At 37.1% G+C, this 144,179-nt stretch overlaps 6 protein-coding genes, 2 long non-coding RNA genes and 1 pseudogene across 10 annotated transcripts in view; 7 read left to right on the top strand and 2 right to left on the bottom strand.

Annotated features, from left to right (window-relative positions):
* The window catches only part of LOC119792288, a 1,839-nt gene extending 1,454 nt beyond the window's left edge, over positions 1-385 (top strand). For all 3 annotated transcript variants that reach the window (XM_038298874.1, XM_038298873.1, XM_038298872.1), the window contains exon 5: positions 1-385. This exon is cut by the window's left edge and continues 304 nt beyond it. The gene's annotated coding sequence lies outside the window, so the exon portion shown is untranslated.
* Positions 386-5,536: 5,151 nt separating this feature from the next.
* LOC119792320 lies at positions 5,537-26,128 on the bottom strand. Its single transcript, XR_005281977.1, has 3 exons — positions 25,836-26,128; positions 5,785-5,910; positions 5,537-5,710 (listed from the first exon to the last, which is right to left on the bottom strand). It is a non-coding gene; the product is annotated as an uncharacterized LOC119792320 (long non-coding RNA).
* On the top strand, positions 23,978-26,620 carry LOC119792319 (OX-2 membrane glycoprotein-like). Its single transcript, XM_038298916.1, has 6 exons — positions 23,978-24,043; positions 24,803-24,892; positions 25,013-25,264; positions 25,361-25,675; positions 26,356-26,443; positions 26,540-26,620. The coding sequence occupies exons 1-6, from the start codon at positions 24,004-24,006 to the stop codon at positions 26,580-26,582; spliced, it is 828 nt and encodes a 275-aa protein (XP_038154844.1). The 5' UTR covers positions 23,978-24,003; the 3' UTR covers positions 26,583-26,620.
* A 3,232-nt stretch (positions 26,621-29,852) lies between these two features.
* LOC119792323 (OX-2 membrane glycoprotein-like) lies at positions 29,853-33,417 on the top strand. The gene is made up of 6 exons (XM_038298920.1): positions 29,853-29,862; positions 30,460-30,798; positions 30,872-31,195; positions 31,995-32,097; positions 32,254-32,304; positions 32,463-33,417. The coding sequence occupies exons 1-6, from the start codon at positions 29,853-29,855 to the stop codon at positions 32,605-32,607; spliced, it is 972 nt and encodes a 323-aa protein (XP_038154848.1). The 3' UTR covers positions 32,608-33,417.
* A 6,274-nt stretch (positions 33,418-39,691) lies between these two features.
* LOC119792322 (OX-2 membrane glycoprotein-like) lies at positions 39,692-47,008 on the top strand. The gene is made up of 5 exons (XM_038298918.1): positions 39,692-39,779; positions 43,860-44,198; positions 44,272-44,574; positions 46,790-46,828; positions 46,905-47,008. The coding sequence occupies exons 1-5, from the start codon at positions 39,713-39,715 to the stop codon at positions 47,006-47,008; spliced, it is 852 nt and encodes a 283-aa protein (XP_038154846.1). The 5' UTR covers positions 39,692-39,712.
* Positions 47,009-47,422: 414 nt separating this feature from the next.
* LOC119792296 lies at positions 47,423-49,168 on the top strand. The gene is made up of 2 exons (XR_005281973.1): positions 47,423-47,483; positions 47,767-49,168. It is a non-coding gene; the product is annotated as an uncharacterized LOC119792296 (long non-coding RNA).
* A 14,362-nt stretch (positions 49,169-63,530) lies between these two features.
* LOC119792295 lies at positions 63,531-97,475 on the top strand (annotated as a pseudogene).
* A 9,817-nt stretch (positions 97,476-107,292) lies between these two features.
* Positions 107,293-129,419, top strand: LOC119792321 (OX-2 membrane glycoprotein-like). Its single transcript, XM_038298917.1, has 6 exons — positions 107,293-107,394; positions 114,274-114,612; positions 128,679-128,981; positions 129,051-129,104; positions 129,185-129,281; positions 129,368-129,419. The coding sequence occupies exons 1-6, from the start codon at positions 107,328-107,330 to the stop codon at positions 129,417-129,419; spliced, it is 912 nt and encodes a 303-aa protein (XP_038154845.1). The 5' UTR covers positions 107,293-107,327.
* Positions 129,420-135,048: 5,629 nt separating this feature from the next.
* Positions 135,049-142,834, bottom strand: LOC119792309 (OX-2 membrane glycoprotein-like; the record flags this gene model as incomplete). Its single annotated transcript, XM_038298895.1, has 5 exons — positions 135,049-135,143; positions 137,447-137,485; positions 137,988-138,290; positions 138,364-138,718; positions 142,793-142,834. Coding segments are annotated over 5 exons (834 nt in total), but the record flags the coding sequence as incomplete, so codon positions are not given.
* Positions 142,835-144,179: the final 1,345 nt, after the last annotated feature.

Raw genomic sequence — 144,179 nt, 5'->3', positions numbered from 1 at the left:
TTACATTTTAGGAAAGAAGCCCAAACACACAAATGGGGAAGAAAATCTGAAATATAAAGAAAATTTTGCATGAGTCAGAACTATCCATTCTTGCATCTGCATGGGCTGAAAGACAAGTCAAGTTTATTTATAAAGCTCCTTTCAGTAGCGAAACAATTGAAATGCTGAATATAAAAAAGAAAATGGAAAATATTAGTAAAATCACACTGAAGTGGCATAGTTGTGATTAAAGAACTAAAAAAAATATGATTAGAATGAAAAGATTATCCTAAAAAAATACTGATAAAATGATTAATGATAAAATAAATTGCACTACAAACTGAACTAGTGTTTAAATAGCAGTCAAAGGCCTTTGTGAACAAGTGTGTTTTATCTGCTTTACTATTTATTTATTTGTTTTTATGGGGGGGGATGGCGGTTTGGCTATGGGAATGCAAAGTAGATTTGAATCAAAAGACCTGAAAAGTCTGGGCAGTGTATCCAATGACAGAAAGTCTGTAATATAGTTTGTTGCTGTGTGATTTTGTTATTTATGGGCTGGTATAAGTATTTAAAAAATCTATCCTATGAGAAAAGAGGAGGCAGCATAAAGACTTTAGAACCAGGGTGCTGATGTGATCTACTTTCTGAGTTGCGGCGAGGACGTGGGCAGGAGCTGCAGCCTCCTGATCGACTTTTTAGGCAGACCTGTGAAAAGCAACATTGCATTTATCAGTTCTCCTAGTGATGCCTATGTAGATTCTCAATCATCTGGGTCATGGCAACCACAAACTTCTGGTTGCCTCAGATTTAAGCCTTTTTTGTTAGTGCTCATAAAGATGGAGACAGCCCACTGTTACTCTTTACATGTCAGCTTTAAGTCCATCACTACACAAAGGTTTCAACCCGGTGGTTTCTATCTGAATATACTGGAGCTACGTGCTACTGTAACTGTAGGTCCCTATTCCTTTTGTAGGACATCTTTCATGTGATATCTGCATTTACCCAGAAAGATAAAGATGATTAAACAAGCTTTGTAGTCAATATATCTGAGTTACAATTTCTTCTGCTTTGACTGCTGAAATTCCCATCAATTTACAGAATAAAAAACACAAATTACAAATGCTGATTTCCTGCTTGAAATGAAAGGTAGGTCTTGGATTACATGTCAGTCTTATAATTTTGCTAATTATATATTATTAGTGTAATGCTTTAGCTCTTTCAGACAACAGCAAAATATTGTATACGGTTTTCTCAGCTTTCTGGAAATGTATTGTCTTTGTAGACATCATAGCAATGATGTTCACCTGTTTAGAAATGTGCAGCATCATTAAAAAATTAATATAAATATCTGCTTTACTAATTTTTTTTATTTTATTTTCTTTTATAAATTAGTTTGTATTGAGCTCTTGTTCCTGATCTATTTCTGATCAATATCTATCCACATGCTTGTTGGTATTTAAAACTATATGAGAGCATTGCAGATTGCCAAAGAACCTCTTATCTTCGTTTCAGGTGTTGTATCTCAGAAACAAAGAGCTCTACTTTCATTTCCTGTGAAGCAAAATATACAGTGATAATGATCTGTATATTCATAACTCTGTTACTTCCCAACAGAGAGGGACTACAGTCATGTAGCCATTACTCAAAATCAGTGACTTACATGAATGAAAGTGTGTAACTTTTACCCGTTCCTGTGGATTTTGTTTCCTGCGGATCTCTCTCCGCATGAACTGGTTCGAGTTGAGCCGTAAAGCATCTTTATTTAAAAGAAACTGACTTTAGTCCACAGCGTTTTTGAATAACTATTTGATTATTTTTTAACAGTGCAGTTCTGTACTTGAACGGATACATGTATTTTAGATGCATCTAAGTAAACGTAAATATCTGGTTTAATGGGGGATGAAAATATCCTGTATGAATTCAGGCATCAATACATAAATACATTTTTATAAACCTTTGTACAAAACAATGTGATTTATATTTGGTCTACATTTGCTGCTTAAAAGTAAACTATTTAAAAGGATCCAACTGTTTCTTTTGTTATAAGGATTGTGCTACTTTGTTTAACAATTTAGTTTAGATCCCTTCCACTCATTGTAAATAAAGCTTCCTCATGAATTCAATGAACATACTAATAAAGCACAGAACAAGGAGAAAGTCAACAATTTAATAACTGGATCATCGGTCAAACATACAAACAATACTCTGAGTAGTAGTTTTGGAGATCTTATTGTGGTACATTTATTCTTTAAAGCTATTTCTATGTATGTATGTGTCTCCTTCCGCCGCGGAGGGAGACATGGCTGTTGTTGGGCTCGCTGTCAGAATGACGGCGCGCACTGATACGAACAGAGAGAAAATAGGACCAATTGATAACAACGTGTGACTTTTTCCACTACAATCTTTTTGGGATGCAAAAATATCGCTCTTTTGAACACATAATGTTTTGGGAAGAGAAAAGTTTTATTTCGCTGTTCCTAAAAACCTGCCGGACTACTTTTGGCTTGACCAAACCTGGACGATAACTCTGCTCACAGGACGCTGCCAGGGGTAAGTCAGTGTGATTGCATGCCGCTGGTGATGGGGATGCCATAGAGATTCATGTCAAAAATACCGAACTATCCCTTTAACACCATATTTTAAAACTTACTTCTGGTCAAATCAGCACTAACAACAAACAAAAAAATAAGGTTGTGTATTGCTAAGTAAGCATAGTTCAACTATGACTATCTTTTATTTTTATAAAGATGCAACCACATTATCTCTGTGGCAGGTACTGACATGTAATGCAATACATGTGTAAGCAATATCTGTAACAACAAAACTGACGGCAACATGAGTCATGATTCAGGAGAAAGGAAACATTTTTATTTTCCAAAACAAAAGCAGTTTATTCCATTTGAGTTTCCTCCTTTATTGTTATTGCCTTTACGGTTTACAGTGGGTGTTGGTGCACATTTATTTCCAGGTATTTTTTCCACTCTTCAGTTGGACTTTCCAAGAACATAATTTCCTTCTGCTGTAGACATTCTTTTGATCTTTGCCTTAACGGAAATAAGTGTTGCAATACATCTGTTTTCCAAAAGACATGTCCTTCATACAGTAGGCATCTGTCTATAATTTAATAGATACAGTCATCTTGAACCATTACATTGCATTTCTGGATGGAATTCATCCTGTTTAAAGTAATTCTAAAAGCATAGGTATCAAAACGGGAGTAAAAAAAAAATCAGCATTTGCATTCTTATATTCCAGCAGATGCTTGATGTTTTGGTTCAAAGCTGATCCCCTAACCCTGTAACTAGACCCCACAATATTATGCTGCTAGCACCATGTTTCTGGGTAGGAATTATGTATTTTATTGGTGATATGCCAAGCTGATTTTTATCAAGAACTTGATATTTGGCATGAAAATGTTAATAAAGTTTATTTATATAATAACCAGAGGTGTCAAGTAATTGAAGTACATTTACTTTGTTACCTTATTTAAGTAGAAATTTTGGCCATCTATACTTTACCAGAGTAATTACTTTTTTAGAAAACGTTTTACTTTTACTCCTTACATTTTTTACAATGATATCTACTTCCTCCTCCTTATATTTTAAAAATTAATCTTGTAGTTTTGTTTCATTTAAAGGAACGATCAAAATCATTAGTTCCATTCTGACAGTTTATTTCTTTGTGGTTGGACTCGGTACTGCACCAACTTGTTGTTCACCACCTACCGAGATAAATCATTTTTCAAGATGATGCAGTGTTAAATATGGCATTGCTGCCATTAGTTACAAAATAATAAAAAAATGAAGTATAAGGAAGCTATCATCCAGAACTGTAGAAAAACGTTCCTTTAATAGATAAGTGAAGTGAAGCATTCATCCTTAAAAGTTTTCCTGCATTACTTTTAATTTTATACTTTAAGTAGTTTTAGAAATGGTATTTTTACATTTTTACTTGAGTAAAAAGTTTATGTTGATACTCCAACTTCTGCAAAAGTGTTTTAAAACTGTAGGATTTATACTTCTATTTGAGTAATAAACATTAATAGTTTACTTCGCCTCAGTAGCATGAGTGCTGAACAAGATTAAGCTTTTGTCAAATATGTAAAATTTGCTGTAAGAGTTTGCTTCTAATAATGGGTATATTTTTATGATCCCTTTTGTGTTGTCAGAACTTGCCAAATACCTCTTTTGAAAAACCAGCATGTCGCAGCCTTCTATTCTGACCAAAAAAAACAAACAACAAAATTTCCAACAAAGGCCTTGGGTGGTAACAGGTGGTTTTTGGTTTTGCACTCACATCCAGCATGACTTATTGTAAAAGCAAATAAGAAAAATTACTAAAAATGTCTTTGAACTTAGAAACAAAATTTTATGTTTTAAACTCTCAAAAAAGAGAGCTTCCACCCACACCAGACATTTACCACCCCACCCCCCAATGGAAGGGTCTAACAATTAACAACCTACTCTAAACAATTCCAAATACAAAAAATAAATTACAAAGTAAACTAATTAAATTAGTTTAAACTAAAAACTAAATTGGTAGAAATAACTAATTACAAAAATTTAGCACAAATGGCCACAACACACCATGCTTGTTTGTTTTATAACCAGAACTTAAGAAACATTTACAAATTTTGCTTAAGAAATCCATTTAGCAGAAAAATACCACCCATAGACTGAAATTCTGAATTGCTTTAAATTATTTGATTTCAGTTTATGTCAGCATTGAAAACTTTTAATAGTATGTAATCAGCTGGTTAAATTCAGTCTCACGCCATCAGAACTGACAGTGTTTTCCTTTTTCGTTCCTAGATTCTGCTAATTGGACAGAATCTGATTTGCGGCATATTTCACTGCTTAGGGAGTAGCTATGTGGTTGGAGGAGAGACGCACAGCAACACTCAGTGAATATTAACCAGCAGCTACTTCGATGTTTAAGTAAAAGTTAGGAGACGAGTTGGTTAAAAAAATTAGAAATGCCACAGAAAAATCTGTTCGTTAGACATACAGAGCTTTTTCAGCTAAAAATGGCAACAAATTTGAAGTTTGAAAAAGTTGGTATTATATCTCAAGAAGCTTGAGAAAACATAGTTTGTTGTTCTTTAAAAAAAAAAAAAGATCTTGGCTTCTCAGAGGACCATAACTCACAGTTACAAGTTAAAATTAACATGTTTTTTAATGCACAGACAGAATCAGACTGTAGAGCTTCTATATATTTTAAAATATTGTTTCTGGCATCATTTTATTAGTAAAGAGGTTCATGAATCTTTTTAAACAGAGCACAGAGAGAAGTAAGGAGAGCTCCAGATTTAAAGGTGGAACAGATATGCGGCGATATGAAACATGCAATGAAATGTATCTTCAAGTTTACAGGAAAAAATATGCTATGCTTTTGTTGTTTAGAAATAAACATTTAAAATACTAAGTTGGCAATATTTTAAACGGACATTTTAATAAATGCTAAATATTGACATTTCAGAAAATGTAAAAAAATTATTTTTAGAATAGTTAATTTATTATCAATTGTCATAACAAAGTAAACCTGACCCCTTCATTCTTTTAAAGAAATTTTATTTTAAACACACTATAATATTAATTTGTCACAACTCAGAACACAGGGCCTAATATTCAGGAAAGACAGACAGTGGGATTACTCAAAAATGTTTTATTAAAACAACAGATTGCAGAAATAGTCTGGGGAGCTTCAGTAGCAGCCCCTAGGCAGGAAACTTTGGAGAAAGGAAACACAGTTAGTGGCCATGATAACCTGACAGAGGATGATATGAACGTGCGAGTCACTGACCTGGTTTAGAGTTCAGTCCATGCCCATAGAAAAGGGTAGGATCCACCAGGTTGGCTGCCAGCAAGATGCAGCGGGTGCTGCCCAGGGTGTCCCAGATGCTGCAGCCCCAGAAAACATGCTGGAGTCCTGAACCAGGTCAGACAAACAGATCAGAATAGGAACAGGCAGGCTTAGAGGTTGAGAGGCAGAACAGAGTCAGGTAATCAGAAACACTGAGGTAATGTGAAAAAACACTCACCACTGGCACAAGAGAACAAGAATAATCTGGTCCTGATGATGCAAGCGGCTTATAATACATTTAAACATGTACATGGAGACTAAAGCTTACCAGGGGGTAGACAACATTTACTTTGCATGGCCCTATAACTCCTTGACAAACAATGTGCAGAACATTTTGCCTCCTTTAAACCAACATTAGAAACAGGACAGATAACGAAAGTTTTACTCATAATATTCAAACATCACTTTTACAATTATGAAGCTCAGTAACTTAAGGCTTTACCTCCCTGTCTGTTTTTTGAGATACTGGGAGTCACTAACATAATTGGATTCTAGGAACAGAATGCTCTTGTACTTTTATCATGCATAAGAAAATGCTGTGAATAATCAGGACAATATTTCTATATATATATATATATATATATATATATATATATATATATATATATATATATATATATATATATATATATATATATATATATATATATATATATCACAAGCATTTAACCTAATGGTCAATGTTTTTTTTTTCTTCAGAGAGAGAGAGACAGAGAGAGACTGTGCTGTATAAATACATTTAATTGAATAAACCTTGTAATTGCAGATTTTTTTCTGTGCAGTTCTTTCCAGGTTGAACTACAATTCCATAAACATATAAAGGAATACATACTTAAATCAAAAATGTCTTCATTGTCCTCTGAATGTTTTCTTTTGAGGAAATAACTCCCATTTAATATAATTTGGACCCAGATTTTCCTTATACATCTAATAAATTAAGTTGGAAACGTTTAGAATATCATCTAAGGTACCATATTCACTCTGTGTTTCTTATTAATCTTTCTCTTGGCAAATGGTAGTATTTTCATATTATTATTTATTTGAACCGAATAACTAAACTGAATACGTTATAAAGGAAAAGAAGTGGGGAAATGTAGCTGGTCTTTGATCAACAAAGAAGGACAAATCTTTCTGCTTGAATATTACTGGTCTGCCTGGAAACAAAAATCACTTAAAAATCAGCAGAATACTTTCATACATGTATTTCTTCCAAACTCACTTCTAATGTCAGACAAAAAAAAAACTTTGTTGTATGTTTTTTTCATCTTCAAACAGGATTTCTTTATTTATTTATAGAGAGAATGACACATGAACTCTGGGAATTTTTATTTTGCAATTAAAGAAGTTTATTTGTTCATCTTCCTTCTTCGTTATCATTATTTCCTTACTGACTAACAGCAGGCGTGGGTGTGGACTTACTTCCAGGTATAGCTCTAGTAACCTGTTAGGACTTCCAAGCGAACCTGTTTTGCTTTGAATATTCCTTTAATGATGCAACTATGGTTATACAGTAGCTTCCGTTTTCAAGCAGGCTCGTGAGTTTTTGGATCAAGGTTAATATTAATTAGCACTTCCTAATTCCATCTACCTTTTAATCCTGCCAAGTAACCACTCAGCATGGGGCTGCTACCTCTGTGTTTCCTGGTAGCAGTGATGTATTTTTGGTTATTTGCTGACCTGCTTTTGTCCTGAACATATTGAACTGTGGTCCAAGATTTTAAATATAGTTTGTTTAGAACATGCCCTTTTTTTTCTTTCTTTAATTAGGTTTCTGCAAGTTCTGATAAGGGGAGTTTCTTGCATTATTGCAAGACATTATATTTCTGCAGATCTTTCTGTGTCTTCATCTTATTTTTATCATTTTGTTTTTACAAAGTATCATATTTTCTTTTTCTATTGCTACCTGGCTGTAGCTGATCTTTTTTTGTTTTGTCATGTTAACATGACGAAAGGTAGTTTTGTGACCTTACCTTGACTGATAACTTTGGACAACGAGATGCTCTTGAGGCTTAGTTGGAGTTTTAGATAATACGTTGAAATTAGAAAATAAATAAATTTGACAAATTTCCTCAAGCTTGAATCATATAAAAAGCTGTCAATTTGTATATAGGATTTAACAAATTGGTTACAACAATTTATTTTTTTTAATTCTCATATCACATATTACCTAATGTTTAAAACATTAAAGGTGAAATGTTTCTGAAGTTATATTGTGAAAAGATTCTTATTTAACATCAACAAAATAGTGCCTGAAAGTTAATTGCACAACTGATATAATATAAATATTTATGTGTTTTTGCTCCAATTGGATATTAAAAATGACTAATTATCCAGTATGCTGAAATATTTTATTAATTATCCAAACAAGGTTCCTTGATGTACACTGACTGTTACGAAACCCTAATGTTGACTCAGCTGCAATTTTTTGGATGATAAATACACTCAATTTTGAAAGTGAGCTCTTAATTTTTTTTCAAATAGTTAGATTCTCTTTGACATTTAATAACTTATTTAAAACATTGCCATGACTTATTAATATAAACTTTATTGTCAGTTTATCACATAGGTATGTTAAAACATCATTCAACATGTGCTCCCTTTCTATTGAGATTTATTATGAAGACACTGCCAGTTTCATTGTGTGAGGTTCAGGAAGACTAAAGTGGCTACAGGACATCAGCAGGTGCCTTTTGGGTGGATACATTTTAATGAGCAAAAGAAGCTAAGAAAACACAGGGAGCCAAGGTGGTAGCAAAAGCGACCCGCCAATGAAGAGGCAAAAAACAGAACCTAAGCAGAGCTGAGATAAGCACAAGTATTTGCAATCAACAAAGCAAAAACAGGTGTTGATCATGACACATAAAACTTGCTTAATGCATTTAAGCCAGCAGGGGGCACCCATGTTTGTCTATCTTCATAAAAGTCTTTTTGCTTTTTTATTTTTCTATTTTTGTTTCAATTCTGTCACATGTACTGGACATACAAATGAATCTAAATTGCGTTTCTCTCATCACGATGATCAACACAATACATTTTTGGCATTTAGGTCATCAAGACAAGACAGATATCAAATATTACATAGTGAAAGTAACTGTGAGTAAAAACCCAGTGTACCCAGAGCAAAGATTGGCACATACTGTCAGTGAGGTATTCCTTTTGTACCAAGTGTGCAAGTAGCATGGTAGTTCAAGTGTGTTCAAGTAATAGCAGCATGATAATGTTGCAAGCAGTGGTAATAAGTTGTAGCAGCATGATAAATAAATAGTAATTAGTAGTCTTAAGCTGTCTTTTGTGTGGGTTCAGGGTTAAAGTCCAAGGTCTTATGTACAGACGTCTTTTATAGGAAGTGTGTTTGGGAAGTGTGTGAGTTTAACATCCTTACAGCTTGGTGTATGAAGCAGTTGCTGAGTCAGGTGGTGTGAGAGCACAGGCTCTTGCACCTCTTTCCGGAGGAAAGGAGGTCGCGCAGATTGGGAACAGGTTGGCCTACATCGCTCATAAATGTAATCATTTTGCGAGTGAGATAAGAGGTGTAAATAAGTGTGACACCAATTATCCTTGCAGCTGTGTTCACTTTGCGCTGCAAGTTTTTCCTGTTGTTGTCAGTGCAGTTCCCATCCCACGCTTTAATACATTTGGTATTAAAGCATGATGCCCCTGTGTTTATTAAGATCAACTTTATAAATGCATAGCATAGAATAGGGAAGATGGCAGCTCTGGCATGATCAACCTATACACTTGCACCTCAGCAACAAGGGACACAGCTTTGAAGAACAAAGTGTTCAGGTTTTAGACAATGAGGACAGATGGTTTAAAAGAGAAGTCAAGAAATCTATATTTGTGAAAAGAGAAAGGCCATCACTGAACAGAGGGGAAGGATTGTAGTTTAAGCTTCCAAGCATTTACAATTCAGTCATGGAACTCATTCCCAAGGAGTTACATTAGCATTATCATTCAAAAGACCAATTACAGTGTCCATGCACAAAAAGGGTTCCAAAAATCCAATAGAACAAAGGCTGGCAATTTGATTTGCGTCTAACTTGGAATGTGTGCAGGACCTTTGTCCTCCATTCTGTTTAAATACATCAGTGCCAACCGAATTGATAAAGACTCCTGAATAGGTGTTGAAATGTCTTCCAAAAACTTGAGCAAAAGTCTGATTGTCTTCCATTTAAGCTGGTTGTGGTTGCCATGTCCGGGATGTCTCATAATTTACACAGGCATACTTTAAAGGATAGATTTGACCCTGACCCTGAGAACTTCTTTTTCATTAATGTTTACCTGTAATGACAATAAAACAAATTTATTTTCTGATTGCTGTATTGTCTGCTTCCAGCTGTTAATGAGAAATATCAAGATATCTTTTAATGACTTTAATTCAATCAGAATATAACAAACTAACTGAACTGTTTTAATAAGGCTTCTGGGGGTTTTTCTTCAACTCTCCAGTCTCCAGTATTTTATGTCATAGTGATCATTCTGTAGAAAAAAAAAAAAAAAAAACTAGATAAAATTTCTTTTGGGAGGGTAAAAACAGACAAAAATCATCTGTTTACATATGATGAAGGAGGTCAAGACATTTTCTTTTAACTATAAATATCTATTTAAACATATAATAGCACCCAATTTATGCTAAACCTCTGAAGACAATGGAGTTTTCCTTTTTCCCGATCTGTTTGTGTAAATGCTAATTCACAGTCCTGTGAGGTGTCTGTTTTAGTTACAGATACACAATTGCCTCATTACAAACCCTGGTTTAATTTTCTTAAAAAATAAAACTGAAACAGAACAAGAGAAAATAGAAAAAAAAAAAACGTTGCAAACCTTTAATTGGCACAGTCTTGGTTCTGTTTTGTTTTCTTTTACATATTCAGTTTTAGTTTGCTCCATGTTTTCTAATTTTAAGTGTGTAATTGTTATTTTGTTTATTTTTGGGGGGTTATTTTTCAGTTTTCAGGTTTTTATTTGTTGGCCTCTGCTGCCCTCTTGTGTTCTCCTTTTTCCCTAGCTCCTTTCCTGTCTGCTCTGTTAACACCTGCTCCCATCTGCTCGTTAGTCCCCTCTTTGTTCTGTCTCCCATAAATACACACTTTGTGCAGTTCCTCGTCTAACTTCCTCCAAATCCTTCTTACTGAGTCCTCCTCCTCGGGATTGTTTCCCTCAGATGTCTCCATGGTTTCTGGATTGTTTGACTTTTTTTAATGTCTGATTTTTGGATATTTGGATTCCTGCCTCAGCTGTGTGTTTACCTTTCATTAAATCAACAAGAAACTCGCCTCTGCCTCCCTGCCTCTGCATTTGGGTCCCACAACCTAATCCTGACATTTACATATGTTTAAGAGGCACAGCAGTACCCAACATCATCATTAACTAAGAAGTTGTAGCCAGCAGATAGCTATCTTATTTTACTTAACAGATTAATAATCTACAGTTAATATGAACAAACCTTTCTTGAAAAACTGTATTGTATTTCTCTGCTGTTTAAATTAGCTTATACATTATTTCACATATTGTTGCCAAAAGTAGTCTTTATAAATACATGGCAAATATATCGCTGCTGCATTCAAAAAATCTGCATATTTAATAAAGTTTAAAGACTACATTTGTGAAGTTTGCCAATGCATATATTGAAAATAATTTTACAAAATTTACAGAGGAGGTTTAGCCTCCCTACTAGTCATTGAGAATGTATGTATGTGTATGTTTATATATATATATATATATATATATATATATATATATATATATATATATATATATATATATATATATATATATATATATATATATATATATATATATATATATATATATATATATATATTTATGTAAATAATAATCAAACTAGTGAAGCCACAAATAACTATATAACAGAATGGTCTGAATTTCTGCTGTTCATTCAATTCAGTGTGTTCTTTTGGGTAAAGATATGGCACCTCAATCACCACAAAGGAGAATGTGGGGCAAATGGAAGAGGAACAGAGAGTATGTACAAAAAGTACTTTATAAAAGCCTTGCAATTTATTGTTGCATGAATACATAAGATTTATAACCATAAACACTAAATTAAAATTGAAATAAAAAAACAAAACAAAAAAAAAAATAAATAGAATCACTGCAACTTTTAAAAAAATATATACACTTCAATTATGTGGTGTTTAAAATTGGTTGTTTTTAAAATCTTATGTTTTGCAAAACTGCGATGGAAACCCGCTTATAAAGAGCTTTGAGCATCAGCACCAAATTTGACTTCGGTAATCCCTTAGTTAGAGACGCAATCAGTGATTCATAAAACCAAGATCTGTTCATTTTTGCCCCGCCTTCACTCAGCTCTATGCCTTCAAAAAGGCCAGATGAGACGGACTGTTCAGCCTTCTTGGTTGATTCCCCCCCACCGTTCGTCTTCATGACCACCAAACATTGAGGAACAGGATTGGCTGGCTCCACTTGGCAAAAAACGGTACATATTTGTGAATAAATGTTTTGAATTTTAATCACTGGACATGTTGAGCTGAAAAACATTTTAGTGACCATTAGTGACAAAAAATATTTTATTATTTTTTTTTTTGACACAATTTAAGACCCCCTTTAAACTTTGCTTTTGAGGCTTTCAGGGGTTTCCCATGGGTTAATCAGGGGGGTCGAGCCCCCCTGGACCCCCCGTATTTCGCATTCTGCTCTCCACCTGCATTTGTAGCTTGATGCGTTCCTCTACCAGGGACTGACCTGACTGATGTATTCACTAATGGCATCTGTAGCCTATATGGCAGTTACCATAGTGACAGTGCCTGTTGACGGTGCCCAGCACGTATGCCCAAACCCTCAAGCTTCTTTTTTTTTTTTTTATTAGATAGTTGCAGTACTCTTGACTCTTCAAATATAAAACACCTTGCAGTTTTGTGGAAGACCAAGGTCATTGTCCTACATTCAGTGTCAGTGTAATTTATTTTTAGAGTTTAAATTTCGCAATTTAGGCAAAATATATATTAGTAAAAAAAAAAAAAAACGAGGGCAATGACCTCAGTATAGTCAAAGTAAGTTACGCCCTTGCAGTTCATCAAAAACAAGAGAGGTCTGGCAGCAAAGTTTCGAGTAGTTGGGTAAAAAAATCTGTTTGCAGCATGTTTTCTCTATACAACTGTGACAAGAGATCATTACTTGGCTTCCCTTTTGCATTTCAAAAGTGAAACAGTCCTTCTGGTAAATCTCAAGCCTCTATTGTATGAGATGCGGCCAACACCGACTCTGAGGTTACTAAGTTTTATGTTTGCCGTCATTGTGGTTTGGGTAGTTTGGCTGTTGCCTCAAGGTTCTCCCATTTTTTAAAAATTATTATTTTGATTATTTCAGTTTCAGTTCCCCCTGCTAACAAAACCAAGTAGTGACATATGGAATGTCTTTCAAAGGAAAGTATAAATACAACACATCCTCCGCTCCATGTAGATTCAGGATAAATTGACTCCATACATAGAGATGTCGTCTTATAACCAATCAAAAAGCAGAAAATGCTTGCAGTTGTGGCAAGATAGCTGTGCAGAGTGAGGACTGGTTCCCTTTAATATTTGCATGAGCTGCATAAAAAAAAATATTAAAAAATAAGGCTACTGTCATGCTCTGCCCTTATAGCTCACCTACGTCACTCATGCCTTTCACCTGCTTAACTCTCTCCAGCTCCCAATTATGTCTGATCTCATCCACCTGTAGGTTATGCTTTATATTTAGTTTAGCCCAGCTATCGTTGCAGATCATCCTTGGATGTTTGTTCCCTGTTTGCCGTCTGTTAGGCTACGTTCACACTGCAGCCTGAAGTGACCCAAATCCGACCTGGATCTGATCTTTTCATGGCTGTCTGAACAACACAGATCCGATTTTTTTCCAATCCGACCCAGGCTGCTTGGCTATGTGGTCCTGAATCCGATACGAATCTGATCTTTTCAAATGCGACCTGTTTCTGAATGGCCAGGTCGCATTCATCCGACCTGAACGCCATTAATACCCGACAAAGGTCACTATTCTGCGTCTTGCTATGCAGAAACGGCAGGAAAAACAACAACCATGGCGGACAATGATGCAGAGAGCAGTATTTATGTTTAACCATCTTGAAAAGATTGAGTTTTTATGGTTGGAAAAGATCGCTAGATGCGCTCCGACACTACCATCCATGTTTACTTCCGTAAACACAGAGCACACTGGCCTGTGACCTCACTCTACTTGCGTCCTCTACTGCGCCTGTGGGACATTGTATGAATGCAGTTCACACAGGAGATCACATACAAGTCACTTATATTTGGAAATATGAATGGCAACGCAAGAAGAATCGGATTTCACAAAAAAAATTTTTGGAATTGAGCATCAAGGCCTGCAGTGTGAACGTAGCCTTACACTGGTGTCCTGTCTATCAGTTCTGTTAGTTTTGATTCATTTCCAAGGTTCTTGTCCCTGTTCCAGTGAGGACTTTTTTCTGCAGCCAGTGTCCTCAGGCGAGTTATTTCCCTAACCAGTGGTGAGTGTTTCAGCAGTTCCCTAGTGATTCCGTTTTCCTGATTCTGTTCCCTCTCACCCGCTGGCCCTGTCTGTCCCTGTCCCACCTACCTGGCTGAACCTCTGTTGGACTCAGTGTGTGCGTTTCTGTCTGAGCTGGTTGCTCGACGCACAGGACTCTGAACCTGCCTTCTTGTTCTCATGGATTCCTGGAACCCGGATCTGTCCGTTCCTTTGTGGACTGTAGAGTTAACCCAGGTAAGTGACTCACTCTGATAATCATCTTCTGTTGAGATGATTGTGGTCACTTACCTGTGTTTCTCTCTACAGAATCAGAGAGGGGTTGCGCCCACAGCTGTAGTCCCTGCAGTTGCTGTTCCACAGCAGCACACTTCTGTTCTGTTTTTGTTTTAATAAACATTTTGAACTTTCATACTGGCTTTCTCACCTTGAGTACTGGGTCTATCTGTCCTGGTTTTATGACAGCTACAGCTGCAATACAGTTGTAGGGTTTGAAATGCTTTTCCTTTTTGAAATGTTGAAGGTCTGGGACAAACAAATATCCTTTGTTTTTCTTTGCAATCTGGTGTTCCCCGCTTTTTGACATTCCCTTTTGGTTACAGAGGAAGAACAAGGTCAAGAGCATCTGACCTGAAACTGCCTCTTCTCTTAAGCTGTGTGTGCTTCCTTTTTCTAGGCTCCTATCTATGCTGCACAGGCAATCTATTGTATAATGTTTCCTCGCACTCATGTATGTTGATTCCTTTCAGTAATCATTACTCAGGAAATGTGGAGACTTGCAGGATGGGGGATCAGGAGAGCAGCCTATCTCAGCATAAATATAGGGACTTTCAGGGACAGTAGAAAGTCAGCTGTCATTTCAGCAAATTGTCAACAAGTTTATCTGAGTTCAGTTCTAGCCATAAACCACGGGACTGTGCAAACAATCAGAAAATTCTTTTTTGCTACCTGGAATCCATTTCTACTTTAGACTTTAGACAGACTGTATTAGTCATTTTGTTTACACAAGTGTAAAACAAAAAGAAATTTCGTTTGGCAAATTAGAATTTAAGATCTGCTTGGACTGTTCCCTGCCTATGTTTTAGAATTTAATTCAGAAGTAAAAAAGAACTAACAAGAAAATAAAGAGATTTAGCATATGTACAAGAAACTAATTTGTTGCATCTGTGACCATGACATATATATTTATACATATACAATTTGTGCACAAAATACTAATTTGTTCCCAAATGTAATTTGTGGCCACAAAGGAGTGATGTGCATAAAACCGTGGTAACAAAATAGTATTTTGTGCCCATGCTATATCTTTTTTTTATTTCCTATGTCAGTTATCAGGCTCCATTAAATGTATGAAGTCAGAGGAAGAACAATCCATCAAACACCCCAATAAAAACAATTTTAACGCTTTCAGCATCATGTTGCTGCAGCACAAATTGCTATTCTGCAATATACCTACAGTGTTGATGGTCATCAGCCGCTCAAAGCTCAAACTCTGAGGCTGGAAAGCACCTTTGGAAAAGAAAAACAAAACCAATGCTGCAAAATAAAACTCAGCCAACCCCGTAGAACATGCTGCACTGATTTTTCCCAGATACTGTACACCTGATTAACTTGTTAAACTGAAGGATCTTATGATGGATAAAACATTCCCTTGGGGAACCCACAGAAGGTGATTTCCTCTCTGAAAATACCTTGGTGACACCTTTAAGGTGCATGAGAAGGTACCTGGAACTTTATGTTTATGCAATAAAATTAGCAGCGTCCATTTCTGCATAAATGGTACCATGAAGGGAACCTTGGTTCAATCGCCCCTACCCTCATTGTTTGAGCAGCACAGAGGGAAAAAGTGAAAATGAAAGCCATGTGGGTGCAACCAGCATACCCCAGATGATGCCCTGGTGGATTGTCCTTATCTGATAGTGTCGTGGGAGTAAAGTATTCAACTATTCACCCTAGTTAAATAAACGGAGATTGATGGATTTAACTCAGTCTGCACTTTATTCATATCTATGCAAAAGATGAATAAACCTTGAGAAAGAATCTGGTTTGTTATGGGAAGAAGCTATGTCTGGTCTCCAAACACCATCCTGCAGAGAATGGTGTGACCTTCAAGGTGAAACAGACTGAGTGTAAACTTTTATGGTGAGTAAATAGGATAAATTAATATATGATAGAAGAGAAATCAAAATTTTCCGACACAATAGGTATTTACAAAAACTGTTCGTTTTTAGTTTTCAGTTTTCAAATAGAATTTAGCATTTGTTGTTTGACTCAAAGTCAAGCTCCAATCCTATCCGATCAATCGTGAATCTCAATTTAAGATCGTTTTATCTTTGCTCTCTTTATCAACACATTTAAGAGTTAAATGACACAATCTGTCGCTCTATTACCAAACCAGCATTAAAAAAATTCCAGTTGATGTCATATATACAAAGTACAGTAGCTAGTTTCTGTCTGACTGGCAGTCTGTGACTATCTTTGACTGGCAGAACTGAGATAGATTTTAAAATGAGAGAAGTGAGAGCTTTGACCAAAATAACTGATCTAGTTTATCGAACAACTGGTTTTATTTGGGTTCCTGGTAATTTTGTGAAACCAGAAGCAACTAAACTAACTCGAGGTTAAAAACTCGCTATCAATATTATAGGTGCTTCCCCGCATTTATTAAATCCATGTTGGGGCTGATAACTAGATAATCCATTTGAATGCAGTCTGATTATGAGTGTGTTTTATACCCATCTGTAAAACACTTAAGCATGTGTGTCTGTCCTTAGAGTAATATGAGGCCATTATTGCATGAGTAACAGCATGTTTTTCAGACTGAAGGTAAAATATAATTAAGCTGAACACACCTTTAATAAGGAAAAATGTTTAAAGCTTTGGAAATAACTCAAATAATTTTGAACAAAGATATGGATTATGCTGAATAAAATTCTACTGAAACACTTTCAGCAGCACAATAAGTTAACTCAGACACAAAGCTGTTAGGTTCTTTCCTACTCCGTGACTACCCTTTGAGGAATTAAACAAGAACTTCCTCATCAGAAAAAAATTGTGGAATCATATTTCACAACAGTGCAGCACATAACCTGGATTTCATAAGCTTGAATACAGTTTTTAAATGGCCAAGGTTTTGTAACCCTGGTATCAGTATGAATATGTATAAAAATCTGAGAATCTTAAGCTTTATAGGAAACACAAAAGCAGAATACATTTTTTTTTTCTATTCTTTTAAATGCATCTGCTTTCACAAAACCCCTGGTTAATGTTGCTGCCATCATGTTTCAGTGTAGTTCCATGTTTCAGATTTATGTTTGGAGTTAGTGCTGTTCTCCTTTGCTTCCTGTATATATGAGGTCTTCTACAGTTTCCTGCAAGTGACAGATTCCACTTTTCCTTTTATGAGAGAGGAATAAACTCATTTTCATATCTAGGCACTTTTAGCGTTATTAAGTGAATGAATAAAGCTTTTTATTTCATTGTTTTTATATAAAAAGCCCACTGCGCTTGTGTTGTTGCTTTAAGACTATTTATTTAGCACTTTTAGCTACTTGTAAAATACAACCAGTGCTTTACCCAAACCCCAACTATGAGCCTCTCTCAGCATTCTGTCTTTTCAAAAATAAAGAAATCTAATTTTTCTGTAAAGTTAAACCTGTCTCCTTTTTTTTAAGTTACTTATATTTTATAACTTTGCTGCACACTGTGTGGCTTTAGATTAAGGCTGCTAATGGACAAGCAGTCTTACTAGAACAAATGACATTTATTTTAGATGAATCAGATTCAATATTAAAGTTAGGTGTGTAGATTAAATTATGGGATGCAGCCAAACTCAAACAGTTATTCCTGCTTTTCGTCATTTTGTGCTTCACACACCCATGTCAGATTTTTCTTCTATGATGCAGTTACTGACTCAGAAGTATCCTTGCTGTTATTAATGGGGAAAAGATTCAAGGTTTCTCTTATCAAATGAGTAGTTTAATTTTTGGAAGTGTCTTTTCCTTTAACTTGAAATGGGCTTTGAGTTCGTGCTCTTTGAAATTGTCTGCTGATTTGGCTCTAGAATTATCAATAGAAATAATAATAATAATAATAATAATAATAATAATAATAATAATAATAATAATAATAATAATAATAATAATAATAATAATAATAATAATAATAATTTAAAAAGCAGTCTACTACTTATTTTATTGTCATACCCTTCATCTGCAGTTTTTTTCCCCACAAGGTTTTAGAGGATTTTATTCAGGCTGCCCTTTGTAGCCTTAATTTCTGCTCCTAATACCATATTCCTTAACACACTGGCAATGGAGCTCCTGCATCAGACTTTTTAAGCCCCCATCCGCTGCTGGATCAGAGATTTCCTCTGAGATCGCAAACATAGAGTCAATTATCTTACAAACACCATACGATGCTCAAATTAATTTCACACATGTTCGATTTTCTTCCGATTTCTAATCAGGAGATGGTCATGAGAGGCTGATCGCCCCACGTTACCGCCTATATACCACACAATGCAGGCTGAAACTCAGCCCGATTGGAAATATTATCATTAGTCACACTCTTTCCTCCCTAAAGAACCTCTACAGCACTTACTGTCTCAAGAGAGAACACAACACATTGAGAAATAGTAAACACCCCGGAGATGGGGTGTTTCAGCTGCTGCACTCTGGCAGAAGTGATATCATGTGTTTTTTCAGCTCTAGGTCATGTGCAATAACTATTCATGCAATTCGCAATTTACATAACTGTGCAACCGATTCCTTACAGTATTACAATAGGTTTGTTTCTGTCCTCAACACTATTTCCTAGCTCTTATTGTTTGATGTGTAAAATACAACCAGTGCTTTATCCAAACTCCGACTATCAGCCTCCCTCGCCACTTTCTGTCTTTTCAAAAATAAAGAAATATAATTTTTCTGTTAAGTTAAAGCTGTCTTTCTTTTCTACAGTTATTTATATTTTGTAACTTTGCTGCACACTGTGTGGCTTTAGATTAAGGCTGCGAATGGACAAGCAATCTTAGATGACATTTATTTTAGATGAATCAAATTCAACATTAAAGTTGGGTGTGTAAATTAAGATATAGGATGCAGCCAAACTCAGTTACACCAACTTTTCATCATTTTGTGCTCAACACACCCATGTCAGATTTATGCTTTGCTTGGATTTTTTTAGGATGTACTTATGTGGAAAAGGTTACGAAATTTTTATTGTGATCTTGCAAATTGTTTATTTTATAGTCAGCTCATGGTTGCATGACATGGGTTTACGGTATTAACAAGCATGATCTAACCAAATTATCTAGGAATCAGCTTCTGTGGCTGATTTATAATTCCTTCCTGTTCTGCTTTCCTTGGAGCTGACAGCCAAAACTGCACTACAGATTTCCTCTGACATAATAAGCAGATTTACAGTTATATTGTTAAGATTTCCTGTAGCTGTTGGTTTCACAGTGAAATGGCGTGGTTATAAACTTGTCATGATCTAAGTGTGGTAATGAAACTTGCCAGGAGATTGATGTTTTCATCACTGCTTTAGTAAGACATATTCACCCCAAACCTCTGACGTTTAACCTACATTAATGGGAATTTATGTTGACCAGCATAAATTACTGAAATAACGGTTTATTCGTTATGCTGTAATCATGAATTAGTGTTTCCTTGATGTTTTAGCCGATCTTCAAAACTGGAAAGACAAGAAAAAAAGCCAGTCAAGTAAAACTGTCTCCCAGACGCTACAGCATTAAATTCATTCCAGGCCTTGTTTATTATTTCTGCAATTGGGAAGGGTACTAAAGGTCGGGAGGAGCTCCAAAACAATGCTTGTGGGAAACAACATGAACATAGTCACAAGTAATTAATCTGAAAATATAACTACAGTAGGTGTTAAAAAAGTTGAAACAGCAAATGACTCTACAGAACTTCTGCTTTTGGTATAAATGTATTCTCCCTACTTGACCATTACGCTTACTGGCAGCAGCATCTAGTAAATGTTTACTGCGCAGAAGTGATGAAAGTATATTTACTGGATGTTAAAGGGGTGAGAAAAAAAACACAGCTGAGTTTCTCATGTATTTGCAGAAATACAGCAATAACCATCACATAGTTGATCTGAAACGGGCTTAAATTAAGTGTGACTTTGAAAGTTGCAGTGTTTTTTTCAGGTTTTTCAGTAGACACAAAAGATTTTCACGAAAAAATTCACAGCATTCACGCCCGCATTAACACTACAACGTGTATTTTTCAGCAACATCTAAAAATAAGACTGCAGCAACATGAGCTGCTCCCCCATTGCAACAATGAGGAGCCTATCATATACAAATGGCTTCTGCAACATCCGCTTCAGTGTTCCTGTGAATTGATGACAAGTTTGTTTACATTAGAGATGCATAGATTAGGATTTGGGAGCTGCAAATCCACAAATTGTAGACGTTATAATTCTTCAATATTGGTGCCTCATGTACATTGAGGTGGTATTATTAAGTATATACATTTTGAAATGAGAAATTATCATGAATTGGCTACTGTTTTAGTGAAGGAGGTGGTGGAGATCAGCTTTTTGAAATCGAAATAGAAGATGGAGAAAATAATGTTTACAAAAGATGAAGTCGGAAACGCTCTCAAGAGGTCTAGAAGTGGCTTTTAAAAGAGCTGTTTTAAGTTAGCCCCCGTGGACTGTTTCATCATCCTACCTCCAGTACAGACACCGGCGAGCTGCCAAATACTCTCCCCTGCTCTGCCACTCTATGTGCCTAGCAGGCTCTTCTGATCCTAAGCAGTTGTCTGTCCATCACCAGCAGTTAGACTAGAGGCTAGCCTTGGCCTGCCACTGTCTCCCTGGCAGACTTCTCCAAGGTACTGCTGTCCTCCTCCCGGTGATCTGAAGCCCCTGTCCCTCACCTTCAGTTGTTTGTCTGCGAGCAGACTTATCCGATCTTCCACTGTCGTCCTTTCATCCTCTGCAGTTTACCTCTATAGCTAGCCTGGACAAGCTTTGGCTTCTTGCTTTCCTGCATTAGCCCAGTAGACTTCTCTGATTTACTATTATCATACTCAGCTCTCTTCCTGAGCTATTCTCTACTGCTCTGGTTTCTTAGCTACAGAGGGGGGAACGGCTGACTGGCTCATCCCGGTTCTGTTTCTCTTTCAGCTGGCGTTCTCACGCTGATTTCATGCCCCTGCTGTCTGAGCATCTCACCTCACCTCTGTTGTATGGGTGATTTGTCCCCCTGGTTTGAGCACTCTGACCAAACATAACCAAACATGGACCGAGTGCAGGACAAAAATGCTTGTTTCCTCAGAGAAAAAAAATAATCAGGAGCACAAGGACTGGTGCTTGAAATCGGTCATCTACAAAATGACCAGCTGGTTGCCGACTGTGGCCAATCATAAAAAATCTGCCAATTTCCCTGCAAGACCGGTGCAAGTCTAGTTTACATAGATAATTTGGTTGCATTAAGTTGCATTTTATTAGTCTGTGTAGGATAAAGATTTTATATAATGTGATAACATTTAAGATGTCTGCCTCCATAAATGCATGACCCGCTCCTTTTTAATCATAAATAGCTATTTCTACAGCAACGCAAACTTAAGACCGAGACTTTCAGCTTGTAGACAATAATAAATATAAAATATTGTCTTATAATATATTCCATTTCTGTCTTAAAATCCTTTTAATTATGTCTTTGTCTGTCTTTAAAGCCGGACTGGAAATGCATGATTCGCTTGACTGGTGATTTCCTCCATTTTACAAGCAGTGACCAGCATGAAGAAGCGATTTAGGCAAAAAAAGAAAAAAATTATTTTGGTCATTATTTAAAGGCACACTGCAGACTTTGTGACCTAAAGAGTTGATGCATATGAGTTATTTTTAATCATTCGTCAGGCCGATATAAAGCACTGGACATTTTTAACGCTATGAGTGGGGCTCCCCTCGTGAAATATTGTGTATGTAAGTCTGGAGAAGACGCACCGTTGCTGGCCAGATCATGTGAACTGGAAGAACACCCGTCGGACCCAATAGCTCTTCACTGGATCTCCGCCGCTGGTCCTCTGCGTGGCATGGTCCAGCCTGTCCCTGTGGTGCTCTTCACAGAGCAGCAGCATCTCTCATGCCTTCCGAGCTGAACCTAGACACCTAGCGCGTTCCCAAATCAAAAGACACGGGAGACTGGCCAGCTGACTGTTTACTTTTGCAACAGTTCTGCAGCGTTCCTTCACAGTGCTGGTGGCCACTAAAACCGGGCGTACACTGTGCGATTTTTTTCAATCGTTGCACTGCTCACACTGTACGACTAAACCGCAGGGTTTCGTCGTACATCGTAAGTTCAAAACTCACAATTTATGTTTGGCCAAACGCTCTGATGCGATCTACCTGCTCACACTGTGTGTCTAAAAACCTTGTGTGACTCAGCTCTGCAGTGAGATGGAGCTACTTTGACTCGTCTATCCAGAAGCCAAACAAATAGAAGGGGTATATGAAGCTAACTAGAGTGAAACGCACTGCCTTAGCAATTTGTGCAATTTTGTGCTGAAAGCCCTAAAAATAAAAGCCTGGGACGTAGCTGGACAAAGACATGGCTGAGCAAACATGGCTACTACAGTTTGTAAATTTTACAGAAAAAGAAAAATCCTTGTTTTTGCATGCCCACTGAGCGATTTGCCCACGACGGTCGGGAGAAAATCTCCTGAACCCATGATTCCAGATCGGGAGGTGGTGCTGAGAGGCTGATCGCCCCTCGCAACCCCCCTGTACACTACACGATGCACGATCAGGCTGAAAGTCCGCCCGATCGAAATATTCTCATACGACTGGAAAATCGCCCCGAAAATCGCACAGTGTACGCCCGGCTCAAGGGCGCTAGATGTGAAAGTTACAAGTCTAGCACCCCTAGTGGCCAAAAGTAACATGGTGTGCCTTTAAGGAAGATGATGATAAGGATGTTATTTATTCTCATTAACGAACTGAAAGTCTCACTCTCCTTATGCTTGCTTTGCCTTGGAAATTTCTATTTATGATTACATTGAGCGGTTCGCACATATATGGAGACAGACATCTTGGCGCTATGGCAGTGCAGAGCGGAAAAACTGGTGACTTTAGTGATTACTATTATACTCAAATAGGACAGCAGAATGTTAGACCTATATACAATCTTTATCCCACATAAACTAATACAATATTTTTATAAAATAAGCTATGTAAACAAACCTCGTCATCACTTCGCAAGATAGGTGACTCGGATGTTGCTGGAGCCATAATGTATCATGACGGTCACTGTATTGTTGTGGGGTCGAAGTGGGGGTGGGGAGGGGGGGTCATGCTGCTGCAGTCTAACCCTTAGATGTTGCTGAAAGTTACACATTGTAGTTTTAAATTATATGTCTGGTTTCAGTTATTCAAACCTAACATATAAAGGTTCTAAATCTCCCCAGAAATTATTTACAATATTTATTCGTAAAAAAAAGTAATGGTTTATTTATTTTTTGTTTATAAACACAATCTACCAATACTGTATGAAAACCTCATGAGTCAGAGTTAGGGAGAAATCCCAGCCATCAGTTTCTATTTCTCCTCCCATCTCTCTGTAAATAAAGGCTGCTGCGTCCAAACAGAAAGTATTCATTTAGTGAGCTCCAGCAGTGACACAGGATGCTACTGATCATCACAATCATCTGTTTGGCTTTCAAAGGTAAGAATTTTTTTCATATAACTTGTTGAATCCTGGCTATATTTTATAAAACAACAAATAAAATGTTCCATGTTTAACTTATTTTCTATTTGTGATATTCGATCTAGTTGTATTCTTTATATTTGTTCATTTGTATCCAAGTTGTTGATCTAAGATTTTCTTATCTATTTTATTTGTAATATTTTTGTTGCTTTTATTGATATATAATTACAGTATGGAATAATATTAATATTTATTATTTATAATAAGCAAGGATACTTTGATAAAACTAATCATATATTATCATTATTATTAATAATTCTAGAATAGAATAGAATTGAATTTATTGTTCTGTTGTGGGAAAATTCAAGTGTAACAACAGCAAAGCGACAATTTGATCTGCTTGTCAGCATGCAGATACACACTAGGTAAAAAAAGACTGTTAAAAAAAATGTGAACAAGAGACTTTACAGTAAGGCCAAATTGTCAGACCCACAGCAAAGAAATGTGCAACAGCTTGGTTGTTTAAAATGTACAAAACATTAATACAGATTTGTGCATGAAGAACTATTTACTATTTGCTTTGAAAAAAACAGCAGGGATCAAAGATCTGCCAAGTTTGTTGGAAGTTGATTTGGGTATAAAGTTTAAGAGCTGCTTGGAAGGATTTTTATTACAGAATTCTGTCATGTGTGTTGACCATTTTCACTTTAGAGCATTTTTACTCCTTTTCCGTGCATAGTCAGAACTTGCTGATAATACAGCTTTTCTCTTTTAAAGCCCAAGCCTCTGAGATAATCTTTGATGGGGGAAACACAGCCAAGTATGGAGAGGAAGCAATCTTCACCTGTACACTCCCAGACCCTAAAGGTAAATCCTTATTCACTACCTGGAAAGTCATGAGTTTTTCTTGTAAACTGACTATAAACAACTATGAATCTTTAAAAGGTTACCAGTGACGTACTGACTGTTTTTTTTTTTCCACTACAGGTGTATTGCAGGTCACTTGGCAGCGGGGCCTTAAACCTGAGTCATTGGAAAACCTAGCAACATATAGCAACCGTTTTGGGAAGCAAGTAAATGAACCTTTTAACGAGAAAGTGAGCTTCAGAGAATCAACTCTAAGCACGTCATCCATTATCCTGAAGAACATAACCTGGGAAGATGAGAACTGTTATGTTTGTTCTTTCAATGCCTATCCCGATGGGTCCAAAAGGAAGCAAATGTGCCTAACTGTGACAGGTGAGCTGTTGCTTGTTGGAGTATCATCACTCTTCAGAAAGTCAAAATAGTAAAAAAGAAAAGATATAAAGTCATGGTTTCCAATTGTCCATGCAGGAGTATTGGAGTTCACATCCGCACAACAGTCAAGCGTCCTTCGTGAACAGAAAATAAGAAAGGAAGTGCTCAGCTGTTCTGCCACTGGGAAACCTGCACCGACAATTACCTGGGAGATCCCCATCAACATCTCCAAAAATGCCGTCCCACAGAAAGATACGGACAGGAAGAGTGATGGGACTTTTATCCACAATACCAGCATTGCAGTGGACATACCTGCAATCTGGACAGGACATATAGACTGTGTGCTAAATAAAGGACAGCCAGGGGAACAGCGGAAAACATTTGATTTCTCTTCAATAGAGCAGGAGGAAGGTATGCATGCTGGACTCTGAGTTTTGCAAGCTGTCATGTAGAGACTTGTAGCTGTAAATGGGTTGTGTCCTAACATGCTATATGATTAAGAGGCAATCAGGGAGTGCCAATACTTAGGATGTTGAGATCTTGGATCTCCCATTGAAAAGGTAATAAATACCTGGGTCAGGTTCAAGGAAGTCCCATGAAAGCTTAAGAAATTCCCTGATAATTCTTGCTGCCTGGTAGTGACGTCAAATTTCCCCTGAAGCATTTCCCTGATGGTTATCATAACGCCCACTAGGTCAAAGGCTCAGGAAATCCCGGAAATTCACTTTGACTTTATTTCCCTTTGAACAACTGCCTGATTCATGGTGTAGATCTAGTCCTGGAAGTCTGAAGACAAAGTTAAAAGAGTCATACTTGTTCTCAGTCAGCTGAGCTGTGACACATAAGGCTTCAGTTTCACTTGTAGCTGAGTTTCATGTTACTGAAAACCCCATGTCACAGTACACTGTGCAGTGCTGGTCACACCGGCTGCGGGTGTTTATCTCAGGAGGTTACTGAACTGACCCCAGGGATTCATTATCAAATGTTTACCAGTAAAAGTAAAACAGAGAGGGATTCCCAGCTTCCTCTTTTTTTGGAAATATGATTTAGCTCGTTTCTGCGCAGACTTACCAAGTGTTGTTTCTCTTCAGGTAATCAGTCACCGATTATTCTCATCATCGCAGTTCTACTTATCATTATCTGCATTGCTGGTGTTATAGTTTTGATCCTTCACAAAGGGTGAGACATTTCACTTCCAATAAGCAGACATTTTATTTATAGTTATATAATGGTTCACATGCATGATTGCCAACACTTCTGTTTTCTTTTTTTTAGGAGTTCAAAGAGAAGAAGCAACAATGATCAAACTATAGTTTGATCCGCTTTAAGGAGCAGAGCATTCCAGCATTACACCAGTGATGTGAATAAGCTAAGAGCAGCTGCTTTCCTTCCAGAGCCACCGGAGTTTGGACAATACACTGAATTTAACCTGCATTAGATCACATTTCTCTCAAACTGCGTCACTTTGCACTTTAACTTGGAGCTTGTCTACTTGTTTTGATGAATGTAAAAATGACAGCGTGAATATGATACTATGACAGAGGCTGTGAGGGAGGAATAATGCATCAGTCAGGATTTACATTTAGAAGCTCACGCTTTAATGCAAACTGAGCCTTTATTGCCATCTAGTGTCCTATTTTATTTCTGCATAAAATTCCTACAAAATGTTTTACCTCAGTTCAGTAGAACAGTTTTGTTCTTAAATGTTTTTTTTTTCAAGATGGTTGTAGGTTTTTCTATCCTCTTGCATTTTGTACATGGTTTATAGTGGTATAAATGTTATTTATTGTGTGCAAAAGGAATGAAAAACTATTAGAACTGTACTTATAAAAGATAGTGTTGTCCCTGATAAGTCATATTTATGTTGATGTCATTTTATTATTTATTCTTTAAAAAATATTTATTGACAATTGGTTTAAATAAAATATGTCAAGTTTTAGAAATGATCTTACTTGTGACTAGAGGTTTGTTTTTCTCTTTGTCAAATTAAAGTCCTTAAATGTCATTGTTTCATTTTGACTCACTTCTGACGCAAATGTACAGTTTGCTCAAAGACATCCCTTTTTTTTTGCAAGTGCATGGCTATAGGATTTAGACCCTTTATGGGTGTTGATCAGTACAATAAATATAGATTTATTCTTAAAAAATTATCACTATGATTAATATTTGATTTCTATTTCGTAAAGTTCCTCTCTTTAAATCATGGCCACTTGAAAAACCTTCACTTCAGATACCAAAGCAGATACCAAAAAAACTCAATTGATTTATCACACATAAACTATTTGAAAACATAAAAACACCCTATTCTTATCCCTCTATTATCAAAAGATATTGGACTATTTACAAGCATTAAACTTTTGATTCAACAGTTTTATTGCAGTTTCACCTGCATCAAACATGGATCTAAATATAAAAACATTAGATTTGACATTTAAAAAAAATCATATCGGTTATTGTTTGGTTTTGGTCTGCAGAGAAGATGATTGGCTTCAATCTTCCGTCTCTCCAGGATCTGCACGCCTCCAGGACTCTGAGGCGTGCAGGGAAGATTGTGGCTGATCCCTCGCACCCAAACTACACTATATTGCCAAAAGTATTTGCTCACCTGCCTTGACTCACATATGAGCTTAAGTGACATCCCGTTCCTAATCCATAGGGTTCAATATGACGTCGGTCCACCCTTTGCAGCTAGAACAGCTTCAACTCTTCTGGGAAGGCTGTCCACAAGGTTTAGGAGTGTGTTTATGGGAATTTTTGACCATTCTTCCAGAAGCGCATTTGTGAGGTCGCACACTGATGTTGGACGAGAAGGCCTGGCTCTCAGTCTCCGCTCTAATTCATCCCAAAGGTGTTCTATCGGGTTGAGGTCAGGACTCTGTGCAGGCCAGTCAAGTTCATCCACACCAGACTCTGTCATCCATGTCTTTATGGACCTTGCTTTGTGCACTGGTGCACAGTCATGTTGGAAGAGGAAGGGGCCAGCTCCAAACTGTTCCCACAAAGTTGGGAGCATGGAATTGTCCAAAATGTCTTGGTATGCTGAAGCATTCAGAGTTCCTTTCACTGGAACTAAGGGGCCAAGCCCAGCTCCTGAAAAACAACCCCACACCATAATCCCCCCTCCACCAAACTTTACACTTGGCACAATGCAGTCAGACAAGTACCGTTCTCCTGGCAACCGCCAAACCCAGACCCGTCCATCAGATTGCCAGATGGAGAAGCGCGATTCGTCACTCCAGAGAACGCGTCTCCACTGCTCTAGAGTCCAGTGGCGGCGTGCTTTACACCACCGCATCCGACGCTTTGCATTGCACTTGGTGATGTATGGCTTGGATGCAGCTGCTCGACCATGGAAACCCATTCCATGAAGCTCTCTGCGCACTGTTCTTGAGCTAATCTGAAGGCCACATGAAGTTTGGAGGTCTGTAGTGATTGACTCTGCAGAAAGTTGGCGACCTCTTCGCACTATGCGCGTCAGCATCCGCTGACCCCGCTCCGTCAGTTTACGTGGCCTACCACTTCGTGGCTGAGTTGCTGTCGTTCCCAAACACTTCCATTTTCTTATAATACAGCTGACAGTTGACTGTGGAATATTTAGGAGCGAGGAAATTTCACGACTGGATTTGTTGCACAGGTGGCATCCTATCACAGTTCCACGCTGGAATTCACTGAGCTCCTGAGAGCGACCCATTCTTTCACAAATGTTTGTAAAAACAGTCTGCATGCCTAGGTGCTTGAATTTATACACCTGTGGCCATGGAAGTGATTGGAACACCTGATTCCAATAATTTGGATGGGTGAGCAAATACTTTTGGCAATATAGTGTATTTCAGTCACTTCCCTCTGGCAGGAGGCTGCGGTCCCATCAGGACCAAAACCTCACACCACAAGAACAGTTTCTCCCCATCCGCTACCAGCCTGATCGACAAGGCCTAGAGATCCCTGTGACACTGCCTCACTCCCTCCCCGTTTAGAACCTAGAAGCTACACTAACATCACATCTCCAGACCTCCTGCGTTACATTAACGCACAGCCTACTGTGTATATGATAAATAGTTACATACAATTCATTGTATATAGTATAAGGTATGTTTTTTTTATCATATATAACAAGAAATCCTGTATTCTGTATATATCTATATATACTGTATATATCTATTTTGTCTTCACCATCAACACCAAGTCAAATTCCTTGTACGTGCAAACATACTAGGCAATAAATCTGATTCTGATTCCGGTTAATTGACATAGCCATTAGATGGCGCATTTGTATTCCTTACAGCCGAATAGTTAGATATTGAAAACTGAAAGTAAAAGTATTACCTTTGCCAGTTTGTACCAGTACGTCTAAAAAAGGGGATCAACAGGAATTATAGTATTAAAATACATACTGTAGAAAGCCCTGCAAAATAATAAACTTGTACTGTTGAGTTCCTATGAGTTTCTTTTGATTATCATTATCATTTTAATGAATGAAGATGAAGTGTGATTCAATTTTGCTTGTTGCTTGTTATTGATAATGCAAGCTATTGGTTTAGTCCAAATTTGATTTCCTTGACTCAATACTTTGGGCGGCAAAATTGAATCGATGGCGTGCAGTGAAGTTTCCTTTTTTTTTATTCTGCACTTTCTTCACATAGGTGAGAGAGACTTTGTCTGTTTTAAATTCGCATAAGGTTGTTGAAGCATATTGTGAATGTGTTTCTTTTGTCTGATTACTTCAGTATTGTAACTCTGCACTTGAAATGAGAAAAAAAGTGTTAAAAAAGTAAACAGACACAAAAGTGGTGAGTGAATTAGGAAGAGAATTAAAAGTTATTTCCCTCTAAGATTATTAAAGTATGTCTGGTTCTGATTCTGAACTTATTAGAGTACTTTGATTTCCTGATAATGTAAGTACAAATGTAAAGCCCTTAACTGAATAACCTAAAATAGGTTGCTGTTAAGTTTTCCTGCAAGATAGTGATTCAACATATTAAATCAATTCCACAATCAACCTTCTTTCATTCCTAATGCTTCAAAAACCTGAGCTGAAGAGATAATTTTCCATTATTTAAGCTTGTGGGACTTTGTAGCCGAGGACCAATTGTTAACTTACAAGCAAATGCGGGTCTTACAGTCTAGCTGGGAGGTAATGCTCCTGCAGTTTTTTCTGCTTGATTTTTAAAAAAGCAATTAATTTAACTTCTATACAGCTGCAGCAGCTGTGGTCCAAACCCCGCTGAACGTCTTAGCAGCAGAGGGGGAAGATGCTCCTCTCAGCTGCCAGCTCCTGGAAACTAAAGATGTCCAGCAGGTCACCTGGCAGAAGGTATTTGGGAGGAAAGAGAGGAATATCTGCTCCTACAGCGAGTATTTTGGTCAAACAGTGAATCCTGACTTTAAAGATAAAGTCCAGTTTACAGAAGCTGGACTGAAGAATTCCTCCATAGTTATCAGGAATGTTACAGAGCAGGATGAAGGATGTTATCTCTGTTTGTTCAACATCTACCCTGATGGAGCTCTGATAGGGAGAACCTGCCTGAAGGCTTATGGTAAGAACCAGACTGTATTCCAGGATTAACTTCTATAACTAGATGTTGATCATGATGTTTGTTCTCCTCCCAGAGATGCATGAACCCATCCTTGATGTCAGCAGATCAAAGCCTCCTGCAGAGTCAGTTGTGTCCTGTTCAGCCACAGGTCGACCTGCTCCCACTGTAACACTGACTGTTCTACAGCAGAACCTCAGCTTCTCCCACTACAACACCAGCAGTGTGACCCACAGCAACGGTACAGTCACCGTCACCACCACAGCTCTGCTGTCAGCTTCCTGCAGCACACAGGTTGGATGTTCAGTGTCAGTGCTCTCTGCTGCTCCCAGAGAGAAGCTGATCACCGTTCCTGGAGTTAAAGGAACATCTGATGATGGTCAAAGTGCATCATCTTATAGTGAGTATTCATGTTCATGTTCTCACCTTATAATAATAAAACTATGTTTTATGCTATTCAGAGTGGCTTAAACCTTCCCAGCTTAGCTGAGGAAGATTTTAACAGGGCATCACATTCACAAAATATCCCTTAAAGCACGGAGGTAGCAGCATCATGCTGTAGGAATGATTTCATTTCAGATGGGACAAGAAAGCTGTTAATTGTAAGCTGAATGGGCCTAGAAAAAAATGTTAGAGGCTTAATAAGACGTTAGATTGAGAGGCTGATGTTCCAACAGGTCAACAACTCTAAAGTTGCAGCCAGAGCTGCAAGACCCATTCAGTTCAATTAGGATCATTTCTATTAAAGAGCACCAGTTACAATCACAAATTATAGTTAAACAATTTTGCAAAGTAAATCAAAATTAATAACTCAATCTGACATTATTTAAGGTTGTCCGAATTATTTTTCTTTTACTGTTTGAATAAATCAGAAATATAAAATGAACAATAAATTTTTTTAAAAACAACTATTTTGTTTAGTATCGACAGCATGTCAAATTAGTGTTGTATCTGGATACACTAAGTAAAGATACTGGTATTTTTTAAAACCCCAGTAATGATTCTTACCTTAGATTGACATCCATGTGTTAGAATGGCCTAGTCAAAGTCCAGACTCTAATCCCTCTGACTTTTACCTACTTTGCAAAGAAGAATGAGTCAAAATGTGTCTGCAAATCTGTTAGGAGAGAAAACCAGAAGTACCTTCAGCTGTAACTATTAATCTGTTCTCATTTTGTTCCTTTTTGTTTTTCTTTAAGGTAAAACTCTAATCATCATCATCATACCTCTAATAGTTGTGTCGGTCTGCATCTTTATTATTTCGCTCATTATACTGTTTGTCAAACAGCGAAAGAAAAACAGGTAATAAACCTAATTTTCTACACCACTTTTGCATTATGATATAAAACAGTTAAACTCTTAGACATTCAGGAGCATTAAAACATTTCTTGATTGATTTATGTACGGTAACTCTTTAAAGCTCATAAAGCAAAACAGTTTTTTTTTTCTTTTATTCAGTGACCCTGAATGGAACAAAACACCAGTTAAATTATTACAAGACACAAATGGGTAAGAAATCATTTGTAATTAAACAACAAACCACATGTTAGAGGTTCAACATGTTTCTTCAAATAACTTTTTTTTTAATGCATTTTAACGATTTGGTTAAAACGTGTCATTCTCTGATCAGGATTTAACAGATTTCTTTACAATTTCTTTATTTAAAGGATGCAAACACCTTCAATAAGGTTGGAGAATCAGGCCAGACTGCGAAGCGCTGCCAAAGGAAGCAAAAGGAAACGTCCAGAATCCTCACCTTCAGAGGCTGAAGGACATGTTGAGGACACTGTTTTTACTACTCTCACATTTTGACATGAAAAAAATTGAGCTGTTCTGTATTAGATTGTCTGCTGAAATTGGCTGAAACTGTAAAACAATTGATTTTAGGTGTGGTTGCATAATTGCAACTGAAATAAAGTGAAAAATGTTCACAATCCTGATTAAAAGAAAAACAATTTAGATCTTTTATATGGGTTATATTTCAGTTAGATTTATAATTGATGTATCTTTGAATCCAGCAAGAGTATTTTTTAATCCCAATAGTTTAAGGAATGAACATTTAATGTTAACACTTTAGAAAAAGAAAACTTCAAACAGGATGAAACAAAGAGGATGACCTCTCAATGACCAGGGAGAACCAAATAATGAATTTATGATTAATATGAACTCAAACATGATTATTTCAACCAAAATTATTTTATTTAGTGTCATTATTGTTGCAAGAATTACAGCTGAATTAAATAAGATAACAATCCTGATAATAAGTAAAGTTAGATCTTTTATATAGGAAACATTTCCGTTAGATTTACATATCTGTACATGCAGCTATAGTATTTTTTCTAAGCATTTTGATAAATGACCATTTATTGTTTACACTTTAAGGAAAGAAAACTGTTTTTATTTTATTAAATTATTTTATTTTGTTTCATTACTTGTCTTTAATGTGTACCATTCCTTGTTGCAGCTAATACACAAAAAGTTTCCCGATTTTTTCAGTGTTAACAAGTATCTCATCTGTGCCTATATTTTATGGTTTAGAAATATGTAAAAGCTACATTTTTTATTTTAACATCTAAAAACAGCATATTTATATACCATCAAAGAAGAGGGGCTCAGCATATTTTTAAGGAAGTTTATGTACAGTTTGAAAAAAAAAGACACCACTAGATTGCGCATTTGTAACTCATTTTACTGAGTTTGAACAATTTAGTGGGGGGGGGGGGGGATAATTAGGAATACTGTGATTAAACTAGACAGAAAATTTGGCAAAACAAGATAAATTGTAGAATCAAGTTGTCATCGTAGATCTATGAATAGAGGTGTTTATTACATTTTTCTGTCTGGATAAACATATTTAATGCATACTGCTGTGTAATATTCTCAGCTTTTTGTGAATCGAAGAAGTTAAATGCTTTATTTGCACAAGTAAGTGATCAGATTACATTGATGACTGCTGATGAAATCACAGACTTGATCTCTTTTTATCAGTTATGTAATAAACTTTTGTCATTAAACTGAGATTTCAAATTTGCAATGGGTTTTCTGTCTTTTTCAACATTTTATGTGAATGCTTTGTACTCTTCTGAAAATTATGAAAATTCTGAAGGAGCTGAAACATGCCGTCTGGAAATGGCAGACCTGGAAATACAATTGTGCTGCCCAATCAGAAGAGCCTCTGCTTCAGTGATGTAGGAAAGAGGAGTGACTGTTGATAAAAAAAAAAAAGATAATGAACACCTGGAGAGCATAAGTGAGGTCAGGTAAGTTGGGAGTTCACTGATCACCTACAGAGGATTTGTTAGAATTTTAAAAAGCTTTTTGCAACTAATTAACTGTAATAATTGTGTCCTCATAAAACTATTTTATATAATATCATTAAGCTTTTAATCAAAACCATTTTTACAATGTTTTATGTAGGAATTCAGTTTCACTGAATCAACTATATATGTTTTGGTCTTTGTCTGCAAGTTTAGGTTTATTCATTCTACTTTATGTAAAGATCATAAGTATTTAAGATTATATATAAAAATGTATAAAAAAAAACTCAAGGTGCTCATGCAGTGTTTTTATGATCATAGACACAAAAAAAGTATCTCAAGCAGTAGTTAAGGATTCTTTATGTACATTATTTGGGTTGGAATTATAACTTTTCAAGTGTTTTCTTATTGGCTCACATCTATTGTAGAAAAATGTGTGCATAACTATATGTATATATTTACTTAGTATTTACTTAGAATCTGCTGATCCCCATGTGAGCTGACTCCTCCACATCTTGGTTGTGTCAAAGCCAATTTTATTCCTCTAGTGTCCCGCAAACACCTTATCTTGTTAATTTAAAGATACAGGAAGTCAGATTATTATTACCCAGATCTCCTAAAAGTTGGGTGTTGGATACCCTTCTCACATTTTTTTCCTTACCCTGTTCTAAACCTTGTAAAAAGTCAAGCTGCAGCTCTGGGAACATTGTTCAATGACCTAATTCTTTCAAATGCTGCTTTTGCCTTTGAATAAAGTTATCTTTTCTTTTTGCCCAAACAGTGTCTCACTTATTGATAATTGGAAATTTCCATAACACATCTGAAAGAGAGGTTATAAATTTAGTTTCCACACCTCACTGGTCAAAAAACAATAGGATGTAATGCAAGCTATTCAGTTTCAAAACGTCAATCAACTGCATGACAAACATTTACCACAATTAACAGGTTCCGCATGAATAAATCATATAATAGTTGGACTGCATTTAGAAGAAAGAACTGACTTAAGAAACAGCCACTGCATTAAAACTTCATAGACTCTGAGCATAATTTACATTGGAACAATTGCACAATAGTTTAAGCCAATGGATCGTTAGATAAAACTATGAGATTAGTTTCTCTAAAGGAGACATTTGGGCAAAAGCAAAAATATGCAAATCAGTCAGATATGGTAGTTGTACAGAAATATCTTTAACAGACAAGTTGCTGCACATCAAGTGTTGTTAGGTGAAAACTACACTTCCTGTAGGGGAAAATAAAGCTGCTCATGTTAGGTGTAATTTTAAACAACTAATGTTCATGGGTGTTTTTACTTAAAAAAGAGAAGTGACACAAAAAATGAAAAAGAAGCAAACAGCCTCCATCGTACGCAGAGTTATCCTTGGTTGGTATTTGAATATGTGTCTGTGATCTGATGGACAACATAGTTAATGTGGTAAATGATCGGTTTGGACTAAGACGCATTGTTAATTTTTTTATTTAAATTTAACTTTTAATAACACAAGATACTGTATTGTAAATGCATTGTGTTACAAAAGTGTTTACTGCAGTAGAAAAATAGCGCCATCAATATTCTAACACAGCACAGACAGAGTATACATATCAAGGTATACTTTAATTTATTAAGGTATGTTTTAATTTAGAAGTTGACATTAAAACTACGAAATAAAATTCTCACCTAAAGCAATACAGATTTGAAACATAATTTACAAAAAAGCATTATGTTGATTCAGTGGAGTGCCTTAGAAAAGGGGTTTAACACCGTTCATATCTTCCCGCCCTGAAGCACTTCTGTTACAGTTATCCCTTTCAAACGAAAGCTTTCCGAGAATAAGAGGTTGTCCAATCCAAACTAAGGAAGCAGAAAAATAATGACAAATCTATTGCTTATTTAACAATATAAAACTACAAAAGAGGGCATGAGAAACATTTAAAACTTTTTTGTCTAATGTTGCTTTGCATATTCAAATAAAGAACATCTAATGCAAATAGACAAAAGGTGCAATGAAAGGGCTGAAATTATGTTTTTTTCTAAAGAACAAAAGTCATAAAAGTGTACTTTAAAGCAGTAAATAACATTTTAAGACAAGAGGCTTTTGTATATACTTACAGATCTAATTTTGCCATTGCATCATTGTGGTGCTGTGGAGGGGTTTTAGCATATCTAGTGGTGATGTTGTCCTTTTAGGATGTGAAGACTCTGATATTTGGACTGGTCGGTGGTTCCCCCTGGGGTAAAGTTGAGGTGAGAGGCTTTGTGGGACTGTGGGATGTGCCTCAACTCGTGCCGCTGAGTTGGAGGTGTTGGACTGTGTCATCCTCTGGCAGCTCTTGTTGTTGATTGGCCCATTTGGGCTGTGTGGACTTTTCTTTAAGATATTTGGCCCCTAATCTCCATGAGGTTAGGGTTCATTGGGGGTCTGGGTCTGGGGTAGTTTCTGATTTGGGGCTTCTGATACACTCCCTGATGGTGGGTTGTTTTAATGGCCCACTGCTTTGTTGATGTCCCCAGGTATCCAGGCCTGGGTGCTTGGGTGTGTGTCACTGCCAGCTCACTCTGGTTGGCCCAGCCTGCTGTGGAGATAGTGTGTCTCAGGAACTCTGGGTCCCTGGGCAAGACCCTTAACTCCCACACTGCTCCCCGGGCATCACACAATGGCAGCCACTGCTCCCCAAGGGGATTGGTTAAATGCAGAGGTACATTTCTCCAACTTCAGATCAATAAAGTTCAATTATTCATTTTTATTTTTTCTATTCTTTCTACACACTCACATACTGATCTACTGGAGATGCACATACTCCATGTTGATTAAAGTGCATACAGATGAGAATCGTTTACAGAGGCTGGACATTTATGTTTAAAATATTCCTCTGTTTGTTCTTACTAATTATATTCCAATTTACTCACACACTGACTTTTACATTTCCATTTTTTTATATTTCAAGCTCACTCCATGTTTAAAGAATCCGTTCAATGAGTTTCCCTTTCTAAAATGAACAGTTTAGATATATGAAATTTTTCATAGTATTTATTAATTTATGTTCCTTTATCTCATCCTGAAATTTCCTAAACAAATTTTTCTCATTGTCAATGGTAATTTCATTCAAATTGTCCAGATAGATAAGTTGCATTCAGCCTATATAATGTGCCTGATACTTCCATAGTCCAGCATTAGAGAATTTTCCTTCTTCTTCAGCAGTCGGTGTCTTTAACCCTGAGCTCTGCCTAAATCACCCAGCCAACCAACTAAGAGACTCAGCTTTAGACCAGGAGAAAAGGGTATGCAGCTGTTTGTTTTCTGATTAAGTAGATTATTATTATTCATTATTCTCATGCAGTGGTTAAGATGTTTAATTGTGTTTGCAGTATGAAGTTTGAGTTGTTTTTAGTATTTATGCTGCACTTCTATACATAATCTGAGTCATTGTACATTGTTCTTTTTAACAGTGTAATATTAACATAAAACTGTCAATGCAATCTGGGATTTGAAATCTCTGTAAATTTATTTTTTTCCAGAGAAACATGAAGTTCCAGTCCTCTCTGTTATTCCTGACCCTGTTGTCTGCCATTGAGCTCAGCCATTCTGTTGACTTTGACAGATTTGAGAAGTTCAAAATTCAGCACATCATCGATTCTGAAGAAATGGAAAAGGGGTGTGATGCTGTTATAAACAGTAGACAGATTCGAAATGAACGTACCGGTAAATGTAAGCGTTTAAATACCTTCATCCTCCACTCTGTTGAGAATGTTATACCTGTTTGTGAAAGTGGGGTGGCTATCACTGGTAAAAATTTAAAGAAGAGCAAAGGGAAATTCCACACTGTTCTCTGTTCACTCAGTGGTAATGAAAATGATAATCCTTGCCGTTACACCTTAATAAATGAAAATGAAAATATTGTGATTGCATGTGAAGCTGGAGAACCTGTACACTTAGAGGACCCCAGAAAATATTCTCACATTAAAGTGAACTAACTGATGACGTGTAATTCTGTTTTCCATGCTGACACCAAGGTGGTTTTATGCTTCACAATTACTTGGGTGTACTATTCCAACTTTCTAACAATAAGACTATGTTCACTTGTTTAAAAAAATGTGAATTTTAAAATCAGGTTGTATTGTCATGCATGTCATATCAACCCTGAATAAAAAAAAAAAATCTTTTGCCTTGCTTTTTAAACTACAAGTGAAAAAACTAAGTTTTAAATATTGCATTTCTGTCACACTTAATCATAATAACACACACTGAAGTTTTTTGTTGTATCATGAAAAAACTTGAGCATAGAAATAGTCTTTGCACTAATTTCCAACAAATATTTATAATATAAAGCTTTCCCTAACTGTAGAAAGAAAGAAATAAAGAATAGATTATTATAATAGATTATTATAGATTATTATAGGGTTTACCCATAAAGCAACATTTTTTAAATGATTCTATTTAGTTCAAAATTTAAAGGCTTATTCATATAGATACATAAAAACTTAAGAATTTTAAGAAAAAAATGCTAAGCAGTGAAATTATTGGAACATCAATGATGCAATCATTTATTATGTGCCTTTATAGTTTTTGTATAAAAGATTCATATATTATATTGAGATAAGATGCTATTTTTAAGATATTGGCAAAGGACCATACAAATACTAAAAGTCAGAGAGCATAAAGCTTGGAAATATGTTCAATGCTTCTACTAAGTGTCAGTCATTCTGAGGGGGGTCAAAGTAAACAGATAGATTTAGTGTAAACTCCATGACAGTAGTTTTTTGTATTTTTGTAGCATAGTTATTCCCCAACTGGCCTTGATGCAGTCCTTAGTGTCTGTACTTTAAAACTAATCAACATTATTGAATTATTTTATGTTTGCTGTATTTACTGTATCTGCTTTTTGTTGAGACCCGGTCACATAGGATCAATAAAATAAATTAATATACTTAGATATTATTTTATATTTTTATTTTACATATCCAGTGTTAAAAGTATGTCTAGTGTTTTTTATTCATCCATTTTCTAAAAGATACTTTTACCTCATTAATGTGATCTTAACTTTAATGCTTGTGTGGCTATATAAGTAAACTTAAATTTCTCAAATGATGTCAATTTGATGCAGGACTTAATTGATTAAATTAATAGCATTTTTTTGTCAGTAACCTCGTTACATGCTACAGAAACTTTAGTCTTTTCCTCAAGTCAAAAATAAAATATTCTCAGCATATTTCAGGAATACAAAGATATGCATCAGTTTTCCCACCTGGAAATGGTGTGTGTATTATTTGAATATATTTATCTTTAAAGAAAGAGTCATCGACAGCCATCGACATCACTATAACTCAACTTTAAAACCCTGGTTGATACCCTGGACCTGGATGAAAACTGCCCTGCATGTTTTCAGATGTTTCCCAGTTTTAGATAACATGATTATATTAATTAACACGAATCTGATGAACTGAAATCTTCTGATTGAGGTGTGTTAAAATTATGGAAACATGTAAAGTTAGCGTTCAGGAGTTAAAAATATAAAAAAAAAAACTACTGCATTGACTGATCAGTGCTTCTGGACCATCTATAAAACAATAGATAACTCTTGTTCATTTACATAATCTTGAGGCTGCACCACGTGTTTCCTTTCTCTCCACCTTTTTTCAGTTTTCACTTTTGAATTGCACTACAATGCCACATGGAAGGAATCTATGGCTAATTCTATTTCTTTTTACCTTTGGAGGAGCATTTCAGAAAGGTGAGAATAAACACTCCCAATGCTTTTGTATACATTAGGGGGAATTTTTTTTTTATAAATAATTTTATGCATTGTTGACCAAGTGCAATGGAGTCATACTTTCACTTTATCAGTCTCTGAAGTCGTCTTTTCCCCAACTTTAATTAAATAAGAATTGGATCTAAAACCGTAATTATCAACAAATGGAATAAGTGTCTGAAATACTTTGACGTTGAAAGTTTGGTATTTCTTACGGAACCTTTCTTAGCTTAGTAAAAACGTTGTGTTCAGATCGATGTAAGCAGGTCCAGACCTGCCTTCTTGTTTTACTAGTTTAAAGGGGTGGAGCTCACCTTTAAAGATAACTGGAGTACATTTTAGATATAAATCTCCTTGTTTTAGTATCAAATATCAAATATTGTTATAATTTTTGTCTCTCAGATTGTCAAAAAAAATCTACAATTAATATCCATGTTTACTCCTTTCTTAATTTGTCTTTTCTGATTTCTAATTTTTTTTAATGCTCTTTATGGTAATTATAGTTTTTATTCATGAAAATGCCAGGATTAAACCTCTCATGAAATTAGATTATAATTTTTTTATTGAGCTGCACTTGTGGCCATTCTTTTATGATCACTCTTCAAAAACAGTCCCCTGTGTTCTATCTGCATATTAAAACTGACTATCTAGCTATCTATATTTGCCAATATGGCGAAGACACAACAATGTGGCCAAGTGAACAAGAGTGCACAGCATGTTACACCCACGCAAAGGCCCATAGAACATGAACAGAAATATTTGTGAACTGAGTAAAGGAGTCTACAGGGACAGCTGGAGTTAAAAATAAAATCCTTTTACAGCTGAGTATTTTTAAAGGAATGTGGGAGAAAAAGGGAAACTTTTAAAAATAAGTAATACATGTTTAAGTTCAGAAGATGTTAAGGAAGCTTTTTATTTACTCAGGTGCTGTGGCAGATTACTCAAGAAACTTACATAATAACATTGTCATTTTTAAATCAGTGTTATGGGGCCAAGGCAGAAGCTGCATGTTGCTGAAATGGAAACTTTCTCTGATTACTTGGATCTCAGTCGCACAAAGATTTCACATTTGACTGAGACTAAGGGGTGTGGTTATCTGCACGGTTGGCAGAGTAGTTGAGCAATAGGATTGCTTCATAGTGACATGTTTTTGAGAAACGAGTTATGCAGAAAACAACATAAAGCTTTTGTAAAAGATTTTTAAGAACAGATGTGATCAGAGAACCTGGAGCTGGTTTCAAGCTTGGGGGAACTGAAGGGAGTTTACAGTAACTGTGGGAGAGGTTATGATCTTGAAATATGAGCTAACACACCCAATCATCCATTCTGGATATAAGAATGACTGGGATCCAAATCTGAGGTTTTCTCAGCGTAGGGGTGTATTCTGGCTGAGAAGGAGCAGCGCTGACAGGACCAAAGAATACAGGAAAAACAATCCTGAGGCAGAGAAGCAGGCATTAGGCAGACCTGACTGGGAGATGGGACTTGACAACCAGAGGTTAGCAAACATTCTTAGAAAAACCAGAGACTCAGGAGACTCAGCACCAGCTGGATCCAATCAGTGTGCACTACATCCACACACACACAGCAGCACAGCATAAATATTGCCATTGACTGATAACTTTGAAATAACACAAGGCAAATTTATGGTGTGACATTTGTGCACTGATTTATAATGCAAACTTCTAGCAAGTGTCTGCTCTCTGCCCTTGTACTGTTAGGAACCTGTTGTAACAGAAACAAGAGCTTTTCAAAGGTCCCTTTGTCCACAATGGATGTGTAATAACTTGCACTGGGGAAATGCACATGCTCTATTGGCTTTGTACGTAATGCAAAGGGTTTGTTGTGACAATGGGTGTCAAGGGGTTAAAGACTACCAAAACTGTCTGATTTACTGGAAAGGAGGCAGGATATTAAATGAAAATATATTGAATTGCAGTTCAGAGTAGTTAGAGACCTGTTCAGGTGGTTTAAGGCTAGTAAAGCTAAAAAAGAAATAATCTGCAAAACATAGAGACCACTTTCTCAGAACGTAACCCCTGTACCCTTTGAAGATGTAAGCTACCGCAGCAGAAGACCACAAAGATTACCTCTCTTGTTGGCTAAGAACATGAACTTATTAGAATAATTCACACTGGTTCACTAAAGTTATACAATAAAGTCTCTAAATATGTTCCTTGTTTTTTAGAGTATTGATTTTACCAGCAGTACTAAAAAAAAAATCATGCCTTCTTCAGGTACACAAAGCACATGTCAACCAGATGAGCAAACTCCCACGAAGCCTCAAGCACCCTGCAGAGGGTGTAGAACTGAGCCAGTGTTCCATAGCTGGAAAAAAGACAAACACTGCTCTTTCTTAAGCTAAGGTTAGCAGTTGGCAGAACTCTCCTCTCCAGTCCCCCGGCATAGGCCTTCTTTGTAAAACTGAGAGGTGTGATCGCCCTGTAATTGAACCACACACTCTGTCCCCCTTTCTTGTCAAGGTCAGTCAGAACAGGGCCATTGACCCTGATGACAGGAAGAAGCGGTGTGTCATCTACTCCCAAAGCCTCACCACAATGGAGATTTCCGATCAAGTCAGCCTGGATGGTGAAAACGTCCAACACCAAACAAAAGTGTGCCCATGGTGTAACCCAGTAGGGGACACTCCAGGAGTAGGGCTTAGGGGCCCTGTACAAGGGACTATCTGATCTATATTCCTACTGCATGTTGGATCGTGGAGGGGTTACCCTCTGTAATCGGTCCTGGCCAAAAAAAAACTTATGGAGAGGATTTTTAGATGCAGCCGAGGTACGTACGGTGCTGACAGGGCGAAGCTATCGTGAGGATGAGCAGCGCCCCCATGCCGGAGTCGATGGTTCTGACCAGAAAAGGTGGTTTATCCACCTAATGTTTAATGTTTATGCATTTAGCAGACGCTTTTATCCAAAGCGACTTACAATATAGAAACAATTTCACAGTTATCCTTAATATGACAATAAGTTCTCTAGAGGAAAAATCCCTTGTCAGAATCAGTGGGGACAGCAGAGAGAGAGAGAGAGAGAGGGGGGAGTGCAGAAAGAGTAGTAGAGAGGTACAGAGGTATGGGTAAGATGTAAGACGGATGTGGTTTAAAGAGGTTGGTCCTTAAGTGTTTCCTAAAGATAGAAAGGGAGGCTGCTGTTCTCATTGTGCTTGGTAGGTCATTCCAGCCTCTTGGAACAACCCATGAAAACAGTCTGGATTGTCCTAAGCGTGGCATAGGTACTGCTAGCAGACAATCCATTCATGGCCGGAGTGACCAAGTTGTGATATGAGCCTTTGCAAGAGGGTTCAGTCAAATGGAAGCCGTCTTCAACTTCGGGTTGGAGAAGAGTTCCTGCCTCAAATGAAGGATTTAATGTCTGTATTGTCCAGTTCATGAGAAAGGGAAACAAAAAGTGGGAGATCAACAAAAGATGGTGTCACTTTCGCTTGTGGATACTACAACAGATCGGATCAAAAAAGAGCTCAGCCAAAAGGCAAAACTCTTGATTTACCGGTCAGTCTAAGTAATGTGATGTACATGTAGGCAGTAGTCCTTTTGAAGACGCCTACAGTATGCCTTGGGGCTTATTCCCAGTTCTTTTTAGCTGGACATATCAGTCTTTATAAAAATAACACTGAATAACACTTCTTATAGTCAACAACTAATACAGGACTTAAAACTTCAACATGATTTAATCTAAGTTTAACAGAGAAATGTGAGGCAGAGCACTGGGCTCATGTTATATTGGGAAGAAAACTTTTCCCATCGGTTCTCATACCTTGGTGATATCTGTAAAGTTTATAGTATGTGTCATACTTGTCTATCTTAAAGGGTGTGTCATTGTTTTAAAGTCCTGACCCACTTTAGATGGCCTGCTGCTCTTGGAGCTATGAAGACACGTGTTCCCTTTATCAACCCTGGCCCACCATTAGGGAGAGAAGAGGATTTGTTTTTTTCAACAGAGGAAAATGGGATGGAAATGAAAGCCTTCTAATACAATGGTCATCATACAGATAAGCTTACTATTGTAATTTTTTATTAACTGTTTCCTGCAGATGTAGCAGCTGTGATCCGGACCAAGCAGACTGTTTTAGCAGCAGCAGGTGAAGATGCTCCTCTCAGCTGTCAGCTCCTGGAAACTAAAGAGGTCCATCAGGTCACCTGGCAGAAGGTCTTTGGAAACACAAAGATAAATATCTGCTCCTACAGCGAGTATTTTGGCCAAACAGTAAATCCTGGCTTTGAAAAAAAAGTTCAGTTTACAGAAGCTGGACTGAAGAATTCCTCCATAGTTATCAGGAAGGTTACAGAGCAGGATGAAGGATGTTATCTATGCTTGTTCAACACCTTTCCTGATGGAGCTCTGACCGGGACAACCTGCCTGAAGGTTTATGGTAAGAACCAGACTGTATTCCAAGGTTAACTTCTATAACTAGATGTTGATCATGATGTTTGTTCTCCTACCAGAGCTGCATGAACCCATCCTTGTTGTGAGGAGATCAAATGTTTCTTCAGAGTCAGTTGTGTCCTGTTCAGCCACAGGTCGACCTGCTCCCACTGTAACACTGACTGTTCTACAGCAGAACCTCAGCTTCTCCCACTACAACAGCAGCAGTGTGACCCACAGCAACGGTACAGTCACCGTCACCACCACAGCTCTGCTGTCAGCTTTCAGCAGCACACAGGTTGGATGTTCAGTGTCAGTGCTCTCTGCTGCTCCCAGAGAGAAGCTGATCACCGTTCCTGGATTTACAGAAACATCTGATGATGGTGAGAAGAATCTCTTTATAGTGAATACTCATATCCATGTATTTCTGTACATTTTCTCATATTCATGGTTATAACATGCGGAATGTAAGTTGGTGGACCAACTCAAAGTAGTTCATAATTGTGGAATATTTTTGAATGAAAAAATTACAATGCTGAGGTTCTAGAATCCTTCAGACCCTGTATGGGCACAGCATGTTAATATGACCTAGACTTAGACAACTTTTATTGTCATTTTCACTATGGCTTGGTCCAGCAAGGTGTTAGAATTGTCTGTGAGGACAACAGCTAGCTGACCTGCACACTCCTTGAACACCTGCCCAGGTATGTTATGGGGGCCTGCTGCCTTTCTTGGGTTGACTCTTCTCAGAGTCTTCCACAATTCAGCTGTGTCAAGGTTGAGTACCTCCTCTTCCTGATGTGGTTCTTTCATTGCTGGAGTGCTTTTTAGTGCCTCAAACCTTCTAAAGAAGTTTTTGAGTTCAGTCAGCATCAGCTGCACCCACCAGGAGGGAGGGTGTGTTGCAGTCTGTGATCGCCCGTATACCTTGCCACATCCTTCTGGTGTATCTGGCATCATGGAAGAGCTCCTGGGTCTTCCGGCTTTGGTTCTGCTTCGCTGATCTGATGGCATGGGTCAAGTTGGCACATGCTGTCCTCAGTGCCTCTCTGTCACCAGACTTGAAAGCTGAGTTCCTTGCTTTTAGCGATATCCGAACCTCCTCATTAGTCCAGGGTCGTTGGTTGGCCCTGGTGGTGATGTCCTTTGTGGTGCTGATGTCCTCAATGCATATGTCGATTTAGACTGACACAGTCATGGAATACTCATCTATATTGATTTTGTTGTCATATCTAGCCACAGCTTTGAAGACGTTCCAGTCTGAGCATTCAAAACAGTCCTGGAGTTTCCCCAGGGACTGTGGGCCCCCTTAATCCACACTGTACTTTGCCCTGATTAGTTGGGGCCTGTATGCAGGAAATAGTATGACAGATATGTTATCTGATAACCCGAGGTTGGGGCGGGGAGCTGCTCTGAATGCATCTTTAATGTTAGAGTAGGCGTTTTGTCCCCGAGTTGCATAGCCCACATGTTGGTAAGAATGAGGGAGCAGTCTTCAATTTAGCCTGGTTAAAATTCCCAGCAATGATGAAAACACCCTCTGTTCTCTTCAGATTAGAGCTCAGAGATAACCTGCCCTGGTAGAGAATCTTCATGGCCTCTTTTGGATTAGCGTTAAGGGGGACATATACAGCAGTGATGCTAACCATACTAAACTCTATAGGGCAGCTAGAACGGTCGACAGTTAACAGTCATAAACTCAATGTCTGTTGATTGAGCTAGCATTTTTACACAAGTTACTAATCTCCTTTTTTGGAAGAGACCTTGTGGCAGAGATCATCCATTTTGTTATCCAGTGATGGGTTGTCGGAAAGCAGGATTGATCAGTGGTCGGTGGGAATTCCTAGCGCCCTGCCTCCTTCCGCCTTATCTTCAGCCTGTTCCATTAGTCCACTACTCTGTTTTCATGCATCTGAAACTCGGCAGTTTAATACACGGTCAAGAGTGGCTATATTTATAAGTCTGGACAAAACATTTTGTGACCGTAGCTCCAGTAGGCGGTCAAAGATGTAGAATCTATGCCTTGTTTGTAGCGTTTTTAGCTGTATATTTTGTTCAATTGTCAAAAGCTTTATCCGCCCTGATTTGACACCAAATTGGTGGTAATCCTGTAAATATAACAAACTCAGTCTGAGGGGGAGAGTAAATGCTGCAGCTTATCAAATCATAATACGTCAGGATGGTAACATCATACTTAGGTGAAAATTGGTAGAAGTAAATACAAGATAATACTAAAAGCTTTCTGGCTGCAATTTTAAACTGGAGTAGAAGATCACAGAAGCTAAATGTACCCATGTGTTAAAATGACCTAACCAAAGTGCATAGCTAAATTAAACTGAGATATGTGGAAAGAGTTAAACACTAATGTTTAGATGATCCAAATACACTTGGATGCCAGCATTAGATTTTTATGGGAGAAAAGAAACACATCTTCTTTGCTATAATAAACTTTAAATCCTTTTGTCACATAAAATTACCAAAAGAAAAGTCATAAAGGTTGTGGTCTGTTTTTCAAATTATTAAAAGAAAAGTAGGCAGGATTTTTTTTTTTTTTTACTGTGTGGTTCTGTTATTTTTATTCTCGTGGTTTTTTTTAAGGTTTGGTTGAAGACTCTGGACCTGATCACAGTGTTATTGGTATGTTAGTGTTCAGGCTTTGTATAATTTCTCTTCATTCAGTCATGTTTCTAACACCTGTTATTTTTCTGCAAAGGATGGATTGTTGGAGTGTTGGCCTTTGGAGTTTTAGTGGCTTTACTTGCCATTTTCTGGTTTAGACGAAAGAATCAGAGCAGGTACTACTATCAGAGAACTTAGCGGTTTTGTCAGTAATCAGTTTATTATTCATTTATAATTACTTAATTTATAAAACCCTTAATTTGCCACACAGGAAGTCTCAAGAAGAGAAAAACTCAAAGGAACAAATCAGCGTTATTCAGTAAGTTTTTTTATTTAGTTATATATCACTGACATTATTACATTGTTTACATATTAATATTTTAAAATTGCTTCTGATAACAATATCACATTCACTCCACCTAATGGTACGACATTTTCTTTTGAACGTCTTTGATTCAATTACTTAAACAGTCTTTGGTCTAAAACATATTTTTCTTTTTAATCAAGGAATGAGAAAATGTTTATGCCACAAAAGAACACTGAGGAGCAGAGATCTGGCCTAATGAACAGACAAACCAGCAAATCACCAACAACAAAATATCCAACAACACCTGATGTAGAAAGCTGTCAACATCCAATACTGACAGGAAAAAAATCTTCATAACCAAACCTGGTTTGTATGTTTTATACGAATAAAGATCTAATTATGTCATTTTATACTTTTTTTAAATAACCAGAAATAATCCTTTTGTGACTTTCTTTCCAATTTCCCCATCATAGATGTGTGTGTATGCATTTATATGTATGTGGGTAAATATACATATAAAAAGTGAGAGCGATGTGAAAAACATTTCTCCACTCTTCATGATTTGTGTGTTTCAATGCCTTCAATTTTCTTTTCATCAGCCACTCAGAGGTGTAATAACTTTTTTTTCTTTTTTTTTTTTTTCTTTTAGTTTTATAGGATTTCCCCTCTGCAGAATCCTCGTTGGTTTCAGCTGGAGGTCACAAACAGATGAGGACCGGACTTTCTCTTTAAGGAGTATTTATTAGACTCAGAATACTTCTACATCTTCCTGGTCCTTAAGGAGTAAAACAGTCCCACATCATCACATTACCACCACCATGTTTTACTGCTGATATGATTTTTTTTTTTCTGAAATGTGGGGTTAGTATTATACCAGGTGTAATGGGACACACACCTTTCATATTCAGCTTTTGTCATGTAAGCCAACAAAATGTTTTCCTCATAGTGTTAAGAATCTGTAGCAGTCTATTGGAATTAACAGCCAGATGCAGGGATTTCCAAACGGGTGCGGTTTAATCTTGACTTTTCCTGTCAAAGACACAGTGAAATCTGTAGCATGAAATACTGAAATAATGAAAGAATATGTAATTGTTGGACATGCTTAACCATTGTTTAAAATTAAAACATTAATGTTCACACATACAACAAAAAAGGATTTTTATTGTCCTTAACTCGTCAGCAGTTTTGTTTTTTAAATAAAAAACAAATGATGTTCTACTGCTTCAAAAATAAATGAATAACATTAATTATCACAAATCACAATGGTGCATATTCATACCTCATTCTGCTTTACAAAGTCTCTATTTTAACAGTTTTTTTCTGGTTCCTTCAGGATCTATCGCTGTCTCAATATGCTTAGCAAGAACAGGAAGTGCAGTAAATCACAAAACACAAGTAAAAGAAATCTACCCTTCTTCAAAATAAAGCATAAATTAACCACTAGGTGTAACTGCTGGGCCAATGAACACGAAGGAGAATTTTATCATTTAGTTATTTACAGAATCATGGAGATTTATTCTGGAAAATTTTGAGATGAGCCTTAATGTTTTTTGCTCTGCAGTGGTTTTAGTTTTGGACCTCCGCCATTTTTGCTCAGTCTTTTTCCCACGGTGGACGCTTGAACTCTGAACTTAACTGAGGTTAGTGAGGCTTGCAGTTCTTTAGATGATGATGTGGGGTCTTTGGGTCCTATTGGATGCTCTGTTCTTTGGGTATTTTGGTCAGTAAGCTCCTACTAAAATGTTCACCACTGTTCACGATGCTGTATGCTGGAGACCCGAAGCTTTAAAAACGGCTTTGTAATCCTTTTCCAGACTGACAGATCACAATTATTTTATTTCTTATTTGTTTTCAATTTTCTCAGGATCTTGGCATGATGTCCAGCTTCTAAAGTGCTCTTCTTTGTGTCAGACATGTCCTTCTTAGTTGATTTCTAGATTGAGAGGAATGTGGCTGTAATTAGTCCTGGGTGTAGCTAGAGAAAGTGGGCCAAGGGGCATAAGGTTATGTTCACCTTTACAATAAAAACATTAATTTCATTTAAAACTGCATTTTGTGTTCTTGTGTTTTCTTTAACTGGTATTTAGATTAGTTGATGTTCTGACAATCCTAAAGCACAACTGCATACCTTCTAACAAATTATTAGCTTTACTTGAATTGTATAATATTATTTTCCCTCTCAATATACTGAAAAGCACTTGGCGTGAATTCATGCTCATTGCAGCTGCCCTTTTTATACATTCATCCATCTAACTTTAAAGGGTTGGATCCATCTCTCGGTCCTCAAGGCACACGGCATGTTTCAGATTTCTCTCTGCTTTAACACAACCGACTCAGAGGATCGCAGTTCAGCAAAGCTTGTCAATCTGCTATCAGTTTATATCAGGTTTGTGAAAGCTGGGAAACATCCATGACATGTAAGGAAGTGTGCCTAGAGGACTGGGATTGAAAAACACTTGGGTATGTGACCCAGAGCGCTAATTTACATCATTCTGAGCTCCCCTCAAGAAAAGAGCTACCCAAGCTAGAAAAGTTTTAGTAGGTAACAAAACATATGGGGGGAGACTGATGATCGTTCTTACATATATTAAAAATGTCAGGCATTCTAAAAAATAAGATTAGTCTTAAAACTTTTTATTTCAGAACTAAGCTTGAAGTCTAAAATTAATAAAACAATTGACTGATAATCATGTATATTATTCTGTTAATACATAAGTTATTAAAACAAGTTATTGAAATTACAATCAGAGAAAATGTAAGCCATCGAAGAGAATAGATCATAAAGTTATTGGGATAACGGTATGCTTCCCCCCGCCTGCTCGGTAAGGCAGGCCGGGTTGAGCATGGGGCCGCCTGGTCGGGTTCGGTCGTTCCATCCCCTGCTGGCTCCCTGCCCCTGTCCGCCAAGGTTTCCGGACCAGCCCCAGAGCTGACGGCTCGGTTTTGCTGCACTGCAGTCAACCAATGTTACACACCCTATTCAGAGACATTAAGGACCAGCACTAAATACCCTATATAATCATTCTATGACCCCTTTAAATTAAGAACAGACTGTATTCCAGGGTTAACTTCTATAACTAGATGTTCATCATGAAGTTTTTTATCTTCCCAGAGCTGCATGAAATCCTTAAGTTAATGTAAAGGCTTAATATAGATAGAAATACAAACCCGTGTGTCCTGTGGGTTTTTCCCATGACACACCAGCTGCAATGGATGACTGGAAAGACAGGAATTGTAGTGTTTAGGCTGAAACAACTGTCTATTATGACTCAGACTGAGTCAGACAATAAAGTCTTGAGGAAAGTCTTTTCTCATATAAGGATGAATGTATTACAGTGGTTGTCTGAAAGGAGAATTCTCCAGTGGTTCAGGATACAAGCAGACTAGTAATGTTCGTCTGACAAATAAGCATTAGTTTTTTTCAAGAGAGACGAGGAACTTTACAAATAATTGCAAAGCTGTGTTAAAGCATCAGGAGTTGTTGTGACATTTGCCCTGGTTTGTTGGAAGCATTGCTAAGCAAAAGGATTGCTTTCTCCTGAAAAAAGGGATACTTGTTTAGTAATAAGAGAGAACGTGACTATACAGTCACAACGGAATGTTCACATGCCTTTGTATAGCAATGTTCTCATGCTCAAAATAAAGGCCAACAGGCTTTATTTTGAAATCGCAAAATAAGGAATATGACAAATTAAGGACATTTTTGGACTGACAAAATAAAAACTAATGATTATAAATAATTAAACTGATGCATTAATGGAGTTCCAATAAGATGGAAACATAAGCTATGTTTTGTTTATATTTTTTTTTTCTAAATGCAAATGAACCAAATATGTGCTTTGGTCAGCTGTTAAACAATAAAATCTTGTTTATTTGAATATCTGAGGCAGTTTTTATTAGGGGGGGAAACCCATTTAGATGCCCTAAATGCAAAACTTTAAACTGCATAAACATTTGTAACTTATCACCTCATGCTCATTTGCAATTCTGTCAGTTAAAACATGAACTTGCAACTGGTAACAAATTTTTAAACTATATTCAATTTACCTTAATAGAATATTTTGGGTGTTTTCAATATCGATATGAGGATAGATGATAAAATATTTATTATAATGGCAACAACAATCCATGACAATTATGAAAAATATTCCACGGAATAAATCTATAAAGGTACCATAAAAAAAAAACTATTCTATCTACAGGGTGGGAAACTAACAAAGAAAATACTATACATTTTAAGATGTATTAAGATAAAGAATTAAAGTACAGTGGAGGAAATGCAATGGTTAGGAATGGGATACAGAACCAGAACTTAGTGTACTGTGTAAAGATCATTTCATGCTTTTTTTTACTGTTACTATTATTTCTTTTTAGATTTTTTTTTGTAGTTTTTGAAATAAGTGTATTTCTTCTTCATTAGTTAATAATATTTTTGCTTCATTATTTTGTCTAAGAGAGTTAGAAACTATAAAAGTTACTGTTTCTTTCTTCTGCACTCAGCTGTATGCTCTTCCCTGGAAAGACCTGCTTCTTTGTCTCAGTATTACTTCAGTCATAATTTAAAAACCACGCTTAGGATGCCACATGAAGGAACTTTGTGGTTAATTCCCTTTCTTTTTACCTGTGGAAGAACGTTTCAGAGAGGTGAGTATACACACTGCTTTTTACAGGATGTTTTTTCTCTTATCCAATTATTTATTCTAAGGTGAAAAAATCCCCTAATTTAGTACACCCATCCCTTTTGCTCATTGTCTTCTATACAAATCTAATTTAACAGCATATAAACGATTCTTATGTTAATTAGAAACTACTAGTGGAGAAATTATTCTTTTTTTCTTATTATTTAACAAAAATACTGGCTTGTATTGTTTTCTTACACCCTGCATACTTTTTTTAGGTAAAAATCTATATATCTCTATATCTCTCTACACAAACAAACATACTCATCTTGCTATATTTAGAGAGGACCATGTATTGAATCCCATCAACTTCGGTTGATTTTCATTTTAAATGCTTTCTTTGCCCTAACCCTGACATTAAAAGTAAACCTAACAATTATTTGTGCTCAGTGTGATGGTGATATCATAAAAATGGTCATCACTTTGAGGACTAGAGAGATCCTGAGACAAAAAAGTAACATTTGTTAATTAAGTAGAAGTATAGATACTGCAGTCTGAAAAACACTCTGGTAAAAGTATAACTAACAACTTTACCTGTTTACTCCAGTAAAAGTGAAAAAGTATGTGCTCCAAAAACTACCTAAAGTATAAAAGTATAAAGTAACCTTAAGAAAAAAAAACAGCCAGATGCCACTATATGAATTGAAAGCTCAATTTTTCGACTGTTTTGAAAAATTCTTTGAGATAGGGCCAAGGATGAGGGAGGTCTTGTTGGTCTCCATCTCCCGATACGCTCTTACCTGTGTCCGACCTTTCAGACATTTTAACATCTTTTTCTGAATCCAACATTGTAGCATGGCATAGACAATTCAAGTTTGCAGTTTGAAGAACACCTGCTTGCCTCTGAGGATTTCCTTTAGCTAACCAATGAGTGTTTGCGTTCTATGACTCATCCAATTCCACTAGTTTTCACTAGATGTGGATGGCGCCAATGATCTGCATTCGATGGCGCACATGACGTGAAATAAATATTTATAAACAGTAAACCAGTGGTAACCAATTAAAAATCAGCGGGGAAAATCATCAACCAGTAAAGGTCTGAAGACATTTTTAATAATCTGTTACTTTAAACAGAATAGAAAGAAAATGTTTCGATTTTAAAATCTAAAGTGTTTTTTGAAGTAGAGAACAAGAATCTTTCAGTTTGGAATATAGAGAATTTGCTGATTCACATATTTTATAAAACACCTGAACTGACTGGCTTAATTAGAGTTGTGGGCTTTAGGCTACTCTGCAAGGCTTTAAACCTGGGTTTGAATGGAGACAAAGCCCTGCTGAAGCACATATTAAAGTGCTCATTTTGAGCTTGGATCCATTTATTTTTGATTCTGTTCATGGTGGAGAATCCTGCTTCACAGCAACAGGTTGAGCCAAACATACTAAATGTGCAGCCTCCACTCTGGTCCGGCCAGGTCAAGATCCTCTACTGCAATCGCACCAAACAGGAAAAACAACAGCGAGAAGATCCGGTTTGACAAATTAAAATATAGTAACAGCAGATCCGTAGTAACTACAAATCAGAGCATAATTCTTATATATATAAAAAAAAAAAACTAAGACTGTTTATCTAAAAGTTATGATGCAAACTATTGGTACTTCTACAAAGCAGAAAGCAGATTTCTCATCTCCATCAGAAACTGCACATATGCTGGATGCTGATGGGGATTTTTTTTATATGTCATATAAAATTAAGTGTTCATTTTTGCATGTTTTGCTCCTACGGATATAATAATAATATTGCGCATGCTCTCCTCGAGCTCCAAGGATAAGGCTTTGCTTTGCACAGGAGGTCTGGAGAGCTGCGGAGCAGAGCGGAGACAGAGGATGTGGAATCTGGGGGTCAGACAGCATTTTTTATTTATAAATGTTTTAAATCACGTTGGGTCCGAATTAGCCAGCAGGTCCAGATCTGGACCACAGTCCGCTAATCCATGACCTCTGCATTAAACCGAAGCCAAGAGTGACAAGTAACATCTGTTTTAAAAATGTCAAATTTGGGATTTTAAAATATGGGAATTATACGTTATCCACTCCGAGCCATCCGCCTACCCCAGTCCAGCTCCAGTGTTCAATATAGTTAAACACATGTGAACAAGAAATCTAAAAATAAACAGTAATAGCAGACCATAATAAGTTGATGAGATTTTGACTTCCTTTGCTAAAACCTGTGCTAAAGTTGGAAACTAAAGCGGCTGGTTAAGTGCCCTTTACAGTGGTGAAGATGCACTATATGTTAACTTTTTTTCAGCCCCTGCCCTTGCACAGCACTGGTAGATTTGCAACTCATCCAGTAACCATGGGCTGACCAACTTCTTCTCTGAGTAGTGCTGTTCTTGTTTGGCATTCTGGTTAAACAGGACAGCCAATAGGGCGATGTTTTGAGCTGTCCAACCCTAGAACCCTTTCTAATAGACTGAAAGAGCTCTGGCTTTAAACATCTCTAAACTACTCCATAACTTTCTCTCTGACCCTATTGTGTCCCTCTGTCTTCATGATGATATAGTTTTTTTATTGTATTTAAAGTTTATTGTTTTATCCAGTAATTTTTGTAAACCAATTAAATTCAAGTAACACAAAGCAATATCTTTTTGCTTTATGTTTTCTTATTTGTAAAGATGACTTAATGCAAATGCATGCCACATTTTGTCAAATTTTGATTCATTGCTGAAACCTTGGATGGATGGATTATTTTAATTATTTTTACCATTATGCACAATTTTGTGTCAGTCTGTCAGGAAGTTGTTGATGTATTGTAAGAAAATGTACAATAAACAATCAAATCTCTTTTATCAGATGTGGATATACAATCTGAATCAGATGGCAGAGGATGGAGTAAGTTCATGTTCAGATTCTGATGTTGAGTTTTCAGGGGGTTTTTTTTATTGATGTTAAAACACATTTAATCTTTTCCCTAAAGGATGGCCTGTGATTGCTGCTCTAATGGTTACCTTGTTTTGTTTTGCCCTGAGGATTGGAATAGGACTTCAAAAAAAGGTATTTCTTTCATTTAATGATGACCTGATGATTTACTTTATCACTGTCTCAAATATTTCTTTGATGGCTGCTTCCGAATTGTTCACAGGGATAAGAATCCCCAGGATGACCCAGAGATTGTACTTATCTATTCCTCAGTTCCATTCATATAAATGTATTTGATCTTTTACATTCACTGCTAAGGGGACATAACATTTTGCGCATAAAATTTTAAAGCGTTGTTTCTCCTGTTTAAGTCCCTTAATTTTCTACTGACATATTTTTTGTTTGGTTTGTTGTTTAATTGTTTTTTGTTTGTTTTTTAAAGCCAGACAGCTCATCAGTGTGCAACTACAAAGGACCTAAAAGACGAAGGCATGAAAGAAAAATAGAAAACAGCGAGTCCCAGTCAACACCATGACATCTGTTGGCTTATTAACAGTAAAAAAGCAAAGTGTGGTTGGATGTATAAGGCAGCTTAACTTGAACAACACTGGCTTAAAGCTGCCAACCATTCTTTTAAATGTGCTGCTAGATTTTTTTTTCATTCTTACTTATCTTTTAAAAAATTTTCCACTTTTGGTTATATATACTTTTTACTCATGTGTTTTGTATTTATTTTACTGAAAAATAAAGAATAAACAGTAGATGCTTTACAGTTTTTCTGGAAAATTTATTAAAGCTTCAGATCAGAACTGTGGGTGAGAACACCAGCGCCGGAACAGGCTACAATACAGCAGGTAAATAACGGCGTAACGAGGTGGCATCTGTTCACATAAAAGCATAATACATGAACATATTAGCAGGTGGTAGTAGTGGATATACGTCCTTGAGTAAGAGCCTCAACAACAGAAAAGCTTATTAACCCCACCTGCTCATAATTATGGGTTATCATGGATACCATAAGATAAGGTCTTCCTTTCTTTCTTATCAAAATAAAATCAAGGTCTCTGCATGTGCCAAACAAGTCTTTTCAGTTCTACTAAGGGTACATTCACACTGCAGGCCTTAATGCTCAATTCTGCCTTTTTTGTGAAATCAGATTTTTTTTTTGCGTTGTCGTTCACATTTACAATTATATGCAACTTTTATGTGATCTCCTGTGTGGACTGTATTCCTACAACACTAGTGTCCCGCATGCGCAGTTGAGGATGCAAATGAGCTCTGTATTTACTGAAGTAAACATGGATGGTAGAGCTGGAGCGTATCTAGCGATCTTTCCCAACCTTAAAAACTCAATCTTTTCAAGATTGTTAGACTGCTCTTCTCATTATCGTCCGCCATGGTTGTTGTTTTTCTTTCCACTTCTGCATAGCAAGACCCAGAATAGTGACCTTTGTAGAGTATTAATGACGCTTAGGTCAAATAAATGCGACCTGGCCGTTCAGACACAGATGCAGTGTGAACGTAGCCTTAGTAAAAGGATGTAGTGGTAAAAAGATGTTCGGTTAGGTGGGAGAAAAGGCAACCAGACAACCTGACAAGTAGACAAAGCAGCTTGTGCTCTACAGAAAGAAAAGGGTTAGGGCCTAGCACTACGCAAGAGACAAGAGCAGCAATGTACGTAGGCCAGATCTAGTCCCAAACAAGCTAAGCTTAACATGCACTCCTTGATCCTTTACTTTTACTTCTGTTGACTCCCCTTCCATTAATCACAGTTTAGTTTTTGCTTCTTCAATAATTTAATGGGAGGGCGCAATGCCCTGAGCGCCTTGTGGGATGGCCTTCATAGAGGTTATTTTTTCATAACATGAAAAAAAAAGACTTAATTTGCATTAAGTAAACTTATAAATTTGTTCATACACATTTCCCACTTGCCAAAAAATGTGGTTAAACCCGCAAACAATTGGGCTTTAGAGGCAGTTAGAACAGCTCACCAAACCGAGTCAGCTCACATCAAACGATTCAGGAAAGCGTCATGGGTAAAAATCTTAGAATAGCTCAGCTTTGCTCTGCAAATAGTGGGAACACCAGACTTACGTCTACCCGATAAGTTATGTGATGCCTTTTGGCGCTAAGTGCCTACATCACAACATAGCACCAGTCGTGTCTGACGTAAGCCATAAAAAAACTCTGCATTCAGCAAATATGGCGAAGTATTGTTAAGATAGAGAATAGCACAGACAAAATACCCAAACAATAATGCATTCTAATTATGCCCTGGCTCTTTCTATGTTGCTCTTTATTGTTTACTTTCCTGATTTCTGTCACACTGATGACATTATCAACACTAACCCAGCGTGATGTCCTCACCAGACATGCAGTGGTGGGGGAACAGAGGGCATGCTGCTTGCCTGAGGGGCACCAGACCAGGCTTTCTTGCCAAAGGGGAAAGGGGCCAAAGACTGATTGTTACTGTAGCAGGTCAACTTGCATTTGAGAAACCTATGTTAAGCCCCTACTTACAGTAGGAAAGCAGCTTTGGACAAAAGGGTGGAAGGGCTGATGACCAAAAGGGTTAGTTCATATAGTATAAGGCACAAAGGAGAAACTGTTGTTTGGTAATAAACATAGACAATGATCAACTGAAAGATAAACTATAAGGCAACTTTATAGTGTGGTATTTGGATACTAACTTTAAACTTCTAGCAGCTGTCTGTTCTCCTCTGTTACAGCCTGCCTCTAGTTTGTTGACACTGACATGTTTGGGGTTGTTTTGAGTCTTTTGATTCCCTTTTGAATGTTAGTTCTCTCTTATGTTTACCTTTTTTATATGTCTCTAGTCCATTTCTCTTGCTTGTTTTTTAGTGTTATTAGTTGGTTTTGACTTTACATTAGTTGGTGATTATTCCTATTTTCTCAGATAGTTTATCCCTTGTGTGTTTCACTGTTTAACCCTGTCTAAACATTTCTCCCTCAGTCAAAGCTTTGGTTAATCACTTAATTCATTTCACCTTTGTGTGTCCCTTATTACCTGCACCTGGTTTCCCTTCTATTTAAGCTGCCATTGCGCTTTGATGCTTTGCGTTGTTTCTCAGGGTGACAGGGAACTTGCAGTTTATATCTTCAATGTTTACCTGCCTGCTCAATGCCAACAACCCCTTGTAAATTCCTTTGGTTAATAAATTTCAAGAATTATTATCATGCTGGTTTTGTTTTCTAGATATTGGTCCATACACCCACAACCACACCCTGACGGACACAATATTGTCATTGTTGTAACTGTACCTGAAGAGGTAAAATCCCTGTTAATGTTCTTGTGTTTATGAGCTGTGCATGAACTGTGCTCACTCTGTGTTATCACCAGCTTCAAATATTCAGTGCATTATATTTTCAGTTTGTTCCCGAAACATGATTGTTTTACAAGCATTTTTCAGAGCTTGAATATTGTTTCCCTTTAAATTAAGGTCAGCTATCAGAGGGCATTGTTTTACTAACAGCTACTTTTTTCAAGTCATAGTCATTTTCGTAACACAGTTTTAGAGAGAGAAAAATATTCATAGAATTTGGTAAGAAGAAAAATCTGGGGTTAGATTTTTATGCTGTATCGCAGAGCCCTACCAGAAATATTTATAATACAATACCAATGTGTCTTCATTAAGTAATAACTTTTTGTCATATAAACATTAGTGATGTGGAAAAAATAATTGCACTTTTATTGTTTCACAACACAGTTTGGCCAAGAAATAAGTTATGTTCTTCTCCATAAACTCCTTAAGTTACACATCCTAAATCTAACAGATAAGCTTAGTGTGCTAATGATTTTATGGGATTTTTTATAAATAAGATTGATCTTATTAAAAATAAGATCATAAGCACTCCTCTATCCGCGATTGTACCTGAGGTAGTCATGGAATCTGAACCGGGTTTAGACTGCTTTGATCCAGTTGAACTTTCTGAATTAGCAAAATTATTGTCTTCATCTAAGCCTTCAACTTGTATGTTAGATCCAGTTCCAACCAGGTTATTTAAGGAGGTATTCCCTTTGATCTCCTCCTCCATTTTAGATGTGATTAATCTATCTCTGTTACAGGGATAGGTACCTAAAGCTTTGAAGGTTGCTGTAATTAAACCTCTGCTTAAGAAACCGTCTCTTGACCCAGATAACTTGGTTAATTATAGACCTATATCCTATCTTCCTTTCTTATCCAAAATTCTTGAGAAAGTAGTTGCCAAACAAGTTTGCGATCACTTACACCATAATGAACTTTTTGAAGAGTTTCAGTCTGGCTTTAGAGCTCATCATAGCACTGAAACAGCTCTGGTGAAAGTCACTAATGATATTCTCATGGCCTCAGATAATGGACTTGTATCTGTGCTCGTCCTGTTGGATCTCAGTGCTGCATTTGATACAGTTGACCATAATATTCTTTTAGAAAGACTTTAATATTTTGTTGGAATTAAAGGAACAGCACTAGACTGGTTTAAATCTTATCTATCTGATCGAATTCAGTTTGTTTATGTTAATGATAGATCTTCAACACGCTCAAAGGTTACCTGTGGAGTACCACAGGGATCAGTGCTAGGACCAATTCTCTTTACTTTATACATGCTCCCAATTGGTAGAGTTATTAGACAGCATGGGATTAATTGTCACTGTTATGCTGATGATACCCAGCTATATCTGTCTATAAATCCAGATGAAGCTAACCCATTACATAGATTACAGGCATGTCTTGAAGACATAAAAACCTGGATGACTCTTAACTTTCTGCTTCTGAATGCAGACAAAACAGAAGTTATAGTCTTTGGACCAGAGTCTCTGAAAAAGAAGCTGATTAGTCAGTCACTTCATTTGGATGGGATTAAACGGATTTCAGATAATAAAGTAAAAAATCTTGGTGTTATTTTTGATCAGGACCTGTCATTTAAATCCCATATCAATGAGGTTTCTAGAATTTCCTTCTTTCATCTGAGGAACATTGCAAAAAATAGAAATCTCCTGTCCAGGGGTGATGCTGAGAAACTAGTCCATGCATTTGTTACTTCAAGGCTGGACTATTGTAATTCTTTACTATCAGGAAGTCCACAAACTGTAGTTAAAAGCCTTCAGCTGATCCAAAATGCTGCAGCCAGAGTTCTGATGAAAATGAAAAAGAGAGATCATATCTCTCCTATCCTGGCTTCTCTTCATTGGCTTCCTGTTAAATCAAGAATAGAATTTAAAATCCTCCTTCTCACATATAAAGCCTTAAATGGCCAAGCTCCATCTTATATCAGAGATCTGATTGTTCCTTATGTTCCTAACAGAGCACTTCGCTCTCAATCTGCAGGTTTACTAGTGGTTCCTAGAATTTCTAAAAGTAGAATGGGAGGCAGATCTTTTAGTTATCAGGCTCCTCTCCTGTGGAACCAACTACCAGTTTTAGTCCGTGAGGCAGACACCCTGTCTACTTTTAAGGCTAGACTTAAAACTTTCCTTTTTGATAAAGCTTATAGTTAGAGTGGCTCAGGTTATCCTGAGCTATCTTTATAGTTATGCTGCTATAGGCTTAGACTGCTGGAGGACATAGGGACCCCCATTTCATCATTCTGCTTCCTTCTCTCTGTTCTCCTATTCTGCAGAATCTGTTAGTTCAATCTCTAACCTTCTGCTCTCTCTGCTTTTCCTCAGAGTAGCTTTGATTGTCTGTTCCTGTTTGGTTGTGACGTCATCCTGGAAAGAAACATCAGCTGTGCTGCTTCCATCAACACCCTTGTTTATAGATGTTGGAGATCGGCCTCTTTTCCAGTGTGGTCCTGTTTCTCTGACCGTGACTGAGTGGATGTGCTCTCTTCATCCTCTGGCATGGGAGCTGGCTCGGAGCTCGTCTGCCTGGCTTTGTGTTTCCTGGACGGGGCCGCCTTTTACAGCTGCTTTTTGTATCTCTGCTTCTGTCTTCTTGAACCCCAGTCGGCCTCGGCAGATGGCCGCTCACACTGAGCCTGGTTCTGCTGGAGGTTTCTTCCTGTTAAAAGGGAGTTTTTCCTCTCCACTGTCGCTACAAGCATGCTTAGTGTGGGGGATTGCCTTCGAGTCAATTAGTTGATGCAATCAACTGGTTTTCCTTAGATAGAAAACTTTGTATCAATTTGACTGATCTGGTTGAACTGTAAAGTGCCTTGAGATGACATGTGTTGTGAATTTGGCGCTATATAAATAAACTGAATTGAATTGCTGCTGCACTTTACAGCCCACCCCCTTAACACTAGACGTCATTTAGACTTTTGTTTTTAAGAAAAATCTGGTCCGTCCGTCAGTCTTGATTTAATCCAGAAAGAGTTTTTTAGAAAATGGGGCTTGTTTGGTTGGTCTGATTTTGTCCCGCTTTAGTGTTGAGGTGAACCTACCTATTTCTAGCCAGTATCACTCCACCTCCCATAGAAACTCCCGCTTCCTTCCACCAAGGAGGTGATCATTTTCTTTTCTTTTTTTTATCTTAGAAATGAATCTAGATGTAAATTTTGCATAATCTTTCAAACATAGCGATTAAAGCTCAGTCTTCCACCTTTTTTCTTTTATCATATAATTATAAAGGCATGAAAACAACTCTGATTTTCAATTTAACTAAGCAGGCCTTATGAAAACAGGTGTAAGTGATGGGCGGGGCTTTTACAGTTCCTTTCTGTATCTATGCTTCTGTCTCCTTGAACCGGAGTATGCCTCGGCAGATGGCCGCTCACACTGAGCCTGAGTCGGCTGAATTTTTCTTCCTGCTTCTTCTCGCTACAAGCATGCTTAGTGTGAGGGATTGCCTTCGAGTCAATTAGTTGATGCAATCAACTGGTTTTCCTTAGATAGAAAACTTTGAATAAATTTGACCGTATGATCTGGTGAACTGTAAATTGCATTGAGATTTTATGTGTTGTCATATAAATGAACTGAATGAATTTAATTGAAGATGACAGAGCATTCTAGAGCTCAGGCAGGAGCAGCATGAAAAATTGAGCAAGAAAGCCAGCAGAGAGAGACAACACAGGCAGATATCATGGGGCACCATCTGCTGGACATGGCACAAAATCACAGACTGAATGAAAAATAGCAATTTAATGTATGTTAGTGAGATTTTGGTGTTCTAGATTGAATCTTTGTACGAATAGCCCACAATCTTTTCCAACTTGGCCCAAATCTAAAATGGAGGCACTATAACTTGTTTTTTTTAGCATAAATCTCAGAGCTTCTCTATTGTTTAAGTTTACTTTGATTGCACATTGTGTTATTATGTTTTTTACTCTTATTTATAACAAGGTTATTAAAAATTGAAAGTAGACATTTCCATACAATGACAGATAGTTTTGAGTTTTGCTTTTGATTCCACAGCTTTATGCTGTAAGGTTATCCACAGTATTTTGATTTTGCACTCCACCCCCATGACTCCTGCAAAACATTTGGTTATTTTAGTAATTTAGGGGTACTTATTGTACTTACTTAACCTTGATATTCAAGTTTTGCTTTTGATTGCACATTTTTATTCTGCTTTTAATTTGCACTCCTACTGGACATCCTCAGGTCATTTTGAGTTGTTTTTTTATGCATATATTCTCATCTTTCAATTTAACATTCTCTATTTTTGACTGCTTTTCAAAGTTGTTGTCTGAACCTTTATATTTGTGTTTTGCTGTTTATTGTACAACTTATTGTTGCTTTTGATTTTGCACCCATCATATTTGCACACAATTTTAATTGTATCCCTCAGACTTATATTTATCCTTCTGGATATTGCCTTTAAAAAGTTTTTGTATGAACATTTAAAATAAAAAATAAATAATTATTGAATAACTGTGGAGTTGCTTTTTGGGAAGAGTGCAATCTCAGCTGGGTGGTGATGGTGGTGGGGAGGGAAGCTGCATTCTCCCCTTGGGCAGCAAAGATCCTAGAGCCAGGTCTGCCAGTACTTTAAATGAACATTTAGACAGAGCTACTTTTACTTATTGGAGTAATATTTGACCATAGAATCTGTACTTTTACTCAAGTAATGAAACTTTTTTCTACCATATATTTTAGATTAGGTACATTGAGTTTGCTACACTATTGCAACCTCAACAGCTTCATCAATAAGTAATAGCATTTAGATTTTTTATCTTTTGCGCAGAAAAGATTTATACATATATATTTGAAAAAAAAATCCCTTTCCGCTTATTTCTAGTGAAAATTTTGAGTGGCTACATGCTAGATGTGTTTAAACTTAATGTTATGTTTAGAAAAGGTTAAGGGATAAAAAGGTTCAACTTTTGTCCATCAGTCTAAGTGGACCATTATCAAGTTTTCTTGTGCTTTTTTAATGAAAAATATTAGTAAAACATGGTTTTAGTTACGCTGTGATTTAAAAAATCGTAGGTATTTATTAAAAAATAAATTAAGACAAATTGTTCAGAGAGAAAGAGAGCATCAACCTGCAGCTACTAGCACAACAAGCCTGGGAAAGTTTATCTGAAGATAACCAGTCACACTGGATCATTTTAAGAGTTTTACAATCCAAAACACTTGGTCCTTTCTCAGTCAGGTTAAGGTAGAGTTAGTAAAATCATAGTAAAATGTAAACCAGAGGTCCTTCCCCTGCTTCATACGCCTGATTTCAACAATAAATGATTAACTTTCACTGGGCTGTAATTGTCTGAATCGGTTGTAAAACATGCAGGGCAGTGTGTTTTAAGGACTAGATTTACAAAAAAAACATCTGTGATCTTTGTTTAAGAAACACTTAAGATGGAAACCTCTTTTCATAAAGATTGACTGGTTTTCATTCATTTGGAAACATCCCTAGGCTATTTTGTTATATTTTGTTTCTAAACGTAGGTTATGTATAAGCAAATGCCTTCCGTATTCATACACTACCGCTTCTTCTTTCTGTTATGACTTTAACCACACCATGATGCCAGATGCAGCTAATCTCTGTTTAATTTTCCTGATTTTCAAGTGTGGAGAATCTCCTCTGAAAGGTGAGAAATATATTTATGCTTTTTTAATACAGTAACTGTCATGCTCCTCACCGCCACTATAGCAGAATATGCATCACTATAGTCTACTATAGTGATGCATCCATCCTTTCATTATTACAATTTCTCCAGTCTTGGCAACAATTAATAAAATCTAAAAATTGAGTTATCAACAAATTAATATGATACCCTGAGGTGTGATTTTCCATCAGAAGCCTTGTTAACCATTAAGATAGCTGTAATGTTTGAAATAAAGCTGGCATAGTGCCAAGAATGCTGTCAGCTTTATGGGGGGAGTGTAGATTAAAATGTAACAGAAGTACATTTCTGAAACATCTCTAACATTTATTTTATTGCAGTTACTTTTTACATAGGAATATCAGGGCAGTTTTAGCTCTACAAACTTTGTTGTTCTGTCGATATTATCTATCTACCTACCAACTACCTATCCAACTACTGCAAACCTGAATCTACTTCTCCTTTCACAATTTGCAAAAAATATTAAACAGGAAGGCTCTGTTTGTAACATGACGATCTATGTGAAGTGCCAAGAGTGTGAATACAAAAGTAAAACAAAACCGTCTTGGTTACACTCTGAATAAATAACATTAAGCAGAAAGAATTTTCAGGGAAGTGGTTCATTACTGCAGAGTATTGTACAGTGAATTCAAATTGCAGTTTTTGGTGCTGCATGAATTGGTTTAAATGTTTCTAAAACTGGGCTGATTGATGGGGCAGTTTGTGGTGCTGTTGTCTTGGCAACAAGAAGGTTCTGGGTTCAATTCCTGGTCCAAGGTCTTTCTGCATATAAGTGCTGTATAAATTACGCCAAGCTTGGCGGTTTCTCAAACGTTGTAAAAATCCTCTCAAAGAACACAGAGAGGAAATGAAAATGGTACATTACATAAAGTAAACCAGACATATTTTCATTGTTTCCTGCAGGTGTAGCAGCTGTGGTGCAAACTCAGCAGACTGTAACAGCAACAGTGGGAGAAGATGCTCCTCTCAGCTGTCAGCTCCTGGAAACTAAAGATGTCCAGCAGGTCACCTGGCAGAAGGTCTTTGGGAGGAAAGAGAGGAATATCTGCTCCTACAGCGAGTATTTTGGTCAAACAGTGAATCCTGACTTTAAAGATAAAGTCCAGTTTACAGAAGCTGGACTGAAGAATTCCTCCATAGTTATCAGGAAGGTTACAGAGCAGGATGAAGGATGTTATCTCTGCTTGTTCAACATCTACCCTGATGGAGCTCTGATAGGGACAACCTGCCTGAAGGTTTATGGTAAGAACCAGACTGTATTCCAGGATTAACTTCTATAACTAGATGTTGATCATGATGTTTGTTCTCATCCCAGAGCTGCATGAACCTGTCCTTGATGTCAGCAGATCAAAGTCTCCTGCAGAGTCAGTTGTGTCCTGTTCAGCCACAGGTCGACCTGCTCCCACTGCTCCCACTGACTGTTCTACAGCAGAACCTCAGCTTCTCCCACTACAACAGCAGCAGTGTGACCCACAGCAACGGTACATTCACCGTCACCACCACAGCTCTGCTGTCAGCTTCCAGCAGCACACAGGTTGGATGTTTAGTGTCAGTGCTCTCTGCTGCTCCCAGAGAGAAGCTGATCACCGTTCCTGGAGTTAAAGAAACATCTGATGATGGTGAGAAGACTCCCTGCATTTCTTTACATTTTCTCACCTTATAATCATAAAGGTTTTTGGTGAACCAACTCAAACTAGTTCACAGTCGTGGAAGGAAAGTCAGACAAAAAATATGCAGAAAAAATATTGCTGAAAGAGATTCTGAACATGCTGGGTCTTTAGTCTACAGGTCATCTCCTCTTTATACAACAGTGCAGGAACATAGTGAAATACAAGATAATCCTATGAGGTTTTAGCTGCTACTATAGACTGAGGTCACAGTTCATAGAGGCTAATTGGTAATTGGTAATAACAAGAAACAGCCACTTGCCCTAATATATAAAGAAAAATAAACAAAAGGGCTCCAGTTCTAAGGGGTATGGAAGTGACAAAAAAATTGTAACTTGCCCTATAAAAGGTTTGAATTTTTGGAATGGCCTAGTCAAAGTACAAAGCAAAATTGTAACCATGAAATAAATTAAAACCAAATGTTTAGATGATTTGAATTCATACATATGACATCTTTAGATTTTTATTTGTGAGTTGGTTTGATATATAAATTCACCAAAAATGATGATAAAAGTTCTGATCAGTTTTTCAAAATGTGGAAGGAAAAAAATGACAACGCTGAGACTATTTAGTTCTGTTGGTTCATTATTTGACAGGTTTGGAAGAAGACTCTGGACCTGCTTATATGGTTATAGGTAAGTTAATGTTCAGGCTTGTAGCTTTTTATTTATTTACTCATATTTTTAACGCCTGTTGCTCTGTTTCCAAAGGATTGAGTGTAGCTACTGGAGTGTTGTTCTTTGGAGTTCTAGTGGTTTTATGTATCGTTTCCTGGCAAAGAAGGCATCAGAACAGGTATTGCTATTGGAAATATTCCCTGTTTTGTAAGTAACTAATTTGTCCCTATTCTTAAAATCCTGCATGTTTCACACAGGAAGGTTCCAATGGAGGAAAACCCTGAACAACAAACCAGCAACATTCAGTAAGTCTCTTGTTTGGCGATTTATCTATCACATTTATTTATATTTTTTACATCATTAAATTTTAAGCTTGCCTCTGATATTGTTGACAATATCAAATTGATGTGTGTTTATATAAGCACCATTTAAACATATTTGCTGCCTTCCCAATAACCAACTTAAAACATTACATTTTCTATTAAATATATTTGGTTCATTTAAAAACAAATGTCTCTAGTCTAAATTATAATCTTCTTTTTAATTAAGGGCTGAGGAACAGCTTGTACCACAAAGGAGCACTGAGGAGACATGTGTCCTAATCAACAGACAAAGCAGTAAATCACCAGTATCACCAACAGCCCCTGACATAGAAAGCTGTCTGCAAGGCAAGAAATCTTTGTAACACAAACTGGGCTTGTATGTCTCTAGAGTTTGATATATCTTAATGTATTTTCCTACTTTTTAAAAATAAAAATAGAGAAAGGAACACTTTGTGTCTTCATTGGTTTTCTCTCCATCTATATCTGTATAGATCTATACTGTTCTGTCTGTATAAATGTATGTCTGCATAATTCTACTATACTGATTTCAAAAGTAAAATACTGATAGTAAACTGGCTGCTGAGTCACCACAATAATATTTCATTTTTCTTAAACTCCTGCTTTATGTGGCTAAGAAAAAGATTACATTAAATTAATTATGTAATATTAAGATTTTATATTAGTTTCATCTTAGCTGGTCTTAAGATAAAGAATTTATTGATTTTTGTTTCTCAAGTGTGCTTGGTTTGTTGACGGTCCCTAACTGCACCACCGCGTGTGGGAGGAGGGAGCAGCTGAGAGATGCTGGCCGACATCGGAGTGCCTCAGTCGGATCAACCGTTTGGTAGATCCCGCTGACTCCACGGAGCTTGAATGGCCGCTTCCTCTAGATTCTGAAAAACTGCATTGTCGACATCTGTGTCCATGTGTGCCGCTAACTGAAACACACAGTCTGTCAGAGCATCCAAACGGAAAATAATAAAGTCAATACTTATAACATTAGCATTGTTTTCAAAAACAGTTGCTAATTGCCTCTGCTAACTCAGACAGCTTCATCGTTATGTTTGTTGTGACTGTGGCCGGTGGCTGCTAACCAACCAATGGGCAGAAGATGACCCTCTAAGACACCCCCCTCCTTGTTTGCATAATGAGGCAGAAATGCATACAGAAATGTAAATACGACAGGCAGAAATAAATAGGTAAATGGCCTGTACTTAGATGGTGCTTTTTGAAGTCAGGAGACTTGACCAAAGCGCTTTACACTACATTCATTCACCCATTCACGCACACACTGATGGTGGCAAGCTACATGGTAGCCACAGCTGCCCTGGGGCTCACTGACAGAAGCGAGGCTGCCGTACACCACCATCAGTAGACAATGCAGGTGAAGTGTCTTGCCCAGGGACACAGCAACACTGAAAGTCAGAGCCGGGGCTTGAACCGTCAAAAGAATTAACCAGACAAAAATATAACATGCACATAAAATAAATAATCAAAGAAATAAGTAATAAATAAAGTTGAAGATTGTAACGGACAATAAATAAATAAGGTAATTATTACAAAGGCGAAAAAACAAAGCAAATTAAAAGAGATATATACATTTATGTCTCACTGTATAATTTAATTTCTAGCTACATTTATTTGTTTATTGTATTTTGGGGGGGCAATGGTATGCTCATTTATTTTTGTAGAATTTATTTATTTCTGTATTTATTTTTAATTATGACAGGATTGGTCCTCCATAGTATTGACTAGGAAGAATCTTATTTAAGAGAACAAATGGAACAATAGACATGACAGCGCTTCTAATAAATGTCAAAACGGCCTGCCATACTTCTTGAAAACCAAGTCCAGTGGATATTTTTTGAATTTTTACGGAAGTTCAGTACCAAAGGATCACTTCTGAAAGGTGTGAATAATCACTGCTTATGCTTTTTTATGCAGGAACTTGCTCAGTTTTCTATTTGTGATTCATCCATCCAGGTTTTCTTTTCAAGTTTACTCAACAACAGTTTGTTGATCAAATCAAACCATATGCCCTAATCTCTAGACATTTTCTGTTTGAGCATCTGGACTCAACATGATTTCATTGTTTTATCAATTCAGAATAATAAAGAAAACCTGATGAAAATTGTAGCATTTGATCAAGTATGACCCTGTATTGGAGAGGTCTCCTTTTATTTTTTGAGCAAAAAGTGAAATACAGAAGCTGGTTCAGGTTGTGACATGAGAAAAAATGTGTAAGTGCAAACAGTGTGATTAAAAAAGGAAATAAGAAATAATGTGGAGTAAAAGAGATGTTTGGGAAGGTGATGTTTAACTCAGAGCTAGTGGATTGAATGAGGATTCCACATTAGAAACCAGTGTTGGGCACGTTACTTTGAAAAAGTAATTAGTTATAGTTACTAGTTACTTCTCCCAAAAGGTAACCGAGTTACTAACTGAGTTACTCCACAATAAAAGTAACTAGTTACTAGTAAAAGTAACTATTGCGTCAGGGGCGTCTCTAGGTTTAAGACACAAGGGTGGCTCAGCCCCTAGAAGATAATGCGCATGCGTAGCGCGCGCCGAATTTTTTCAGTGCACCTGCTAAGGCGTTGTCTAAGACAAGGGTGTAACTTTGTGTTGAAAGTTGGTGGGGACGGCTCATAAGGAAAGGGAGCTACCTGCGCGACGCCTTTTTTTTTTTTTGTTGGAAAGGATAAAGCCAAAAAAATGCGAATAACATTTATCAATTTAATGCTTACAGTTGAAAACATAACTGTTACAATATTCACTTATATATTTTGTGCAAAAAATATCACATAAATCTAAACAGACAGTACAAATCAAATAAATATATCAATTTTGTAGAACATTTATTGACAGTCAATTTTGGGTCACTTTTTAAAATTAATTTACTTTTAAACCAGGACTCGGACAAGATCTTATGGGACCTTAAGCAGAATATGATTAAGCAACTCCGTCTTTCTGTCAAGAACATCCACTAGCAGGGTATCCAGGGGGGGGATTTACCATTAGCCAATACTAGGCAGTTGCCCAGGGCCCCAAGTTCTGGGGGGCCCCATAAAACTCTGTTTCCATGTATGGTTAATACAACTAATCCTTATTTGTGCACATTAATTATGTTTTTGATAAAAATCCTTTGGCTAAAATGCCATCAGAACGCTGATAAATAGAGAGAAAAAAGGGACAAGAAGAGAGGGACAAAACCTAGAACAAATAATGGATGTCTATTCTATTAACATTTCTCTATCTGTAGAATGGGTCTGTTTTATGGGTTTTCTTCTCAGGGGGCCCCCTGCCTGTCTTTGCCTAGGGCCCCAAATTTCCTAAATCCGCCCCTGAGGGTATCAATACGGATTTGATAGAATCTGGGAGAGCGGACTATGTTCAACCATCCATTTTCTTTAACCTTATCCCTCAGTGGGATCAGGAGGTGCTGGTGCATATCTCTAGCCACGTTCTGGGTGAGAGGTGGGATCACCCTGGACAGGTCACCAGTCTGTCGCAGTATGTTCAACCAGCTTAAAAGTAATCGGTAATCAGATTTATTATTTGCACTTTTACTAAGTGAACTTTCTAACTCCCTTAAATCTGAAATTCCAATGCAAAAATTGTTTAAATCTTTTATCTTTGGACCCCCTGCAGAGTGACGTCACACCTGCAAGATGCTATCCTTACCTTCCTGCTAGATTGCAAAAAGCAGCTTGCTCATGAGTTGTCAACTTAACACGCTAAATCTTAAATGTACGTGTACATATAAAAGAAAAAGGGGCGCAGTGCTTTCTATGGCAACACTATCAAAGTCAGGAAAAAGTTTTAAGTAAAGCCGGGATTAAAACAGTAGCTACAAGAAGCTTCAAACAAAAGGTGTTCTTTATGTTCAACCTAAACACCAACTCCGATAGACCATCAGTAGAGCAGGTGTTTAAATTAATCAATCACTGCTGCGAAAGCTTATAGCAGTGAAAGCTAATATACCACAGCCATCACTTAATAAACGCAAAATAAACAACCCTCTAAAAACGGAAAACTGTAATGGACTGAAAGTCCTGTTTTTTATGTGGGAAATTATTTGCGTGTGTTTTAGTATAATTCTGATATATTGGCGCTGTTGTCTGTTTCTATGGCAACGATACTGAATGTAGTGTAGCTTAGAGACCTGCATGGGTCGAGTTTTACCAACCCGCACCCGCCCGAACCCGTTAGAATGACTACCGAACCCGACCCGTCACCCGCGGATATCTTCAATTCAAATGTTATGGGGAGAGGTTGGAGGGGGGTGATGGGGAGAAAGCGAGAGGCAACAGATTCTTTTTTCTGAGTTTTTTTGTCGGGGTTTGTGGACGGTGAGCAGCGGGGAGAACTTTTTTTATTTTCTTTCTGAGGAGCGGCATGAATGGGGTTTTAATCAGATATACACAGCACCGAAAGCAAAATACGTGTACAAAATATTGGTGGGGACATGTCCACACCAGTCCTTAAGGAAGTTACGCCTATGATTGTTCAGATTAACTTGTCTTCTTTATGGCTTTTATTCGGTGCTTTACTGCATTTGTTTTGGGAAAATATGAGGAAAAAATAAATACAGAAAAAAAATATATATTTTTTAAAATCGCAAAATAATTATAGGGTGGCTAATGCCAAAGAAAGGGTGGCTGAAGCCACCCTTAAATAGGTCTAACAACGCTTATGTATTGCGTTACTTTTGCGTTTCTCGCCCCCGTAACCCTCACCACCCAGCCCCCACCTTCTCGCCGTGTGTTTCCAAAGCCAGCTGAATAGAGCGGACGACAAAGACAAGAACCTGCAGAGAGTTTAGCATTTATTGCAACTCAACGTAAATGACATCAGGGGGGAACGCGATGTGAAGTTTTTTAACAGGGCATTCAGATCTGGTGAGTAGGCTATAACCTTTTAGGTGGTGGACCTTGCGGGTGGTGGTACTCCTGGTTTGGTGCACGATTTTTTTTTCTTGTTTTTTGCTGTGTTTCTTTTATAGGTCACTACCCTGATTTGCACTGCCATGCTCGAGTTTGCCATTAATGTTATTTTAATGTGAGTGTGGTTTTAAATTGTCTTGATTAGAATAATAAATTTGTGCAACAAAATTATTGAATTGAGTGAGATTGCCTCAAGCCTCATCTGTAGCGGGCCTGTGTGCCTTCCGTGCAACCTTGTATTAAATTAACTGTCTTAAAGTGAACCTACGCATTTGGATCACACTGGGTCTGCCAAAAGAAGAGGCGGAAAGAGAATGCAAGAAACGTGTATGGCAGGCCGTTTTGACATTTATTAGAAGCGCTGTCCTCTCTTTTGTTCCATTTGTTCTATAAAATAAGATTCTTCCTAGTCAAAACTATGGAGGACCAATCCTGCCATAATTAAAAATAAATACAGAAATAAATAAATGCTCCAAAAATAAACAAATAAATGTAGCTAGAAATTAAATTATACAGTGAGACATAAATGTATATATCTCTTTTAATTGATGCTGACATCAAGGATGGGTTCATGTAGCTCTGGGAGGAGAACAAACGTCACAATCAACATCTAGTTATAGAAGTTAATCCTGGAATACAGTCTGGTTCTCACCATAAACATTCAGGCAGGTTCTCACTTTCAGAGCTCCATCAGGGTAAATGCTAAACAAGCAGAGATAACATCCTTCATCCTCCTCCGTAACATTTTTGATAACTATGGATGAATTCTTCAGTCCAGCTTCAGTAAAGTGATCTTTATCTTTAAAGTGAGGATTCACTGTTTGACCAAAATACTCGCTGTAGGAGCAGATATTCCTCTCTTTGCTCCCAAAGACCTTCTGCCAGGTGACCTGCTGGACATCTTTAGTTTCCAGGAGCTGACAGCTGAGAGGAGCATCTTCTCCCACTGTTGCTGTTACAGTCTGCTGAGTTTGGACCACAGCTGCTGCACCTGCAGGAAACAATGAAAATATAACTGATTTACTCTATGTAATGTACCATTTTCATTTCCTCTCTGTGTTCTCTGAGAGGAATTTCACAACGTTTGAGAAACCGCCAAGCTTGCGTAATTTATACAGCACTTATATGCAAACTCCATGCAGAAAGACCTTGGACCAGGAATTGAACCCAGAACCTTCTTGCACAAACTGCCCCATTGTGCAGCCCAGTTTTAGAAACATTTAAACCAATTCATGCAGCACCAAAAACTGCAATTTGAATTCATTGTACAATACTCTGCAGTAACGGACCACTTCCCTGAACATTTTTTCAGCTTAATGTTATTTATTCAGTGTAACCAAGACGTTTTTGTTTTACTTTTGTATTCACACTCTTTGCACTTCACATAGATTGTCATGTTACAAACAGAACTTCCTGTTTAATATTTTTTGCAAAATGTGAAAGGAGAAGTAGATTCAGGTTTGCAGTAGTCTTATTCTCCTTTTTTTCTTGTATGAGGTAAATTCAACAGATAGATAATATCGACAGAACAACAAAGCTTGTAGAGCTAAAACTGCCCTGATATTCCTATGTAAAAAGTAGCTGCAATAAAATAAATGTTAGAGATGTTTTAGAAATGTACTTCTGTTACATTTTAATCTACACTCAACCATTAAAGCTGATAGCATTGTTGGCACTATGCCAGCTTTATTTCAAACATTACAGCTATCTTAATGGTTAACAAGGCTTCTGATGGAAATTCACACCTCAAGGTATCATATTAATTTGTTGATAATTCAATTTTTAGATTTTATTAATTGTTGCCAAGACTGGAGAAATTGCAATAATGAAAGGATGGATGCATCACTATAGTAGACTATAGTGATGCATAGTCTGCTATAGGGGGGGGTGGGGAGCATGACAGTTACTTCATTAAAAAAAGCATAAATATATTTCTCACCTTTCAGAGGAGATTCTCCAAACTTGAAAATCAGGAAAAGTAAACAGAGATTATCTGCATCTGGCATCATGGTGTGGTTAAAGTCATAACGGAAAGAAGAAGTGGTAGTGTAGGCATTTGCTTATACATAACCTACGTTTAGAAACAAAATACAACAAAATAGCCTAGGGATGTTTCCAAATGGTGGAGTGCAAAATCTAAATACTGCGGATAACCTTACAGCATAAAGCTGTGGAATCAAAAGCAAAACTCACCGAAATCTCACTAACATACATTCAATTACTATTTTTCATTCAGTCTGTGATTTTGTGCCATGTCCAGCAGATGGTGCCCTATGGTATCTGCCTGTGTTGTCTCTCTTTACTAGTTTTCTTGCTCCAATTTTCATGCTGCTCCTGTCTGAGCTCTAGAATGCTATGTCATCTTCAATTCATTCAGTTTATTTATATCACAATACGTGATCTTAACGCACTTTACAGTCCACCAGGTCATAAGTAAACCAGTTGATTGCATCGACTCACTGACTCGAAGGCAATCCCTCACACTAAGTATGCTTGTGTTAGGTTTTTGTTTTCTGTGATGTTTTTCTTTTAAGTATCCAGTTTTGCTTTTCTCCTTGTTTCCTAGTTTTTATGGTTTAATTCTTAGTTTATTGTGTTCTTTGGTTTTTTCTCAGTTACTGTCCTCGTCTTTGTTCTGTTATATTTTCTTCTTAGTGTTCAGTTTTACTTTGCTCGTTGTTTTCTAGTGTTAGTGATTTTATTTTTATTTTGCTGTTTTGTCTAGTTATTGTCAGTCTTCCAGGTTTTTCATTTGTTGCCCTCTGCTGCCCTCTTGTGTTCTCCTTTCTCCCTAGCTCGTGTTTTGTTTCTGCTCTGTCCTCACCTGTTCCCAATCTTCTCATTAGCCCTCTCTTTGTCTCTGTCTCCTTTAAAAGCCCTCTCTCTCTCAGTTCCTCTTTGCTGGGTCCTCGTCTAACCTCGTTTTACATGCTACAACTTCATCTTTCTGAGTCTTCCTCCTTGTGTTGTGATTCCCCTGATGTCTCCATGGTTTCTGGTTTGTTTTTACTTAATTTTCATATTTTACTTGTTAGTTTTTTGGACTTTGGTTTCTTTTTTTTTGGGATTTTGGATTCTTGGTTGCCTGTTCGTTTGGGCTTTGTTTTTCAGCTACTCATCATTAAATCTACTTACAATTCACTCCTGCCTTCCTGCCTCTGCTTTGGGTCAACAATCCACAAACAAATCCTGACAGTCACAGCCAGAGATACAGGACTACACTGAAAAACAGGCCAATCCCGAACATCGGTGCATAAACAAAGGTGCTGATGGCAGCAGCACAGCTGATATTTCTCTCCAGGATGGTGTCACTGCCAAAAAGGAACAGATGAGGCGAAGCCACAATGAGAAAAAGCAGAGAGAGCATAACGTTAGAGATTGAACTAAAAGATTCTGCAGAGTGGGAGAATAGAGACAGAATGATGAAATGGGGTCCCTATGTCCTCCAGAAGTCTAAGCCTATAGCAGCATAACTATAGAGATAGCTCAGGATAACCTGAGCCACTCTTAACTATAAGCTTTATCAAAAAGGAAAGTTTTAAGCCTAGCCTTGAAAGTAGACAGGATGTCTGCATCACGGACTAAAACGGGTAGTTGGTTCCACAGGAGAGGAGCCTGATAACTAAAAGATCTGCCTCCCATTCTACTATTAGACATTCTAGGAACCACTAGTAAACCTGCAGATTGAGAGCAAAGTGCTTTGTTAGGGAAATAAGGAACAATCATATCTCTGATATAAGATGGAGCTTGGCCATTTAAGACTTTATATGTGAGAAATGGAAATGCTTATTCAAAACTATAAAAATGTATTTATTTTTATTTGTTTTAGTTTGTTCGTTGTAAAGCCTGTCTTTCAGGATCAGTCTGTATTATGTTCCTTAAATCTGGCTCTCTCAGTTCCTTCAGTTAGATTTGACAGTTTAACGAACTCCCTCACTTCACTGTTTACCCAAAACTTAAAATCCACATTCATGTAACACAGACGTTCCAATGCTCCTGTCCTCCATATTTTATATCAGTTTCTTTCCATCACTCTAATCCTATTATCTCCTCCTGTATTTTATATCAAATGCTACAGATGCCCCTTTATCACCCATTAATTCAAGTCAACAGTTTCGCACCAAGGAAATCTAAAACATTTGAGGACAGAGTTGGAATCTCCTGCCCTGACATTTTAATATGACAACAATCCTAATAATTTAAATGTGTTTCTAACAGTGATGGGACTAACGGCGTTGAAAGTAACGGCGTTACTAACGCCGTTACCTTGTTTTAGTAACGAGTAATCTAACTAATCACTTTGACTGTAACTATAACGCAGTTACCATTGCAGACACCCCGTTACTGCGCGTTACTCAGGTCGCACAATGAACCTTTTTTCATAATAGGACTCGTGCGCAGCTGCGTGAAGCTGACACCCCACCCACGTCAAAAAACTCTGCAAATAGACTGAATGGTTAGTGCAACGTTAGTGCAGATTTGTGCAGAAAAAAATATTGTTTGTGCTACTTTTGTTTAAGAGATATTAAAGATTATTTTTTAGGTCATCCAGAGGTGCGCGCCTTGTCATGAGAGAGGGGAGGATGAGAATGGCTGATGTATAGTGAGATTCCGTCTGTCAGTTGGGTAGGTGGGTGTTTCCGCTGGCGGGTGTTAACGTACAGCACACACAGAGAGATGGAGAGTGAGGATGACTCCAGCAGCAAAACAGCGTTTTCCACATGGAAATACCGGTGTTACGTCGAGCTGCGTTTCCCCACCACATAACGGTTTCCTCTGCATCTCCGCACAGCGCAGGCGGCACGAGTCACCGCGCAAGCGACAGGAAACGCGCATGCTTGCTAAAGGCGCGCAACAGTCGCCCTGTGCTCGCGCCACAGGAGAACTATGGAGAGCGTGAACGATCAAATGAAAGGGAGAAATCTGGATGGATGGATGGATGGATGGATGGATGGATGGATGGATGGATGGATGGATGGATGGATGGATGGATGGATGGATGGATGGATGGATGGATGGATGGATGGATGGATGCTCTGACTTTTCAACCTACTGTATTTTTTATTTTAATCATTATTTGATGGCCTTTGTGGCAGGGATGGAGATCCATATTTTATGTCACACATAGAGTATACATCTAGATAGATAGATGGATAGATAGATGTTGCAGTATCTATAACAACCCAAACACACAGGATTTCAGAATTAGACATCCGCAGTTATTAATTTCATATAGGCCTACTATGCTATAACATGTGAAGGGAAGAATAAAAATGAAAAGCTCATCTTTCATAAACATAAAAGCTTTTGAATTTTAAGAATTTTAGTACGTTGGAATTAAGGCGGAGTGAACTCGGTCAGCTCCCGACGAGGAGATACACATTTTCGCAGGAATAACCTCCTTTGCAATCAGAATGTAAATACAGATATCTTAAATCACCATTCCGGATAGTCAAACTGTGGTTTTGTCTAGTCAAAATGTATTTAAGATATCTGGAATGTAATTATGAATGTTCAGACGAAACCGAATTTATGTTAATATGGCTTGCCATACTCGGCGTCCTTGGAAGACGCAGGACTCGAAAAGAGCCCGTCACGCCTTCATTTCGGCTGGAATCCGTTCACGTGACGTCTCACCAAAATAGGATCCACAAGTATGAGGTACTTGTGGATCCTATCTTACCTCATACCCACAAGTGTCTGGGTTCCAGCGCAGCAGTAAACATCAGGAAGGGGAGAAAAAATGACAGGAGGGTGATAAAAGAACCGCAAAATGCGCCCCGCTGTTATAATCAGCTGTTTTCTAATGAACACCATCATTCAGACAGGTGAGAGATGATTTGTTTTTCTTTATTAACTCTTCCTATTCCTTCCTCTATTTTTCAACATAAACATCTAGAAACAGCCGGTGGTTTCGTTTTGTTATTTATTTTTTTTTCGATTTTTATTTTTTTAAGCATTATGGGACCCCTGTTTTATTGGTACATTAATGTAGTGAAACTTGTGTACCAAAATTGAAACAATATTATCAGTCCTTTAATAAATGACCTTTAGTCATAATGTAGAACAAGCTTTCTGTTTAGAGCAGCTTCCTTCCTGGTATTTTGAAGGTCTGATCTAACTGGATCAGACAAGTTTGGTCACTGAAATTATAGCTGATGGTCACTAAAAATAATTTGTTACCCTGAAGCCACTTTTTAAATAACAGCAGGCAACAAATAAGAAAGTCTTCATTTTGGAAGACTCAATCTTTATCCAGGCTTTCCAGATGATGTGTAGAAATTTTTGCCTGAATATTTCCCCTTATTTGTCATGACTATGCCTTATTTAAGATTTTAATGAATTAATAATTAATTTTCTGTGTCGTTTGTGCGCAAGTAGGTGGCTCATTTCGGGGCATTGTTTCAGTCGTTTTTAATGGCTCAGGTTTTCAAAAGATCATTTCAAAACCGACCTCAGTAAAATCTTATTAATATTAATAATAATAAAAAAAAAAAACGAGTTTCAAAAGGGCATTTTCTTTGATAAAGGGCAAACTTCCTAGTGCTTTAGCACCACCTAGTGTCTATGTATGCACGCCCCTGCGCTTCAGGTAAAATCTCTTGTCTAAATTAGTGAAACTCAACTAAATTACCAGGGACAAAAAAGGAATGATAAATGGTTAATAAAGTATAATCAATAAAATCGCAGTTCAACATTGATTTCATATCTTGAAGAATATGGAATGAGGTCAAATTAGCTTTTAATTCATTTAGAGCAATTAATTTAAACCAATTTATAATGCAAATGAAAGAAGCAAATAAAATATTATTTGCTAAAATAACATTTTATATTATTTGCTTAGTCAAAAATTATGTAATTTCATTCGAGTTATACTTAACCTTCTGTAATTGAGCCAGTGACTAGCAGAGATTATGGGACTCATCTTAGGGGACTCTTGGTCATATTTTGTTAATAAAATGTGTTGAGCATGAGAAAAAGAGCAAACTTTAATTTTATATTAGTTTTTAAAGTCCTTATGAATTAAATTTTGATTTAGCTTTTTGAACAACTGCTGAAAGCATGTCTGCATGGCAAACAAAGCTTGTTGTTAGCTTGTTGTACACAACCGGAAACATTTTAATAACAAGGTTTATTGAAAACTCTAGGTTACAGTAGTTAACCATGAAATCATGGAAACTCTTGAGTTTTACATTTCATGAAAAGATAGTACTCAACCTCTCTCTGTTACCGTAGCAACATTCTCCTTAGAGCTGTGGTTCCCAACCCTGTACTTTAGGAACCTGTCCTGCATGTTTTAGATATGTGTCTGCTCTAAAATAACTGATTCAATTAGGGCTCCTCTTCTTCAACCGAGTGCTGTAGAACCATGTTAATCATCCACTATTTTCTGGTGTGATGCAACTAGTATTTACTGTGTTATTGAAAAATGAGAAGATATCCCATGAGATGATGCACAGGTCCTACTTGTTCAAAAACAATATTTTTATACTTCATCTTCATCTGCTGACAGGTATGCTTCTCCGCTGTGGGAATGAATCTAACTAGCATACACTGATACACTACCATTCATGCAGTATACTAGTTTTTCCCTGTCATGTTGTATTTGTTAAAACAGACTGTAGGCAGACATCGAAGAAATTCTTCCCATCTAAAATAAATAATCTGAATGTCTGTAAATTAATTTTAGATCTCCATATTCCTCTTGTGTGTCTGTACTATAACTTATGTGTAATCCGATTTGCAAATGTGTAATAAATCCACAAATACTCAGATCTACAACGTGTGTTTCTTTACAGATTTACAAATGTATTGATCAGTCTGTAAACACACAGAGACACTTAAGTCTGAAGTCTTTTTTCCCCTCAACACCCAGAAATACAGACCAATCATTGGTTTAAGTCAAGCGGTTTCTCGGTTGGCCTTCTATACACACATGATTTTTTACAAGGCAAGGCAAATTTATTTTTATAGCACAATTCAATACAAAGACAATGCAAAGTGTTTTACATGATTAAAATATAGGAGAATAAAACAGAATCAAAGCAAGTAGAAAAAAAATTTAAAATAGAACAAAAAAATAATAATAAAATAAAAAATTAAACTTCTGCTATGTGATATCTGTAAATGCTTAGAGAGGATTTGTTTGTGTAAAATCTGGATTTGTTGACCTGAGCGCAGGCTCACTTGCTCAAAGGCTTACTGTCTGCATCTTCCTTCCTTACTTTTTTTTCTGCTACGAGAGTCCGCGTGTCAAGGAAAGGTGGCTATGTGGGTGTAGGTGCAGCAAGTTATGAGGTGCCCCCAGGGACATAAATCAGAATTAACTTGCATATACACATATTAAATTACACTCTTCCATATAATATACTGAAAACCTCACACAAACACTAGTAAAAAGCTCTCACATAAACTAGTGAAAACATTTACCTCTTATATAATCTACTCAAAAGCTCTCATACAAAGTAGTGAGAACTGTTCATATAAACTGGTGAAAAGCTTTACCTTTCATACACACTACTAGAAAGCTTTCATATACACTATTAAAAAGCTCTCATATACATTACTAGAACGCTCTCATATACACTACTAGAACGCTCTCATATACACTATTAGAAAGCTCTCATATACACTACTAGAAAGCTCTCATATACACTGCTAGAACGCTCTCATATACACTATTAGAACGCTCTCATATACACTATTAGAACGCTCTCATATACACTATTAGAAAGCTCTCATATACACTATTAGAACGCTCTCATATACACTATTAGAAAGCTCTCATATACACTATTAGAACGCTCTCATATACACTATTAGAAAGCTCTCATATACACTATTAGAAAGCTCTCATATACACTATTAGAACGCTCTCATATACACTATTAGAAAGCTCTCATATACACTACTAGAAAGCTCTCATATACACTATTAGAAAGCTCTCATATACACTACTAGAACGCTCTCATATACACTATTAGAACGCTCTCATATACACTATTAGAAAGCTCTCATATACACTATTAGAACGCTCTCATATACCCAGCAAAATGTTAGTGTTAATTTTTGATTAAACATTAAAGTTATGCATTGAATAGTTTAGAGATTATTGCTAGAAATGAATCACCAGAAGGAAAAAAAAAAAAGCAATACTTGCCATATATACTTGATGCAAAGAGGATTATTTTCAAATTATTTCAGTTGTTCCTTTAACTCAGTTTATACATTTAGGTTCTTATTAGTTTTAACTTCATATAAAATGATAATGATTATTGGCTGGGGAGCTTTTTGAGGATCAACAATGTGTAATATATCTAAAAACCTTCTGGAGTGAACTTTGGTTGAAAGTAAACATGTTGCTTCATTCAGTATGTGTTTAAATCTAACTGAAAGGTATGAAAACCAGTTATTTGGACCAATCGGGCTTAGTGAAATGTTACATTGTCATCCATTTAAATTAATGTACACGTTTTTGAGGAACCAAAGCATTTTCTGTTTCCTTTTTTTTTTTTTTTTTTTTTCATTTTTAACAAATATGTAGTATTTAATACCAGGGGATGTCAAAGGAAAGCCAGTGAAGTTAAAACTATAAATTTGTACCACCATAAGATTATCATCCCTGGATGTGCAACACCTTCAGCCTTGGAGCAGATCAGCTACAGCAGCAGAGGATCCCACAGATTAACATTCCTGTCAGCTACTGAGAGCAAGAACCTCAGACTGTAGAACAACAGATGCTGTCTAATGAGGTGCTGCTAACAAATCAGCAGTGGGATGCTGTAATGTCAATATTTATCACAATCTATACACCTAGTTGACACCGTTGTAATAAAAAAATAAGAGGTTCTAACCTGATAATACTAAATTGCAGGGTGGCAAACATAGCTCTCATCCTTTATTTCAGTAAAACAGGAAAGGTTCTGAAATGTACAAAAATAAAAAATGCTTTCTTTTGCCTTCAATAATAAAGGACATTTATTCCATAACTTTTGATCCAGTTGAACTCTCTGAATTAGCAAAATTATTGTCTTCATCTAAGCCTTCAACTTGTATGTTAGATCCAGTTCCAACCAGGTTATTTAAGGAGGTATTCCCTTTGATCTCCTCCTCCATTTTAGATGTGATTAATCTATCTCTGTTACAGGGATATGTACCTAAAGCTTTTAAGATTGCTGTAATTAAACCTCTGCTTAAGAAACCGTCTCTTGACCCAGATGACTTGGTCAATTATAGACCTATATCCAATCTTCCTTTCTTATCCAAAATTCTTGAGAAAGTAGTTGCCAAACAAGTTTGCGATCACTTCCACCATAATGAACTTTTTGAAGAGTTTCAGTCTGGCTTTAGAGCTCATCATAGCACTGAAACAGCTCTGGTGAAAGTCACTAATGATATTCTCATGGCCTCAGATAATGGACTTGTATCTGTGCTCGTCCTGTTGGATCTTAGTGCTGCATTTGATACAGTTGACCATAATATTCTTTTAGAAAGACTTGAATATTTTGTTGGAATTAAAGGAACAGCACTAGACTGGTTTAAATCTTATCTATCTGATCGAATTCAGTTTGTTCATGTTAATGATAGATCTTCAACACGCTCAAAGGTTACCTGTGGAGTACCACAGGGATCAGTGCTAGGACCAATTCTCTTTACTTTATACATGCTCCCAATTGGTAGAATTATTAGACAGCATGGGATTAATTTCCACTGTTATGCTGATGATGCCCAGCTATATCTGTCTATAAATCCAGATGAAGCTAACCCATTACATAGATTACAGGCATGTCTTGAAGACATAAAAACCTGGATGACTCTTAACTTTCTGCTTCTGAATGCAGACAAAACAGAAGTTATAGTCTTTGGACCAGAGTCTCTGAAAAAGAAACTGATTAGCCAGTCACTTCATTTGGATGGGATTAAACTGATTTCAGATAATAAAGTAAAAAATCTTGGTGTTATTTTTGATCAGGACCTGTCATTTAAATCCCATATCAAAGAGGTTTCTAGAATTTCCTTCTTTCATCTGAGGAACATTGCAAAAATTAGAAATATCCTGTCCAGGGGTGATGCTGAGAAACTAGTCCATGCATTTGTTACTTCAAGGCTGGACTATTGTAATTCTTTACTATCAGGAAGTCCACAAACTGTAGTTAAAAGCCTTCAGCTGATCCAAAATGCTGCAGCCAGAGTTCTAATGAAAATGAAAAAGAGAGATCATATCTCTCCTATCCTGGCTTCTCTTCATTGGCTTCCTGTTAAATCAAGAATAGAATTTAAAATCCTCCTTCTCACATATAAAGCCTTAAATGGCCAAGCTCCATCTTATATCAGAGATCTGATTGTTCCTTATGTTCCTAACAGAGCACTTCGCTCTCAATCTGCAGGTTTACTAGTGGTTCCTAGAATTTCTAAAAGTAGAATGGGAGGCAGAACTTTTAGTTATCAGGCTCCTCTCCTGTGGAACCAACTACCAGTTTTAGTCCGTGAGGCAGACACCCTGTCTACTTTTAAGGCTAGGCTTAAAACTTTCATTTTTGATAAAGCTTATAGTTAGGGTGGCTCAGGTTATCCTGAGCTATCTCTATAGTTATGCTGCTATAGGCTTAGACTTTTGGAGGACATACGGGACCCCCATTTCATCATTCTGCTTCATTCTCTCTCTGTTCTCCTATTCTGCAGAATCTGTTAGTTCAATCTCTAACCTTCTGCTCTCTCTGCTTTTCCTCAGAGTAGCTTTGCCTCGTCTGTTCCTGTTTGGCTGTGACGTCATCCTGGAAAGAAACATCAGCTGTGCTGCTTCTATCAACACCCTTGTTAATAGATGTTGGAGATCGGCCTGTTTTCCAGTGTGGTCCTGTTTCTCTGACCGTGACTGAGTGGATGTGCTCTCTTCGTCCTCTGGCATGGGAGCTGCCTTGGAGCTCGTCTGCCTGGCTGTGTGTTTCCTGGACAGCTTTTTGTATCTCTGCTTCTGTCTCCTTGAACCCCAGTCGGCCTCGGCAGATGGCCGCTCACACTGAGCCTGGTTCTGCTGGAGGTTTCTTCCTGTTAAAAGGGAGTTTTTCCTCTCCACTGTCGCTACAAGCATGCTTAGTGTGGGGGATTGTATTTGAGTCAATGAGTCAATGCAATCAACTGGTTTTCCTTAGATAGAAAACTTTGTATCAATTTGACTGTATGATCTGGTTGAACTGTAAAGTGCCTTGAGATGACATGTGTTGTGAATTTGGCGCTATATAAATAAACTGAATTGAATTGAATTGAATTGAAATTGAATTAAATAAAAAAACAAAGTATTAGGTACAAAACAGGTCAGCCAAATAAGCACAGCCTATATTCCATGTTTTGGACACAGCTGGATTAATGGTTTCATTTATCACAGCAAGTGTTCCAGTCCCTGAAGCAGTAAAATAGCCCCAGACCATCACACTACTACCACCATGTTTTACTGTTGGTGTGATGTTCTTTTTCTTAAATGCAGTGTTTCTTTTACACCTTCCCAAAATAAATCCTTGTCTTGTTAGTCTACAGAATATTTTCCCAAAGGTCATGGGGATCTTTAAGATGTTCTGCAAAAAAGTTCCCTTTGATCAGTAATGATTTTATTCATTGAACGCTGCCATGCAGGCTATGTTAGCCCAGTCTCTGACTTTTAACTCTCTCCAGACTGATAGATCAGTTACTTTTTCTCTAATTTGTTCCCAAATTTATTGGCCAATTTCCATGATGTCTAGCTTTGAGGATAATTTGGTACTCTTCACTTTGTCAGCCAGGATCCATTTAGTTAGTTCTTTCATTGAGAACAGGTGTTGCAACATTCAGGGCTGGATATCAGGGGTTCTAAAGAGCCAGAAGTCTGAGAAGGCAGGCTGTTGGTAAATAAAGCAGGTTTTTTCTCTGTGGCATGAAAACAATATTCGCCTAGGAGGAGAGAAACAAAGAAAATGTAATAAGCATGTGGAAGAGAAGGAAATGAAGAACCAGTTACATGAACCAGGAGGAGACAATACCACTTGAAGACTAATTAAATGTAAGCTTTTTCAATCATATTTGCTTATTTCATTTGAAAGTCATCTGGGTTTTTCAAAAGTAATCCACTCAGAATTTGGATAGTGAATTATTTCAAATCCTAAAAACTGTCTCTTCAAAAAAAAAAAAAAATATGGCTCACACAATCCTGGTTCTGATCCAGATCAAACGATGGGTTTTTCAGAATTTGTAGTACAATTGGATAAAATGGATTTAAAAAAATTGGATTAAAATAAACCCATAAGAAACAATGATTCAATGTCAATTTTAGGCCTAAAATTGAATCAAATATTAAAATTTGATTAAAACACTTTAGTTCAATCATGCAGTGCAGCATATATTAAACTATATTTCTCTGTACATTTTTATTTTCATTTTTTTCAACAATCACACTAATGGGCCAAGTTAGCCTGTTCAGCTTTTGACCATAGGTCTACTGCTAAAGATGACACAGAAAGAGAAAATATTCCCCTATTTCAACCAGAGATCATTTTAAAACAAAGCTGAATAGAACAGATGCATAATACTGCCATCTACTGGTTGATGTGTAGCACAGCAATTGTCCTGTTGCAGATAATCTGGATTTGGTGATCTCCCAAAGTGGGAATCTTGATCCAATCTGACATTTCCTCCTAAACCAGCTCCAAACAGATGGATTACATGATCCTAGATCCCAAAGGAAAGGATGTGTAAATCCGCATCAATTTAATGAGATTAAACTGTCTCAAAAACCTGGCCAATGGCTTTAAAAATTAGGCAACTGTTGTGTGTTTATCTGCAGCTCTTTCGGACAGCTTTCAATCACAGCCTCCTGTGCTTCTTTATTTGCACATGCACAATTGACAGCGGCAGATTCCCACTTAAAACATGCACCAAATGACGTCACATTTACCATTCATGTGTATTGGGCAATTACTTCCAGATATCTAAAATAACGTCACGTCATTTGTACCAGTACGAATTACATTTCAGGTATTTGAAATGTTTATTTTAGATAGGTGGAATTTTATGTTAGATATCAGAAATGTTCATTTTGATTACGAAGAAATGCATTTGAGACATCTGGAATATGTATTCAGTCAAGCTAATAAATGTCAAAATGGCCTGCCATGCATGATTTTAGGCCCAAAATTCAATCAAATATTAAAATTTGATCTAAAACACTTTAGTTCAATCATGCAGTGCAGCATATATTAAACCATATTTCTCTGTACATTTTTATTTTCATTTTTTTCAACAATCACACTAATGGGCCAAGTTAGCCTGTTTAGCTTTTGACCATAGGTCTACTGCTAAAGATGACACAGAAAGAGAAAATATTCCCCTATTTCAGTCAGAGTTCATTTTAAAACAAAGCTGAATATAGAACAGATGCATAATACTGCCATCTACTGGTTGATGTGTAGCACAGCAGTTATCCTAATGCAGATAATCTGGATTTGGTGATCTCCCAAAGTGGGAATTTGGATCAGTTTGATCCAATCTGACATTTCCTTCTAAACCAGCTCCAAACAGAGATGGATTACATGATCCTGGATCCCAAAGGAAAGGATGTGTAAATCCGCATCAATTTCATGTGATTAAACTGTCTCAAAAACCTGGCCAATGGTTTTAAAAATTAGGCAGCTGTTGTGTGTTTATCTGCAGCTCTTTCGGGCACAGCTTTCAATAACAGCCTCCTGTGCTTCTTTATTTGCACATGCACAATTTACAGCGGCAGATTCCCACTTAAAACATGCACCAAATGACGTCACATTTACCATTCATGTGTATTGGGCAATTATTCAAGATTCAAGAGACTTTATTGTCATTCACATGACGTGTTACATGAGGTAGAACGAAATTGAGAGTCACGGCCCCAGTTACATCCGAATATAAAAAATAAAATATAAAAACTATTATATTTAAATTATAAAAAAAATTATATAAATAGAAAAAAATATTTACAGGTATATAAAAACAAGAAGTAGAGAATAAAATGTATATTAATAGGAATGTACAGGATGGATGAAGTTATGAGTAATGTAGCAGCGTGGGAAGATAAATTTAGCAGTGCAACATTTTAAAGTGTCCGAGTGTAAACTGCAAATACAGTGTCATTGGGGGGGTTAGGGGTTGAACTTCCAGATATCTAAAATAACGTCACGTCATTTGTACTAGTAAAAATTACATTTCAGATATTTGAAATGTTTATTTTAGATAGGAGGAATGTTATTTTAGATATCAGAAATGTTCATTTTGACTAAGAAGAAATGCATTTGAGACATCTGGAATATGTATTCAGTCAAGCTAATAAATGTCAAAATGGCCTGCCATAGTATCTGAGGGGCTCCGACAGAAATACAATTTGAAGGCAGGGTCGTAATCTTGATAAACTGACTGCACAGATGAAGTTTTCAGGTGGACTGCCACCCGAAAGTCTAAGGAATGAGTTGTCATCATAAAAGATGTTTATAAGCCGAAAATGAAAAAGCTGGGACTCTTTGTGTCCAATTTAGACAGGGGGGACAAAGGGGGGGGGGGGGGGGGGGGGGGGGCAGAGACAGACAGCCCGATAAATCTACAGCAAACACTATGGATGATGTAGTTCAAGCTTAGTGTCAAATCCTAATATTAAGAATTCCTATGTTGGATGTGTAGAGTTCATGGTTGATACCAATTCTGGCAATATGGGATGAAATAAAACGTCTGATGTAAGAACAATGATTGTTTATTAAGGATAGTAGCTACAACATAGAGAAATTGATAGTTAATATAAAACACAAATATATATTTAAGTGCGAAATTTCACACAGGAAACGTTTTATTTCATTTTTTTATTACAAGTATATTTTTAACAACCGTTTTCAATGGAATCAGAACATTTAGACTCAGTGAAACAACGAGAGATTTTTCTAAGGAACGTGTTGAAACGAACAAGGAGCTGTTTGCTTTCAGAGAAAGGAGTAGACACTGCTGTCAGCGACCTGCTTTCAAGCAAACGCTCCTGTTTTATTTTTGTTTTTTATCAGTATCACTGGCGATATTCTGCTATAACATGTGAAGGGAAAAAAAAAAAACAACAGAAAAGCTCATCTTTCATAAACAGAAAACCTTACTAATTTCACGTTCAGTACGTTGGAATTGAGGCGGACTGATCTCAGTCAGCTCTTCCTTCCCCGACGAGGAGATTTTCGCAGGGATACCTGAGCGAGAAAGCTGTTTAACGTAACGTTTTGCATTTAAATCAACAAAAAATGTATATCCTTACTTTTCCGCTCAGTTCTGTCTTGGATGTGAATAAACCTAGTTTTAAGTGTAAGAAAACGTCAAGGCATAAAACTATTCCATCTTTTTGTCAGTGGAGTAGAGAAACAAATGATGCCACAAGTTTTTTTTTTGTTTTTTAGCAAAACATGGTCCGTGTAAAAAGCGCCGGAAGGAAAATGAGGCTAGACAAACCGTTCAGAGAAAAACAAGGCATGGAGACATAGTAAAATAGTAAACTCTACAATCAACCCTGCATGTTTTAGATATGTCCTGTACTTTGATTTCTAATATAAATGATTAACTTTTATACACTGCAAGTATAGTATATGGGCTATTTTTTATTGTTTTATTTCGAAACGTATGCCTCTATTGGTTATTCATCAGGTTTCTTTCTTTGTCTCCACCCCATTCTTCAGTAATGACTTCAACTCGCCACGATGCCACATGGAGCAACTTTGTGTAATTTTCTTAATTTTAAACTGTGGAGCATCACATCTGAAAGGTGAGAATAATCACTGTTTATGCTTTTTTTATACAGGAAGTTGGATGTTTTATCCCTCCAATGCTCAGTCTTCTATTTATGATTTATCATTTCATTATTATTTTTTTCTGTCTAGTCCAATCTGATTTAAGAAAATTAATCAAAATCTTTGTTTACATACAATAAGATATTCTGAGGTGTGAATATCTAGCAGAATCTTTGTTGAATAATAAAACCGTCTGTTCAGTCTAGACAAAGCTGGCACAGTGCCAACCATGCTCTCAGTTTTACTATGAACTCTTCCCATTCAGAAATGTACTTAAGTTACTTAAATAGATGCTCCTCTTATGGTAGTTTTATTGCATCTACTGGAATCATATTTGAATATCAGTGCAGTTTTAGTTCCATGAGCTGAATTGTTCTGTTGATGTTTTCTATCAGTTAGATCTAAAAAGGCGGGAGGGTAAAAGTGTAATAATTTCAGGGCAATATGCAGCGCCCAATAAATACTGAGGTCAGCAGTCAGTCATTTCTAGGTGGCGTGCTACCCAGAAAATGTTTTTAATTCCATTATTTAAATCTGGACTTTTTCAGAGTCTTAAGCAGCAAAAGCATCATCTTTATGACTTTTGAATAGCCTAGGCTGTGCATTTATCTGTCCCTTTTCCCCTGCAGGACATTTCAGGCATTATAAACTTGATTTTTCTTTTGAAGCTTCTATCTAAGCGTATAGAAATGTGTCACAAAAGGCATTCCAGTATAACTGAAATAAGTTGCTTCGTATTTACTTAAGTATTTAAAGTAGATACCCAAGAGCTATTACATTATTACGTTCATGATGTTTCCTGATCTGTTCATGCTTGTTATGGAAAGCAGGCTTTTTAAAATATTTCTATTATTATCATCTGCAACATTTGATAGAAAATAAAGGGGGGAGATAATTGGATTAGAGTGATGGACAAGAGACTGATATAAAATATGAAGGGCAGGAGCATTGGAACCACTGTGTTAGATCAATGTAGATTTTAAGTTTTGGATAAACAGTGAAGTTCGTTAAACTGTCAAATCTAACTGGAGGAACTGGGAGAACCAGATTTAAGGAAAATAATACAGACTGATCCTGAAAAACAGGCTTTACAGGAAAATAACTAAAACAGATTTAAAAAAAAAAAAACAGGAGGGTATCAACCTCTGATATGTTAAAGCAGACCAAATATGGTGGGTGTGAATACAACCTAGGGCTGGGCGATATAGAAAAAAAGCTTATCGATAAAAAAAATGCATATTGATCGATATCGATAATTATTGAAAAGATTTGAAACCATATTTTATGTGCAGCTCTGCCTGGACTTTTTATAATATTGCTAAATGATTTAATTTTAATAAAAAACACAAACACAGACTTCGAATTAAATCTTTATTTAACCAACTTTTTTAACCGTAACAGAATTGTTTTAAAGAAAAATAACTTAAGAGACCTGGGTTATGTTATTAAATACTGACAAAGAATAAACTAAAGTGACCAGAAAAGTGACCAAAATAAATATAACAAATAAATAAATCCCCCCCCACCGCCGCCCCCGTTTCCTGCTTTAACCTGAGTTATTACTTTGAAGTTGCTGGCCCCTCAGCATTTTCAAGTGGGAATGCTTATGCATTCCCACTTATTGTTGTTCACTTTTAATTTTTCTGACTCTAACTAGTCCCGCAGTTTTCAACTGATTTCAACAATTTTGGTATCAAAACGTTCAGCTTGTTCAGGAGAATTATGCAATGTCTTTTGGTAAAGATATGTTTTGTAGTTTTCGTGATATTAAACTTTTTCTGCGATTTTTTTGTCCCATTGAAATGCATGTAGAATTCTTAGATTTCAGCAAAATTCAGCTAAAACTTCATCATCTTTGATCTTTAACTACTTCAGCATACTTTCAGCTAGAAACACAATTCAACTTTTAAAATGTTTCCGTATCTTTCTGCTATTATTGTTTGACTCAGCTTTTTGCTAACTTTTACAGTTTTGCTACAGTGAAGCTTCAAACTTTAAAAGAAAATTTAAAGATTTTCAGATTTATAATGGAAGTCTATGGACGGAATTCTTCAACTACAGTTTGGCCCAGACCGCGAAGAAGTCCACACTTCCCCAATAGAAATCCAAGAGAGAGAGTTTCCAAAAATCACAGACAAAATCCAAAATGATACATATTTTCGTATCGCTCCCATTTCTTAACTATTTGATTTACTAACATGAATTTGGTATAGAACATCTTCAGACCTTTCTAGCACTCACATTGAAGATTTACATCGTCACCGTGGCCAAATAGTTTTTAGTAGAAACATGAAAGTTAGCACAGTCGAAGCCGAAGGATGGCTGACGCCAACGGTGAAATTATTTTTTTAATACCTTTTACGGTTTTGGCTCACCGCTCGTTTGTTCGGAGGGGAAGATTTGCTTTTGAAAGCTCTGCTCTACCATTGAGCTGCATGTTATTTAATGAGACCAGCAGGAATGACAAACCTTCATATTTCTCCTTCCCATTAAGGTCTTGAATGAGCTACAGCCATGAAAGTTACAATCGGAGACAAAGGATAGCTTTTGCATAGACTGAAAGAATTTTTTAGATACCATTTACGGTTTGTCTTCAGCACTCATTTGTTCGGAGCTGATTTTCCTATTCAAAAAAGCCTGAGAGGAAAGGAACGAAAGTGAAGCGCATTTCTCTCTGTCACTGACAGGCTCGTTAAGCGTTGTCAAGGTAACCAAGCTTCAAAGGCATTTTACCTCTGCTACTTTAAACAACACATATTAATCTGATGGAGGGAGAAAACACTGATTTAAAATTTGGAAATGGATACAATATGACTACTGGCTATGACCTTTCCCTTGACACGCAAGCCTGATAGACTTTCAAAATAAGACTCCGGGGACCCTTCAAAATAAAAGCCCCTACATTAAACTCATATTTTTTCCCAGCATCTGGCTCAACATTGTCACCCAAACTCAACCAAACAAAAAATTAGACTCTGCGGGGGCTTTCCAAAACGCACCTAATGTTAAATTTCAAAATAAAAGCCTCCCATTGTCACTTCATCTATAGAAGTAAAAACAGGTAAAAAGAGCAATTCAATTATTGGAAATTCATGAAGTATCATTGCTGGATCTGACCCCCTGCTTAACACACAACCCTGCTGACCTTTCAAAATAAGACTCCAGGGACCCTACAAAATAAAAGCCTCTATATTATACTTGTGTATTAATTGATGCAAATGGCTCAGCATTATGACCCAAACTCTACCAGCTTGTTTCTATTAGACTCTAGGGACCTTTTCAAAACATACCCCAGAGCGAATTTCACAATAAAAGTCTCCCATTTACGCTCTAATACAGCATCTATTCACCCAATAACATGGAAAACCAGTTATTTCACATTTAGAAATGGATTCTATATCACTGCTGGGCATGACTTTTCCCTGGACACATATCCATGCTAGACTTTCGAAATAAGACTAACGAGACTCTACAAAATAAAAGCCTCTTCCTTACACACACTCATTCATTGTGCCGTATGGCTCGTAGCTATGACCCAAACTCAACCAATTTCTTCAAAATACACTACCAAGGCCTGTTGACCACACACCTCAGTGCATATTTCTTAATCAGGTTCTAAGATTTACACTGTAATAAAGCATCTGCTAACATCGTAACATGCAGAATAAGCCTTCCAACGGTGCTTTCATCACCACAGTGGCTTGTTACATGCAGGTTAGTTTTTTTTGATAAATTCAGCTCCTTAAGTGGAATTAGCTCTCTTTCTATAAGCTTCTCTCTCTGTCCTTCCTCTGCTTCTCATGGTCAGTCTTGCACATAAGTTTGTAGATTTTCAATCCTCTAAGGATGACACTGTTTTCTTTAATCTGATCAACCAACACATTTTAAATCATTTCAAATTGTTTTGCAAAGTCTTGACATTTCCACAAGTTCAAAATTTTGATACTTATTCAATACCATCTTCCTCAACATTTTACTTCCCATCCTTGAGCTACTTATATTTGCTTCAACCAGATAAGATTCAAGTTTTTCTTTTTTAATTTCTTTTCTGATTCAGCTAATTTAATATTTTTCAGCCTATGCTGAGAACTTTGGCTACATTCTGCTCTCTTTCTGGACAGGAATTAAGCTTTTCTGTTTGCTACTAATTCATAACACGCCTGACATGTTTCTGGGCAGTAGGTGGCCCCCCTTCAAAATTTCTTTAGAAATGTTTCTAGAAACTTGGGAGACATTATATTAAGACCCTTCTAGTGCACATATTGAAGACATTTTTTGATATTATGTATGGTTTTGCTGTGCAGCTTTTAAGATGAGTTTGTTTCTGCCATTTTACTGCCAAATGATTCTACCCTACAAAATCTTCAGATGATTCAATTGTTTTCTGCAGTTTGAAGCTTCTGATGACTTCCTATCACATTTTCATATGTTCCTCAGCTAATTTGTGCTTCTTTTCCTTCTCGCTGTTTCTTTAGCTAATTTTTCTCTTTTCATTCAGCAGAGAAAAGCATTCCCACTTTGCTGTTTCTGCGAAACAGCTTTTTCTAGTTATCTCAATTGTTAGAACTACGTGGGAAACTGCCCAGAACTGAAAATACATATATATTTTCCCGAAGATTCCTCGGAGGAGAGCCGCGCCGGGGATTACACAGCTCGTACTCCTGCGGGTGTGAGCGGCTGAGATGATAAAAAAAAAAAAGTTGGTTGTGTTATCAGACTTGGTTTTCACTGGTTCCCTACACATTTTACAGATGACTGTGGTTTGTTTTTTGTCCGACTTGCCATGACCGAAATACTGCCAAACTGCCGAATTACAAAAACCCTTCTTTGAAACAATTTCCTCCACCTCTCCTTGCTGCGACATCTTCATGTGCTCTGTGTTGTGGTTTGAGAGGGCGGCGCTTGGTGACGGCGTGTCTGGGTCCGCGATTGTGATTGGTTGGGAGGAAGTAGTGACTAGCATAAACCTACATGCTAGGCTACAATGAGAAGAAAGGAAAACTGCGCTTCTTTTTTATCGAACTTTTATCGACCCTCTTTTTTTCTATTGCGCCACACGTCTATCGATCGATATATATCGTTATTGAATTATCGCCCAGCCCTAATACAACCTGCTAATCTTTGCATCCTTTAAAGCTACCTCATTGCTAGCTGCAATGATAAAACCATCTAGCCATACCAGTAACATCATCTTTTCACTATTTTCCTTTTTAGGATACAAACACTGATCGCTTGGCTATTGCTTGTATTCATTTTCACTCAAATATGCATGCAGTGAAGCATTACAGTTTCTCCCAGACCATTTTAAACCATACAGACACCTTTTGAGTTCGTATGACTGTATTTTAACCACCTATCTTAAAACCTTCAGGTGGAATTATTTGCATTTTCATCAGTGGTTTCTATGTAAATATCTGGTCTTAACACCCATTTAGTTTTTGCTGTGCTGCTTTTATCGCTGCTCTCATGCTTGTGATGTCTCCCATTGTGAAAGTGCCTCTTCATTGTCGGTTACTTATTATTGAAATGGTTGCTTCATAGTCTGCTCCTTTAGCTACAAACCTTGCTTTGTATTTTTCACATACCCTTTAGCTAAAGCCTCCATTTGTTTAGCTGAACTTCCTTATATCTCCATACTTTTTAAAGATATTTTGAAGCTTTTCTAGATCCTCCTAAATCCAGTATCACAAAATCTTATGCAAGGTCTGCAATTTCTGCTATACTTTACATTCCTCATCTAAACAGTTGGTAAATAATACAGAAGGAATAATACAGAAGGGAAGAAAAGAAGTATTTGAACAGCCTGTAATTTTGAAAGTTCTCCCACTTACAAATCATGAAGGAGCCTGACATTTTCAATTGAGGGGCAATCGAAAATGCCACTGTGAGAGACATAGTCCAATATAAAAAAGATCGAAAAATCAAAATGCATGATTTTTTAAAACTTTTTTTTGCATGATACAGCTGCAAAGGGGCATTTGAACACCTGAGAAAATCACTGATAAACAAAGAGTTTGAGCTCCCTCCAAAGATTATCTATTGAGTTTAGGTCTGAAGACTGGCTAGTTTACCTCAGAACCTTGATATGCTTCTTCCAGAGCCACTCCTTGGTTATCCAGGCCGTGTGGTTTAGGTCATTGTCATGTTGGAAGACCCAGCCTCGACCCATCTTGAATGCTCTGAGGGAAGAAGGTTGTTCCTTATAATCTCGCAATACATTCCGCTGGTCATCCTCTCCTTGATAAAATGCAGTCATCCCATCAGAAGTGTGGAAAACACCCAAGAAGCATGATGCTACCATCCCCATGCTTTACAGTAGGGATGGTGTGTTTTGGGATAGTACTCACCATTCTTCCTCCTCCAAACATGACTTGTAAAATTAAGACCACAAAGTTTTATTTTGATCTCATCTGACTTTTGCCCATGATTCCTCTGGGTCATCCAAATGGTCATGGGTAAACTTAAGACGGACCTGGACATGAGCTGATTAAATTAGGAGAAACTTCTGTGCCATGGATGATTTTCAACCATTAAGTCTTAGTGTATTACCAACAGTAACCTTAGAAACGGTGGTCCCAGCTCATTTCAGGTCATGGACCAGCTCCTACTGATCCTAGGATCACTGAGAGAGATTGACAATAATGTTCAGCTTAATCCTTTTTATAGTAATTGCTCCAACAGTTGATCTTTTTTTTTTTTTACCAAGTTGCTCAGCAATTGCCCCGTAGCCCTTTCCAGCCTTGTGAGAGTCTACAGTCATGGCCAAAAGATTTGAGAATGATTCAAATGTTAATATTTAAAAAATGCTACTGCTTCAGTTTTTATAACGGCAATTTGCATATACTCCAAAATCTTATAAAAAGTGATCAGCGTAACAGCAATTAATTGCAAAGTCAATTTTTGCCTATAAAATGCTTTATCCCCCAAAACATATTTCAACGTAATTGCAGCCCTGTCTTAAAAGGACCAGCTAACATCATTTCAGTGATTGCTCCATGAACGCAGGTGTGGTTGGTGATAACAGGGCTGGAGATCAATCTGTCATGATTAAGTAAGAATGACTCCACTGGACACTTTAAAAAAAGGCTGGTGCTTGGCATCATTGTTTCTCTTCTGTTAACCATGGTTATCTCTAAAGAAACATGTGCAGTCATCATTGATACTCCGACTGCCTGACTGCAAAAGGAGAATGAGACTCTCCTTTGTAATTTAAGCCAGGGTCCTCAAGCATAAACATATCATTTCAGTACATTAGTCACAAGCTCATTGAAATACCTTCATTGTCAAAGTGAAGGAATGGTGGCCCACCTATTTTAACCAAGCCTTCGGTTTCCTGACTTGTTCAGGCAGATGTCTGCTATGTTCCAACCACAGCATTGCATCATTTTTTTGTCTAGTTCCTGGTTTTATAAAGTTATCAATAGATTTGATCAACAGTATCTTGCTGCCATTATGATGTAAAATCATCAGAAGTGCAGTAGTTTACTTTGTTTTAGCAAATATTTCTATTCCTGTTTAATACTGTGGAATCAATGACGTGCTTTGTAACCTTTAATGTCAGATTTTAATATGTTCTAGAATCTGCTTTAAGACCAAATCAGTGTTATTTTGTCTGATATGTTTTTTTCAAGTCTATTTATTGGCAACATTCAACATGGATTCTATAGGAAGTTGATGATCACATCTCAAGGCCTTATTAGAGGCCTAGGGGAGGATTTAATTTATGAAAGGGCAAAGAAAACGAGGGACGTCAACCAGAAGATGTTGGGTATAACTCAACTGTTGTGAATTTTTTGTCAAAGTACACAGAGAGGAAATAAATCACTCTAATAGAATGGTAGATAATATACACAAAGTTACATTGATCTATTTCTTTGCTTTCTGCAGGTGTAACAGCTGTGGTCCAAACCCATCTGAATGTCTTAGCAGCAGAAGGGGAAGATGCTCTTCTCAGCTGTCATCTCCTGGAAACTAAAGATGTCCAGCAGGTCACCTGGCAGAAGGTCTTTGGAAGCAAAGAGAGGAATATCTGTTCCTACAGCGAGTATTATGGTCAAACAGTGAATCCTGACTTTAAAGATAAAGTCCAGTTTACAGAAGCTGGACTGAAGAATTCCTCCATAGTTATCAGGAAGGTTACAGAGCAGGATGAAGGATGTTATCTCTGCTTGTTCAACATCTACCCTGATGGAGCTCTGATAGGGAGAACCTGCCTGAAGGCTTATGGTAAAAAACAGACTGTATTCCAGGGTTAACTTCTATAACTAGATGTTGATCATGATGTTTGTTCTCCTCCCACAGCTGCATGATCCCGTCCTTGATGTCGGCGGATCAAAGACTCCTGCACAGTCAGTTGTGTCCTGTTCAGCCACAGGTCGACCTGCTCCCACTGTAACACTGACTGTTCTACAGCAGAACCTCAGCTTCTCCCACTACAACAGCAGCAGTGTGACCCACAGCAACGGTACAGTCACCGTCACCACCACAGCTCTGCTGTCAGCTTCCAGCAGCACACAGGTTGGATGTTCAGTGTCAGTGCTCTCTGCTGCTCCCAGAGTGAAGCTGATCACCGTTCCTGGAGTTAAAGGAACATCTGGAGATGGTGAGGAACTTTTGGAGACTCAGAGATACAACTATTTGTAGAGATTGTTTATATCCCTTCATCTTTGCCACATTTTGTGAAGGTACAGCCAAACTTAGTGAATTGTATTGAGTTTTAGACAATCAGCTAATATTCTGAAGGGGAAGACCAAATTTAACCCCATAAAATCTCACCAAATGTTTGAGCTTTTATTGCAAGAAAATGTTAAAACTGTAAAAGTTGAATAGTTTAGGCTCAGTTTATGAACTGCAGACCTGTTTGTGATTTTCTGTTTATTTTTTTATTAGGTTTGGAAAAGCAATCAGAATCATCTCTCAGAGATTCCAGTAAGTTATATTCAGATTCTTACGTTGTTTAGTTTTTTTCTCACAGTTCTGTTGTTAAGAAAAATGTCATCTTCTTTCTCCAGGATGGCCTTTAATTTTTCCATTCCTGATGCTGATGATGGTTATCATTGGTATTTGTCTTCTTAGTTTTCAGCAAAGGTACGTCTATGAATTATTGGCTTTTACCTTAATAAAATCACAGTAATATTTGTTGCTAATTGTTTTATATAATTGTTCTTAAATTATTCACAGGAATCAATAACCATTACAAGATGCTAGTCTGAGTTATTAGTAAGTATTTTTTTTATTCCTCAGTGATATGGATAGATATATTTCTTTTTTTTTCCATATTTCTGCTGGTGTGGTATATACCGGTACTGTAAATCATATTTTTTACTCCATTTAAAGCTCATCAGTTTCTTCTTTTTTCTATTTTTCTTTAAGGCGAGACAGCTCAGCAGTGTTGGAAAGAAGCTCATCCGTAAAAAACAGACAGAACAGCAAGTTCTGACCATAAAAAAAAGAAAAACAATAACTGAGCACTAGGCAAGGCAAATTTATTTGTATAGCACAATTCAATCAAAGACAATGCAAAGTGCTTTACATGATTAAAATATAGGAAAATAAACAGAATCAAAGCAAGCAGGAAAAAATAAAAAAATAAATAAAATAAAATAAAAAATGCAGAAACAAAAAAAAGAATATTAAAAACAGTTGGACTAAAGAAAATAAAAAGTTGAACTAATAATGTTTTAGTTGAACTGTTTAACTAATACAGTTGAAGGCAATCCTAAACAAATGTGTTTTTAGTCTTGATTTAAAGGAACTCAGGCTTTCCGCACTTTTACAGTTTTCTGGAAGTTTGTTCCAGATAAGTGGAGCATAGGAACTAAATGCTGCTTCTCCATGTTTAGTTCTGGTTCTAGGTATGCAGAGCAGGCTGGAGCCAGAAGACCTGAGTGGTCTGGATGGTTGATACACTGATAGCAAGTCTGTGATGTATTTAGGTGCTAAGCCATTCAGAGATTTATAGACTAACAGAAGTATTTTAAAGTCTATTCTCTGAGATACAGGGAGCCAGTGTAAGGACTTTAGAACTGGGGTGATGTGCTCTACTTTCTTAGTCTTAGTGAGGACACAGGCAGCAGCGTTCTGGATCAGCTGCAGCTGTCTGATCCACTTTTTAGGCAGACCTGTGAAAATACCGTTGCAGTAATCAATCAATAATAAGTAATTCGACTAAAAATAAACGCATGGATTAGTTTTTTCAGATCATGCTGAGACATTAGTCCTTTAATCCTGGAAATGTTCTTCAGGTGATAGAAAGCTGACCTTGTAGTTGTCTTTAAATGCTTTTGGAGGTTCAAGTCTGAATCCAGCACTACATATATATTTGGGGCCTGATCAGTGGTTACTAGCTGAGACGTCTGAAGCTGTGTGCTAACTTTAGATCTCTCCTCTATTGGTCCAAAGATTATTACTTCAGTAATCAATTTGACTATGTGGTTCAATTGATTAGGCAGCTAAACCTAAACTACACTGGATCAAAGCTGGAGACAAAACTGTTATTGTAGACATGCCGTTAGACAATCCTTAATCGCCTCCTGAGTATGTGCAAGTATGTGCCTGATTGTTTAAATGTTTTCTAATTTTAAGAAAACTGGTGCTTCTTTCAGGGTTTACACATTTTAACTTCAGTCAGATTTTTCAAGTTTTGTATTGAAAAAAGTTTTGACAGCCGTTAACTTTGAATAAGAAAACCATACTACCAGGGTATTGATAAGAACAAAGGAATGTATCCGTTATTATAAAAGGTCAGTAATGTGTTCTTTCAAACAAAGGGCTTATTGAAGATGCTTAAAGAGTCTCAGTATTCCTAAAACATATACCGTATTTTCACGACCATAAGGCGCACCGGACTAAAAGGCGCAGTCTCAGTTATGTGTGCCATTTCTGTATTTAACACACACATAAGGCGCACCGGACTATAGGGCGCGTTTTTTATATACAGGTACATGTCCTCTCAGGTGGATTTTCCCACTTAAAAACATATTAAAACTACTTTATTCACACTGATCACAGCAAATAAAGCTGCAAGGTGTATTTATTACAAAGTATTATTCAAACCTGGGAGCCGGCCGTGAGAGACACATCGCTGATGACACAGGGCTGTGATTACTCCTCTGATACAGTTTATTGACGCATAAATTAACTTAAAACATAGGCAGGATAATAATCTGGATGAACTGACTGCAATGATTAAGTTTTCAGGTGGACTTTCTCACTTAAAAAGATTTAGATTATTTAGATGAAAAAACACCTGCCGAGGTGAACCCGGATGCGCCGCGGCCCAGAGGCTGCTGTTGAATTAAGTTTTCAGGTAGAAAAATAGAGCGGGAGAAAAACTGAGTATGATTGTGCTTTATTCAAGTATTTATTACAGAGTATTAATCAAACCCCTCAAAGTCCCCATCCTCTGTTTCTGAATTAAACAGCTGCGCTAAATCCGACATGCCAGTTTCCCCTTCTTCTTCGCTGTCAGAGTCACTTTCCGTGCCGGGCGGCTCCTTGGAAATGATGCCGGCTTTTGCGAAAGCTCGAACAACAGTCCCAGCAGAAACGTTAGTCCAAGCATCTACAATCCATCCGCAAACGGTGGCGTAACTTGCCCGGCGCTGCCTTCCACTTATCCTGAAACTGTGGTCTCCGTCTGTCATCCATCGCTCCCACGCCGCTCGCAGCCTTACTTTGAACAGCCGGTTCACACCGATGTCGAGCGGTTGAAGTTCCTTTGTCAGACCTCTCGGAATAACAGCAAGCACAGCGTTCATTTCTTTGAACTTTTTTTTCACATCGGCTGTGAGATGGGCACGCATGGAGTCACAAATTAACAGAGATGGTGATGCGTGGAAAAAACCACCTGGTCTCCTTACATAGACCTCCCTCAGCCACGCTTTCATCATCTCCTCATCCATCCAGCCTTTTTCATTCGCCTTAATAACGACTCCAGCTGGAAAAGTCTCTTTAGGCAAAGTCTTTCTTTTAAAAATCACCATAGGCGGCAGTTTCTGTCCATTTGCGTGGCAGCCAAGCACAACAGTAAACGACGCCTTTTCATACCCCGTTGTGTGTATCGCTACCGTGCTGGTCCCCTTCTTCTCCACGGTGTGATTCACCGGAATGTCGAAAGTGAGCGGCACCTCGTCCATGTTGGTGATGTGGCTTGGCTGGATGACTTTGTCAGCGATGTGTTTGCTGCAGAAGGAGTGGAAGCTCGCCAGCTTTTCATCATAATCCGCCGGACGTTGCTGAGCAACTGTAGTCCTGGTCCGGATGGAAAAATTGCACCGTTTCATAAAACGGAAGCACCACGATGGACCTCCTTGAAAATTTTCAATTTTCATTTCTTCCGCCAGCTTTACTGCTTTTAGTCGAACAGTGACCGTTGAAACGCTGGCCCCACTCGTTCTTTGCTCCACGATCCACCGCTCGAGTCTTTCCTCCAACTCGGGCCACCTCGCCTTATGTCCGCGGAAACTCAGCTGCGTCTTCTTCACCAGTCGGAGTTCGTTTTCCAGCTTCCTCCACTTGCGAATCATCGATTCATTTATATTGAATTCTCTCGCAGCTGCTCGATTTCCATGTTCCTCTGCGTAGCTGATAGCCTTCAGTTTAAACTGGGCTTCATAGGCGTGTCTCTTTGCCATTTCCAGGGTTGTTAAGACAACAATGTTCTGCATAAAGCACATACCTGTTCTTTTATACACAAGCCACGCCCACACTTCCCCCTTTAACGTTCTCACATACTCATGGTGGTCTCAACAACGTCCGTAGATAGGGCGCACCGCAACATAGGGCGCACCCCACATTTTGAGGGGAAAAAAAGACGTTTAGGTGCGCCTTATAGTCGTGAAAATACGGTAGATGGATCACACCCAGGATCATTCAAACGTGCAGAAGAGGTTTAAACATACACAGGGTAGTGTTCATAAATGTGAACAAATTCTGACAAATGTTTTACTTATAAGCCAATCACATGAACCACACTCAATCCTATATTCATGTACAGGTCAGTTGGTGGAGTTCAAACTGATGAGACTTCAACAAGACTTCTGGTGATGACAGTGAGGCAGTATCTGTAACATACAGGCCTAAAAATATGTTAAGATAGTTTTTCTCTTGTGATGGAATGCCTAGTTAATCATTTAAATTGGTTAACACGAATCAAATCTGTAAAGTAAGACAGACCATTGACATGAGTAAATACCCTCATATAAAATTCAACAGAGTGATTAAAAACTCCTTGTACTGTAAGGTGCTAATCTGACAAGGCGGTTCTCCAATGATCAACATGTGTTTGCCTAAAGATTTTTTAGAACTGATCGGTGACCTTTAGTTTATATCTTCAGATAGTTAGTTATTGTAAGTAGAGTTATTGTTTTGCTGTTTTATGGTTGTGATTTATGAGCATAGTCTTCCAGCCTTAGGTCTACTTTTCTACCTTTTCTATGCGTTTTCATTTTAAGAATGTGGCTACATTACTTGACTCATAAATGAAATTTGTAATCAATCATCCTATTTGCTAGCCTGACGTAGTCCGACTCAATTCTAGTCAGAATATGAGTCTGATACTGCTCCATAGAGCTGTGATTATGGGGCGTGTTTCGAACGAACCAGGAAAAAAAATGCCTCTGCACTCAATTGGATAGACCTACAACCAATAAGAGCAACGGAGTGCGTGACGTATGTTAAGCGAGGCATAGTTGTTGTCCACAAAAATCAAAGCGTGCAGTTTCACGCCTAGAATAAGAAGATGAGCCTTGATCGCGTTTCTCTGTTCCTCTTTTAAAATTAAATTGCTGTCGATATCTTCTAGAACAGACCTAATAGCAGAATCTACTCACCCAAACTCTCCAGCGGCAGCCATTGTTGTTGTCACCCAAGCGCGCTTTGGTCACGTGGTTGATTACGTTACTCTTGATCATCTGTCCATCATTGTATAAAGCCCGCCCTGACAATTTGATTGGATCGCCTGACAGTGGGCTTTAATACTCGCGCTACTAGGGAGCAGAGCCAGACCGAACTTCCCCGAACTCAAACCTTGTGGGCGGGACTAAGTTCGGACTGGCACCCAGGCTACCTATTTGCATTTGCATTTTCTTCTTTAAGACTGCACATTTTATGCCACATTCAAAGAGAAAACACAGCAGACATTGCTTTTTCTTTTTCATGGTCTGCCAGCAAAGTACTGTCCATAACTCAAAAACGAAAAAGCATTCTGAGCAGCGGGGGCAGCAGAGTGACGTCAGCAGCTGCCCTTCCTCAGGTCCTTGCTGACAATTGAAAATTGTGATTAATTTTAACAAGGAGTGTTATATTGTGAAAGAAGTTTAGATCTACTGCATATTATGTCGAAGTTTGCTCTTACTATATTTGGCCAGGGACATCTCAGGGGGAAGCATTTGCTTTCCGTACGTTTCAATGTGTAGGGAAATGCACATTTATTTTGATTGGTTACTTTTTTTTGTTTGTTTTTATGTTATTTCAAATATGACAGAAATGCTAATCAGTTTTGGACTACTAAAGAATGTACCCATATAAAAGTTCACTTTAGTCCCTTTATGAAATTCAATGAAACATTTCTTATGAAGGCCTGCTCAGTGGCACAGTGGGTGCCGCTGCCTAGCAGCAAGAAGGTTATTGGTTTAATTCCTGGCCTGGATTTTTTTGTTCTTGTTTTATATATATATTGTTTGGTTTTGCATGATTTTTTTTACTTTACTCTGGTTATCCACTCAGGGTTATTGCTTATTTCTGACTTTGTTTTGAATTAAACTTGCACATACCAATTGTTTTTTATTAGGTGTGGAGCAATTTGAGATCTGTTTTTTGCTTTCTCTGCTTTTGTTACAGGTGTATGTTTGAAATAAATAAATTACTTGCTGTTTCACTGCAAGCCATGGTGTTTTTTTCCTCTTAACCTCCCTCTACAATATGTGGTCCAGAAGCTTAATGTTGTTAAAGCTTAATGGACAGCGATGTTGAGAAAAAAATAAGAGAAAATAAATTGGTCAATTTAAGTATATGCTTACAGCGCAGCCATTAAGGAGGCAAAAAAATACAAATTTTAAATTTTATTGTGATACAACTTTCTCTAGAATTTATTATTGTTTACAATTGAGGCCAGGATGCCGTGGTTTTGCAGCTGGGATGGAGGAGGTGTCACTTGTTACACATCTTGTTTTGGTCTACACTTTGCTCTACAAATCATTAATTTTGTAGTTGTAAAATGAGAAAATACAGAACAGCTTGTTTTCCATATGCAGGGCTTGCCATGTCTTTAAGACTTGCTTAGAAACTTGGCAAAGTTTATCATCTATATTCCCTTCCTGACAAAATCAGGAATTAAACCACAGTGTGATGCATTACAGTCAAAGCCTTTCACCTTGGGGACGCCTTAATATAAAATGGCTGTAGGGGGCTGTATTAAAGGGTATAAAAAAATCTTTTCAAGGTACTGTAAAAGCCAAAGACATTCAGGACTTATTGCCTCTACTTAAGGTCGGAGTTCATGCCTCCACTATAAGAAAGAGGCTGGGAAAAAATGGATGACTGGGCAGAGTTCCAAAATAAAACTCGGTGCTGAGTAAAGGAACCATAAGGTGTTTCCTAATTCAAAATACTTGTTAATTTATTGAAAGTGTCCCTTTTGTATAATTACTTTATAAAATAACTGACAGCTAAAGCTTCTAAATGGGTTTTGTGAGAACATGCTGGGATTGATCAATTTGGAAAGGCTTAAAATGTGTTTAATTATCAACAGTAAGCTCGCAATATAGGTATGGCAGGCCATTTGACATTTATTAGTTTGACATTTTGAATTTCAGATATAACAAATCTATTCCCTGCTAGTCCAAATGAACATTTCAACGATCTAAAATAACATTCTTAATATCTAAAATGAAAATTTTAGATTTCTTAAATGTAATTCTTGCTTGTATAAATGACATCACTTTCCCCATTCATGTGTTTGGGCTTTTACTGCCTGATATCTAAATTGACTATTCCTATCTACAACCCTGTTTACAATTCTTGATGTCTTCTAATTTCGGATCTCCATTATCCAGTCATAATGGCCATTTCAGATATCAAAAATAAAATATTCTAAATATCCAGATATTCAATTCTGTATCAAAAATATATTTCTGCTTGTAGAAATGCCATTACTTACGTCTACCACCAACAATATGACAAGTTAAACTGGTATTTTAGATATTTGAAATTAAATTATGCTTATATAGAACGCAACTACAGATAAAATATACTTTAACATTTGTTTTACCATAAAATAGGCTAGCTGATGTCAGATTTCCATTACAGTGCTAAAGCATTTTACCTACTTACAATTACAATCATAGTCAGAAATGTAGCAGCATTACATTACATTTCTGCCAGTAGAAATTATATTTAAAAAAATGTTTCAACCAAATCAAAATCTTTTCATTGTCTTCCAGGAAAATTTTTTTTTCAGATATCTGGAATTGAGATTTTTAGGTATCTCCAACATAATTCCTAGGCTACAATTAAACTTCTTGACAATCTTAAATTCTTTTTTTGTATCCATGTATCATAAAATCAGCTGAAATTATCTGGCAGCCGGTCGTCTCTTGTCCCACTCCTCCACATAGATCTTCTCTAGATCAGTCAGGTTTCTGGGCTGGCGCTGAGAAATGTGGAGTTTGAGCTCCCTCCAAAGATTCTCTATTGGGTTTAGGTCTGGAGACTGACCATGCCAAGCTGTCAGGTATCAAGTTTTTGTGGGTTGTTTTTTGTGTTTCCTTTCCTCCTCCACCAGGTGGTGCCCCATTCTCATTGGGCCTCCCTGCACACGCAGCTCGTTGGACCTTTATCTGGAGGAGTACTTAAGCCATGGACTGCCACTACCTTGAGGCCAGAGTGTTTCCCAGTTTTGGGAAGTCATCCTGCAAACTGGATGTTTTGGACCTTCTCCCCCTGGAAGGATCGTCTGAGCTTCAAACTGAGCTGGGGATTCAAACTGGTGGTTTGGATCAACTTCTCCCCAAGGGATTTTTTGAGCTTCACACTGAGCAGGGGATTAATCTCCCCAAGAAACCGTTCAAGTACCATAGGAAATCTAAGTGGCAGTCAGCTCCTCCATTCCTCAAGTAACACCGCAACCTGGGTAAACCCTGTCCGCCCTCCTACGAGCAAGTCAATTACTGGAACAACCCACACCGACTGGATTCAAAGAAAAGACACCTTTCCTGGAAACTCGCGGTTCGCCAGTGTTCACAGCAGCACTGGACCCATGCTACCAGTTCTCGATAAACTTGTTAAACCTTCCCCTGGTCGCTCTGTTTGGTTTTCTGCACGTGGGTCAGATCTTAGAATAAAATAATGACACAAGCCAGAACCCTCAAATGCTTCTTCCAGAGCCACTCCTTGGTTATCCTAGCTGTGTGCTTAAGGTCATTGTCATGTTACATTGATGTTCTCGTATATTTCAATGTGTATTTTTGTTTCCTCCTTACTTAAGGTATGTCTTGTATGTGGCTAATATGTTTTTATTTTATTTTAATAATTTATTGCATGCGTATAAAAGTAAATAAGCTTCAGTGCTTGTACTCAAGAAAACATTTCTTCTCTAATTACCAAAGTATTCATATTTTACTGTATGTACGTGAAAACAAAATAATTTTTACTTGCAGATTAAAAATCAGCTTCTAGCAGTGAAGTTAAACTTTCTCTTTCTCTGTTAGAAGAACTTTACTGTACATTCCACATTCTGCAAATTTTGCACTCTTGAACTTGTGTAAACAAACCTTTCAGTACACTTCTTTGATGAGGGGGCAGCAAGGTGAGTATTGGACTGGGCCAAAGGAGTTGGCTAAAGTTCAGGAAGTTGTGGAATTGTATAGCCCATGGTTACACTGTGGGCTATATGTTATAGAAGCTTCTATCCCTATACGTGTTACACTACTGCCAGCTGCTGGTATCAAGCACTATGACTTCTGGAGATGGCGCGCTGAATCCAACCGTTGCTGTGAATGGGAACGCATCCAACTGGGTTAAACTTGTAAAGTGAAAGTAAAGTGCTGAAAGGCTATGACATGTCGTATTGGCATTTATTAGAAGTGCTGTCCTCTCTTATGTTCCATTTGTTGATCCTTAAAAAAAGATTCTTCTAAAATAAGATTCTTCTGGTCAAAACCACATTCCTACTTGTCTAATTGTAAATATAGGTATCTTAAATTACATATTTGCCTGCAAAAAGTAAAATAAAAAAATAATGTACTTGTAAAAATAAACTTTCAGATACCTAGAATTCTTTACAAATTTTAAGTTACCGTTTTCACATTTATTAGCTTGACTGAATATATATTTCATGTGTCTCAAATGCAATTTTTTCCTAGTCAAAATTAACATTTCAGACATAAAAAAAAAAAAAACATTCTTCCTATCTAAATAAAGAATTCAGATATCTTAAATGCAATTCTTACTACTACAAATTAAATCATGTTTCCTATTCATATGCTTTGGGTGTTTACTTCCAGATATCTAAAATAACATTAATCCTATCTAAAACAGAATTCTGACTGTCATCTTCAATTTTAGATCTTTACAATACAGTTATTACTAGTCAAAAGGACAATTTAAGACATCAAAATCCAATATAATATTCTACATATCCAAAAATCCAATTATTGACATTAAAGATATATTTTTGATAGTAGAAATTTCCTTACAGATATCAACTATTGAAATATGACTAGTTAAATTGGAATTTCAGATATCTAAATTTTAATAATGCCTATACAAAATCCAATTTAACATACAGGCATTTTTTGACTAACTTCCAAAAGAATAATGGGGTTAAGTTTTAACATAAAAGTTGGCAGGCTGGCTAATCATATTTCTATTATAGATAGCATGCAGCGTTTTGTATAGTCATTAAAATTCGGATATCTAGAATTCTAATTTAACTAAACAAAATAATTAGTTGATATCTGTAATGACATTTCTACTTCTAAAAATATATTTTTAATGTAAAGAACAACAATTCCTATAAATCTAGATTCTAAATAATTTTTGATATCTGAAATTATCATTATGACTAGTATTAATTATATTATGGAGATCTGATATTAGAGTAAATCCTTGTCAGAATTCAGTTTTAGTTTATGTAAAGATTGACTAGTTTCTGATAAATATGGTATATGCGCTATTTTTGTTGTTTTATTTCTAAACGTATTTAAGCTTTGGAACCGCGCGTTATTGTACGTACGATTATTGGCCCATTCGGCTTGCCAAAGACTCCGCCTCTTCTACATTTATGGTTTGAAACACGCTACGATGCCACATGGACCAACATTATATTTAGTTTTCTTAATGTTCGGCTGCTGGGGATCACATCTAAAAGGTGAGAACAATCACTACTTATGCTTTTTTATGCAGGGACTTGGATGTATTATTCCTGCTGCTTTTTCTCTAATATTTGATATTCAGTGCAATTTAAGCTCCACATGCTGTCTTGGTTAGTTTCTGTCTGTTGAGTACTGTAACATAAGGAGGACGACTAAATACCAAATAGTTATAAAGTGCATCTGCGCCCTGGAAATTGTTTTAATTCATTCTTTATCTACTTTTGTAGGAATTGCTTTCAAACGTTGAATCTTAAGATTTTTGAATTGTTCACGTGTAGTGATGTTATGAGATGAGCCGAGGCTTCGAGGCGTGTGTCGAGTAATGGAGGGGGCGTTTCCCCGAAGCGCGTGTCGAGGTGTGATTCATTTAGAGCAGGGGCCAAAATTGATGACGTCCGAGGCCTAGCTACCGTGATGCCACGTGACCGGTTCGGTAACTGGTTCGGGATGCGCAAGAATTTTGACAGGCATCTAAACAGCTTCAGTGTTCAGTCAAGATGTGGGAGATTGGAGGAGAGTTGCTGTCAGCTGGATAAAGTTTGGATAGATTCTAAGAATAAATTGGTTGTTTTTCCAACCAATAGTTGCTTAAAGCTAATTTGGTTGGAATAAACAATGTAATGATCAAAATCTGAGCAAACCACCAGACAAAGCCAGTGTTAATACATCAGTGTTATGAAGTATTTTCTCCCAGATCAGACCATCTACATGAGTGGCGTCCTCTATAAGGGACAGACCCTCAGTCTTGAGGTTGGTGGTTCGAGACCTGTCTCTCTCTTTTGAAAGTTGCGATTAAACTTAATTATTTTGGCTGTTGAGACTTTCCATTGTTTTGCCCAAGTAAAAATATAGATTGGGAAAATTAGGTTGGTTTAATAAAAAGATTGGTTGAACACAACTTCCAGCCTGATTAAAACCAAAAAACATGGAAAAACTATCATGTTTGAATAAAAACGACTAACACCTTTCATTTTGTTCATCATTGCCCAATTCTAAAAAACGTATAAAAATTTTATTATACACACCAACCATTAACAATTTCAAGGGAACTTATAAGGGAAAAAAAAGAAAAACAATTGCAAAAAAAATCACAGATTTTATTACAAACTGTAGTTCTGCTGTCCACCAGTAAGTGGTGACATGTTCACATGAAGATTCATGAACTGTGGGGATTGTTGAAGCAATTTGGCCAAACGGTTCAATGCCTCATGAGGCTTCATCTCACCATCACTATTCACGTGACTTCATCAGACGTCCCAAGTCCATCTCAAGATCCGGGAGTCTCCCTGATATGATAGTTGTACACAGATGCCCGCGAGTCCGATAAATTATCTCGGATTTTAGACATTGCGAGGTGGTGTTTTTTTTTTTATGCGAGTGACAGCGAGCAGGCAATGCAATAAAATAATCTCAAATTACGACACCGGATTTGTCATTTAAAGCGTTACACGCTGATTTAACTTTTCTCCTATCCTAAAATACATTTAAGATATCATGAATTATGGTGGCATTTGAGATATCTTTAATTAGAATTATGACTAGTCAAAATTAAAATCGAGATATCTTGAATTTACTTTATGACTAGTCGTAATTTAATTGTAGATATATCTGAAATTTGTATTTCAGATAGTCAGTAATACATTCTAGATATCTTAAATTGATGTCTCCATACAAGTTAATGGTAAATCTGACGTCATTTCGACTAGTCAGAATGTAATTAGAGATATCCGGAATAGGAATTTTGACTACCGTATTTTCACGACCATAAGGCGCACCGGACTAAAAGGCGCACTCTCAGTTATGTGTCCCATTTCTGTATTTAACACACACATAAGGCGCACCGGACTATAGGGCGCGTTTTTTATATACAGGTACATGTCCTCTACTACCTTTAAATACCTCTACTGCGTATTTAAAAATACAGCGGGGGCAAAACTGAGTATGACTGTGCTTTATTCATGTATTTATTACAAAGTATTAATCAAACCTGGCAGCTGAGAGAGACACATCGCAGATGACACAGCGCTGTGATCACTCCTAAATTAACTTAAAATCCTGAAACCTGCTGACGGAATATGTTCGCTTTTATTGCCGGTATCCTGGTGCCTGCAGCTAAAATTATTTAGATGAAAAACACCTGCCAGCAGCCGCGGTGAACCCCAGGCTGCCCAGCCTACAGGCTGCTGATGAAGAGATTTCTGCTGTCAGCGCACCGCTGGTATGTGGGGGTCTGAGCGCCTCCGACAGAAATAGATAATCTGGATGAACTGACTGCAATTATTAAGTTTTCAGGTGGACTTTCTCACTTAAAAACATATTAAACCTACTTTATTCCCACTGATCACAGCAAATATAGCTGCAAGATTTAGATTATTTAGATGAAAAACACCTGCCAGCAGCCGCGGTGAACGAAAGGATTTCTCCTGTCGGCGCACCGCTGGTATGTGGGGGTCTGAGCGCCTCCGACAGAAATAGATAATCTGGATGAACTGACTGCAATTATGAAGTTTTCAGGTGGACTTTCTCACTTAAAAACATATTAAAACTACTTTATTCCCACTGATCACAGCAAATATAGCTGCAAGATTTAGATTATTTAGATGAAAAAACACCTGCCAGTCACCGCGGTGAAACCAGAGGAGACCAGCTGCTGTTGAATTAAGTTTTCAGGTAGAAAAATAGAGCGGGAGCAAAACTGAGTATGTTTGTGCTTTATTCATGTATTTATTACAAAGTATTAATCAAACCCATTAAAGTCATCATCCTCTGTTATCCTCAGCATTCCTCTGCATAAAACAGCTGCGCTAAATCAGACATGCCAGTTTCCCCTTCTTCGCTGTCAGAGTCACTTTCCGGGCAGCGCAGCTCCTCAGAAATAATGCCGGCTTTTGCGAAAGCTTGAACAACAGAGCCAGCAGACACTTTAGTCCAAGCATCTACAATCCATCCGCAAACGGTGGCGTAACTTGCACGGCGCTGCCTTCCATTTATCATGAAACTGTGGTCTCAGTCTGTCATCCATCGCTCCCACGCCGCTCGCAGCCTTACTTTGAACGGCCACTTCAAACCGATGTCGAGCGGTTGAAGCTCCTTTGTCAGACCCCCGGGATAACGGCGAGCACAGCGTTCATTTGATTCATCTTTTTTTCACATCGGCTGTGAGATGGGCACGCAGCGATGGTGATGCGTGGAAAAAAGCACCTAGTCTTCTCAGATACACCTGCCTTTCATCATCTCCTCATCGATCCAGCCTTTTCATTTGCGTTAATATCATATGTCATCAGAGCGCTGTACTGTCTCGCTGTCAGCTCCCAGATCAGCTTCTCTGATTGGTTGATGCGGCGCGTCCAGCAGCAAAACTTAAATTTTTCCATGTCGAGCAGCAGCAGCACGTTGGCGGTGCGTCAGATAAACGCTCCCGACGTGCTGCACCAAAATGCGCTGCGGGACCTTTTGCTGCACCTATACGCGCGTCAACCATTCACTTTGCATGTAAACTCGCTGCTTCTGCTGCACCTGCTGGGTCCGGTTCACACCGATGTCGAGCGGTTGAACAGCGAGCACAGCGTTAATTTGTTTCCCCATGTTTTTCACATCAGCTGTGAGATGGGCACGCATGGAGTTACATATTAACAGCGATGGTGAGGGGTGGAAAAAAACACCTGGTCTCCTTACATTCAGCCACTCTTTCATCATCTCCTCAATGAGGTGGTCTCAAAAGTCGCAGTTACAACACACATAGGGCGCACCGCACCATAGGGCACACCGCACATTTTGAGGGAAAAAAAAGACGTTTAAGTGCGCCTTATAGTCGTGAAAATACGGTAGTCAAAATATATTTAGAGATATCTTAAATCGCAAAAACGTCTAGTCATAAAACAATTTGAGATATCTTAAATGTAAAGGTGGAGCAGCCGAATTTATGTTAAAATAGCTTGCCATAAGATATGCAGTTTTGACTAGTGAAAACTCAATTCTAGATATCTTAAAAGCAACTAATGACTAGACAAAACAAATTTAAAGATATCTTAAATTGTAATTTGGACTATTCAAAATTCCTTTTTAAGATATCTCTAAATGAATGAAAGATATCTTGAATTATTCAGCGTTTCCATTAAAGATAACTTAAATTAACATTCTGACTAGTCAAAATGTGTAATGATCTTTTTAAGTGGCTTCCAGGAGGATCATTCCTAAAAAAAATTCCTTACTGTCAGTTTAATCAACAGGAGGAAAAGTTAAATCAGCTCCATTTACTGTGATTTTCAGTTGGCTTTTGTCGAGAGATATTTTTAAAAGTATTAGAATCTGTTCGTCATTTTAGATTTCCGATTATCATAACAATATTATGATTATTATAATTATTATGTCATCATTTCTGGTAAAAAAAAAAAAAAGGAGGATCCTGCATTAACTTGGTTTCAGAGTTATTTTTTACAATTTTTTGTTGGAATTCAATTTTCTTTACACAAAAAAGTAATTCTTCTTTTGTAAAACACACCTTTGATTAGATGAAGATCCCGTAAACCGGACTAAAATGACTGAGCATGTGTGTTGTTGTTCTGTTTTCTGTTTCAGTTTTGCTCCCCAATAGCTTAATACCTTGAAGATTAAGCTGCGGTCATATTTTGTTTTAGCAGCTGGACTGAACATAGTTCCATTGTTACCTATTTCTACACCTACTTAAAGTCAGAATAATAAAGAAAACCTGATGGAAAGTGAGGCGTTTGATCAAGTAGAAACATGTATTGTAGAGGTCTCCTTTCAGATTTTTTGGGGGGAAAAGTCAAATAAGGAAGCTGGTTCTTGTTCTAACATGACAAAATATGTGGAAGTGAAAATAGTGTGAATACAAAAGTAAAACAAAAACATAATGGTCATATTTGGCTGTGTTTGCACTCTGATAAAATAATGTTAAATTGATGTTTAGGAAAGTGGTGTTTAACTCAGAGTTACTGTAGTGGATTGCACAAGGGTTCCACATTAGAAACACATTTAGATTAGGATTGTTGTAATATTAAATGGTCAGAGCAGCAGTTTCCAATCCTGATCATGGAGGTAATAGGAAGGACATGTCCCCTGCTTTTTTCAAATGTTCGTTTTGGTCCCCTGCAATTTTTACCATCCAAAAGCAATATTACAATACAGTAGGCATTGGTCAAGTACTAGGACCAAGCGGAAAACCACTGCAGGGGGATGTTGTACTTGCTGACTGTTTGGTTTTTTATTTCTTTCTTTTTTTCTGGCTTAATGAGAGCAGTGGGCTTTAGGCTGCCCTGCAAGGCTTTAAACCATCCATATTTATTTTAGAATATGTTCATATAGGAGAATCCTGCTTCACAGCAGCTGCTTGAGCCAAACATACTCAAAATGTGCAGGGTCATCTTAGAGCACACCATTTCACTTTTCTTTCACCAGTGGACCACAGTTCTCATAACAGTCCACACTTTCTTTTACTTTTTGTCATCGTCTTCTCCTTTCCCATCGCCCGGCTTGCCACAGGTTTGCCTGCTGTGTCTAAAAGTAGTAGCAGCAGCCCTGACTAACACAGCTCAATGACTAATTTGTGTCATGTGTAGGGCTTTAACGTACAAGGGTTAGGGTTAGGCCGTCAATGTGCAGGTGGTCTGGAGCAGAGCGGAACAGAGCAGGGCGATTTTGGAGGATGTAGGATTACAGGATAATGCCTCTACTGCTCCTGTGTTAAATGGCAGATAGTGGCTTTGCTTTATTTGCTGTGATAAGTCGGTAAAAAGCAGTTTAAATAAATTTTTATGCAAGAAAGTTCACCTCAGAACATTGTCTGTGCAGTCACTTCTTGTAGATTCGATCCTACCTTCAAACACTATTTCGCTTTCTGAGGCGCGCAGACCTCCACATGGCGACAGTACGCCGTCACTGGGAATCACCAGCAACAGGGGACCTCATGGGAGTTTCCGCTACTGTTTATGGAGGCTGGAAGTAGATTTTAGCGTCTTTCAGGTACATGTATATGGTGCAAACTGCAAGTGGCAGGTTTTGACCTTTTAAGTTAAGGTGTCATAAACCTCTGATTAAGAAGTAGGTACATGAAATAAACAAAGTGAGAACACACTTGAGTCTGGGTGGGGGGCTTATTTGAGTACTGCTGTTTTTATGTTATCTTATTTGTAACCAGTTTGACTAGGAAATGGCCTTTTAATAACATCTGAGTGGTTTAACTTGTTGGTAAGCCCTTCCCATTATCCGTTTGGTTGTTAACAAGCAGGTTAAGTAAGTTTATGCAGCAACTCTAACTGGTGCAATATGTATTCTATGAGTATTTATTAGGTAAACTAATACCATCTTATTTCTTTTGTGATTTAGACCACATCACCCTCTACAAATTCCCTATCTTCTACTACTCAAAAAGCTCAATACCTATTAAAAGGAATTCTCATCTTCAGTTTCTACCCTGATCAACACCCAGTGGCAAGTGTAATGCACCCATCAGCCCTGCAATATTCTGTTGAAGCTTATCTGCACACTTGCTGCACCTGAAAATCCTCAGGATCCTGTTAATGTTGTATGTAACTTTATTGCAGTTTAATTCGTATTCATAATTTGTTATAATTCTTAATTTGTTGGCAACATTCAATGAAATCTAAACATGGATTTTGTATAAAGTTGATGGACACTCCACATTTTAAAGCCTTATTAGGAGGAGAGGAGATAATTACCTTTTTAATAAAGAAAAGAAAATGGCAGTGAATCACATGGTATTTTATAAGTGTAAACAATGCCAAACTTGGCTATTTCTCAACCTTTATGGAACACAGAGAGGAAATGAAAGCACTTTAATAACATGGAACACTATAAATAAAATTACGCTGATCTATTTTCTTTGCTTTCTGCAGGTGTTGCAGCTGTGGTCCAAACTCAGCTGACTGTAACAGCAGCAGAGGGGGAAGATGCTCCTCTCAGCTGTCAGCTCCTGGAAACTAAAGATGTCCAGCAGGTCACCTGGCAGAAGGTCTTTGGGAGCAAAGAGAGGAATATCTGCTCCTACAGCGAGTATTTTGGTCAAACAGTGAATCCTGACTTTAAAGATAAAGTCCAGTTTACAGAAGCTGGACTGAAGAATTCCTCCATAGTTATCAGGAAGGTTACAGAGCAGGATGAAGGATGTTATCTCTGTTTGTTCAACATCTACCCTGATGGAGCTCTGATAGGGAGAACCTGCCTGAATGTTTATGGTAAGAACCAGACTGTACTCCAGGATTAACTTCTATAACTAGATGTTGATCATGATGTTTGTTCTCCTCTCAGAGCTGCATGAACCCATCCTTGATGTGAGGAGATTAAATGTTTCTGCAGAGTCAGTTGTGTCCTGTTCAGCCACAGGTCGACCTGCTCCCACTGTAACACTGACTGTTCTACAGCAGAACCTCAGCTTCTCCCACTACAACAGCAGCAGTGTGACCCACAGCAACGGTACAGTCACCGTCACCACCACAGCTCTGCTGTCAGCTTCCAGCAGCACACAGGTTGGATGTTCAGTGTCAGTGCTCTCTGCTGCTCCCAGAGAGAAGCTGATCACCGTTCCTGGAGTTAAAGGAACATCTGATGATGGTGAGGAACTCTTAGAGATACAGAGATTTGTAGAGAGTTTTTATACGATCCCATCTTTTCCACATTTTGTGAAGGTACAGCCACAGACTTTAATGCATTTCATTGAGTTTTAGACAATCAGATAATATTCAGAATGGAAGACCAGATTTAAACTAATTAAAATTTATGTTTTTGGCTTTTATTGCTAGAAAATTGTTGAGTTGGTTGAACTATACTTTTAGGCTCTGTATATGAACTGAAAACCTGTTTGTGATTCTCTCTTTATTATTTATCAGGTTTGGATCAATCTGAATCATCTCTCAGAGATTCCAGTGAGTTCATGTTCAGATTCTGATGTTGTTCCTTTTTTCCTTTGTTCTGTTGCTGAGAAATATTTCACCTTTTTTCTCCAGGATGGCTTTTAATTCTTCCAATTATTCTCTTCATTGGTGTTTGCCTGCTTATAGGTTTTCAGCAAAGGTACGTCTGTGAAACGTAAAATCACATTAACATTTGTTTGCTGATTGTTTTATATAATTGTTTTTCTATTATTCACAGGAATAAAAAACCATGATAAGATGCTACTTTCAGTATAAGTAAGTATTTAATTTTTATTCCTCCCTTATACAGATAGATATATTGCCTTTTTTTTTTTTTTTTACAATCGCTGCTGCTTTGGTATATACTGTATATTTCCTGAACAATATAAATCATATTTATTTGCTCCTTTTAAAGTCCATTAGTTCATTCTTTTTTTCATTTTCCTTTAAGGCATGAAAGCTCAGCAGTGTTGGAAAGAAGCTCAGGATTTGAACATCTGACAAACATCTGACAAATCAGCAAGTTAGAGTCATAACCATGAAAACAGAAAAAACTTCAGTGTAACCGTTGTTTGCCAATTGTCAACATCTGGTCAAACTGATGTGGCAGCTAATCCTAAATTACACTGGATCAAAGGTGGAGGCAGAACCATTTTTTTCGACATCCTATTAGACAATCTTCATTCGCCTGATGAGTATTTGCAAGTACGTGCCTGATTGTTTAAATGTTTTTTTAATTTTAAGAAAACTGGTGCTTTTTTGATGGTTTAACACATTTTAATTTCACTCTGATTTTTCTAAATTTTTTAATTAAAAAAAGTTTTACAGCCATCATCTTTGAAAAAAAAAAACATAATATCACGGTATTGATAAGAACAAATGTATCCGTTATCATTAAAGGTCAGCAATGTTTTCATTCAGTAAATAGGCTTGTTGAAGCTATTAAAAAAATCTCAGTATTCCAAAAACATATAGATCAGGGGTCAAAGTCAAAGTGAACTCAAAGTGTTCAAGGAGCCATATTGGACCAAAAGAACAAATCTGTCTGAAGCTGCAAAAAGTTTTATATAAGCCTTGTATGGCAACACGAGCTCTAAGTGCATTAGCCCACAAAAAAAAAGGATTACGTGGGCTTAAATATACAATAAATATTCATGATTAACTGTCACATAATGTGGCTACTCTGCTCTATGATATTCGGTGCTTTAAGTTTAAATTCTATTACAATATTAATGTATTAGGTTTGGTCACATCGATGGAATTATAGAAACACTATAAAGAAATCCGATTTTTGGTGGCATTTTAATTTTAATGATTGGGGAAAAAAAATTGATATCTTTTTACCTCTCATAAAGGTACTGTCAGTAATAAATGGAGACAATGCACTATAAAAAATTAAGTATGCCTTATAATCATAGGCGGATCTACTGGGGTGGCATAGGGTGGCAAATGCCACCCTAAATTACAGCCTTGCCACCCCTGCTGCCACCCCAGTTGGCGGTAGGGGTGGCGAGGTTTATAAATTATGGATAATTTGAGAATTACGACCGCTAATTTCTAATGTCGGACTGCAGTGAATGCAGCACGAGATGACGCGAGAGCGACTGAGACTGATTATTTTGAAAACCGAGCGGGGCAAAGCGAGGGAGCCAGGAGTGATGGGGAGAGGAGACACAGGATGAAACAGGTAGAAACTGATTAACTATCTATTGAGAAATGAAATCATAATGAAAGCACAATGTTGCTAGCATAGCTGCAATGCTGATTTTGAGATGATAAAAATCAGGTTGCAGAACGTCATTTCTCTATCTATGATGTTAGTTAGGCCTGACGTCTCAGCCTCATAAAGACATATTTGCAGTCAACTATGACAGAAAAGAGACGATCAAGTTTGGTTGTACTCAAATCAAAACGCACAAAGGCATTGGATCTAAATAAAGTTGTGAAGCGTTTTGCTGAGCAACATGGAAATCGCTGCTTTCAGCTGTTATAGTCATGTTAACTTTATGTTATGCTCTCTGGTGAGCCTTTACAGAGATGTTACATTTTGTTTTGGCACCTGAGAAAATCTGATATTTCCTTTAATAAAACCAAAAGTGTTAAAAGTTAAAAATGTGATACTGGTGTGAATCCTGCTTAATATGAAGCAGTGTTGTTGTTTCTTTTTTGTATATATAGTATGAAACTATCCAGAAATGACCCGTATGAACCTACTCACAAGCAAAATGTATTTTTATGTTGCTTCTTTTCAGATTTGTGGAGATTTTGATGTAACATACAGAACCCGCCTTTTTGTTGATTTGTTGATACAGCAGTATGGAGGACCAACTCTGCCATATTTAAAAATAAATACAGAAATAAATAAATGCTCAATAAATAAATGAGCATAAAATTTGCCACCAAAAATACAAACAACAAATAAATGTAAGTAGAAATTAAATTATACAGCTAGTCACAAAGGTATATAACTCTTTATTTCTTTGCCTTTTTAATATATACCTTATTAATTTTTTTGTCATTTATTATCTTCAACTTCATTTTTTAATTACTTATATTTTTAAGTATTTATTTATGTGCATGTTATCACATTTTTGTCTGTTTTATTCTTCCTTTGTATTTTTTTACCCTAGTTATTTCTTCGCCGCTATTTCTTTCTGCCTGCCCTGTTTACATTTCTGCCTGCCATTATAATATAATTTCTAATTACATTTATTTGTTGATTGTATTTTTGGTGGCAATTAATTGTATGCTTATTTATTTATTGAGCATTTATTTATTTCTGTATTTATTTTTAAATATGGCAGAGTTGGTCCTCCATATCAGCTCTATCTACAGCATATTTACATGCATGAAATGTTCCTTTCATGTTGCCTTAACTGCTGTATGTCAAGTTACTGAGGAACAAATGGAGTAAATGTGTTTTCAGAGTAAACATTACATAGATGTCCAGTACCTTGTTCGGGTGCCTTGACCCATTTATTTCTACTGTGTAGTTCTGCTCACTTTAGTACAGCTCAGTCCATAGATCTCTGATGGGGAACTTTTTCTATCGTTTCTTCTTGTGCAAATGCTGCAAAGCTGCCTCTCTGACAGTCAATCTCACACATCTGCGACTCAGCACCTGTGTCTTACCTTAATACCTTTCCTGTCATAAGGCCCCTCTAGAAGTAGTGTTATCATTCTTCTATCTCCTATTAAGTGAGATCTCATTGTACGATGTATTAGCAATATGAACTATTTCACATGAAACACTTACTGTACATACTATTCTCACCAAACTGTGATAACTGTGATTAAATTCAGTGTAAACAAATGCCATATGTTGCCACCCCTAAAAAATTCCTGCCCCCCTCTTGCCACCCCATAAATATTTTTCTAGATCCGCCCCTGCTTATAATTATGTAATTAAGGTTTTCTTTAAACAATTCAAGAATATTTTCAGATTAAAGTGAAAAGAATATATCAAAATGTAGAAAGAGTTGAAAATTGTGATTAGACTTCTGAGATTAGGGAAGTTTTAGTGTGGAGGGAAATGCACATTTATTATGGCTGGTGACTTGTTTTATTGTTTTTTTGTTGTTTCAATATGACATAAATGCTACTTTACTTTAGTCCATTTAATGAGGAAATTCAATTGAGCACTTAAATTCTGTTGAAAGGTGTTTTTTACATTCTTTTTTATATATATTTATTGGTTTTGTATGAAGATTTTTTTTTACTATACTTTGGTCATCCACTTGAGGTTATTGCTTATTTCTGAATTTATTTTGAATGATTTGAATTAAACTTGTAAATATCAAGTTTTTTTTTTCATCAGGTGAAGAACAATTTGTGGTTTGGTTTTTGTTTTTTTTCTGCTTTTGATACAGGTGTATGTTTGAAATAAATGCTGTTTTCACTGCAAGCCATTGTGGGGGTTTTTTTCTTAACCTTCCTCTACAGTATGTAGTCTAGCAGCTTTATATTGTTAAATCTTGACAGACAGCGACGGTTAGAAAAACATAAGAGAAAATAAATTGGTTAATTTAAGTATATGCTTACAGGGCAGCCATTAAGGAGGCAAAATATACAAAAGTGATATTTATTGTGATAAAACTTTCTCTAGAATTTATTCTTGTTTACAAATGCAGCCAGGATGTGGTGGGTTTGCAGCTGGGGTGGAGGAGATGTCATTTTTTACACATCTTATTTTGGTCTACACTTTGCTCAACAAATCAACAGATGGAAAAATGATTGACTGTAACTCCTTTAATTCTGTAGTTGTAAATTGAGAAAATACAGAACAGCTCGTTTTTCATATGCAGGGGTTGCCATGTCTCTAAGACTTGCTTAGAAACTTGGTTAAGTTTAGAACCTATATTCCCTTCCTGACAAAATTGAGTTTTGAACCACGATATGAGGTTGTATTAAAGGGTATTAATATTTTTTCAAGTTGCTGTAAAAGCCAAAGAACTGCAGGCCTTACTTCCTCTACTTAAGGTCGGAGTTCATGCCTCCACTATAAGAAATAGGATGGGTCAAAATGGATGACTGGGCAGAGTTCCAAAATAAAACTCACTGCTGAGTAAAGGAACCATAGGTCATGATGGGTCGAATATATTTGACCCACATGCAGAAGCACTCACAGAGAGAGTAAGGTTTAACTGTTTATTGGAGGATAACTGTATAGAGATAGGAAAAAACAGTTCTTCTGCTTGGGGAGGTTCCTGCAGTCAGGTGAACCGGAAGCGGAAGCTCTAGGATGAGATCAGAGTGGTGAGTTCATGGACTGTGGGAAAAACTAGCCAAAGGTCTGAATACCAGGTTACAAGGTGACTTGGACTCACTGTGGTTGTGGGGGAGGGTTTCTTTAGATCCCGTTTGTGGAGGCTTGGTCTGTTGAAGGTTTAGTTCGTCGGACGGCGGACAGGCAGACTATGGAGATCCTGAGGAGCAGCTTAGCAGACTGACACTTGGTTCCTGAAGGGCTCAGCTTTCAGATGAGGAGATCTGTCTCCTTTTCTCAGTGTGACGAGTAGTGATGGGCTATCTGAAGCCAGGCTTCGAGGCTTGTACCGAGTAATAAGGGGGCGTGTCAATGAAGCCCCGCTTCGAGGCCTGTGTTGTCTTGTTGAAAACCACGTGACTGGCAACAAACGAGGCCTCGCATTGCATTGGTCACGTGACTGCTTCATTTTGCGTGTCGGTTTTCAAAATAAAAGCGCGATGAATCCTGTTTATCGTGGGTTGTAGTAGGTGGTTTAGTATCAGCAGAACTGTTTTCATCAGCAGTGGTTGAAATGGAGCTGTCAAAAAAGAGAAAAACCTCTCATATGTGGGAGTATTATGAGATGACAGATCACAATCACAACCTGAAACAGTGAAAAAAGTCCTATTCCTAAATAAAAACAATTAAACCTAAAATCCAGAAATTTCTATATTTTCTTTTGTTTAATCAGGAGATGCATCAGAATCACACATCAAAACCAGACTAAAAGCCATTAGAAGAGGCAAACTCTATGTGTAACTTAATATTAAGAATCAGAACTAGAACTCCTAGGAAGAGATGATTTTAAACAAATTCTGTCTTTAAGGAAGCAAGTTTCAAGCTCAAAGTATACAGAGTCTGCAGCAACAGTCACTCAGTTCTCAATACATTAAAGTAACACATATCTTCATTGTCTAATAAGTCCATGACATAAAAGAAAACCACTGATGGTCAAGGATTAGATTGGCTACAAATCATTTTAATCATTAAAACATGATAATTAAATAGGATTCTCCTCTTACTAAACATGAGTTTGATGAAAACTTTGTGACAATATTGCATTTCCTAATATTTGGAAGTATGATCCAACTGAGTAACAAGGCTGTTACAGTTTCACCAGCAGATGTCACTAGTGAGAGATGAATGAAGCATCGAGTAATGAACTTTTTTCAACACTTTGCGTTGGAAAGCTTCATTGCTTCATGAGGCTTCACTTGCCCATCACTAGTGACGAGTGTTTTCCTTCCTCACTTGAAAAGCCAGCTTATCCAGTGGATCTGGTAAATCCCAATACTGGCAAACACTCTGGCGAGGAAGTGAAGAGAGTCTGTCCTTAAGTACTCCTCAGGAAGTGATGACCCAATAGGCTGCAGGTGTAAGGTGAGAAGAACAGGGAGCCCTCCAGACCAGCAGAGGACAATGGCACCATCTGGGGGGTGCACAGTGGAACTGCAAAAGAGCAAAACAAGCCCCACAAACAGGAATCCTAACACCATAAGGCTCAGCTCAATTTTTCGTGAACATAATTCAATGATTGCAAAGATTGAAAATGCTCTGTGTATTGACATGACAATCCATAGGGGTAGTGGTGGCCTAGTGGTTAGGGCATAGAGCTTAGAGTCCTAAGGTTCTGAGTTCGAGCCCCACTCCCACAGACTGCCACTCTGGGTCTCTGAGCAAGACCCTCAACCCCTCACTGCTCCCTGGGTGCCCCATGGTTGCAACCCACTGCTCCCCAAGGGGATGGGTTAAATGCAGAGGTAAATTTCTCCAATGTGAGATCAATAAAATTTGATTATTAAAAGTTATGTTTCCTATTATATCTGGCGTAAAAGAAATTCCACATTTCAAATGAAAAATATTCACACCTACAGTATAAACACGGTGGTGGTGGTGTGATGGCCAGGAGTTGTTTAGCTGCTTCAGAACCTGAAAGACCTGCGGTGATAAATTGAACCATGAATTATGTAATCTACTAATAAATCTTTCAGCAAATCTACCTCTGAACAGCGGTAGAGAAACAAAACAGAGAGTTTGGAGCGGCCTCGTCAAAGTCCTTATCTGAATTCTCATTGAGATGCTGTGGTGTGACTTTAAAAGAACTGTTTATACTGGAAAACTGTTCATTGTGACTAAATGAAAGCAAATCTGAAGTTTAAAGCTAGAACGAATAAAATAAACTAAATTGCCCAAACGATACCATATTTGCTTAATGCATGATGAGACATTTATTCAAAGAAAGAAATACTGTGTTTGATATGTATTAAAAGCAAAAAAAAAAAAAAAAGAGAGAAAAATAGGAATACATGAAAGGATCAAAATTCATCCCATGATCCTTCTTTAAATCGACATTAATTTATCAAACTGGTCACGGTCTATGGTTTATACCTGTTTTTAGAAAATGCTGGGGTTGTCTTTAAAAAAAAAAGTGCCCCTCATACTGTAAATAGATTCAGAGTGTTACATTCGGTTTTTTTTTTTTTTTTTTTTTTTTTTTACATGCTTTTGCAATGGCAAAACACAAGGCATTTAGAAATGTATGTTTTGGGTATTTCAAAATACCTCATATCTCAAAATACTTAATTTATTTAGAGTGTTGCTTTTGTATAATTATTGACAGCTGAACATGCTGGGATTGATCCGTTTGGACAGGCTTAGAAAATGTGTTTGTTTAATTATCAACAGTAAGAGTTTGAGCTCCCTCCAAAGATTCTCTATTGGGTTTAGGTCTGGGGACTGGCCATTCAATGCCAGAACCCTCATATGCTTCTCCAGAGCCACTCCTTGGTTATCCTGGCTGTGAGCTTTAGGTCATTGTCATGTTACATTCTAATGTGTATTTTTGTTTCCTCCTTACTTAAAGGAATAGTACACCCAAAACATGATTAGCCTTCATTTTCTACTCACCCCAATGCTGAACAACACTCTGGAGTACTTTTTTGATATCTCAAATGCATCTGGAGATCTGGGAGGCTTCTTGCTGTCTGCTGACATTCAAATAATGGAGGTCTATGGCGCCCGAGACAGAAAGGTCCACAAAAGTCCACAAAAACGTGTCAATATTCCTCAATACTGCTCGTCCAATGTAATCCAAGTGTCCTGAGTGGGTAGCATCCAGAATTTACTCGAAACGAAGTCATTTAGAACGTTTTAGAGCCTAAACAGTAGTGTATAGGATTTCCTAATAGCGCCCCCATGCGCGCTCACGATTCTACGGAAGCCGGCAGACCAAACCGGAAGAGAGTGCACATTCAGCGTCTGCTCTGCCGATAATGCAAGCGTAGAAGAAGAAATGTGCTGTTTACCTGTGCAAAGAAAGAAACAACGAAAGAAAAATGTCTGAGGACTTCAGTGTTGAGGAAGAGCATGAGTTCTTTGCCGAGCTGAATGCGCTGGTTTGGTCTGCCGGCTTCCGTAGAATCGTGAGCGCGCATGGGGGCGCTATTAGGAAATCCTATACACTACTGTTTAGGCTCTAAAACGTTCTAAATGACTTCGTTTCGAGTAAATTCTGGATGCTACCCACTCAGGACACTTGGATTACATTGGACGAGCAGTATGGAGGAATATTGACACGTTTTTGTGGACTTTTGTGGACCTTTCTGTCTCGGGCGCCATAGACCTCCATTATTTGAATGTCAGCAGACAGCAAGAAGCCTCCCAGATCTCCAGATGCATTTGAGATATCAAAAAAGTACTCCAGAGTGTTGTTCAGCATGGGGGTGAGTAGAAAATGAAGGCTAATCATGTTTTGGGTGTACTATTCCTTTAAGGCATGTCTTGTATATGGCTAATACATTTTTTATTTTACTAATTTATTGCATATGTATAAAAGTAAATAATCTTCAGTGCCTGTGCTCAAGAAAAAAATTCTACTCTAATGACCAAAATATTAATATTTTACCGTATCTGTGCGAAAACAAAATAAATTTTAGTTGCAGATTTGAAATCAGTTTTAAGTGGTAAAATTAAACTTCCTCTTTCTCTGTTACAAGAACTGTACTGTACATTCCACATTCTGTAGATTTTGCATGCTTGAACCTGTGCGCTCAAATCCTTTAAAAACACAAAGGAGTTGGCTAAAGTTCAGGAAGTTGTGGAATTGTATCCCATGGTTACACTGTGGGCTACATGTTACTGAAGCTTCTACCCCTAAACCAAACGTGTTACACTACTGCCAGCTGCTGGTATCAAGCACTATGACTTTTGGAGATGGCGCGCTGAATCCAACCGTTGCTATGAATGGGAACGCTTCCAACTGAGTTAAACTTGTAAAGTGAAAGTAAAGTGCTGAAAGACTATGGCAGGTCGTTTTAGCATTTATTAGAAGCGCTGTCCTCTCTTACGTTCCATTTGTTGTTCCATAAAAGAAGATTCTTCTAAAATAAGATTCTTCTGGTCAAAACTACATTCCTACTTGTCTAATTTCAAATATAGGTATCTTTAATTACATATTTGCCAGCAAAACGTAAAATTAAAAAAATAATGTACTAGTAAAATTAAACTTTCAGATACCTAGAATTCTTTACAAATTCTAAGTTACCGTTTTCACATTTATTAACTTGACTGAATATATATTTCAGGTGTCTAAAATGCATTTTTTTTTTCAGACATAAAAAAACATAATTCTTCCTATCTAAATAAAGAATTCAGATATCTTAAATGTAATTCTTACTACTACAAATTATATCACGTTTCCTATTCATATGCATTAGGTGTTTACTTCCAGATATCTAAAATAACGTTCTTCATATCTAAAACAGAATTCTGACATGCATGTTCTTCAATTTTAGACCTCCACAATACAGTTATTACTAGTCAAAATGAAAATTTAAGATATCAAGATCTAATATAATATTCTACATATCCAGAAATCCAATTATTGACATCAAATATATATTTTTGATAGTAGAAATTTCCTTACAGATATCAACTATTGAAAATATGACTAGTTAAATTGGAATTTCAGATATCTAAATTTTAATAATGCCTATACAAAATCCAATTTAACATATAGGCATTTTTTGACTAAATTTCAAAAGAATAATGGGGTTAAGTTTTAACATAAAATTGGCAGGCTGGCTAGTCATATTTCTATTATAGATAGCATGCTATCTAAAGCTGCATTTTGGATAGGCATTATTAATATTCTGATATCTGGAATTCTAATTTAACTAAACAAAATAATTAGTTGATATCTGTAATGACATTTCTACTTGTAAAAATATATTTTTAATGTAAATAACAACAATTACTATAAATCTAGAATCTAAATAATTTTTGATATCTGAAATTATCATTATGACTAGTATTAATTATATTATGGAGATCTGATTCATTTTTAGACATCCAACATTTTTATTTTAGATAGAAAGAATGTTATTTTAGATATCTGGAATTAAAAGCCCAATACACATAAATTGGAATGTCATTTGTACTAGTAATTATTACATTAAGATATATAAAATGTTTATTTTGGATAGGACGAATGTTATTTTAGATTCATGCAATGCTAATTATGAATAGGAAGAAGTTCATTTAAAGCTACAGTGTGTAATAATTACAGGGATATACAGTCAGAAATGTAATATATTATACATAACTATGTTATTTATCATCATCTACAAGCTCAGCCTCTTAACCTTAATATTTGCGTTGCCTTAGAATTCGTTATTTATAATTACATAGGAGCGGGTCTCGCAGCCATGGAGGCAGACATCTTTGCGCTACGGCAGCGCAGAGCCAACAAATTAGTGATTGCGAGATCGCCAAAACGTCACAACGATGTAGAAAAAATAACGGGTATATTTATTATCTTAAGTCTACATGAAATCTATACCCTACACAGACTAATGAAATACTATCTGTAAAATTATCTATGTAAACAAACCTCATCACTTGAGAAGGTAGGTGATGCGGACGTCGTGGAAGACATTTTGTCCCGTAACGCTCGCCGTACTGTTGGGGGGAGAGAAGCGGTGGGGGGGGAGATGTTCATGTTGCTGCAGTCTGCAGTCTGACCGCTAGATGTCGCTAAAAGTTACACACTGTAGCTTTAAGACATCTAGATTACAATCAAGTTAATAAATGTCAAAACGGCCTGCCATACATACCTACCGCCCCTTCAGTTACACCTCTCACAGTTCGAATTCTGGCGCGCACATAGCAATCATGGAAACCTTTGCTGTCCTTTTTATCCTGTCGGGAATTTTAATTAATGGTAAGATAAACATATACATATATATATATATCTTTATGTCATAGTTCTATGTTGATAATCAATGAGAAGCCATGCTCTTATCAAAATGAAATGCTTTGTAAGTAGCAGCAGATTATTTCATTTCATTGTTACAGAACAAATGTCCAGTAATACTGAACTTTTCAGTATCTTATCGTTTTTCGACAACAGACTTAAAGTATATGCAAGAGACAAATATGGACTAGTGTTGAAAACTAATTATTAAGGACCTTTATACATTCTTTTGGGGGTTTTTTTCATTTGTTTTAACAAAAATATTTAATTTGGGGCTTTTTTTGTACCTGATTTACTCAGATACTCTAAAATACTCAAAATGCATGCAACACTTATAAATAAAAATGAAAGAGTAAGTAAAATATGTTGTGGTTAGTAACTGTGAAACCTTGAATCAGTGTAAGGGTTTTATGAGGTGGTTGTAAAAGCCAGGTTCAAGTTACAGTCTCCTGATTTCCTTCATACAGGTGAGGCTCTGATTCAAACCCAGCAGACTGTGTGGGCAGCAGTAGGAGACCAAGCCTCTCTAAGCTGTCAGCTCTCGGAGGAAAAAGATGTCCTCCAGATCACCTGGCAGAAAGTCCTCCCTGATGGAGAGAAGAATCTCGCCACCTACACCAAGAAATTTGGTTGTAGAATGAACGATGATCTGAAGGAGAAGATGAATTTTCAGCACAAAAATCTTCAGAGCTGCTCCATGGTGATCAGGAAGGTGACGCAGGAGGATGAAGGCTGCTACAGATGTTTGTTTAACACCTATCCTGGAGGAGCTCTGATAGGCTGGACCTGCCTCAGACTCTATGGTGAGGAAAGGAAACATGCTGTGGAAGATGAGAACATCTCAGCTATTCAACCCATAACAATTAGCCCCTTTTTCAACTTTTAAAAATAATTACAAAATTAATAGAAGATACATTTCTTAAGAGATTTCAATTTAATTACCGGTAATAGATTTAAAATATAAACCTAAATCAGATGTTTTTATTCTGCAGCAGGAACAGGAAGACTTATTCAGAACTAAATAATATAGTTTTCTTATTCCAAGAAAAGCTGCAGAAGCTTCAAAAGATGTGAAACCAGGATAGGGATTTACTTTCCAGCATGATACTGAACTTAAATTTCCAGGAAGTGCTGCAATAAGGCTATTCAGATCAAACATATTCATGAGTTAAAATGGCCTGGTCAGAGACCTAGACCTGAAATCTCATTGAATATATGAGCTTAATCGCCAGTATCGCTGCTTCAAACCAGTTCTTTTTAGCCGCTGAAAGTTGGGTCGGGTCTTTGTTCGTTTTTCTATTTGAGACGCGCTTAATAAAAAAATATTGAGCATAATTGATCTTACAAAAGAGTAATTCACTTCTGCATCTTAAACCATCCCCTTAGGGAGCAGTGGGCTGCCACTGTGCTGTGCCTGGGAAGTAATCGGGGGTTAGGGGTATTGTTCGGGGACCCACCACTCCCAAATAGCTCTCATAGCACCCCAAAAGTTTGTTGCAGATATGCTGACATCCCAAATGCTTTTTGTTTGGTTTATTAGCAGCAGCACAAGTTATGACAGTGCAGCAGGGATGATTGTAGAACCCAACGTCAGATCAGTTGATTAATTTGTAGGAAAAACGACCTGAAGCAGTCAAACAATAATATGGCAGCCCCTACCGAGCTCTCATCAAGTGAGTCAGGTGAGTGCGCACCTATAAACTTACTTCCATAGTGCACACAAACACCTGCATTTGACTCTCCGCCTCCACAGCACACATTCATAACCAGGCTCTCCATGCACCACATTTCCATTTTTCTCCTACAACCAGTATGGAAGTTCATAGATACTCTCCAATAAAATTCACACAGCTTTAGGGATTTTGCAAAAAAAAAGAAAACAGGCGATTTCTACTGACGTACAAAGCTGATGGATGTGCTCCAGAAGATCTGTTTCCTTATTTATGCTATAAAAAATTAGATTAAAAACAATTATGTTATGTCATGTTATGACCCGTCCGCCCTGAGATGGCGACCTGCCCAGGGTGTACCAAGTCTCTCGCCCTTTTACAGCTGGAAATAGGCCCCTGCATCCCTCGAGAACCCAGCATGATGGAAAATGAATGGATGGATGGATATGACCCATATTTGATTGTTTTAAATCTTTATAATTATACACAGTGTTGGTGTTTTATATAAAATCCTTCAAAAATACACTGAAGTTAGTAGCTGCAATATGTAGTTTAGAAAAGTAGGAAACGGTTAGTTTGAGAACAAGGCGATGTCTGCATACTGCTAGAGCATCTCACAAAAAAGGAAACTGAAAACATTTGTTTATTAGAGCAGCATTTTAAAGTAATAATCACTCCAACTCTCATGAAATCACATGTATTGTTATTGTTCTCCTCCCAGAGCTGCATGATCCCGTCCTTGATGTCAACAGATCAAAGTCTCCTGCAGAGTCAGTTGTGTCCTGTTCAGCCACAGGTCGACCTGCTCCCACTGTAACACTGACTGTTCTACAGCAGAACCTCAGCTTCTCCCACTACAACAGCAGCAGTGTGACCCACAGCAACGGTACAGTCACCGTCACCACCACAGCTCTGCTGTCAGCTTCCAGCAGCACACAGGTTGGATGTTCAGTGTCAGTGCTCTCTGCTGCTCCCAGAGAGAAGCTGATCACCGTTCCTGGATTTAAAGGAACATCTGATGATGGTGAGGAACTCTTTTTAAGACTCTCATGTATGCTCAGTTCTGGATTCTGATCTTTGTTTTCTTTGACAGGTTCAAAAGAAAAGTCTGTGGATTTAGACCCGAGGGAAGAGTCTGTAGATCAGAGTAAGTTAAAACTCTATTTTTGCTGTCTGATTTCTGTTTAGTTGATTGATTTTGTAACATTTTTCTTATTTTTCTGAAAGATTTCAACTGGATCTACGCAGTGGTTGTAGTAACTCTGGCCTGTTCTTGTTGTCTCGCAATCTTCACCTACTGGAGATATAAAACTTACAAAAACAGGTCATTTTCTCCTTTCGCCCTTTTTCATCTACAACCTGTTAAAGCATCTTAATGCTGGTTATAAACTACAACTTTTCTTCCCTCAGGGGCCCCGAGCAGAACAAAACACCACTAATAACAACAACTAAGGAAGGGTGAGAACATTTTCGCACAGAAAGTAATTTAGTTCTGTTTGTGATGTGGTTCTAGTTCTACCTTCAATCTTTTTTTAAATGCAGTTGTCACCAGATCTGGTATCAGTTCCTCCTGTTCATTCAGACCTTTAGTATAAGGATTTCTGCTGAATGATATAATTTCCTAGAGGCGTACCACAGGGCTCTGTTGTAGGTTGTTTGATGGATATTTTATACATTATAATCCAATCTAAAATAATTAACTGATTCCAAAAGAAGATCAAATAATTTAACATAGTCTCAATATTTTAAGTCCAAATATAATATTTATGCCAACAAGTCATTATTTATAGCTTTATATCAACCTTTAAATCAGTACATTTCTCTTTAGTTCAGTTTAAGTTATTTCATAATGCAGACAAAACTCAATGGTGCTGCTTGTTATATGTGACTATATCATATATATCCACAAGGTGGCACTATAACATAGTTTAGGCTGAAAACTTCATGAGGGAAACCAAAAAGTATTTCAATCTAAAGTCAAACTAAAGAGGAATATTGTTTATTATAATCTGTGACTCAGCGTCTCATCAGGTCATTTTGTTATCATTCTTTTCATCGTGTTTTTTCATTGTCTAACTTTGCTAACTGGTTTTATTGTATACTTTCTGTCTTTTCCAGGGCTTCTGCTAAAGTGGTCAAAACACCTTTACTGACGTTGATGAATGAGTGTAGACAGAGAACGTCTACCAGGAAAAGTCCAGAAAACAACACAGTCAAAGCATCACCTTCTGTTGCAAAAAGGTTGTTTTCTGATGAGTCGGACAATTTAACATGAAAGTAGAAGACCATGTTGGTCATGTTTGGTCTAACTTAGGGATCTGTTTTATTTGATAAACCAAACACTGATATGTAGGTGAAACTGTCTGTATATTTCTCTATATGTGTTTCTGTGAGGACCTGATCTCTGACTGTCATTTTTTTCTCATAATTCATGAATATTTTTTTTTTTACAGTAGGGGACAGAAATATATTTTATATTGATAATTTCCATGTTCTTGTTAAACTGCTTTAAAATTTATTGATTTATCTGTTTAAACTATAAAGATGATTTTTCTTATGGGAAGCCTAGTTTGATTATTAAAAGCATCTTTATTTTATTTACATCTACCCAAAAAAGGTTGGTATAACCTTTTCCCTTTTTTCAATTAATATTTTTCTTGATTCAAATCAGGTTGAAGTTTGTAATTTGAGTTGAGCGACTTAAGTGTTCCTGTAATCCTCTAGGTCTGTCTTGTTTTACCTATAGATACATTCACCAAGCATAGGGAAAGTATTCAAACCAATTAAACATTTTCCAGAAAATCACAGTCAAACCTTCAGTGGTAAATTGTGATGTTTTTTTCTTTTAGACTTTTTACAGTTAAAATGCAACTGAAAAGTGTTGAATGCATTTTTTCAGCCCATTTCAGTCAACACTTTGTATTAACACGTTTTACTGCAGCTTCAGTAGCAAAGACTTTAGTTTAAGTCATTGCAAGATTTGCAGAAGAGCCCAATATCAGTCAGATGGGATCTGCTAGAAGTCTTGCCCCAAGCTTGGTATAAATGCATGCCATACCTTTCAGTTCATTAAATTGTGAAAAAAAAAAAAAAAACATCTTTTCCATCTACCTCACATTTGAGTAGCCCTACTACTTGTTTTGGTCTTACATTTAATCTCCCAAAAGGTCAATGCTGTGTTTGGAAAACACTCCATAAAATAATCTAACAATGAAGAATTGATGCATTTTAATGTTGTCGTTAGTAATTAGGACACAAACTAACACTATTATGTGGTAAATCTATCAGTTCGTCCATGGAAATCTTATCCTCTTGTTTTATCTAATATCACTGTATAAATTAGTCCTATATAAACACATTTCCAACCCCTTAAAGTGCTGTTAGGCAACAATCTGACAGCAAAGTGTTGATTATTTGGGCTCCTTCAAGCTTGTGAAATCCCAAATTTTTCCTAAACCTGCCAGTTAAAATGACTTTTATTCATTTGTGTGTATTTTCTCCAGATTATGATTAACTTTATTTATCCCTTTGGTTTGTATTTCTGGAAAAATAGTTTTCTTGAAACAACTCAACACCGAAAGATACTGTCACTCATAAACAAAGAGCAATAAAAAATGAAATGAAGGAAAGGATGCAAAAAATAACTGTTAAGAGTAAAAATGAATATAGAGTTGTGCATTTATAGTATAAATATATGGAACATAAATAAATAAGTATATAATTAAACTAATATAAATATCTGTATCTTTACAACAACAACAAATTACACTAGATGTCTGACAAGGATTTCAGACCCATAACTAATTGTTAGTGGGGTTTTTTATTATTATTATTTCACATATAAAAAATAAACAAAACATTACAGATAATTTCACCAAAAATCTATTATTAGTAAAAATGTCATTTCAGATATCTACAACCGCAGGTTTACTACTTATTTGTGGAATTTCCATGATTGCCATTCTTCCTACATCTTTGTCACTTACATAAAAAAAAAAAAAATGTGTGCAAACATTGTTTCAATTATCAGTTATGGACATATATGTGTTATGGAAAAATATACTTTTTGTACATATCTGATATTAAGTTCTTACTAGTAGGATTCCAATTTCTTCAAATCAAGACTGGCTGCACACTGGCTCAGATTAGATTAACTTGCATAATGGCCATCCAATAAGTTCAATGTTATGCTGGTTGTTCAATCTTATATCAATAGTATATTTTTCCTCCATAGGTTGTTTTTCTCTGAATAGGGATTGCCACCTTCTTTAGTCGAGGTTTGCATGCCTCAATGACCATAAAAGAACTTTAATTGCAGCTTCGCTTCAGGTGGGACACTCAAACTGAGCAGTGTAGAGGCAATCCATTTATGTCAGGTTAGACACAGTTTTTTATAATTTCATTTATTTAATTCACTCAATAATATTCAAAAGCAGTAGAAATTTTCAAGCTTCTTCCATAAATTAACACTTTTAATAGAAATTTATCTTTCCATTGTTGCCTTTCTGGATCAAACTCTTCAGAGCCCCATTTTTTCAATGCAGGTTAGTCAACAACAGTAAAAACTTTGGTGGATAGGCTAAAATCTGCCATAAATCTGACATTTGTTGGTAGAATTAATTGTATAAAAATTTATGTTCTCCCTAGATCTCTTTACCTTTTCCAGTGTCTCCCAATTTGTTTGCCAAAATAAATTTTTAAGTCTATAGATAGGTGTACTACATCGTTTATATGGGCAAGTGAAATTCCCAGAATACAAAAAACATTTCTCCAGAATCATCGCACTGATGTTCGATTGGGATTGCCAAATTTACAAATATATTATTGGACGGCAAATTGCCAGAAGATACTATATTGGTATCATCAGATCATGTCTGGTGTGAAACCGAAAACAACTCATGTCCTTCAACATCACTTCCAGACTTAGTAACCTCCAGAGTCCCTAATTCCATTTCATCATACTCTGCAAATCCTATAGTGACGCAAACTTTACGTATTTGGCATCAATTCAGAAAACATATGGGCCTTAGTTTTCCATAGTGGTGCCCAATTGCCATAATCAGGCATTTGCTCCAGCTAACATAGCCTTTTTGAGATGGAAAAGACAAGGCCTTGTCAGGTTTAAAGATTTGTATAAGGAATGGGTTTTTGCAAGTTTAAGTGATCTATGTGTAAAATTTAATCTTACCAATTCAGACTAGTTTAGGTATTTACAGATTCCCCACTTTATTTCTACTAACACACCAGACTTTCCAAATGAACCAGAGCCTACTGTTTTGGATGATATGTTTGCACTCTCTCCTGATCTAAAAGGCCTCATTTCTAGAATTCACTCCATAATCACCTCACAAGGGGATAATATATATGTTAAGGTGAAAGTAAAGTGGGATAATGAAATGGGAGAGCTAATTCCAGATAGCATATGGGAAGAGGCTTGGCACTTTTTGGAACAATACCACTTGATAGTATGGGTTATGGGTATATATCTCTAGGTTCAAAGACATAATAGCCTTTTCAGCTTTGATAGCTAGAAGACAAATTCTTTTTACGCTGGAAATCGTCCTGCCCACCAAAGTTATCTGAATGGATGTCTGATCTAATGTTGTACCTTAAATTAGAAAAGATTAAATATACACTAAGAGACAGACATTTGAATTGAGAAAGCTTCCTGGAGGGGAAGCGAAACATCTTCAAATCTTGGAAACCAAGTCCAGTAGATTGTTTTTTAAACTTTTACGGGTCCAGTGATCGGTTTTATGGTCTTTGGAATCCATTAATAAAATATTTTGAAAAGCATAAGAAACTTCCTAAGAATCTGTATTTGTAATGTTTAAAAAAAATAAAAAAAACTTATCTTGAGCCAATAATGTAACTGATTGTTTTGTGTTTAATAAAAAGAGACCTCAAGAAAAAAAAAAGACAAAGTTCAATGAATTAAACCACTGCTGATCAAAAGGAACTTTTTTCCAGAGATCCCCATGACCTTTGAGAAAATGTTCTGTGGACTAACAAGACAAGGATTTATTTTGGGAAGATGTAAAAGAAACACTGCATTTAAGAAAAAGAACATCACACCAACAGTAAAACATGGTGGTGGTAGTGTGATGTTTGGGGCTAATTTACTGCTTCAGGAACTGGAAGACTTGCTGTGATAAATGAAACCATTAATCCAACTGTCTCCAAAACATGGAATATAGGCTGTGCTTATTTGGCTGACCTGTTTGTACCTAAAGCTTCATTTTTTATTTATCAAAAGTTATGGAATAAATCTACCTTATTATTGAAGGCAAAAGAAAGCATTTTTTTACTTTTGTACATTTCAGAACCTTTCCTGTTTTACTGAAATAAAAGATGAGAGCTACGGTTGCCACCCTGTAATTAAGTTATCAGGTTAGCACCTCTTATTTTTTTATTACATAGGTGTCAGGTGTTAACCTGACTCCGCCATATGGATTTACTCCGCATATCCATGTGGAAACCTTCCGTTGAAGTAATTTTGGGAAGGGGCGAAAATACTGGTTAGCTGATAGGCCTATGTTGGTGATAGACGGGCCAAATAAACCAATCAGATCAACGAAGCATATGACGTACTAACAGAGCGACGACGAAAACACAAGCCAGGCTACTCTTGCTGCTCTTGCCGAAACCAGTCGGGCGAAGAGCAAAAACATCTTTTCCTCTGAGAAAAGCCTCCAGAGCAGTGTTTTTGCTCTTCTTTCAGCGAAGAAATACTCTGTAATTCCGATAAAACTTGTTCGATAGCCACACTAACGCTAGTTTCATCGGCTGAAGCTGGCATGTTCTTTAGACTGAACTGTCGCCCTTCTCGTTGCATCACACCTCAACCCGCCTCAAAGCCAACGCTGATTAGACGTTTGTTTGGTGAACGTCTCCAAATTTTCTTTAACAGAGAGTCTCCAGACTGATTAGCGAGTGAAATCTTGAAAGCTCACGAGATCAGGATGGTCTCACGAGGCTAGTCAGGTGTAGAGATTGTGATAAATATTGACATTACAGCACCCCACTGCTGATTTGTTAGCAGCACATCATTAAACAACATCTGTTGTTCTTCAGTCTGAGGTTTCTTGCTCTCAGTAGCTGACAGGAATGTTAATCTGTGGGATCCTCTGCTGCTGTAGCTGATCTACTCCAAGGTTCCAGGTGTTGCACATCTGGAGATGATAATCTTTTGGTGGTACAAATTTATAGTTTTAACTTCAATGGCTTTTCTTTGGCATCCCCTGGAATAAATACTACATATTTGTTAAAATGCAAAAAAACAAAATAAAAATTATTTTTCTGCATTAAGATGCACTAAAATCCAACTGAGATAAAAATGTAAATAAAGACGTGCTAGAAATGATAAAACACAATGCAATCGTTTTTTATTAAAGTCTATATTTACTGGTAGAAGTTACATGATTACATTTTAATTAAAGATTTCAGACACTGGATATCAGTAATTAATAGAATAATGCATTATGTAGTTCATGTAAGCAGAGACTTAAAGTAAATCCTTTGTGTTTTTTTATCCATAATACTATAACGTATAACAAGTGGAAAACAACAGTATGCCCTGCAGTAAAGTGTCCAAAGAAAAGTTTAAGAACTACATTAACAGTTTACTTTGACTATTGATACTAGAATTAACAAGCAGAAATAAACATTAAAACCTTCATACAACAAAAACAACAGCAGCTGTATCAGTGGAACCAGTTTTCCTTCATTTTGTATGAGATGCAACCGAGTCAAACTGTTCAGACATTGAATATTAGCAGATTATACATTAATACAAAACATAATCACAGACTTGGGGACTAAATATAAATCTATTGTTTCTCTGCTCAGTAGTAACATAACAGGGATGACATGAAACACAGAATGAGAGAACTGTAGAAAAAGTGCTTGAATTTAAAGTGAATTATTTATAAACTGCAGAGAAACACACATTTGACATATAAATTAATTAAAACTGAAAGCCTTTTAATCATAATTAATGCATTAAATATTGCAAACATATTTAAATAGGGTATGATTGTGGTTAACTTTTTTCCACATAAAGATGCATATAATGCTCACTGGTCATCCTTTACTTTTAGCTGTTTTCCTTCATTTTTCTCCAACCTGTCAGTGTCTGAGACTTAAAGTGCTTCGTGTTTAAAATCATACTTGGAGCAACAACCATAGTTGGACATTTTGATTAAATCACATTTTTGATAAAAATCAGTCAGTTTATAAAACTGCATACTTCATGTTTGCTTCTTGTCCTTGAAGCTTTGTGGTTCAAAATGACAGCAGGTCAGTACAGCAGAGCTGGTTGGTCATCTGAGGACTCTGCAGGTAACAAACTGATATAAAACATCTATCAGCTGGATGAACATTGATGAGATGATTCAACCAAAAGTATGTTCAGTTTGTTTTACCCTGAGAAAATTAGCTTCATGTGCTTCCATTCCAAAGAAACCATACCATGCAATAGTTTTACTCAAAATTAACATTTTTTTTTAAATAACTTTTTAAAACCTTCCTTCCAGGCATGCAGGTGGCGCAGCGTTAGCCAGCATGACCCATGTATGGAGGCCTTAGTCCTTCATGTGACCGACCCTGTGGTTCTTTGCCGCATGTCTCTCCCCCTCTCTCATGCCCCCTTTCCTGTCAGCCTACTGTCCAAAAAACGAGCCACTAGTGAAATTAGTTGCTGTTTAAATAAGAAATTCTGGCTGCTTCCACTAATACTCAAAGGTCAATTCATCCTATTATGTCTGCTTTGATTAGATCCTCCAGTATCGTAACTAAATATGGCATCCCCGAAAGGACACAAATGTGATAAAAGCAAGATGGATAAAACACAGAAACAGCTTTGGTCCAGTGTAGTTTTGGTTTAGCTGGCTTAGCAGCTTGGCCTGGCCTGGGTTACTGCTGATAATCCAACAACAGTGATTAAACTGAAGTGTGTATGTTTTACACGGTCATGATTATTTCTTTTTTTCAGATGTTTGTAGTCCGAGTTTGTTTTTTTCCAATACTGCAGAGGTGTATTGCCTTAAAGGAAAATAAAAGAAACTAGTGAGCTTAAACAGGAGAAAAAATATGATTTATTATGTTCAGAAAATATACAATATATATCACATCAGCAGAGATTGTAAAAAGGAAATAACTATCAGTATAACTGAGGAATAAATTATTCAAATACTTACTTATAACTGCAAGTAGCATCTTATGATGGTTTTTGATTCCTGTGAATAGTTGAAGAAGAATTATATAAAAATTTAGCAACAAATGTTACTGTAATTTTATTAAGGTAAAAGTCAATAATTCATAGACATACCTTTGCTGAAAGCAAAGCAGGAAAAGACCAATGATAGCTATCATCAGCATCAGGATTGGAAAAATTAAAAGCCATCCTGGAGAAAGGAGATGTAATTTTTCTTTACAACAGAACAAAGTGGGAAAAAGTTAAACAACGTGAGAATCTGAACATAAACTTACTGGAATCTCTGAGAGATGGTTCTGATTGTTCTTCTAAGCCTAATAAAAAATAAACAGAGAATCACAAACAGGTCTGCATTTCATTCACGGAGCCTAAAAGTAAAAGTCTGAACTATTCAACTTGCAAGTTTTCCAAATTTTCTCCGATACACCCAGAAACAGCAGGTTTTGATATGATATTTTTATGCTGATAGAAACAATCTGCTTCTGTTGATAATATCACCTTATTAATCCTTTGCTAACATTCTACAGTACGTAATAAGTAATGAAAGCATCTATGATTCATGCTTATATCATATCAGGTCAATATCAGTATTGGTCAATTCTAAAAGCTCCAATATTGGTATCTTGTCACAAATGGAAAGGTGTATCAGGACAGCCCTAGATTTTAATGAAATTTTATTAGGTTAGATTTCTACTTCTTCATTATCTGATTGTATTGGTCTAAAACTCAATAAAATTCAGGGTTAGTGTTGCTGTATGGTCATAAAAGATAAATATGAACAATCTATGTATCACTGATGCTCTAATAGTTCCTCACCATCATCAGATGTTTCTTTAACTCCAGGAACGGTGATCAGCTTCTCTCTGGGAGCAGCAGAGAGCACTGACACTGAACATCCAACCTGTGTGCTGCTGGAAGCTGACAGCAGAGCTGTGGTGGTGACGGTGACTGTACCGTTGCTGTGGGTCACACTGCTGCTGTTGTAGTGGGAGAAGCTGAGGTTCTGCTGTAGAACAGTCAGTGTTACAGTGGGAGCAGGTCGACCTGTGGCTGAACAGGACACGACTGACTCTGCAGGAGACTTTGATCTGTTGTCATAAAGGATGGGTTCATGCAGCTCTAGGAGGAGAATAAACATCACGATCAACATCTAGTTGTAGAATTTAACCCTGGAATACAGTCTGGTTCTTACCATAAACATTCAGGCAGGTTCCTGCACTTAAAACTCCATCAGGATAGAATTTGAATCTACAGAGATAATATCCTTCATCTTGCTCTGTAACATTCCTGATAACTATGGAGGAATTCTGCAGACCAGCTTCTGTAAACTGAACTTTATCTTTAAAGTCAGGATTTACTGTTGGACCAATGTCATTGCTGTAGGAAGAGATAGTCCTCTCAGTGCTCTCAGAAACCTTCTGCCAGGTAACCTGATGGACCTCTTTAGTTTCCAGGAGCTGACAGCTGAGAGGAGCATCTTCACCCTCTGCTGCTAGGACAGTCTGCTGGGTCTGGATCACAGCTTCTACACCTGCAAAAAATATGATCTTTCATTTTCTCTGTACCTTGACAGGAAATAGCCAAGCGATCATTTACACCCACACTGCAAGAAAACACCATGTGAGTGAGTGAGACAATGAATGTGAGTGAATTAATGTGAGTGAGTGTTAATGAATGTGAGTGAGTGTGAGAATGAATGTGAGTGAATGAGTGAATGAATATGAGTGAGTGTGAGAATAAATGTGAGTGAGTGTGAGAATGAATGCGAGTTAATGAGAGAATGAAGGTGAGGGGGTATGAATGTGAGTGAGTGAGTGAGTGAGTGAGTGAGTGAGTGAGTGAGTATGAATGTGAGTGAGTGAGTGAGTGAGTGAGTGAGTGAGTGAGTGAGTGAGTGAGTGAGTGTGTATGAATGTGAGTGAGTGAGTGAGAGAGTATGAATGTGAGTAAGTGATTGAATGAATGTGAGTGAATGAGTGAATGAATGTGAGTGAGTGTGAGAATGAATGTGACTGAGAGAATGAATGTGAGTGTGTATGAATGTGAGTGAGTGAGTGAGTATGAATGTGAGTGATTGACTGAGTTAGTAAGTATGATAGGGTGACCAAATGTCCGTATTTTCCGGGACATGCACGTATTTCACGTCCTGTCCCGGGCGTCCCGGGTTTTTTTTTAGAAAGTGAGGAAATGTCCTGTTTTTTAAATTACCTTCATTGGACCATTAAATTTACAGGCACTAGGGCACTGCTCACGGCGCTGCGTGTAACGTAATCCCTGAGTCAGTGCGGGCAGCCCTGTTCTTAATCAGAATATAGATTTTTATTATTTTTGCTACACAATAGGTATTTTTTGTTAATTAGCTCATTTGTTAATTAATTTTTTCCAATAGCCTACAGAACAGATATTATTTCGTTCATAACTGAGGCTGAGTATCATGTGTTATTGGGAGTTGAGAGTTATTTTTTACTTTTATTGTTAAGTGAGGGATATTTAGATGAGACATTATTTCTTTCATTGTGCTATTCATTTATTACAGGAATTGTCAAGCATTTTTTAATAAATACATTTTGAATAAAATTATCATTTGTTATTGGAGTTATTGCTGTTGACTTTTACCGAAAAGCATTTTTAATAAACCAACTGTAAATATCATGTTATTGTAGGATTACGTAGGCCTATGTTAAGTGAGTGCATGCCACAGACATCTCTATGCATGGGGACAGAGTGAGAGATTGAATGTGAGTAAATAAGTGAGTGAGAGAAGGAATGTAAGTGAGTGAGTGGGTGAGAGAATGAATGTGAGCGAGTGAGTGTGAGTAAGTGAGTGAGTGAGTGTGAGTAAGTGTGAGTATGAATGTGAGTGAGTGCGTATAAATGTGAGTAGGTGGGTGAGTGAGTATGAATGTGAGTGAGTGAGTATGAATGTGAGTGAGTGCGTATTAATGTGAATGAGTGATTATTAATGTGAGTGAGTGAGTGATTGAGTAGGAATGTGAGTGAGTGAGTGAGTATGAATGTGAGTGATTGAGTAGGAATGTGAGTGAGTGAGTGATTGAGTAGGAATGTGAGTGAGTGAGTGAGTGAGTAAGTAAGTGAGTGAGTGTGAGTAAGTGAGTAAGTGTGAGTATGAATGTGAGTGAGTGCGTATTAATGTGAATGAGTGATTATTAATGTGAGTGAGTGAGTGATTGAGTAGGAATGTGAGTGAGTGAGTGAGTGAGTGAGTGAGTATGAATGTGAGTGATTGAGTAGGAATGTGAGTGAGTGAGTATGAATGTGAGTGAGTGAGTAAGTAAGTGAGTGAGTGTGAGTAAGTGAGTAAGTGTGAGTATGAATGTGAGTGAGTGCGTATAAATGTGAGTAGGTGGGTGAATGAGTATGAATGTGAGTGAGTGAGTATGAATGTGAGTGAGTGCGTATTAATGTGAATGAGTGATTATTAATGTGAGTGAGTGAGTGATTGAGTAGGAATGTGAGTGAGTGAGTGAGTGAGTGAGTGAGTGAGTATGAATGTGAGTGATTGAGTAGGAATGTGAGTGAGTGAGTATGAATGTGAGTGAGTGAGTAAGTAAGTGAGTGAGTGTGAGTAAGTGTGAGTATGAATGTGAGTGAGTGCGTATAAATGTGAGTAGGTGGGTGAATGAGTATGAATGTGAGTGAGTGAGTATGAATGTGAGTGAGTGCGTATTAATGTGAATGAGTGATTATTAATGTGAGTGAGTGAGTAATTGAGTAGGAATGTGAGTGAGTGAGTGAGTGAGTGAGTATGAATGTGAGTGATTGAGTAGGAATGTGAGTGAGTGAGTATGAATGTGAGTGAGTGAGTGATTGAGTAGGAATGTGAGTGAGTGAGTGATTGAGTAGGAATGTGAGTGAGTGAGTGATTGAGTAGGAATGTGAGTGAGTGAGTGATTGAGTAGGAATGTGAGTGAGTGAGTGATTGAGTAGGAATGTGACTGAGTGAGTGAGTGAGTGAGTAGGAATGTGACTGAGTGAGTATGAATGTGAGTGAGTTAGAGAATAAATGAGTGAGTGAATATGAATGTGAGTGAGTGAGCTAGCTGTTTAATTATATCATTTTGTCCCATGTGCATCAATAGCTTTGAAATAGCCGAAGCAGAAATGTTTATTCTTCATAATGCACCATGAGAGAGACATACCCTCAAGAACAATTTGTTAGTTGTACACGGGCTGTTTGATCATATTATTTTTGCTCCGTTTTGGACTAGCCGAAGCAGAAATCTGTATTCTTTGTAATGCACCATGAGCAACACAACTACCTAACCTCAAAAACAATGTTGTACACGGGTTGTTTGATTAGTCCTAGGCTACATTATTTTTCCCCGTGTGCATCAATAGTTTTGAAATAGCTGAAGCAGAAATCTGTATTCTTCATAATGCAACATGAGCAACACGACTAGTCTACCTCAAGAAAAATATAGTGCTGTTTCATTCTATTATTTTGTGCATCAATAGTTTAATATAGGCTCTGACCGTAAAATAATCTCCTAGTGACAGTTGCTTGTAATGCTTGCTGAGGACGATGAGCATCCTGGCCATGCTTGGAATGCAAGGCTTTTAACTTTGTGATAAAAGTTGGTGGGGACGCTCTAAGGACAGTGGCTGATGGACCTACAGCTACTCAACCCGAATGCTTTCAATAGGGTTTACATTTTCCAAAAATGAGCTCAAACAAATATTTATTGAATGCCTTCCTATTGTTGAGAATACAAGAGTATCACAATACACTGATATACCAGCTGAGATGCCAGCCTTTAGTGCATGAGTTATAAAGGTCTCAAAAACATTAATATATAAAATATGACGAATAACAGCTGATACCGATACAACATCAATATATCATGCATCTCTAGTATGAACACAACTTCACATCCATCCATCCATCCATCCATCCATCCATGCATGGCTTCCCTTTAAGCTGCATCAGTGATTATTGTCCTTCACAAGCACCAAAATCTAATTTAGAAATTTGTCCCATATGTCATTGACAGCCAGAGTCTATATATTGAACCTTATATTTAAAAAATCATTTATACAATGATTTTAATTTTTTGTGCTTTAATTCTTTTAGGTTTCTTATATTTTAATTTTAAATCCATGTCCTGTAAGTCTGGCTCTCTCTGGGTTGCTGGCGAAGCTTTTTCTGAGTCTTGCTGAACTACAAAAGACAAAAGATATGTTGAATTTTATTATAGCATTGCGTATTTTTTCTTGTAAACCTGGAGATATATTTTATTGCATGTTCCATATCCCAGTAAATCTGTTTCACCTTTAAATCAGCATTATTCACTAATTGTGTCTCTGCTCTGCTTACAGTAAAAACAGATTTATGAACCTGTCTACCAATGTAATGATGCCAGAGGAAATCATTTTCAGGATCTCTAGAAGCTCTGCAGTCGGATTCTCTGTTCAATGAAAAAACAACAGAGTGTTGATTTTAATCCATAACTCTGAGTAATGGTCCTCTGAAAAGCCCAGCTTTTTAACCTATATAAACGTACATCCCGTTGCCATTTTTAGCTGAAAAATCTCTGTATGTCTAACAGCTTTTTCTGTGGCATCTCTAATTTCTTTTAACCAACCTGTCTCCTAACTTTTACTGAAACATATAGAAGTAGTTGCCAGTTAAAATTTACTGAGTTCTACTGTGTCTCACCTCCTCCATGTAGCTACTCTCTCCCATGATATGTCAAGAGGTGGGACTCGAGAGCAGCGGAAGAGCGAGGAAAAAACACGGACTCAAAATGCTCTGAACACAGACAGCAGCACCCAACCCCACTTACTGTTCGCTGAAGGAAATGAGCGGAAAGGGGGAAAAAGCTGAAATTATTGGGGGGGACTGTCCCCTCCATGCCCAAAGTTGGTGGGGAAATGTCCACACCAGTCATTTTACATTTTACAACAAACTGTAAAAAAAAACAATTAGTTTATATGACATCATTTATAGAGAACGAAGATAAAGTAATTGTTGCCATATGGTAACATTGTAAAAATTGGTATTGTTGCTAAATTAGGTGTGCAGCTATTTGATTTATGAGTACCTTTGATGATCAAACTCCTGCTTACAGTATACCTTTCAGCAAAATAAGTACTATAATATGATAATGTGACATTTTTTCTGAAAGTATGTGGAGTTTTGTATGAAGTTCATAAATTGACACAGTATCTTTTTAAATTAACCAAAACATAGATTGGTATTTTATTCTGGTGTAAGTTAGTAGCTACACAATTGTTGATGCCATGATGTGAAATTAAGGACCACAGATTGTGTTAGGTTTCTGTTTCTGTTATGTTTTTCTTTTGCTCCTTGATTTCTAGTGTTTAGTCTTCTTTTCACCATGTTTCTTTATCCTAGTTATTTGATTATTATTTTGTTGTTGTTTTCTTATTAGTTCCTGTCTTCCAGGTTTTCCATTTGTTGTCCTCTGCTGCCCTCTTGTGTCCTCTTTCTCTTGCTCTGTTTTCTGTTCAGCCCTCACCTGTTTTCAATTCCTCATTATCCCTCTCCCTGTCTCTGTCCACTTTAAAAGCCCTCCCTCTTCAGTTCCTGTTTGCTGGATCCTCGTCTAACCTCTCGTCTAACCTCTGGTCAATCATCTGTCTGCCTTCCTCGTCTCTTCCTGGTTCCTAGATTTTGGTTTCCCCCTGATGTCTCCTAGGTTCTGGTTCGTGAGTTATTTTTTGTGCCTGTGAACCTTATTAAACCACTTAAATTCACCTCTGCCTGCTCGTCTCTGCATTCGGGTCCTCCAAACCAACACCGCTTTCTGACAGATTGGTGTAAAAAGAAATGATTTGCAGTGAGAGAGCAAAGCAATGTAATGTATCCATCTAAAAATATATTTAGTTTTACAGTTATTTCGGCTTAACTGTTTATCCGTATAATCCAACTGTAGTTCTTTTTTTAAGGCTTCTTTTTTACAAAGGAAGAACGTTAAGATCGTCGGGAAAATGAAGAAAAAAAAAAGAATGAAAAAAAGGGGAAAG

This window comes from Cyprinodon tularosa, unplaced genomic scaffold, assembly GCF_016077235.1.
Source record: "Cyprinodon tularosa strain WSP-4 unplaced genomic scaffold, ASM1607723v1 ctg417, whole genome shotgun sequence".
In the NCBI taxonomy this organism is placed as follows: Eukaryota; Metazoa; Chordata; class Actinopteri; order Cyprinodontiformes; family Cyprinodontidae; genus Cyprinodon; species Cyprinodon tularosa.
Note: the sequence above shows the minus strand (reverse complement) of the source record. Positions and strands in the feature narration are given on the sequence as shown.

Bases quoted from the DNA above. Each gene is read 5' to 3' on its own strand.
- LOC119792321 (XM_038298917.1), top strand. From the start codon at position 107,328: ATGCCACATGGACCAACATTATATTTAGTTTTCTTAATGTTCGGCTGC. The intron at 107,395-114,273 runs GTGAGAACAATC...TGCTTTCTGCAG, and splicing joins CTGGGGATCACATCTAAAAG to GTGTTGCAGCTGTGGTCCAA. The intron at 129,282-129,367 runs GTCATTTTCTCC...TTCTTCCCTCAG, and splicing joins TATAAAACTTACAAAAACAG to GGGCCCCGAGCAGAACAAAA.
- LOC119792319 (XM_038298916.1), top strand. From the start codon at position 24,004: ATGCTACTGATCATCACAATCATCTGTTTGGCTTTCAAAG. The intron at 24,044-24,802 runs GTAAGAATTTTT...TCTCTTTTAAAG, and splicing joins CATCTGTTTGGCTTTCAAAG to CCCAAGCCTCTGAGATAATC. The intron at 26,444-26,539 runs GTGAGACATTTC...TCTTTTTTTTAG, and splicing joins GTTTTGATCCTTCACAAAGG to GAGTTCAAAGAGAAGAAGCA.
- LOC119792323 (XM_038298920.1), top strand. The intron at 31,196-31,994 runs GTGAGTATTCAT...TTTTTCTTTAAG, and splicing joins TCAAAGTGCATCATCTTATA to GTAAAACTCTAATCATCATC. The intron at 32,098-32,253 runs GTAATAAACCTA...TCTTTTATTCAG, and splicing joins AAACAGCGAAAGAAAAACAG to TGACCCTGAATGGAACAAAA.
- LOC119792322 (XM_038298918.1), top strand. From the start codon at position 39,713: ATGCCACATGGAAGGAATCTATGGCTAATTCTATTTCTTTTTACCTTT. The intron at 44,575-46,789 runs GTGAGAAGAATC...GTTTTTTTTAAG, and splicing joins TACAGAAACATCTGATGATG to GTTTGGTTGAAGACTCTGGA. The intron at 46,829-46,904 runs GTATGTTAGTGT...TTTTCTGCAAAG, and splicing joins ACCTGATCACAGTGTTATTG to GATGGATTGTTGGAGTGTTG.